This window comes from Phyllobates terribilis, unplaced genomic scaffold (genome assembly GCF_046119375.1).
Source record: "Phyllobates terribilis strain yellow unplaced genomic scaffold, ASM4611937v1 Scaffold_79__1_contigs__length_6888602, whole genome shotgun sequence".
NCBI classification, from domain to species: Eukaryota; Metazoa; Chordata; class Amphibia; order Anura; family Dendrobatidae; genus Phyllobates; species Phyllobates terribilis.
Genome location: NW_027362839.1, coordinates 5,093,633 through 5,237,811, shown reverse-complemented (window position 1 = coordinate 5,237,811; position 144,179 = coordinate 5,093,633). Strand labels below are relative to the sequence as shown.

General features: G+C 46.9%; 1 long non-coding RNA gene across 1 annotated transcript; it reads right to left on the bottom strand.

Annotated features, from left to right (window-relative positions):
• Nucleotides 1-65,321: 65,321 nt before the first annotated feature.
• LOC141197005 (uncharacterized) lies at nucleotides 65,322-134,925 on the bottom strand. The gene is made up of 3 exons (XR_012269352.1): nucleotides 134,736-134,925; nucleotides 131,085-131,171; nucleotides 65,322-65,410 (listed from the first exon to the last, which is right to left on the bottom strand). It is a non-coding gene; the product is annotated as an uncharacterized lncRNA (long non-coding RNA).
• Nucleotides 134,926-144,179: the final 9,254 nt, after the last annotated feature.

The window sequence follows — 144,179 nt, the reverse complement described above, 5'->3', positions numbered from 1 at the left end:
TCATCTGTACCTAAAGTATAATTTTTTTTATAGGGGCCAAGATTCCTATACAAATCCATAAATGATTTGAGTATTGGGGTGACAGACTCCCTTTAAGAAACTGAGACCACCCCATTAACTGGTTGTAGAAAAAACATGAAAAGTGTGAATTAACCTGACAGGTAAATTACAAAAAGGAGATAAATACCAATGGAAATTCTTTGAAAATGTGATCAGTTTATTTTTATTAAGCATAAAACACGTTTTCCTGGAATATCCCTGTGTTTCCAAATAAATACTAGTAGCGCAGTGAAGGATGGACATGGTGGAACAGGTTTCTATACAAATAGGGGTATAATTCGCGCTTGGGTAGTGGGTAGAGGGAAAATGGGGAGTTACCAACGTGGAGGCGTAACTAAGGACTAGTAGTAGATTGGATAAAATAAATTAAGCTTTATTTGAAAAAATAGATAAAACCAGTTAAAAGTGATAAAAGTAATAAAATCTCTGATCAGAGGTCAGTATATCTAGAGAATAGGAGTAACGTATTATTTTGATAGAAGATGGTCCTTAATGTGGTCCAGAGGTGTAAGAACCTGTGGAAAAAGGGGTAAGGGAGGTTAGTTTAGTGGGATATTGGATAAGGTCAGGATGAGATAATTGGTGACCAATGTACCTGTAGTAGGGTCCTTGTTCTTATTGGTGAATAAGTATCAGGGACTATCTGTTAGGTAGGTGCTCTTATTCCATGGTGGGAGAATCTACAGGACAAATTAAGAGGTATAAAGGATAAATTAAGGTAGAGAGATGCGTAAAGTAAGTAAATTCTCTGTACCTACTGTAATCCGGGCGGATATTAGTTTCGGGTAAGAAGAGGTCCAGAGGCCTAGGCTTCCTGGAAACCTGGTGTCCTGGGTTGTCTTTTTAGTCTACCTGCAGTGAAGGTAGAGGGTGGGCAGAAAACGATCTTTGCCCTAGTAGGGGCTATAAATAAGTAGTGGATATTTACCTGATGGTGCAGGTGTGTTCCATTAGGTCACCTGTAGCAGTCCAGGGAAGTCCGGTGGGTCTGTAACAGTGGTGACCCTGTACGTCCTGGTGGTGTGATAATTGAACCTGTAGTGAGGTGAGTCACATGGGTCAGGTGAGGCAAGATGACAGCCAGCCAAGGTATGAGAATCCTACCAGGTATACCTTGTCAAGGAAGTTTGTAGCACGGTGGTTCCCCTAGGTCCTAGAGCCGGTCGTGGCCAGATAGGAGAAATCCTACTTGAGATATGAGAATCCTACTAGGTATGCCTTGTCAGGGAAGTTTGTAGCACGGTGGTTCCCCTAGGTCCCAGAGCCGGTCGTGATCAGATAGGAGAAAATATTGGTAGGGGTAGTCTTAACGTATAGACCTGGTTCTAGGAGGGAAGCGGCCGGTTAGTCAATGCAGGGTAAAGCTGTGCAAAGTAGACGGAGCGGTCGCAGCATCCAGTTACTCACAGTTGGGGAAGTCTGCGTGGATCTGAGTCAGATAGTTGTCCCAGGGACGGGGGCGTCCTGTCGGCAGGTACCGTGACTGTATCCGGAGCGAGAGCGGAGTCCCGGCCGGAGACTTCCGCTCCTCGCGTGATCTCGGATAGGGAGAGCGCGCGCTTCCTGCAGAAAGCACGCGAGACTAGTGTGACGCGCTGGCACGTGACACACAGGATGCAGCGGTCTCTTAGCGCTAGTGAGCTGCTTTCTGCAGGAAAACCAGGACACCAGGTATAATATGCTTCCCATGGTCCTCCACGCAGTATAATGCACTCCCCATGGTCCTCGACAGTATAATGCATTCACCATCTTCCTCCACACAGGTAAATATCCACTACTTATTTATAGCCCCTACTAGGGCAAAGATCGTTTTCTGCCCACCCTCTACCTTCACTGCAGGTAGACTAAAAAGACAACCCAGGACACCAGGTTTCCAGGAAGCCTAGGCCTCTGGACCTCTTCTTACCCGAAACTAATATCCGCCCGGATTACAGTAGGTACAGAGAATTTACTTACTTTACGCATCTCTCTACCTTAATTTATCCTTTATACCTCTTAATTTGTCCTGTAGATTCTCCCACCATGGAATAAGAGCACCTACCTAACAGATAGTCCCTGATACTTATTCACCAATAAGAACAAGGACCCTACTACAGGTACATTGGTCACCAATTATCTCATCCTGACCTTATCCAATATCCCACTAAACTAACCTCCCTTACCCCTTTTTCCACAGGTTCTTACACCTCTGGACCACATTAAGGACCATCTTCTATCAAAATAATACGTTACTCCTATTCTCTAGATATACTGACCTCTGATCAGAGATTTTATTACTTTTATCACTTTTAACTGGTTTTATCTATTTTTTCAAATAAAGCTTAATTTATTTTATCCAATCTACTACTAGTCCTTAGTTACGCCTCCACGTTGGTAACTCCCCATTTTCCCTCTACCCACTACCCAAGCGCGAATTATACCCCTATTTGTATTGGTACTACCCCATTGACACATTGTGGTTTGTGTCCCTTGATTCGCTGCTTATCAGTGATCAGCCTACCAGCGCCTCCTACCGCTTATTTGGATAATTGGAACAGGTTTCTATTAAAGTGCTTGAGCATATATTATGGATGCACCAAAATTCTGTAGTATAATAAAGCCTGCATCTTGGAGGGTTTCGTCCATATCTGGAGTAATATTAATAAAAATGTGGAGTTGGTGCATCCCTAGTATACTGCTATATCACTAGTGACACAATGGGACACACACAAAGCACTGTGTGCTGCCACCTAGACAGGGTAGCTGCTCAGCAGTGAGGGGTGCGGATTCGGCACAGATTGTCTATGATGACAGATATGTTGAGCTGTCCTCCACATTTATCTGATCGAAACTAGAGGGCTCCACAGCAAACAATCTTAGCATATCCAGTTCTAGGGGATGCATGCAGCCACTGATCACCAGGGAATGAAGAGGACCTCCAAAGTCAACAGTGCTGAGTTGCTGCAGAGTGCCCGCACCAAGGGGCATACATAAGATTCATGGGTCCCCATAGCAGAAGTTCTAATTGTCCCCCCGCCCCCTTCCCAAAACAAAAATATAAAAAATTCTTGGGGTCATAGAAGAGCAGATCTCACAACTTTCCAACCTTTACATAGTAATTTTCCTCCTGCTGAAGTGCTAGATTCCTTTTTCATTGCCCCATAAATATGATGCCAACAAAAGTTTCCCCCAAACACAGTATGATATCCCCATGGTGAATTCCTCCACATGTGCAGTATGATGACCCTACTGTACCCCACCTCAACTCCCAGGGCAAAGTATGGTGACCCCAACACTTTATGATCCCCACACCTGTGATCCCCACACAGCCCTCCATGCAGTATAGTGGGCCTAGCATACAGTATATGGCCCCACACCTCTCCACACTCCACAGAGTATAATGCACTCCCCATGATCCTCCACAGTATAACACATTCATCATGGTCCTCCACAGTATAATGCATTCACCATGGTCCTTCACAGAGTATAATTCACTCGCCATGGTCCTCCACACAGTATAATGCACTCGTCATGGTCCTTCACACAGTATAATGCACTCGCCATGGTAATGCACACAGTATAATGCATTCGTCATGGTCCTCCACACAGTATAATGCACTCGCCATGGTCCTGCACACAGTATAATGCACTCGCCATGGTCCTGCACACAGTATAATGCACTCGTCATGGTCCTCCACACAGTATAATGCACTCGCTATGGTCCTGCACACAGTATAATACACTCCCCATGGTCCTCCACGCAGTATAATACACTCCCTATGGTCCTCCACACAGTATAATGCAGTCCCCATGGACCTCCACGCAGTATAATGCACTCCCTATGGTCTTCCAAGCAGTATAATGCACTCCCTAGGGTACTTCACACAGTATAATACGCTCTCCATGGTCCTGCACGCAGTATAATGCACTCCCTATGGTCCTCCACGCAGTATAATGCACTCCATATGGTCCTCCACTCAGAATAATGCACTCCTTATGGTCCTCCACGCAGTATAATGCACTCCCTATGGTCCTCCACACAGTATAATATGCTTCCCATGGTCCTCCACACAGTATAATGCACTCCCCATGGTCCTCGACAGTATAATGCATTCACCATCTTCCTCCACACAGTATAATGCACTCGCCATAGTCCTCCACACAGTATAATGCACTAACAATGGTCCTCCACTCAGTATAATGCTCTCCCCATGGTCCTCCACACAGTATAAGACACTTCCCATGGTTCTCCACACAGTATAATGCACTCGCCATGGTCCTCCACACAATATAATGCACTCGCCATGGTCCCCCACACAGTATAATGCATTCGCCATGGTCCTCAACACAGTATAATGCACTCCCCATGGTCCTCAACACAGTATAATGCACTCCCTATGGTCCTCCACACAGTATAATGCAGTCCCCATGGTCTTCCACGCAGTATAATGAACTCCCCATGGTCCTCCACGTAGTATAATGCACTCCCTATGGTCCTCCACGCAGCATAATGCACTCCCTATGGTCCTCCACGCAGTATAATGAACTCCCCATGGTCCTCCACGCAGAATAATGCACTCCCCATGGTCCTCCATGCAGTATAATGCAGTCCCCATGGTCCTCCACGCAGTATAATGAACTCCCCATGGTCCTCCACGCAGTATAATGCACTCCCCATGGTCCTCCACGCAGTATAATGCACTCCCCATGGTCCTCAACACAGTATAATGCACTCCCTATGGTCCTCCACACAGTATAATGCAGTCCCCATGGTCTTCCACGCAGTATAATGAACTCCCCATGGTCCTCCACGCAGTATAATGCACTCCCTATGGTCCTCCACGCAGCATAATGCACTCCCTATGGTCCTCCACGCAGTATAATGAACTCCCCATGGTCCTCCACGCAGTACAATGCACTCCCTATGGTCCTCCATGCAGTATAATGCACTCCCCATGGTCCTCCACGCAGTATAATGCAGTCCCCATGGTCCTCCACGCAGTATAATGAACTCCCCATGGTCCTCCACGCAGTATAATGCACTCCCCATGGTCCTCCACGCAGTATAATGCACTCCCCATGGTCCTCAACACAGTATAATGCACTCCCTATGGTCCTCCACACAGTATAATGCAGTCCCCATGGTCTTCCACGCAGTATAATGAACTCCCCATGGTCCTCCACGCAGTATAATGCAGTCCCCATGGTCCTCCACGCAGTATAATGAACTCCCCATGGTCCTCCACACAGTATAATGCACTCCCCATGGTCCTCCACGCAGTATAATGCACTCCCCATGGTCCTCAACACAGTATAATGCACTCCCTATGGTCCTCCACACAGTATAATGCAGTCCCCATGGTCTTCCACGCAGTATAATGAACTCCCCATGGTCCTCCACGCAGTATAATGCACTCCCTATGGTCCTCCACGCAGCATAATGCACTCCCTATGGTCCTCCACGCAGTATAATGAACTCCCCATGGTCCTCCACGCAGTACAATGCACTCCCTATGGTCCTCCATGCAGTATAATGCAGTCCCCATGGTCCTCCACGCAGTATAATGAACTCCCCATGGTCCTCCACGCAGTATCATGCACTCCCCATGGTCCTCCACGCAGTATAATGCACTCCCCATGGTCTTTCACCAAGTATAATGCACTCCCTATGGTCCTCCACACAGTATAATGAACTCCCCATAGTCCTCTACACAGTATAATGCACTGTCCATGGTCCTACATGCAGTATAATGAACTCCCCATGGTCTTTCACGCAGTATAATGCACTCCCTATGGTCCTCCACACAGTATAATATGCTTCCCATGGTCCTCCACGCAGTATAATGCACTCCCCATGGTCCTCGACAGTATAATGCATTCACCATCTTCCTCCACACAGTATAATGCACTCGCCATAGTCCTCCACACAGTATAATGCACTAACAATGGTCCTCCACTCAGTATAATGCTCTCCCCATTGTCCTCCACACAGTATAAGACACTTCCCATGGTTCTCCACACAGTATAATGCACTCGCCATGGTCCTCCACACAATATAATGCACTCGCCATGGTCCCCCACACAGTATAATGCACTCGCCATGGTCCTCAACACAGTATAATGCACTCCCCATGGTCCTCAACACAGTATAATGCACTCCCTATGGTCCTCCACACAGTATAATGCAGTCCCCATGGTCTTCCACGCAGTATAATGAACTCCCCATGGTCCTCCACGCAGTATAATGCACTCCCTATGGTCCTCCACGCAGCATAATGCACTCCCTATGGTCCTCCACGCAGTATAATGAACTCCCCATGGTCCTCCACGCAGTATAATGCACTCCCTATGGTCCTCCACGCAGTATAATGCAGTCCCCATGGTCCTCCACGCAGTATAATGAACTACCCATGGTCCTCCACGCAGTATAATGCACTCCCCATGGTCCTCCACGCAGTATAATGCACTCCCCATGGTCTTTCACCAAGTATAATGCACTCCCTATGGTCCGCCACACAGTATAATGAACTCCCCATAGTCCTCTACACAGTATAATGCACTGTCCATGGTCCTACATGCAGTATAATGAACTCCCCATGGTTCTCCGCGTAGTATAATGCACTCCCCATTGTCCTCAACACAGTATAGTGCACCCCATGGTCCTGTAAGAAGTATAATACAGCCCCCCAGAGGGTAAAACGCAGCTCCCCCTCCACCATAGGGTAAAATGCAGCCCCAGTCCTCCAGTATTATCAGTATACACTGATTTAAAAATGAATAAATAAATACATACTTACCCCTCCTCATTCTTGGCTGCTTCAGTCTCTGCACCGCGTCTCTCTCAGCAACTCAGGAGCTGCCAGCTCCACTGTCTGACACAGCATGGCGCGTCATCATGCTGCTGCGTCAGACGCAAAGGCGTAATGATAGGAAAGGGGGGTGTCACATGATGCTCCCTCCTCCATCATTGCCGGCTCCAGGGTTTCGTGGGCCCCGGGCGAAAGACTCTCAGTGGCCCCTTTAACACATACCACAATTCATGATGCAGAGATACTGCAGAGAAATATAGGTATACAACACAGGGCCCAGCCTGCTCCCTCATCCTTCACATATGCAAACACACACACACACACAGTACACAGACACGCACGCACACACACAGTACACAGTACACAGACATGCACACACACAGTACCCAGACATGCTCACACACACACAGTACGCAGACATGCACACACACAGTACACAGACATGCACACACACACACACAGTACCCAGACATGCTCACACACACACAGTAGGCAGACATGCACACACACAGTACACAGACATGCACACACACACAGTACCCAGACATGCACACACACAGTACACAGACATGCACACACACAGTACACAGACATGCAAACACACACAGTACACAGACATGCACACACACAGTACACAGACATGCACACACACACAGTACCCAGACATGCACACACACAGTACACAGATGCTCACACACACACAGTACGCAGACATGTGCGCACACAGTACACAGATGCTCACACACACAGTACACAGACATGCGCACACACAGTACACAGATGCTCACACACACATAGTATGCAGACATGCACGCACACACAGTATGCAGACATACATACATAGTACGCAGATATGCACACACACACTCAGTACGCAGACATGCGCACACACAGTACACAGATGCACACACACATAGTACGCAGACATGCGCGCACACACAGTACGCAGATGCACACACAGTATGCAGACATACATACACAGTACGCAGATATGAACACACACACTCAGTACGCAGACATGCATGCACACAGTACGCAGACATGCACACACACAGTACACAGACATGCATGCACACAGTACTCAGACATGCACACACACAGTACACAGACATGCACGCACACGGTACGCAGACATGCACGCACACGGTACGCAGACATGCACGCACACGGTACGCAGACATGCACACACACAGTACACAGACATGCACGCACACAGTACGCAGACATGCACACACACAGTACACAGACATGCACGCACACGGTACGCAGACATGCACACACACGGTACGCAGACATGCACGCACACGGTACGCAGACATGCACGCACACGGTACACAGACATACACACACACACATGGTACACAGATATGCACACATACATTACGCAGACACGCACATACACAGATACGTACACATACAGACATACTTACATATTTAAACACATTCTTAAAAACACATAAAACAGACATAAATATATATACACAGTCATACATACAAGACACATTAGAAATATATTTAACCCCTTAAGGACTGAGCCACTTTGTAGGTTAATGACCGGGCATTATTTTTTTAAATATGACCACTGTCACTTTATGAGGTAATAACTCTGGAACGCTTCAACTGATCGCACTGATTCTGAAATAGTTTTTTTGTGACATATTTTACTTCATGATAGTGGTACAATTTATGCGATATGACTTGCGTTTATTTGTGAAAAAAATGGAAATTTGGCGAAAATGTTGAAAATTTCGCAATTTTCAAACTTAGAATTGTTATGCCTTTAAGTCAGATAGATATGTAACACAAAATAGTTAATAACTAATATTTCCCATATGTCTACTTTACATCAGCATTTTGGAAACAAAATTTTTTTTGTTAGAAAGTTACAAAGGTTAAAAGTTGACCAGCGATTTCTCATTTTTCCAACAAAATTTACAAAATCATTTTTTTTTAGGGACCACATCACATTTCAAGTGACTTTGAGGGGCCTTTATGACAGAAAATACTCAAAAGTGACACCATTCTAAAAACTGCACCCCTCAAGGTGCTCAAAACCACATTCAAGAACTTTATTAACCCTTCAGGTGCTTCACAGGAACTGAAGCAATGAGGAAGAAAAAAAATTAACATTTATCTTTTTTTCACAACAAATGTAATTTAGACTCTTTTTTTTATTTTTACAAGGGTAACAGATAAAAATTGACCCCAAAATGTATTGTGCAATTTTTCCTGAGCATGCCAATACCCAATATGTGCTGTAAGACCACTGTTTGGGCACATGGCAGGGCTCGGAAGGGACGAAGCGCCATTTGACTTTTTGAATTCAAAATTTGCTGGAATAATTAGCGGACGCCATGTCACATTTGGAGAGCCCCTGATGCGCCTAAACAGTGGAAACCCCCACAAGTGACACCATTTTGGAAACTAGACCCCTCAATAAACTTATCTAGATGTGTGGTGAGCACTTTGAACCCCAGGTGCTTCACAAACGTTTGTAACGTAGAGCTATGAAAATAAAAAAATCTATTTTTTTCCACAAAAATTTTCTTTCAGCCCCAAATTTTTTATTTTCACAAGAGTAACAGAAGAAAATTAACCTCTCATTTTGTTGGGCAATTTCTCCTGAGTACGCCAATACCCTACATGTAATTGGGAACTACTTTTGAGGCACAGTACAAAGCAGGGTTGGACTGGGGTGCCTAGGGCCCACCAGGAGAATTGACTCTAGTGGCCCACACTACAGCTACCATAAACGGTTGTATTACTCGTTCATTTTTTGGCCTCTCCCACTAAAACATGTGCCTTTTAGCAAACTATACAGTGTGTAAAAGAGAACTGTATTGTGTAGTGCACTATATCAAAGTGTTTCTTGTTAACCAACTTATTTATTGTAGTTAACAGAATCTGTCATTTACAATCAGTAGCGGTTTTTCTTACACATGGCCATTCCTTGTCCTAGGTAAACCACCCAGTCCCTCAGCCAACTTAAACAATTTTCAAAGTGAAGAAAAAGTCATAATCATACAGCCTCACTGCGCATGCGCGGGGTATAGAGCGTCATAGCGCATGCGCAGTGCAGCTGAGGACTACACAGCTTCACTGCGCATGCGCGGGGTATAGAGCGTCATAGCGCATGCGCAGTGCAGCTGAGGACTACACAGCTTCACTGCGCATGCGCGGGGTATAGAGCGTCATAGCGCATGCGCAGTGCAGCTGAGGACTACACAGCTTCACTGCGCATGCACTATGACGCGCTATGTTCCCGGCGCATACGCAGTGAATCTGGTAATCACAGCCTCACTGCGCAGGCGGCCGGACATCTACAAGTGCGCCCCACAATATTACCACTTGTTGGGAACAGGATTCAAATACATGGACGGCGCCAGCAGTGAGTGAATGCTGCGCCCACCCTTGACTGAATATGACAAGCACGTCCCTATGACTGAAAAGGCAGGTAGGATATAAGTATATTAAACATTATAAATTCATTCTAGCTGCTTTGATTTTCATGAAAACAGCTTGTTAGTGATGCACATTGCACCACTACCAACGCTATGGGGGCAGTGTAGAGGGCAGGTAGGACGCGACAGGTTCTCTTTAAAGTGTGAATGACTTGATGCTGTGGGTTCAAATGCAATACCTGTCCCCGCATCATCACTGCTGTAACAAACTACAACTCCCAGCAGGCCCTGAAGGGTTAAATCTGATAGTGCATGCTGGGAGTGGTACGTATCAGAGGGTAAACCACTCAAATTATTATTATTATACATTTTATTTTAGCAGTGCAGTGTGTATATACAGATACTGAGAATTACACCCAGTATACAGGACAGGAGAATTGGTTCTATCCAGTGTATATACTGTATATACAGAATAATACATACACAGAGAATTACACCCAGTATACAGGACAGGAGAATTGGTTCTATCCAGTGTATATACTGTATATACAGAATAATACATACAGAGAATTACGCCCAGTATACAGAACAGGAGAATTGGTTCTATCCAGTGTATATACTGTATATACAGAATAATACATACACAGAGAATTACACCCAGTATACAGGACAGGAGAATTGGTTCTATCCAGTGTATATACTGTATATACAGAATAATACATACAGAGAATTACGCCCAGTATACAGGACAGAAGTGGTACTCTGCAATATATACATATATATATATATATATAATAATCTCATTTAAAGATTTTTCTGTATTTACTTTGACTCGCCCCCTGGGCCGTGGGGCACTCGGATCCGGGCAGTAGGGGAACGATGGGAGTAGTAGTGGCAACCCGGTTCCGTGGCTCAGGGTGGTCAGGCCAGTGGTAGTCTGTTATGCGCTGATGATTATGTCCGACTAAGCCACCCGTGGATTGCAGTTATTAGGAACCTCCGCTGCATGCAGACCGCTGGGGCTGATGAGGTGTGCAGCTAGGGTAGTGTGACTCCCCACGGGAAGAGTGCGGCCCCAGGGCAGTATAATGGATGGTGGGAGTGATGGTGGTGAGAGTCCCAGTACCGGTAGTGCTGGAGGCGTGAAGGAGCACACAGACAACAGGTTGCAGTCCAGGGCCTTTACTAAAACAGGTAAACTGACCCATAAACAGTCCCAGCTAGGAGGGGACCTGGATGTCTGAGAGCAATGGGGAAATTGGCCCTGGTCAGGGTGAGGGTGTAGGCCTACCGTGCTTTCTGTGCTCCTTCTGGCTATCTCCTCCTTATAGGGTAACAGCCCACGTTTCCGAGCTTTCCGTGTACTCTCGCCTGTATGGCCTGCGACGTGGGTTCCTTTCTGCTCCCGGCCTGGTACGGCTTTACTGGTCCCTTCTGTTGTGGCAGAGCCCCCAGGTTTCTTAGGCCAAGGAACATACAGTCCCCTGCGGACTGGTTATCTGCTGTAGGATGTGGAATCCTCCCAGCCTCAGACACCAAAATCTGGTAAATTAAGTCCTTTATCTGCCAAGACAGGCTCACTTCGCCTCTTGTCTCTGGCTTGTGGCTCTCCTTCTGCCACACTTCCTCTTAGGGTGCAATACGACTGTCCCTCTCTGCTCTGGACACTTCTCAGTGCTGAGACAGGTCCGTCCAGTTCTCTCTGACCCTGCCCCCAGCACCAGCTTTTATAGGGGCAGCCTGCTCCCCCTACTGGCCTGAGACAGGAGGTACTGCATGCTAATGTTCCCCTGACTAGAGAACCTCCCCCCTGCTCTCAGACACAGCTTTATTACATTTTGTGGCATCCAGGCCAGGGTGACACATTCCCCCTAGTGAAATTTAGTACTCTGGGACTAAACAATAAACAAAGACAATATGCATGACCATAAAACATTATCAGGAAAGTGACGCACAGATTGAGTTCTTAAGGTCACAGTGTGGTCTGTGACCGGGTGTCCATATCACCAATACAACGGGGAGCCTTAACCGGGTGGGGGTCTGTCCTACCCCAAGTCCTTCACAGTCTTAGTTCATTCCTTGGTTAGGCTCCGAACGCAGTCCATACAAGATTCCGGTTATAAAAAGTCCATAACCTTTGAGTCCTTATGGTAGCTGCAAGAAACTGAAACACAGAATTACCAAACAAGCATGTAACTTGGCAAACAATTCAACATTTGGCAACAGGGTTATTTACAATTTTAGCGCGCTCTATATTTTCCAGCGAGCGGGTATCTGCCCCTTTGTGCTCCTGGTTGGTCTCCTTAACCCACTGTCTGGTGGTGGACCGACTTGGCTTTCCCCACTAGCGTTAGGGGTACAGCTACCAGCTGGGTGTACAGGTAGGGCAGGCAGCTGTCTGCGGGTTCTTTGGCTTACCGCAGGCATGGCAGGCTCACTGTCAGCAGAGGGTTGACTCTCCTGGGCGGCTGAGACAGGCTCTTCTGCCTCTGGAATCGCTTGCTCCTCTTCACCTTCCGGCTCTGGTGCAGGTTGTTGCGCAGTCGGTTGCAGGAAATGCAGGACGGGTACCACTATGGCATCATTTATTCGAGTCCAGGACTGAGGGAACTCTCCGAGAACGGTGCTGATCATTTCTTCCTTGTCCTCTGCGGGTTCAAGGTCACTCTGATCCTCTTCTGCACTACGGAGTTGCTCGGGGCACCTTTTGAGGTGGTCTCTGGAGACGGTACTAGTGGTTTCTCCTCCATCCTTGGTGATCACGCACACCTTCGGGTTGTCGTGATCAGACTGAAGTACGGTGTAGGGTTCCCTTTTCCACTGGTCGTCCAACTTATGTAGCCTTCTCTTCCGCTTCAGGACCTGCTCACCAGGTTCCAGGGGACCAGCAGGGGCGTGTTGGTTGAAGAGTTTTTCTTGCCGTTCTCTCACCTTGGCCAGGCTCCTCTCCACACTCTCCTGTACCTTCTTGTACTGCAGTTGCCTTTCCGTATCCCAGTCCGCATCCGGGGAGGTGTCCTCAGGCGTCAGGACTCCCATCTCCAGGTCTACGGGCAGCTTACCTGGTCTGGCTCGCATCAGGTAAGCCGGGGTGCAGTTGGAAGCATTCACCGGGATATGATTGTATAAGTCTATCAGGTCCGGCAGTTCTTCTGGCCACAGGCTGCGTTCCTCCAGGGGCAATGTCTTCAGGAGATCAATGACTATATTGTTCATTTTCTCACACATCCCGTTGGTTTGTGGATGGTAAGGCGTTGTCCGAATCTTCTTACAGCCATAGAGGATGCAGAACTCTTGGAAGATTTCAGCCTCAAACGCTGGACCCAGGTTTGTCAGGGCTTGTTCCGGATACCCGTGTGGACGGCAGAAGTATTGCTGGAAGGCTCTGGCCGCTGTTTGGGCTGTCAAGTCCTTTACCGGGACCACCACTAGAAAACGGGAATAGTGGTCCACGATTGTCAGGGCTTAGATGTATCCTGACCGGCTTGGAGCCAATTTGACGTGGTCCAGAGCTACCAGCTCAAGAGGCTGCGTGGTGACGATGGGCCTCAAGGGTGTCTTCTGGCTGGCACGGTCCTTCCTCCTTAGGTGACAAGGGCCACAGTCTCTGCATCACTTTTCTACAGCCCCTCTCATGCCGACCCAAAAGAATCTTCCTCTTAGCAGGAACTCCAGTTTCTTCCAACCAAAGTGCCCTGCTCTGTCATGGTAAGCCCCCAGGACCATAGCTGCATCCCGCCTTGGGACCACGACTTGCCAGGTCAGCTCGTGCGTCCGGTGGTTGACAATCCTTCTGCACAGCTTGCCTTCGTAGAGGAACAGCTTGCTCTTCTCCTTCCACAGCTGCTTGGCTTCCTCTGGAGCATCCGGATCCATGCGGGCGTCCTCCTGGGTCAGCAGATCTTTCACCAGGCGGATGGCAGGGTCACTATCTTGGGTATCGGCCCAGCTGTGGTGAGGTACGGGATTGATCATCACGGTTGTTAGATCCTCCTCCTTCACGCGGTGGGAGTATTGAGCGGCTAAGTACCGGTGAAACACGGGGAGTTCTACCTCCTCCAGCTCTTCTGGGTCTTCGTCACCTTCAAGTAAGTGAGGCATCCTCGATAGGGCGTCAGCGTTGGCATTGGTTTTGCCGGCCCGGTACTTGATCACGAAGTCATAGTTGGAGAGACGGGCCATCCACCGCTGTTCTAGGGCACCCAGTCTTGCATTGTCCAGGTGTGTCAACGGGTTGTTGTCCGTGTACACGGTGAACTTTGCGGAGGCCAGGTAATGCTTGAAGCGTTCTGTCACGGCCCACACCACCGCCAAGAATTCTAGCTTGAAGGAGCTGCAATTCTCCGGCTTCCTCTCGGTGGGCCTCAGCTTCCGGCTGGCGTACGCGATCACCCTTTCTCTGCCCTGTTGGTTTTGGGACAGTACTGCTCCCAGTCACACATTACTGGCATCCGTGTGGAGAATAAAAAGCTGACCATAATCAGGGTAGGCCAGGATCTCATCCCCCGTGAGGGCCATCTTCAACTGGCAGAAGGACTCCTCTTCCGGTTTATCCCACTTGAAGGGCGGCTTTTGGCTCCTAGACTTAGACTGTCCGATTAGGAGGTCCTGCATAGGAGCTGCCATCCTAGTGAACCCGGGGATGAACCTTCGGTAGTAGCCTACCAATCCGAGAAACTGTCTCACCTATTTGATGTTCGAGGGGCTTGGCCAGTTCTTGATTGCCGTGACCTTGTCAGGGTCGGGGGCCACTCCTTCCGCGCTTACCACGTGCCCTAGGTACTGGACCTTTGGTTTCAGCAGGTGACACTTCGATGGTTTCACCTTCAGACCATAGCCTGCCAGGGCTTCGAACACCTCAGCCAGGTGCTTTAGATGGTCCTCGTAGGTTTTCGAATAGACGATCACGTCGTCCAGATAAAGGAGGACTGTCTCGAAGTTTCGGTGCCCTAGACAGCATTCCATCAATCGCTGGAAGGTCCCTGGTGCGTTGCAGAGCCCGAAAGGCATACAGTTGAACTCGCTCAGTCCCATCGGGGTGGTGAAGGCGGTCTTCTCCTTGTCAGCCTCTGCCACAGGAACCTGCCAGTACCCGCTAGTAAGGTCCAAAGTAGAAAAGAAGTTAGCTGATTTTAGTGCGGCTAAAGACTCCTCTATTCTAGGCAGCGGGTATGCGTCTTTATGGGTGATACGGTTGATTTGTCTATAGTCTACGCACATTCTCATGGTGCCGTCTTTCTTTTTCACGAGAACCAAGGGGGCTGCCCAGGGGCTACAGCTATCTCTAATGACCCCGGCTTCTTTCATTTCTCTTAGCATGCCCTTTGCATTCTGATAATGTGCAGGGGGTACAGGTCTGTGTCTTTCTTTTATCGGTGGGTGGCTCCCTGTGGGGATGTGGTGTTCTATCCCCTTTACTCTGCCGAAGTCTAGTGGGTGCTTACTAAAGACTCTCTCGTACTCCTGTACCACCCGGTAGACTCCTTGTTTTTGGTGCAGGGGAGTGGAGTCAGCACCCACATGGAGTTTCTGGCACCAGTCCTCCTTTTGTTTCTGGGAGCCATTACCCTCCGCCTGTTGAGATGGAGGCAAGGGTTCCACGGCCCTGATAGCTTTGTGTTCGACAACAAACAGTTTGGCGAGTGTAGCGTACCTGGGTAAGTGTACTTCCCTCTCCCCAATGTTGAGGATGGGAACGGGCACCCTCCCATGACGGATATCAACCACCCCCCGGGCTGTCAAAATGGTGGGCCTGCTGTCTGAGTACACGGGTTCTACCATGGCTTGGTAGTCTCTACCTCTCAACCCGATTGCAGTCCGACACCAGATCATCATTTCACTTTTGGGAGGCATGGAAATGGGGAATGGGTCACTCAGTCTTACACTACCGATCTCACCACCAGACAGTTCTACCTGCTGCGGTCTCATCAGGGCTTTTATCTCCTTGTTGAGGACTCTCTGTTGGCTGGAACTAGCATTCACCGCCACCTGTTGTAGAATTAAAATGATCTCTGAAAGACAATTTTCAATCACGTTAGTACCCACAGTTATTTTAGGGTGACTTTCATGACGGTCAATGTCCACAACAATTACTCCCTGTGCCGGCAGTTCAACTTTACCAATCTTAATGGTCATCTCCTTGAACCCCATCTGCTGCACGGGTAAGCCATTACTGGCGATGATGCTCAAGTTACTGTCTGGATACCGTGTGATATCAGCATCAGTCCAATACTGCTTAAAAAGTACATAAGGGATAGTGGTTACTTGCGACCCAGTATCCAGCAAGGCGCTCATGGGGATACCGTCCAGCACCACGGGTAAAACCGGGCGCCCCCCAACGCACTTATCACGCCAATTATAAGGGTCTGGTGATCTTATGCCTGGGGGCTGGCCCTCTGCCCCAGGTTGGACCCGTTTAAATTACAGTACCTGGAAATGTGTCCGGGCTGGTTGCATCGACGGCAAATGGGCTGTCCATCCTCTGCGTAGCGGTCGGTGGGCCTCCCTCGGAACGACGGGATCCTCCTCTGTCGACACCACGGGACATCCTCCGGACTTGAAGCCAGCTCGATGGGTCTTGACGGGTCCACTTGTAACGTCTGGACGGTCCTGGTCAACGCTGCGACGCTCCTGGTCAGCTCCTGGACTTGGTGGTGCAAATCTTTCGACGGGGCTTGGTTCAGGGCCTGTGCATCAGCCCCCACGGAGTCCATAGAGGAGGGCGCCGCATCCTGGTGGTAGGTGAGAGCAGGGCGCCGGGGGTTTATAGCACCACTTGTTGCGGATTCACGGAGCACCCTTATGGCCCTGTCCTTGAATTGGGCAAAGGTCAGATCAGGGTTCTGAAAGAACATGAGGCACAGCTGGGTCCTGTGGGCGCTAGAAAGCAGACCTTCTATAAACTGTTCTGTTAGTAGCTTATCCGTTTCCTGCACACTGCCAGGGTCAGCTTGTTGGATGGCCCTCAAGGCTTCCTGCAAATTTAGGGCATAGTCTCTGATGCTGTCCTGTGCCCGCTGCTTACATCCATAGAACCTCATTTTAATTTCAGCGGAGGTACGTGTGTCAAAGGTACCCCGCAGCCGGGCCAGAATACCCTTCACGGTCCTTTTCTCCTCAGTGGGCCATGATTTTACCTCCCTTTGGGCTGCGCCAGTTAACTGCCCTGTTAATATGCTGACCTTCTGTTCCTCTGTCAGGGGGTAGACTTGGAACAAACTGTACAGCCTTTCCTTAAAGTCAGTTAGGGCATGGGGCTCCCCTGAGTACTTGGGCAGCCAGGCCGCTCCAGGGATGTAGGGCAGGGAAAATGGCATCACCGCTGCTGCAGCTGCATTGGTGGTAGTGGGCGCCTCTGTATCCGACATCTTCCTCCCCACTAGTTAAGCGTGGCCTACCTTCCGACGATCCTCTTCTGTAGGCCGCGGCTCCGCTGCTGCTGCTCTGGACGAGGACCTTGCGTCGCGTCCTGGTGACGTCAGCGTCGCTCTCTCTCCCTTCCAGGACCTTGCGCAGCGTCGGTGCGTGGGGCGGAGCTTCAGGTCTCGCGTGCTTTCGGCGTCCACGCCCCTCTTCTTCCCGCGCGGCGTCCTGAAGATGGGGTCCGACGGCGGGAAAACGACTTCGGATGGCGGGAAAACAGCTGAAGATGGCGGGAACCGATGGAAGATGGCGGGAGACGGCTGGAAATGGCGGGAAACGGCTCCGGACGGCAGGAAACATCTTTTCAGGTAAGTGCAAAGTCTTTTTCAGGCACGCAATACCCGTTTGTGGCGGGTTGGTTGCAATCCTGCCGACTACGCCAAAGCTGACTCGCCCCCTGGGCCGTGGGGCACTCGGATCCGGGCAGTAGGGGAACGATGGAAGTAGTAGTGGCAACCCGGTTCCGTGGCTCAGGGTGGTCAGGCCAGTGGTAGTCTGTTATGCGCTGATGATTATGTCCGACTACGCCACCCGTGGATTGCGGTTATTAGGAACCACCGCTGCATGCAGACCGCTGGGGCTGATGAGGTGTGCAGCTAGGGTAGTGTGACTCCCCATGGGAAGAGTGCGGCCCCAGGGCAGTATAATGGATGGTGGGAGTGATGGTGGTGAGAGTCCCAGTACCGGTAGTGCTGGAGGCGTGAAGGAGCACACAGACAACAGGTTGCAGTCCAGGGCCTTAACTAAAACAGGTAAACAGACCCATAAACAGTCCCGGCTAGGAGGGGACCTGGATGTCTGAGAGCAATGGGGAAATTGGCCCTGGTCAGGGTGAGGGTGAGGGTGTAGGCCTACCGTGCTTTCTGTGCTCCTTCTGGCTATCTCCTTATAGGGTAACAGCCCACGTTTCCGAGCTTTCCGTGTACTCTCGCCTGTATGGCCTGCGACGTGGGTTCCTTTCTGCTCCCGGCCTGGTACGGCTTTACTGGTCCCTTCTGTTGTGGCAGATCCTCCAGGTTTCTTAGGCCAAGGAACATACAGTCCCCTGCGGACTGGTTATCTGCTGTAGGATGTGGAATCCTCCCAGCCTCAGACACCAAAGTCTGGTAAATAAAGTCCTTTATCTGCCAAGACAGGCTTGCTTCGCCTCTTGTCTCTGGCTTGTGGCTCTCCTTCTGCCACACTTCCTCTTAGGGTGCAATACGACTGTCCCTCTCTGCTCTGGACACTTCTCAGTGCTGAGACAGGTCGTCCAGTTCTCTCTAACCCTGCCCCCAGCACCAGCTTTTATAGGGGCAGCCTGCTCCCCCTACTGGCCTGAGACAGGAGGTACTGCATGCTAATGTTCCCCTGACTAGAGAACCTCCCCCCTGCTCTCAGACACAGCATCCAGGCCAGGGTGACACAACTTGACTATGAAAATTGTACATTCACACTGAAGGCATCAAAACTATGAATTAACACATGTGGAATTATATACTTAACAAAAAGTGTGAAACAACTGAAAATATGTCTTATATTCTAGGTTCTTTTGTAACCTTGGCCAGATCTGTGCCTTGCCACAATTCTGTCTCTGAGCTCCTTGGGCAGTTCCTTTGAGCTCAAGATTCTCATTTGGTCTGACATGCACTGTGAGTTGTGAGGTCTTATATAGACAGGTGTGTGCCTTTCCAAATCAAGTCCTATCAGTTTAATTAAACACAGCTGGACTCCAATGAAGGAGTAGAACCATCTCAAGGAGGATCACAAGGAAATGGACAGCATGTGACTTAAATATGAGTGTCTGAGCAAAGGGTCTGAATACTTATGACCATGTGATATTTCAGTTTTTCTTTTTTAATAAATTAGCAAAAATTTTTACATTTCTGTTTTTTTTCAGTCAAGATGGGGCGCAGAGTGTACTTTAATGAGAAAAAAAAATTACTTTTTAGAATTTACCAAATAGCTGCAATGAAATATAGGAGGCTAAATGCGTTGTATATGTCATATAGAAGGAAGAGAGTGCGGTCTGTTTGTCATGAGGTAGAAAGTGCGATCTATACATCATATAGGAGGTATGAAAAAGATAGCACTCACCAATCTGCAACGTCTGTATGCTGGATCTGAAATAAAAGGATCTTTTTTGGCATCCATTGGTGAGTGCTGTCTTTTTCATACTTCCTTGGACATTTGATTAACACTGCTTATTTAGACATTGCACCTCCTGATGGGGATAGCCAAGGGCTAAAAAACCCGTCATAGAGGTTTTTTTGACTAAACAGGCAAGATTTGGGAACTGGTGCCGGCATACTTCACTTCTATCATCATATAGGCCCCACACGTGACATATATCGCACTCTCGGCCTCCTATACGACATACAAACCGCACTTTCGGTCTCCTATAATATATACTTTATATATGAGGCTGAGTGTGTTGTATACGTCATATAGACCCGCACTCTCAGCCTCCTATATGACATATACACTGTATATGTCATAAGAGGCCAAGAGTGTGATCTATATTTCATATAGGAGGTAGAGAGTGTGGTCTATTATGTCATATAGGCCCCATATATATTGTATACCGCACTCTTGGTCTCCTATGTGACATGCAGACTCTCGGCCTCCTATATGGCATAGGGCTCTTTCACACACCCGGATATTTCCGGTACTGGAAAACCAGTACCGGAGATATCCGTGTCTGTGTGGCATACGTGTGCTGCATCAGGATCACACATACCATACCGGCGCCTGGGAATCAGCGGTACAGTTTGTGCTGTTCCCAGGCACCGGGTGCTGAAGGAATCACTCTTCATAGTATTAACCTCCAAATGTCTCCAAAACCTGTAAATATAATACTAAAATAAAAAAAACATTATACTCACCTGGCTTGAAGTGACCACACACGCTGAGGAGCGGAGGAGAATGACTTGTTGCAGTGAGCGGGCCCCCGACCTGTGCTGAGCTCAGTGAGCGATGCCCTGTCACTCAGTGAGGTCAGCGTAGGGGCCCGCTCGCTGCAGGGAGTCATTCTCCTCAGCATGTGTGGTCGCCTCAAGCCAGGTGAATATGTTTTTATTTTCTTATATTTACAGGTTTTGGCGACATCAGGAGGTGAACCTACTACTCTCAACATTGTCCCTTGCTAGCGCTGATGGCAGTGCCGGCAGGGGACAAAGATGAGTGATTCCTTAAGCACCTGGGAACAGCATGAACTGTACCGCTGATTCACAGGCGCCGGTATGTGTCACACGGATAACACACGCATGTCATCTGTGTGTCATCAGTGTGCACGTGTGTGGGACGTTTTTCGGCCCGTGCAGTGTATAAAAAAACTGACATGTCAGCGTCTTTTGCCCACGGACACACAGTCCGTGGAAACACTGACATGTGCACAGACCCATTCATTTGAATGTGTCTACGTGTGTATGTGTCTCCGGTACGTGTGGAAACTGTCACCACATGAACTAGAAACACAGATGTGTTAAAGACCCTTTATAGACTATATATGTCTTATAAGAGGCCGAGAGTGTGATCTATATTTCATATAGGAGGCAGAGAGTGCGATATATAGATCATATAGGCGGTGACCCCATATATGACTTATACTGCACTCTCTGCCTCCTATAGCCTATACTTTACTTTATATAGGAGTTATATATATTTATTTTTTTTACATAAAAATGTGTATTTCTTAGTGAATATTTTTATTATTATTATTTTGGAATATTTTTTTTTACAATTTTTTAAAACTTTTTACTTAGTCCCTTTATGGGACTTTCACTTTTTTCTCTTTGATCACAGGCAGGGGTGGATTAAGAGTAGCAAGGGCCCCGGGCAGTTTAGAAGGCGTGGCGCCCCCCACACACACCTGATGTATCACGTGACATGTCACATGATCCCCTGTGATAGATCATGTGATAGTTCACGTGAAATTAATTTGGCACAATATTAATATATTAATTATAATATTTTTTTCTACATTAATTGTGTGACTTAATATTGAGCACAATTAAGTATGCTGACATCCCCTATATACAGTATGAGACCCTACACACAATATGAGCTGCCACAATCCTCCTATACACATCAGGAGGCCACACGGTGCCATCTATACACAGCAGGAGGCCGGACTGTGCCATCTATACACAGCGGGAGGCCGCACAGTGCCATCTATACACAGCGAGAGGCCGCACGGTGCCATCTATACACAGCGAGAGGCTGCACGGTGCCATCTATACACAGCGGGAGGTCGCACGGTGCCATCTATACACAGCAGGAGGCCGCACTAAGCCATCTATACACAGCGGGAGGCCGCAGGTAGCCATCTATACACAGTGGGAGGCCGCAGGTAGCCATCTATACACAGCAGGAGGCCGCAAGTAGCCATCTATACACAGCAGGAGGCCGCTCGTAGCCATCTATACACAGCAGGGGGCCACACGTAGCCATCTATACACAGCAGTAGGCCGCACGTAGCCATCTATATACAGCAGGAGGCCGCAGGTAGCCATCTATACACAGCGGGAGGCCGCACGGCGCCATCTATACACAGCGGGAGGCCGCATGGCGCCATCTATACACAGCGGGAGGCCGCACGGCGCTCCCCCCCAGAGACAGCGGGAGGCCGCACGCAGTCACACAAACATATACAGACATATACATACACGCATAAACACATATCTGCACACTCACACACACACACACTCACCATCCCCCGGCTCCTGTCGTCCAGCTCCTCTCCGGTGGTAAGTAGCAGTGCAGGGCGCGCACTGCGTGACTTCACACTAGCAGACACGGCCGCACACAGGGCCGTGTCTCCTAGCTGTGACGTGGCCGGGAAAACACGGGGAAGTTAACAGGTGCAGTGCTGGCCCGGCCGAAGAAGAAGCAGTGGCCGTGCGCCGCTGCTGGGGGAGCGATCCGGGGGCCCCCCACCTATGACTGCCGGTATGTGCCGCGACACCGCACATATTATAATGAGGGCAATCTGGCCATAGACCCCTCGGGGTCCCGGGGCCCCCGGAGCCCTGGGCGGTAGCCCAGATTGCCCTCATTATAATCCGCCTATGATCACAGGTATAATGCATTGCAGTATATTATACCTGTAGTGAAAGCTCCTGAGACCATGCTGTGAACATGGTTTCAGCAGCTTTCTGTAGCTTGGTGACCCGGGTCACCATGGCAACGATTGAGCCCCGCGATTACATCGCAGGGGCGCCGATCTGAAGGCAGAGGGAACTGCCGTCCCTCTGCCTGCCTCCTGAACACGGCGATCGCGCTCAATCGCAGCATTCAGGGAGTTAACAGCCAGGGGCGGCGCTGACACTGCTCCTGGCTGTTTAGTGGCGGAGCTCAGCCACCAGCAGTGCTGAGCTTTGGCACTGAACATGCAGGAGGGGCTGATATTACAGCCACTCCTGGGCGATCATACCGAGATCGGTCAGTCAAATTGACTGACCGATCTCAGCGATCTGGGTGCGGGGACCAACAGCATGGATCCCTGCACCCCTTCTCGTGCCACTCAGCTGTCACAGACAGCTGTCGGTACTTAACTACTTAACTGTCACTGCGTGTCTACACACAGTAAGTTTAAAGCCATGACGGACACTGCACGGCAAGGAGCGTTAACATACACCTGCTCATGCCGTGCAGTGTCTGTCATTGGGCGTTAAGGGGTTAATATGGGGATTGGGGTATCTGGCGACAAGCCTCACTCACCTGCCCCTTGTCCTGTGTCCAGTCCAACTGGGCAGGGCCACCGGCTTGTCTGATGGCCATCACAGGCCCTAGACCATCAGAGGAGCCCACTCGCCGTCGGGGCCTGGACTGCTCCCCAAGCATCTCCACAGGGAGAACCTCCGGCGGTGTTTGATAGCCAGCACTTCATCAGGACCCCCCTCCTGCTCCCCCGCTCTGCCAGCGCTGCTTAATTACTGGCGCTTCATCAGGGCACCCCTCAGGGCCTCCCTTCATTGGGGCCCCCCTTCATCGGGGCCCCTCTCAGGGCCTCCCTTCATCGGGGCCCCCCTTCATTAGGGCCCCTCTCGAGGCCTCCCTTCATCGGGGCCCGCATTCATCAGGGCCCCCCTCAAGGCCTCCCTTCATCGGGGCCCCCCTCGAGGCCTCCCTTCATCGGGGCCCCCCTCAGGGCCTCCCTTCATCGGGTCCCCCCACCTGCACCCCAGCTCCGCTGCTTGAATGCCGCCATCGCCCACCAGCTCTGTTTTCAGGCATGGCCGCGTGCAGTGTGCTGCGCGGCTGGTCTGCTAGTAATGACAGCAGGGGCGACACAAGCACAATTAAAGGTGTAGCGTCGCCTCTGCCGTGTCATTACTACAAGACACAGCCACACAGCGCACTGCACACAGTCATGCCTGAAGACAGTACTGGCGGGCGACGGAGGCAATCAAGCAGTGGAGTGGGGGGTGCAGGAGGGGGGCGACTGCTATGGGGCAGCCCCGGCTCACGGGCCCCATAGCAGTCGCGTGGCCTGCCGCTAAATGTTGGTCAGATGCCCCCACTCGGCCCAGGCCCACGCAGATTGTGTTCTCAATTAGAGCTGAGGATCGCAACAGAAACATTTGTATCACAATGATATCGTAATATGGTCTGCTATTTAAAAACATTATGATAGGGAAGCTCACATGCAAAATTATATATATACAGTACAGACCAAAAGTTTGGACACACCTTCTCATTTAAAGATTTTTCTGCATTTTCATGACTATGAAAATTGTACATTCACACTGAAGGCATCAAAACTATGAATTAACACATGTGGAATTATATACTTAACAAAAAAAGTGTGAAACAACTGAAAATATGTCTTATATTCTAGGTTCTTCAAAGTAGCCACCTTTTGCTTTGATGACTGCTTTGCACACTCTTGGCATTCTCTTGATGAGCTTCAAGAGGTAGTCACCGGAAATGGTTTTCACTTCACAGGTGTGCCCTGTCAGGTTTAATAAGTGGGATTTCTTGCCTTACAAATAGGGTTGGGACCATCAGTTGTGTTGTGCATAAGTCTGGAGGAAACACAGCTGATAATCCTACTGAATAGACCGTTAGCTGCTTTTTTCTTGCCATAATACAAATTCTAAGTAAAGAAAAACGAGTGGTCATCATTACTTTAAGAAATGAAGGTCAGCCAGTGCGAAAAATTGGGAAAACTTTGAAAGTGTCCCCAAGTGAAGTTGCAAAAATCATCAAGCGCTACAAAGAAACTGTCTCACATGAGGACCGCCCCAGGAAAGGAAGACCAAGAGTCACCCCTGCTTCTGAGGATAAGTTTATCCGAGTCACCAGCCTCAGAAATCGCAGGTTAACAGCAGCTCAGATTAGAGACCAGGTCAATGCCACACAGAGTTCTAGCAGCAGACACATCTCTTCAACAACTGTTAAGAGACTTTGTGCAGCAGGCCTTCATGGTAAAATAGCTTCTAGGAAACCACTGCTAAGGACAGGCAACAAGCAGAAGAGACTTGTTTGGGCTAAAGAACACAAGGAATAAACATTAGACCAGTGGAAATCTGCTTTGGTCTGATGAGTCCAAATTTGAGATCTTTGGTTCCAACCACAGTGTCTTTGGGCGACGCAGAAAAGGTGAACGGATGGACTCTACATGCCTGGTTCCCACCGTGAAGCATGGAAGAGGAAGTGTGATGGTGTGGGGGTGCTTTACTGGTGACACTGTTGGGGATTTATTCAAAATTGAAGGCATACTGAACCAGCATGGGTACCACAGCATCTTGCAGCGGCATGCTATTCCATCCGGTTTGCGTTTAGTTGGACCATCATTTATTTTTCAACAGGACAATGACCCCAAACACACCTCCAGGCTGTGTAAGGGCTATTTGACCAAGAAGGAGAGTGATGGGGTGCTACGCCAGATGACCTGGCCTCCACAGTCACCAGACCAGAACCCAATCGAGATGGTTTGGGGTGAGCTGGACAGCAGAGTGAAGGCAAAAGGGCCAACAAGTGCTAAGCATCTCTGGGAACTCCTTCAAGATTGTTAGAAGACCATTTCCGATGACTATCTCTTGAAGCTCATCAAGAGAATGCCAAGTGTGCGCAAAGCAGTCATCAAAACAAAAGGTGGCTACCTTGAAGAACCTAGAATATAAGACATATTTTCAGTTGTTTCACACTTTTTTGTTAAGTATATAATTCCACATGTGTTAATTCATAGTCTTGATGCCTTCAGTGTGAATGTACAATTTTCATAGTCATGAAAATACAGAAAAATCTTTAAATTAGAAGGTGTGTCCAAACTTTTGGTCTGTACTGTATATATATATATATTTTATATATATACATATATCTATAATATAAGGCGGGATGCGTGTCTCTGTCTGAAGCCTCGATAGACTGCGCATGCGTGACGCGCAGTCTGGCTCCAGAGAGAAGCACGCATCCAGCCGTTACAGGTAAGAGGAGGTGTATGGCGCCGGAGTTCGCGGCATGCGTAGACACTGAACGCATACCGCGATCTCCGGCGTCATACTTAGATACTTACCTGACCGGGAGGAGCGTTGCCGCGGCGCCTCTCTCCGCTGGAGACCGGGGGCGGAGTGAAGGCGTCGGACCGGCGCGTGCGCATTGCGCTATCCGGCGCCATTTTACTGAAGACACATTTACAGCGTGTCTTCAGCAAAATGGCACCGGACAGCGCGGTGCTCCGGCGCCGCACTCCTCCCCCGGCCTCCAGCAGAAGAGGACGCAGCAGCGCTGGAGTACAGAGAAGAAAGGTGAGTATAATTGTTTTGTTTTTTTTGTATGTGTGTACAGTGTGAAAGGGATGAGGAGGCCACACATAACAGGATTGTGGGGTGAGGTGACCATGCATATATCAGGATTTGGGGGTGAGGGGTACCACACATACCAGGATTGGGGGTGAGGAGTACCACGCATACCAGGATTGGGGGGTGAGGGGTACCACACATATCAGGATTGGGGGGTGAGGGGTACCACACATACCAGGATTGGGGGGTGAGGGGTACCACACATACAAGGATTGGGGGTGAGGGCTACCACGCATACCAGGATGGGCGGTGAGGGGTACCACGCATACCAGGATTGGGGGGTGAGGGGTACCACGCATACCAGGATTGGGGGGTGAGGGGTATCAAACATACCAGGATTGGGCGGTGAGGGGTGCCACACATACCAGGATTGAGCGGAGAGGGGTGCCACACATACCAGGATTGGGGGGGTGAGGGGTGCCACACATACCAGGATTGGGGGGTGAGGGGTGCCACACATACCAAGATTAGGGGGTGAGGGGTACCACACATAACAGGATTGGGGGGTGAGGGGTACCACGCATACCAGGATTGGGGGGTGAGGGGTACCACGCATACCAGGATTGGGGGGTGAGGGGTACCAAGCATAACAGGATTGGGGGGTGAGGGGTACCACGCATACCAGGATTGGGGGTGAGGGGTAACACGCATACCAGGATTGGGGGGTGAGGGGACCATGCATACCAGGATTGAGGGTGAGGGGTGCCACGCACACCGGGATTGGGGATGAGGGGTGCCACACTCACAAGGATTGGGGATGAGGGGTGCCACGCATGCCAGGATTGGGGATGAGGGGTGCCACGCATGCCGGGATTGGGGATGAGGGGTGCCACGCATGACGGGATTGGGGATGAGGGGTGCCACGCATGCCCGGATTGGGGATGAGGGGTGCCACGCATGCCGGGATTGGGGATGAGGGGTGCCACGCATACCGGGATTGGGGATGAGGGATGGAATGCCATGCATACCGGGATTGGGGATGAGGGATGGAATGCCATGCATACCGGGATGAGGGATGGGGTACCATGCATACCAGGATGAGGGATACCATACACACAAAGATAGTGATGAGGGGTGCCATACATACCAGGATAGGGATGAGGGGTGCCACGCATACCGGGATGAGGGGTGCCACGCATAACGGGATTTGGGGTGAGGGGTGCCACGCATACCGGGATTGGGGGTGAGGAGTGCCACGCATACCAGGATTGGGGATGAGGGGTACCACACATACCAGGATTGGGGGGTGAGGGGTACCACACATACCAGGATTGGGGGTGAGGGCTACCACGCATACCAGGATTGGGGGGTGAGGGGTACCACGCATACCAGGATTGGGGGGTGAGGGGTACCACGCATACCAGGATTGGGGGGTGAGGGGTACCACGCATACCAGGATTGGGGGGTGAGGGGTACCACGCTTACCAGGATTGGGGGGTGAGGGGTACCACGCTTACCAGGATTGGGGGGTGAGGGGTAACACACATACCAGGATTGGGGGTTGAGGGGACCATGCATACCAGGATTGAGGGTGAGGGGTGCCAGGCATACCGGGATTGGGGATGAGGGGTGCCACGCATACCGGGATTGGGGATGAGGGGTGCCACGCATACCGGGATTGGGGGTGAGGGGTGCCACGCATGCCGGGATTGGGGATGAGGGGTGCCACGCATGACGGGATTGGGGATGAGGGGTGCCACGCATGACGGGATTGGGGATGAGGGTTGCCACGCATGCCAGGATTGGGGATGAAGGGTGCCACGCATACCGGGATTGGGGATGAGGGGTGCCACGCATACCGGGATTGGGGATGAGGTGTGCCACGCATACCGGGATTGGGGATGAGGGATGGAGTGCCATGCATACCGGGATGAGAGATGGGGTACCATGCATACCAGGATGAGGGATACAATAGACACCAGGATAGTGATGAGGAGTGCCATTACATACCAGGATAGGGATGAGGGGTGCCAGGCATACCGGGATTGGGGATGAGGGGTGCCACGCATACCGGGATTGGGAATGAGGGATGGGGTGCCAAGCATACCAGGTTGAAGGATACCATACACACCAGGATAGGGAAGAGGGATGGGGTACCATGCATACTAGGATGAGGGATACCATACACACCAGGATAAGGATGAGGGGTGCTACGCATACTGGGATTGGGAGTGAGGGTTGCCACGCATACCGGGATTGGGGGTGAGGGGTGCCACGCATACCGGGATGAGGGGAGCCACGCATACCGGGATTGGGAGTGAGGGATAGGGTGCCATGCATACCAGGATGAGGGATACCATACACACCAGGATAGGTGTGAGGGGTGCCACGCATACCGGGATTGGGAGTGAGGGATAGGGTGCCACGCATACCAGGATTGGGGGTGAGGGGTGCCACGCATACCAGGATTGGGGGTGAGGGGTGCCAAGCATACCAGGATTGGGGGTGAGGGTGCCACGCATACCAGGATTGGGGGTGAGGGGTGCCACGCATACCAGGATTGGGGGTGAGGGGTACCACGCATACCAGGATTGGATGGTGGGTACAGGATGGGGGAATCACAAATACAAGGAGGGGGGCAGCACATACCAGCATGGGAGGCGATATACCAATAAAAATGCTCACCACCCGGGCTCACCACCCTGAAGTTTCCATACACTATATAAAAAGACACATATGCATGTGTTTCTCAATATCTGACATGAAATCAGAATAAATCTTTCCCGTTTTAGGTCAATTAGGATTACCATAATTTGTAATATTTGCTAAATGCCAGAATAATGAGAGAATGTTTTAAGGCATCATTTTTATTAGTTACTGCAAAGTCTGTAACATCTGTCTCTGCTGAAATGACACTATGATTATCATCTTTATATATAAGTACAAAGTCAGTAGGCTATAACATAATTGTGTGACAGGAGCCATGCAGTAATCATCAGTAACTGTAATAGGAGTTTCTAACCCCCTTAGTGGAGAACTTCAGTGGCCCCATATGGTGCCCCACAGCGTAAAGGCCCTATATGGTGAGCCACAGCGTAATGGCCCCATATGGTGAGCCACAGCGTAATGGCCCTATATGGTAAGCAACAGCGTAATGGCCCCATATGGTGAGCCACAGCGTAATGGCCACATATGGTGAGCCACAGTGTAATGGCCACATATGGTCAGCCACAGCGTAATGGCCACATATGGTGAGCCAAAGGCGTAATGGCCCCATATGGTGAGCCAAAGGCGTAATGGCCCCATATGGTGAACCACAGCGTAATGTCCCCATATGGTGCTCTACAGCGTAATGGTCCCATATATGCCCCACAGTATATGCCCTCCCCATACTTGTATATGGCTACATCTTCGTATATGGTATATGGTCCCCATCCTGGTTAGGTGTATATGCCCCTCCATCCATCCATTCTGGGTAGGTATATATGCCCTTCCATCCATCCATCCTGGGTAGGTGTATATGCCCCTCCATCCATCCATGCTGGGTAGGTTTATATGCCCACCCATCCATCCATCCTGGGTAGATGTATATGCCCCTCCATCGATCCATCCATTCTGGGTAGGCGTAGATGCCCCTCCATCCATCCATCCCAGGCAGGTGTAGATGCCCCTCCATCCATCCTAGGTAGGTGTATGTGCCCCTCCATCCATCCATCCTGGGTAGGTGTATATGCCCCTCCATTCATCCTCGGTAGGTGTATGTGCCCCGCCATCCATCATGGGTAGGTGTATATGTCCCTTCATCCATCCATCCTGGGTAGGCGTATATGCCACTTCATCCATCCATCCATCCTGGGTAGGTGTAAATGCCCCTCTATCCATCCATCCTGGGTAGGTGTAAATGCCCCTCCATCCATCCATGCTGGGTAGGTTTATATGCCCCCCCATCCATCCATCCTGGGTAGATGTATATGCCCCTCCATCGATCCATCCATTCTGAGTAGGCGTAGATGCCCATCCATCCATCCATCCTGGGCAGGTGTAGACGCCCCTCCATCAATCCTGGGTAGGTGTATATGCCCCTCCATCCATCCATCCATCCTGGGTAAATGTATATGCCCCTTCATCCATCCATCCTGGCTAGGTGTAAATGCCAATCCATCCATCTATCCTGGGTAGGTGTAAATGCCCCTCCATCCATCCATCCATCCTGGGTAGGTGTAAATGCCCCTACATCCATCCTGGGTAGGTGTAAATGCCCCTCCATCCATCCATCCATCCATCCTGGGTAGGTGTAAATGCCCCTCCATCCATCCATCCATCCTGGGTAGGTGTAAATGCCCCTCCATCCATCCATCCATCCTGGGTAGGTGTAAATGTCCCTCCATCCATCCATTCATCCTGGGTAGGTGAAAATGCCCCTCCATCCATCCATCCTGGGTATGTGTAAATGCCCCTCCATCCATCCATCCATCCTGGGTAGGTGTACATGCCTCTAAATCCATCCATCCATCCAGGGTAGGTGTAAATGCTCCTCCATCCATCCATCCTGGGTAGGTGTAAATGACCCTCCATCCATCCATCCTGGGTAGGTGTGAATGCCCCTCCATCCATCCATCCTGGGTAGGTGTAAATGCCCCTCCATCCATCCATCCCTCCTGAGTAGGTGTAAATGCCCCTCCATACATCCATCACTCCTGGGTAGGTGTACATGCCCCTCCATCCATCCATCTATCCTGGATAGGTGTACATGGCCCTCCATCCATCCTGGGTAGGTGTAAATGCCCCTCCATCCATCCATCCATCCTGGGTAGGTGTAAATGCCCCTCCATCCATCCTGGGTAGGTGTACATGCCCCTCCATCCATCCTGGGTAGGTGTACATGTCCCTTCATCCATCCATCCATCCATGGTAGGTGTTAATGCCCCTCCATCCATCCATCCTGGGTAGGTGTTAATGCCCCTCCATCTATCCATCCTGGGTAGGTGTAAATGCCTCTCCATCCATCCATCCTGGGTAGGTGTATATGCCCCTCCATCCATCCTGGGTAGATGTACATGCCCCTCCATCCATCCATCCTGGGTAGGTGTATATGCCTCTCCATCTATCCATTCTGAGTAGGTGTATATGCCCCTCCATCCATCCATCCTGGGTAGGGGTATATGCCCCTCCATCCATCCTGGATAGGTGTATATGCCCCTCCATCCATCCTGGGTAGGAGTATCTGCCCCTCCATCTTTCCTGGGTAGGTGTATATGCCCCTCCATCCATCTTGGGTAGGTGTAAATGCCCATCCATCCATCCTGGGTAGGTGTAAATGCCTCTCCATCCCTCCATCCATCCTGGGTAGGTGTAAATGCCCCTCCATCCATCCATCCAGGGTAGGTGTATATGCCCCTCCATCCATCCATCCTGCGTAGGTGTAAATGCCCCTACATCCATCCATCCTATGTGTATATGCCCCTCAATCCATCCTGGTTAGGTGTATATGCCTCTCCATCCATCCATTCTGGGTAGGTGTATATGCCCCTCCATCCATCCATCCTGGGTAAGTGTATATGCCCCTTCATCCATCCATCCTGGCTAGGTGTAAATGTCAATCCATCCATCTATCCTGGGTAGGTGTAAATGCCCCTCCATCCATCCATCCCTCCTGGGTAGGTGTAAATGCCCCTACATCCATCCTGGGTAGGTGTAAATGCCCCTCCATCCATACATCCTGGGTAGGTGTAAATGCCCCTCCATCCATCCATCCATCCTGGGTAGGTGTACATGCCTCTAAATCCATCCATCCAGGGTAGGTGTAAATGCTCCTCCATCCATCCATCCTGGGTAGGTGTAAATGACCCTCCATCCATCCATCCTGGGTAGGTGTGAATGCCCCTCCATCCATCCATCCTGGGTAGGTGTAAATGCCCCTCCATCCATCCATCCCTCCTGGGTAGGTGTAAATGCCCCTCCATCCATCCATCACTCCTGGGTAGGTGTACATGCCCCTCCATCCATCCATCTATCCTGGGTAGGTGTACATGGCCCTCCATCCATCCTGGGTAGGTGTAAATGCCCCTCCATCCATCCATCCATCCTGGGTAGGTGTAAATGCCCCTCCATCCATCCTGGGTAGGTGTACATGCCCCTCCATCCATCCTGGGTAGGTGTACATGTCCCTCCATCCATCCATCCATCCATGGTAGGTGTTAATGCCCCTCCATCCATCCATCCTGGGTAGGTGTTAATGCCCCTCCATCTATCCATCCTGGGTAGGTGTAAATGCCTCTCCATCCATCCATCCTGGGTAGGTGTATATGCCCCTCCATCCATCCTGGGTAGATGTACATGCCCCTCCATCCATCCATCCATCCAGGGTAGGTGTATATGCCTCTCCATCCATCCATTCTGAGTAGGTGTATATGCCCCTCCATCCATCCATCCTGGGTAGGGGTATATGCCCCTCCATCCATCCTGGATAGGTGTATATGCCCCTCCATCCATCCTGGGTAGGAGTATCTGCCCCTCCATCCATCCTGGGTAGGAGTATCTGCCCCTCCATCTTTCCTGGGTAGGTGTATATGCCCCTCCATCCATCTTGGGTAGGTGTAAATGCCCATCCATCCATCCTGGGTAGGTGTAAATGCCTCTCCATCCCTCCATCCATCCTGGGTAGGTGTAAATGCCCCTCCATCCATCCATCCAGGGTAGGTGTATATGCACCTCCATCCATCCATCCTGGGTAGGTGTATATGCCCCTCAATCCATCCTGGTTAGGTGTATATGCCTCTCCATCCATCCATTCTGGGTAGGTGTATATGCCCCTCCATCCATCCATCCTGGGTAAGTGTATATGTACCTCCATCCATTCTGGTTAGGTGTATATGCCCCTCCATCCATCCTGGTTAGGTGTATATGCCCCTCCATCCATCCCAGTCAGTATATGCCCCCCTCCATCCATCCATCCAGGTGGGTATATCCCCCCCTCCATACTGGTGGGTATATGCCCCCCCTCCATCCATCATGGTGGGTATATGCCCCCCCTCCATCCATCATGGTGGGTATATGCCCCCTCCATCCTGGTAGTTTTATGCCTCCTCCTCCATCCTGGTGGGTTTATGCCCCCTCCTCCATCCTGGTGGGTTTATGCCCCCATGTATTCAATGCAAAGGGAAAAAAAACAAAACAATAAACGCTTCTACTCACCTTCCACGTTTCCACGCAGCGCTGTGTCTGTGTTGCCTGAAGATGTCGGCAGTGATAACAGCAGAGAAGCTGAGATCACCGCACGGCGCAGCCGCAGATACTCACTCGGGACGTCCATTCCCAGGCATTTCCTCCCCGGCAGCTCCTGTCATGGCACGCTCTGACTGAGCAGTGCGTGCAACGACAGGGGGAATGTACAGCTTACACTGCAGGCTCCACAAAGATGGCTGCAATCTCCTCCCACGGCTGCGACCTGGACAGCCAAGGGGGCGTGCCCAGGTCACAGCTAGAGGCAGGAGGAGCGGCCTCTAATGTTAGAGATAGGGTCGGTGACAGACTACAGTCATGGCCAAAAGTATTGAGAATGAGACAAATAGTAATTTTTCCAAAGTTTACGGCTTCATTTTTTGTAATGGCAATTTGCATATACTCCTGAATGTCAAAGAGTGATCAGCTTAACAGCAATTACTGTACTTGCTAAGTCAATATTTGCCCAGAAAATGAACTTTAACCCCCAAAACACATTTCAACATCATTGCAGTCCTGCCTTAAAAGGAGCAGCTAACATCGTTTTAGTGAGTGATCCATTAACACAGGTGTGGGTGTTGATGAGGACAGGGCTGGCGATCAATCAGTCATGATTAAGTAAGAATGACATCACTGGACACTTTAAAAGGAGGCTGGTTCTTGGTATCATTGTTTCTCTTCAGTTAACCATGGTTATCTCTAAAGAAACACGTGCAGCCATCATTGCACTGCACAAAAATGGCCTAACAGGGAAGAGTATCACAGCTACAAAGATTGCACCTTAGTCAACAATCTATCGCATCATCAAGAACTTCAAGGAGAGAGCTTCCATTGTTGTCAAAAAGGCTCCAGGGCGCCCAAGAAAGACCAGCAAGCGCCAGGACCGTATCTTAAAACTGTTTCAGCTGCGGGATCGGACTACCAGCAGTGCCGAGCTTGCTCAGGAATGGCAGCAGGCTGGTGTGAGTGCTTCTGCACGCACTGTGAGGCGGAGACTCTTTGAGCAAGGGCTGGTTTCAAGGAGGGCAGCAAAGAAGCCACTTCTCTCCAGAAAAACATCAGGGACCGACTGATATTCTGCAAAAGGTACAGGGAGTGGACTGCTGAGGACTGTGGCAAAGTCATTTTCTCTGATGAATCCCCTTCTCGATTGTTTGGAACATCTGGAAAACAGATTATTCGGAGAAGAAGAGGTGAGCGCTACCACCAGTCTTGTCTCATGCCAACTGTAAAGCATCCTGAAACCATTCATGTGTGGGGTTGCTTCTCAGCCAAGGGAATCGGCACACTCACAGTCTTGCCTAAAAACACAGCCATGAATAAAGAATGGTACCAGAATGTCCTCCAAGAGCAACTTCTCTCAACCGTCCAAGAGCAGTTTGGCGCCCAACAATGCCTTTTCCAGCATGATGGAGCACCTTGCCATAAAGCAAAGGTGATAACTAAATGGCTCATGGAACAAAACAGAGATTTTGGGACGATGGCCTGGAAACTCCCCAGATCTTAATCCCATTAAGAACTTGTGGTCAATCATCAAGAGACGGGTGGAAAAACAAAAACCAACAAATTCTGGCAAAATGCAAGCATTGATTATGCAAGAATGGACTGCTATCAGTCAGGATTTGGTACAAAAGTTGATTGAGAGCATGCCAGGGAGAATTACAGAGGTCTTGAAGAAGAAGGGGCAACACTGCAAATATTGACTTGCTGCATTAACTCATTCTAACTGTCAATATAACCTATTGGTACTCATAATATGATTGCAATTATACAGTCATATGAAAAAGTTTGGGCACCCCTATTAATCTTAAGCTTAATGTTTTATAAAAATTGGTGTTTTTGCAACAGCTATTTCAGTTTGATATATGTAATAACTGTTGGACACAGTAATGTTTCTGCCTTGAAATGAGGTTTATTGTACTAACAGAAAATGTGCAATCTGCATTCAAACAAAATTTGACAGGTGCATAAGTATGGGCACCTCACCAGAAAAGTGACATTAATATTTAGTAGATCCTCCTTTTGCAAAAATAACAGCCTCTAGTCGCTTCCTGTAGCTTTTAATGATTTCCTGGATCCTGGATGAAGGTATTTTTAACCATTCCTCTTTACAAAACAATTCCAGTTCAGTTAAGTTTGATGGTCGCCAAGCATGGACAGCCCTCTTCAAATGATCCCACAGATGTTCAATGATATTCAGGTCTGGGGACTGGGATGGCCATTCCAGAACATTGTAATTGTTCATCTGCATGAATGCCTGAGTAGATTTGGAACGGTGTTTTGGATCATTGTCTTGCTGAAAGATCCATCCCCTGCGTAACTTCAACTTTGTCACTGATTCTTGAACATTATTGTCAAGAATCTGCTGATACTGAGTGGAATCCATGCGTCCCTCAACTTTAACAAGATTCCCGGTGCCGGCATTGGCCACACAGCCCCAAAGCATGATGGAACCTCCACCAAATTTTACTGTGGGTAGCAAGTGTTTTTCTTGGAATGCTGTGTTTTTTTGCCGCCATGCATAACTCCTTTTTGTATGACCAAACAACTCAATCTTGGTTTCATCAGTCCACAGGACCTTCTTCCAAAAAGAAATTGGCTTCTCCAAATGTGCTTTTGCATACCTCAGCCGACTCTGTTTGTGGCGTGCTTGCAGAAACGGCTTCTTTCGCATCACTCTCCCATACAGCTTCTCCTTGTGCAAAGTGCGTTGTATAGTTGACCGATGCACAGTGACACCATCTGCAGCAAGTTGATGCTGCAGCTCTCTGGAGGTGGTCTGAGGATTGTCCTTGACTGATCTCACCATTCTTCTTCTCTGCCTTTCTGATGTTTTTCTTGGCCTGCCACTTCTGGCCTTAACAAGAACTGTGCCTGTGTTCTTCCATTTCCTTACTATGTTCCTCACAGTGGAAACTGACAGGTTAAATCTCTGAGACAGCTTTTTGTATCCTTCCCCTGAACAACTATGTTGAATAATCTTTGTTTTCAGATCATTTGACAGTTGTTTTGAGGAGCCCATGATGCCACTCTTCAGAGGAGATTCAAACAGGAGAACAACTTGCAAGTGGCCACTTTAAGTAGCTTTTCTCATGATTGCATACACCTGGCTATGAAGTTCAAAGCTCAATGAGGTTACAAAACCAAAAAAAGTGCTTTAGTAAGTCAGTAAAAAGTAGGTAGGAGTATTTAAAACAAGAAAATGATAAGGGTGCCCATACTTATGCACCTGTCAAATTTTGTTTGAATGCAGATTGCACATTTTCTGTTAGAACAATAAACCTCATTTCAAGGCAGAAACATTACTGTGTCCAAAAGTTATTACATATATCAAACTGAAATAGCTGTTGCAAAAACACCAATTTTTATAAAACATTAAGCTTAAGATTAATAGGGGTGCCCAAACTTTTTCATATAACCGTATTTCTGTATGTGATATAAACATCAGACAAACACTAATAAAAACCAGAGGCCAGCAGATCATGTGAAAATATAATTTTGGTGTCATTCTCAAAACTTTTGGCCATGACTGTACTGTCTCTTATGGCCAGGGCTGCCGTAAATGAGGTGTGTAAGAGCGCTTCTTACACACCCCCCAAATAAAAATGGCAGCCCCTAGTGGCCAATGTAAAAATAAATAAATAAAAAACTAATAAAGTGGTACATTTATTTTGTATTAAAAATAATTGATTACATAATTATTAATACAAAACATAAAATGGTGGCCCCTTCCCTGTAAGAATAGCACACGGCTCTTTTCACGTCTGGTTATTTCTCTAACAGGTAGAATATGCTCCGTTATAGACCGGGGACAGGTTTACAGCTCTATTTTTTGTGGACGATTGATCTGTAAATCAGAACTGAGACCGGTCCGATTTTCATCCGATTTGTAGATAAAGATCATCTATTGAAGTCAATGAGTCGGTCAGAAAAATGGCCAGAACCAACCATGTTGCCTGTACTGCTTGTTTTCCAGTGTCTATAGGCCGGGCAAGCGAGGCGAGGAAACCTTTAGCTTTTTACTGTACATATAAAAAAATATGCCCCACTGAGGAGAAAAACTGCCACACTGACCAAAATCAGATGAAAATGAGAAAAAAACACTGATTAAAACCTGACATGTGAACGGGGCCTTAGGCCTTAATCAGATGTCAGTGACTTATCGTATATGCAAAAAATGTCTGAAAGTGGTCAGTTTTTATCTTCAGCGTTTCATCAGCTTTTCTTGTATGCAAAATAAATCCATAAATTGAGAAGCTTCTCCTCTGGTAACAGTGTTATCACAGACAGCACATGGATGGCAATGCCAGCTGTCAGCGATGTCATGGACCCATAGATCTGACTGGAGAATTTTCATCAACCACTAGGATAAAAAACGGACACTACGCGGTTTTCAAAAAAACAATGACATGTGGACGACTCCACAGATTATATTGTGTATGTGATCTATCCGTAACAAATATGGAGAGGACACAAACATGAAAAACAGACGTCTGAATGAGGCCAAAGATATATGTTTCCACACTGATAAGGGAGCGAGAAATATCTATTTCAGATTTGCCAATGAGTCCATGGCAGAAAATTCCAGTTAACCCCTTTATCACCTCAGGTTTTTCCGTTTTTGCGCTTTCATTTTTTGCTCCCTTCTTCCCAGAGCCATAACTTTTTTATTTTTCCGTCAATATGGCCATGTGAGGGCTTGTTTTATTGTGGGATGAGTTATTCTTTTGAACACCAACATTGATTTTACCATATTGTGTACTGGAAAATGGGAAAAATATCCAAGTGCAGTGAAATGTCAAAAAAAGTGCAATTCCACAGAAGTTTTTTTTTACCATGTTCAGTAAATGCTAACACTGACCGGCCATTATGATTCTCCAGGTCATTACGAGTTCGTAGTTACCAAACATGTGTAGCTTCTACTTTATTTAAGTGGTGAAATCAAAATTCAAAGCTTGTAAAAAAAAATAATCATTTTTCCGAGACCGGTAGCGTCTCCATTTTTCGTGATCTAGAGCCGGGTCAGGGGTTATTTTTTGCGCACTGAGCTGACATTTTTATTGATACCGTTTTGGTGTAGATATGATGTTATGATCGCCTGTTATTACATTTTAATGCAATGTTGCGGCGACCAAAACAACTTAATTTTGGAGTTTTGTTTTTGTTCTCGTTATACAGTTTACTGATGGAAGTCATTCTTTTTATATATTGATAGATCGGGCGATTCTAAATGCAGCGATACCAAACGTGTGTTTTTGATTGTTTTATTTTGAATGGGGCAAAAGGGGGGTGATTTGAACTTTTAAATATTTTTTTTTACTTTTTACATGCTTCAATAGTCTCCTTAGCAGACTAGAAGCTGTGATCTTCCGATCGCTTGTGTTACACAAATGGCCGCCTGAGGCAGCAGATGCGCAATTGAGACCTCAGTAGCCGAGATCTCAGGAGACATTTACTTGGTTTGGCTTTCTACTTCTTTATCTAACTGTATTGCCCTCTATATCATCCATTCTGTATGGACTGCTCTGTACTCATATTGGACACTTATGCATTTAGTAGGGCTTAAGGGGATTATTGTGCTCGTTACCCATCAAATCTGTAGATGCGCTCACTAATTAGACTTTGTTTAGGGCAATTTTAAAGTATAATATTGATAACGGTCCTGCATAGTGACAAGATTATGTTACAGGATTCTGGACAAATCTACAATGCCAGTCATTCAAGGGTTAATTCTTTGGAACACTGAGAGAGACTTTCTAGCCAGTGAAGCACCAGTAATGAACACCTGTGGTAACTACAGCAACTGTGCTGATGTCATAAACACATACATCTATGATATAAAAGATGATTCCGGAACCACAGGTCATTCAGCCGTATGAAGCGCCGTACTTGATGTGTCTGGAGACCTGGAGCTTCATCACTCCACAACCTGTAAGGGAGGAAGGGGATACTGCCTAGCCAGCCAGATCAGCCATACCGCCTAGCCAGCCATACCGCCTAGCCTGCCAGATCAGCCATACCGCCTAGCCAGCCAGATCAGCCATACCGCCTAGCCAGTCAGATCAGCCATATCGCCTAGCCAGCCAGATCAGCCATATCGCCTAGCCAGCCAGATCAAACTAACCCTAGCGATCAATGGGGTGACAGATGTTGCAACCAGATCTCCCTCACGTCCGGTACTAGTTGCCTTCACCTTTATGTGTACGGCCTGGAGATGTCGCATTAGACTTCTCCATATGGTGCTCGCACAGGGCACCTACTTTGACCTTCTCCATTACTGTCTGTTTTCTGATGATGTAATGTGTAACTTGTGTGACTATGTGATGTCACTGCTATCATATCTATAGTGGATGTATATCATGTCTCACTGTAAATATGATACAATGTACAAATTCTAGTACAATTTGCTGTTACTTGTTGGCACTATCCTTCTAAGCCCGAGGGATGGGCAAGTCCTCCAGCCATGGTTCCCTAGAGGTTTCCTCCACAGGGGGTTTTCCTCTCCTGAGTGCTGACGGATGATTCTTCGTGAGTCGGAGGTTTGCCATTTTCAGTGTCTTTTTCATAGCAATTGGCTGATTCTAAATTTCAGACACTGAATGAAATAATATGATTTGTAATAAAATTTGGTCTATTTAACATTCACTAAAAGTGTTTTGTGCATTTCTTTCACAATCTTGGGTTGGTGGGATTTTCTTGGGAATCAGGATCCAGCATCTATGATCAAGCCATGAAGCCGGATATGGAGTCAGAGCATTGTTAACCCTGTGCTTGAAGACAGAATGGAGCAGAAATGAAAAAGTGTTACCGCACAAGTAGCACAAGTTCACAATCTTCATTGCATTCAGATAATGGAGGTGGCTGCTGCAGAAAAACATACCCACAGCATGATACTGCAACCACCATGTTTCACTGTGGGGATGGTGTTCTTGGGGTGATGAGCTGTTGGTTTGGTGCCAGACATAGCATTTACCTTGGTGGCCAAAAAGTTCAATTTTGGTCTCATCTGACCAAACCACATTCCTCCATATATTTTGGGAGTCTCCCACATGTCTTTTGGCAAACAAATCGAGACTTAAAAATTGTAAGTAAAAGCTTTTTTCTGCCCACTGAACGAGACAACTGTAGACTGGACAATGGGATCAGAGGATGCCCGCAAGCTCGGACACTGAGTTTTCAGCTCCTGCAGTGTCAGTGTGTGCAGGGCTGAGGATTCAATATAGGCAGTGCTGTCAATCATCGTAAGGGGAGGGGCAGAGAATGGTAATTAAGCGTGGGGTGTAAATCCTGTTTTTGCATAAAAATATCATCTGTACCTAAAGTATATTTTTTTTATAGGGGCCTAGATTCCTATACAAATCCATAAATGATTTGAGTATTGGGGTGACAGACTCCCTTTAAGAAACTGAGACCACCCCATTAACTGGTTGTACAAAAAACATGAAAAGTGTGAATTAACCAGACAGGTAAATTACAAAAAAGGACATAAACACCAATGGAAATTCTCTGAAAATGTGATCAGTTTATTTTTATTAAGCATAAAACACGTTTTCCTGGAATATCCCTGTGTTTCCAAATAAATACCAGTAGCGCAGTGAAGGATGGACATGGTGGAACAGGTTTCTATTAAAGTGCTTGAGCATATATTATAGATGCACCAAAATTCTGTAGTATAATAAAGCCTGCATCTTGGAGGGTTTCGTCCATATCTGGAGTAATATTAATAAAAATGTGGAGTTGGTGCATCCCTAGTATACTGCTATATCACTAGTAACACAATGGGACACACACAAAGCACTGTGTGCTGCCACCTAGACAGGGTAGCTGCTCAGCAGTGAGGGGTGCAGATTCGGCACAGATTGTCTATGATGACAGATATGTTGAGCTGTCCTCCACATTTATCTGATCGAAACTAGAGGGCTCCACAGCAAACAGTCTTAGCATATCCAGTTCTAGGGGATGCATGCAGCCGCTGACCACCAGGGAATGAAGAGGACCTCCAAAGTCAACAGTGCTGAGTTGCTGCAGAGTGCCCGCCGCTATATGTTGGCCAGATGCCCCCCACTCGGCCCAGTCCCACGCAGATTGTGTTCTCAGGTAGAGCTGAGGATCGCAACAGAAACATTTGTATCTCAAGGATATCGCAATACGGTCTTCTATTTAAAAACATTATAAGAAAACTCACATGCAAAAATACTTATTTTATATATATATAAACCTTTAGGCACAATGGATATTGATGCAAATCAAGGTATTTATTCAGACAATAAATTGTTCATGATACAGATGTTTGACCAACACTTCGGCCTCAGCCTTTATCAAGGTTTATCTAAAACAATACAAAAATGGGAAGAACTGTATAAAAAACGAAAATCCATCGTCTCATGATAAATCAAATTACAATCATATCTGAGAAAAAGAGGGGGGGTAACAAATAAGCCGACACTCAGCACATGAAAATATCCCATATAAATGAATACAAAGCGGTGCTTCATTCCAGAGTTAACCACTAAAGAGGAAAAATAAAAAATATACACGATTTAGTTATGGATTGTAACAAATATATGCTTCAAGTATAAAACAGCCTCCTTCAAAAGAGTAAAAAGGGGGGGACATACTATGAGGTCAGACGTATCACAGGTATCAAAAGAGCCAAAGCGTAATGGCCCAATATATGCCCTACAGTATATGCCCCTCATCCTTCTACATGCCCCATCCTGGTATATGGAATATGGTCCCCATCCTGGGTAGGTGTATATGCCCCTCCATCCATCCATCCTGGGTAGGTATATATGCCCCTCCATCCATCCTGGATAGGTGTATATACCCTTCCATCCTTCCTGAGTAGGTGTATATGCCCCTCCAACCATCCATCCTGGGTAGGTGAATATGCCTCTCCATCCATTAATCCTGGGTAGGTGTATATGCCTCTCCATCCATCAATTCTGGGTAGTTGTAGATGCCCCTCCATCCATCAATCCATCCTGGATAGGTGTTTCGGCCCCTCCATCCAACCTGGGTAGGTGTATTTGCCCGTCCATCCATCCTGGGTAGGTGTATATGCCCCTCCATCCATCCATCCTGGGTAGCAGTATATGTCCCTTCCTCCATCCATCCATCCTGGGTAGGTGTATATGCCCCTCCATCCATCCATCCATCCTGGGTAGGTGTATATGCCTCTCCATCCATCCATCCTGGGTAGGTGTATATGCCTCTCCATCCATCAATTCTGGGTAGGTGTATATGCCCCTCCATCCATCAATCCATCCTGGGTAGGTGTATCGGCCCATCCATCCATCATGGGTAGGTGTATATGCCCCTCCATCCATCCATTCTGGGTAGGCGTAGATGACCCTCCATCCATCCATCGTGGGTAGTCTATTCTAGTATGTGTTTATGCCCCTCCATCCATCCTGGTAAGGTGTAGATGACCCTCCATCCATCCATGCTGGGTAGGAGTATATGCCCCTCCATCCATCCTTGGTAGGAGAATATGCCCCTCCATCCATCCATTCTGGGTAGGTGTATATGCCCCTCCATCCATCCATCCTGGGTAGGTGTATATACCCCTCCATCTATCCATCCTGGGTAGGTGTATATGCGCCTCCATCCATCCATCCTGGGTAGGTGTATATGCGCCTCCATCCATCCATCCTGGGTAGGTGTATATGCGCCTCCATCCATCCATCCTGGGTAGGTGTATATGCGCCTCCATCCATCCATCCTGGGTAGGTGTATATGCGCCTCCATCCATCCATCCTGGGTAGGTGTATATGCGCCTCCATCCATCCATCCTGGGTAGGTGTATATGCGCCTCCATCCATCCATCCTGGGTAGGTGTATATGCCCCTCCATCCATCCATCCTGGGTAGGTGTATATGCCCCTCCATCCATCCATCCTGGGTAGGTGTATATGCCCCTCCATCCATCCATTCTGGGTAGGTGTAGATACCCCTCCATTCATCCATCCTGGGTAGGTGTATATGCCCCTCCATCCATCCATCCTGGGTAGGTGTATATGCCTCTCCATCCATCTATCCTGGGTAGGTATATATGCCCCTCCATCAATCCATCCTGGGAAGGTGTATATGCCCCTCCATCCATCCTGGGTAGGTGTATATGCCCCCTCCCTCTATTCTGGTGAGTATATGCCACCTCTCCATCCTGGTGGGTATATGCCCCCCCCTCCATCCAGGTGGGTATATGCCCCCCCCATCCATCCTGGTGGGTATATGCCCCCCTCCATCCATCCTGGTGGGTATATGCCCCCCTCCATCCATCCTGGTGGGTATATGCCCCCCTCCATCCATCCTGGTGGGTATATGCCCCCCTCCATCCATCCTGGTGGGTATATGCCCCCCTCCATCCATCCTGGTGGGTATATGCCCCCCTCCATCCATCCTGGTGGGTATATGCCCCCCCTCCATCCATCCTGGTGGGTATATGCCCCCCCTCCATCCATCCTGGTGGGTATATGCCCCCCTCCATCCTTCCTGGTGGGTATATGCCCCCCTCCATCCATCTTGATGGGTATATGCCCCCCTCCATCCTTGTCGGTATATGCCCCACCTTCATCCTTGTGGATATATGCCCCCCCTCCATCCTTGTGGGTGTATGCCCCCCCCTCCATCCATCCTGGTGGATATATGCCCCCTTCATCCATCCTGGTGGGTAAATGCCCCCCTTCATTGGTGGGTATATGCACACTCCCTACATCCTGGTGGGTATATGCCCCTTCCATCCATCCTGGTGGGTATATGCCCCCTCCTCCACCCTGGTGGGTATATGCCTCCAACTCCACCCTGGTGTGTATATGCCCCCATATATTCAATGCAAAGGGAAAAAAATAAACAAAACAATAAATGCTTCTACTCACCTTCCACGTTCCCACGCAGCGCTGTGTCTGTGTTGCCTGAAGATGTCGGCAGTGATAACAGTAGAGAAGCTGAGATCACCGCACGGCGCCGCCGCAGATACTCACTCGGGACGTCCACTCCCAGGCATTTCCTCCCCGGCAGCTCCTGTCATGGCACGCTCTGACTGAGCAGTGCGTGCGACGATAGGGGGAATGTACAGCTTACACTGCAGGCTCCACAAAGATGGCTGCAATCTCCTCCCACGGCTGCGACCTGAACAGCCAAGGGGGCGTGCCCAGGTCACAGCTAGAGGCAGGAGGAGCGGCCTCTAATGTTAGAGATAGGGTCGGTGACAGACTACTGTCTCTTATGGCCAGGGCTGCTGTAAATGAGGTGTGTAAGAGCGCTTCTTACACCCCCCCCCCCCCCAAATAAAAATGGCAGCCCCTAGTGGCCAATGTAAAAATAAATAAATAAAAAACTAATAAAGTGGGACATTTAATTTTGTATTAAAAATAATTGATTACATAATTATTAATACAAAACATAAAATGGTGGCCCCTTCCCTGTAAGAATAGCACACGACTCTTTTCACGTCTGGTTATTTCTCTAACAGGTAGAATATGCTCCGTTATAGACCGGGGACAGGTTTACAGCTCTATTTTTTGTGGACGATTGATCTGTAAATCAGAACTGAGACCGGTCCGATTTTCATCCGATTTGTAGATAAAGATCATCTATTGAAGTCAATGAGTCTGTCAGAAAAATGGCCAGAACCAACCATGTTGCCTGTACTGCCTGTTCTCCAGTGTCTATAGGCCGGGCAAGCGAGGCTAGGAAACCTTTAGCTTTTTACTTTACATATAAAAAAATATGCCCCACTGAGGAGAAAAACTGACACACTGACCAAAATCAGATGAAAATGAGAAAAAAACACTGATTAAAACCTGACATGTGAACGGGGCCTTAGGCCTTAATCAGATGTCAGCAGGGTCGGACTGGGGCGTCTGGGCCCACAGGGGACATTGACTCTAGGGGCCACCTACAGCAATATGCAGATCTCTCTTCTCTGCTCTCCCTGTTATAGTGGAGCAGTGACCGGCGGCTCCTCACATCTACTCTGCACAGACTACAACAGGGATGGACAATTTCTGGAGTTTGCATGAAAGAGCTTCTTTGGTTAAAACAAGTGATCACAGATTCATGGGCTGCACAGGATAGGTGATCACTTATTGATTGGAAGAATGGGGAAGTTTCATCCCTAACAGGACACTTATCCCCATTTTAAAATGCAGCGACAGGTGGGACGTCTGACCACAGCCTCATTCGTTCTCTTGGGGGCTTCCAAAAAAGAGCAGCGCTCGCAGCCTCTGAGGGAATGAATGGATCAGTGGTCGAGTCGCACATGAGCTCCAGTCTAATGGGGAGAAAAGCTCCACATTCTGCCGATCGGTGCAGGTCCCAGTAGTCAGACCCCCACCAATCAAAAAGTTATCACTGATCCTGTGGAGAGGTGATTACTTGTTTTCACCGGAGATCCACTGTAAGTGCATCTCTGACGCTCTGCTCCAAGTATTTCATCTCTAAGGCCACAGCCCCACTATCAGTATTCAGTCAGGATTATTCTCAGGAGTGGGAGCCAAAACCAGGTGAGGAACAATCAGAGAAAAGGTAGAATAGAAACAAGTCACCAATTCTGGATTTATCACCCACTCCTGCTTTTGCCTCTCACTACTGAGAAACAATACTGACCAAATGCTGATAGTGAAGCCGTGGCCTCATGGAAAAAAATCTTTTCCTAGTTAATCTCAGCGAGAACAAATGACCGCCATACACAACATAATCCACTATAATAACACCAATAATACCACATACAAAAGGGACAAATATCGCCACACCATGACCAGACCACATATTACCACCACATAGTGACCAAATAATACAATACTGATCAGGAATACAAACCACAATGCTAACAACACTGTCACTATACATATGAGCTCTGTATATAGTGTCAGTGTACAGGTAATACAGTGATCCCCAGTGACATTATAAACAGGATCTCTGTATATCGTGTCAGTGTACAGGTAATACAGTGATCCCCAGTGACATTATAAACAGGATCTCTGTATATAGTGTCAGTGTACAGGTAATACAGTGATCACCGGTGACATTATACACAGGAGCTCTGTATATAGTGTACAGGTAATACAGTTATCACGCGTGACATTATACACAGGAGCTCTGCATATAGTGTACAGGTAATACAGTTATCACGAGTGACATTATACACAGGAGCTCTGTATATAGGTAATACACTGGTCACCAGTGACATACACAGGAACTCTGAATATACTATATAGTGTAAGTGTACAGTAATACACTGACTCACCAGTGATGTCTCTAGGTGAAGTTCTTCATCTTCGCTTTTCTTCATCTGGCACAGTCCGCCATCACTTCTTCCAGCCAGGAATCATCTCTGCAGAAAATAACACACAGTTATCAATAACTGATCTCTTTTAGAGCACATTCCCACTTTTCCCCAGGCTTCTACACTACACCAGTTGAAGAAATAAAGCGACATAGTGCCGCCCTGCACAGTAACAGGACCCCCCTTTTGTCCCCTCTTATGGAAAACTGTTTCCTAAAAAGTAAGTTATATTACAGAAGTAATAATGTCCCTAATTGGACTTTAAAGTAATAATGTTCCCCACTCGCCATCATAAACTAATAAAGTTCCTCAATCTGGCCCCTAAACAGTAATAAAGTCCCTTGTCCAGCGTGGCCCCCATCTATCCATCCTGACCCCCCCCCCATATATCCATTCTGGTCTCCATGTGTCCAGCCTGCCCCTCCCATATATCCATCCGGGCCTCCATGTGACCAGCCCGCCTCCCTTCAGATATCCATCCTGTCCCCCTCATATATGCATCCCACCCCACCCCATATATCTATCCAGGTCCCCATGTGTCCAGCTTGCCGCCCTTTACCTCCATGTGTCCATCCAAGTCCCCATGTGTCCAGCTTGCTGCCCTTCACCTCCATGTGTCCATCCAGGTCCCCATGTGTCCAGCTTGCCGCCCTTTACCTCCATGTATCCATGAAGGTCCCCATGTGTCCAGCTTGCCGCCCTTCACCTCCATGTGTCCATCCAGGTCCCCATGTGTCCAGCTTGCCCCCCTTCACCTCCATGTGTCCATCCAGGTCCCCAACTTGGCCCCCTTCACCTCCATGGGTCCCCCCATGCGTCCAGCCAGCCCCCCCTTCAGCCCCGTGCCTCCATCCATATGTCCTCCCATGCGTCCAGCCAGCACCCCCTTCAGCCCCATGCCTCCATCCAGCCCCCCCCTTCAGCACCATGCCTCCATCCATGTCTCCCCATGCGTCCAGCCAGCCCTCCCCCCTTCAGCCCCATGTCCCCATCCATGTCCCCATGGGTCCATCCAGCCCCCCCCTTCAGCCCCATGTCCCCATCCATGTCACCATGGGTCCAGCCAGCCACCCCCCCCTTCAGCCCCATGTCCCCATGGGTCCTGCCAGCCCCCCCTTCCACCCCATGTCCCCCTCCATGTCCCCATGGGTCCAGCCAGCCCCCCCTTGAGCCCCATGTCCCCATGGGTCCAGCCAGCCTCCCCTTCAGCCCCATGTCCCCCTCCATGTCCCCATGGGTCCAGCCAGCCCCCCCTTGAGCCCCATGTCCCCATGGGTCCAGCCAGCCTCCCCTTCAGCCCCATGTCCCCCTTCATGTCCCCATGGGTCCAGCCAGCCCCACCTTCAGCCCCATGTCCCCCTCCATGTCCCCATGGGTCCAGCCAGCCCCCCCTTCAGCCCCATGTCCCCCTCCATGTCCCCATGGGTCCAGCCAGCCCCCCCTTCAGCCCCATGTCCCCCTCCATGTCCCCATGGGTCCATCCAGCCCACCTTCAGCCCCATGTCCCCCTCCATGTCCCCATGGGTCCATCCAGCCCACCTTCAGCCCCATGTCCCCCTCCATGTCCCCATGGGTCCATCCAGCCCACCTTCAGCCCCATGTCCCCCTCCATGTCCCCATGGGTCCAGCCAGCCCCCCCCCTTCAGCCCCATGTCCTCCTCCATGTCCCCATGGATCCAGCCAGCCCCCCCCCCTTCAGCCCCATGTCCTCCTCCATGTCCCCATGGATCCAGCCAGCCCCCCCCCCTTCAGCCCCATGTCCTCCTCCATGTCCCCATGGATCCAGCCAGCCCCCCCCCCCCTTCAGCCCCATGTCCTCCTCCATGTCCCCATGGATCCAGCCAGCCCCCCCCCTTCAGCCCCATGTCCTCCTCCATGTCCCCATGGATCCAGCCAGCCCCCCCCCCTTCAGCCCCATGTCCTCCTCCATGTCCCCATGGATCCAGCCAGCCCCCCCCCCTTCAGCCCCATGTCCTCCTCCATGTCCCCATGGATCCAGCCAGCCCCCCCCCCCCTTCAGCCCCATGTCCTCCTCCATGTCCCCATGGATCCAGCCAGCCCTCCCTTCAGCCCCATGTCCCCATGTGTCCATCCAGCCCCCCCTTCAGCCCCATGTCCCCATCGGTCCAGACAGCCCCCCCTTCAGCCCCATGTCCCCCTCCATGTCCCCATGGGTCCATCCAGCCCCCCCTTCAGCCCCATGTCCCCATCCATGTCCCCATGGGTCCAGCCAGCCCCCCCTTCAGCCCCATGTCCCCATCCATGTCCCCATGGGTCCAGCCAGCCCCCCCTTCAGCCCCATGTCCCCATGGGTCCAACCAGCCCCCCCTTCAGCCCCATGGGTCCAGACAGCCCCCCCTTCAGCCCCATATCCCCCTCCATGTCCCCATGGGTCCATCCAGCACCCCCTTCAGCCCCATGTCTCCATCCATGTCCCCATGGGTCCCGCCAGCCCCCCCTTCAGCCCCATGTCTCCATCCATGTCCCCATGGGTCCATCCAGCCCCCCCCCCTTCAGCCCCATGTCTCCATCCATGTCCCCATGGGTCCCGCCAGCCCCCCCTTCAGCCCCATGTCTCCATCCATGTCCCCATGGGTCCATCCAGCCCCCCCCTTCAGCCCCATGTCTCCATCCATGTCCCCATGGGTCCATCCAGCCCCCCCCTTCAGCCCCATGTCTCCATCCATGTCACCATGGGTCCAGCCAGGCCCCCCTTCTGCCCCATGTCCCCATCCATGTTCCCATGGGTCCAGCCAGTCCCCCCTTCAGCCCCATGTCCCCATGTGACCAGCCTGCGACCCCTCCATATATGGATGATGACCAATGCTGGGAACACTCACCCAGAAAAACGTGGATATTGCACTTGACTTGAAGGTGAAGCAGGGAGAGCTGTAGCCGGGGCCGGCAGCCTTGTTTCCAGGGTGATGGTGAGAGAGCAGAGTGCAGGTCACCGCATACTCAGCCCAGGAGCCGGCTTAAAAGGCCAAGAGAGCAGGAGAGAAGAGGGCGGTGCGGTGTTACATACCCGGACGGGAGCCGGTGTTACAAGGCCAATTCCAAAGGAGCAGGAGCCGGGACTGGAGAGCAGAGCGCGGCGTCGGCGTATCAAAAGCCGGCAGGGGAGCAGGGAGAGGAGAGCGTGACGTCAGCGTGTCACCTGACACCACACAACTGCCAGCCACCAGCGGGAAAGCAGAGCGCGGTGCGTGTCACCGCCCACCAAGATCACGTCCTCCTGTCATGTGACTATGCGCGTCACCCGCTGTCACCACTGAATAGTAGGAGCGCCGCACGCGACGCTACATTTCCTTCGGCTGCGTTTTTAAAGGGCCCGCACTTTTTAAGAGCCCCCGCTACCAATTCTCTCACTCCCTCATCGGGGCCCACCGGGAATTTTTCCCGCTATCACACCAGGCCAGTCCGACCCTGCATGGGCCCATCGGGTAAAGTGATGGAATGAAGTTTTCTCTCCTCATGTTGAAAAATGACATTTTCTGCCACCTATTGATGAGAGACAAAAAGTGATGAAGATTTACAAACTTCTAACATTAGTCAGTGAAAAACATACAGAACAAGGATGCAAATGGATCTTTTTTTGGCAATCCAATCATTTGAATGGGCCAGTTTTATCTGCAAATCAGATTACAATCAAACATGTCTCAAATTTCTTTTGTGAACCATCAGCATCAGAAAAGGTCCATAGACTATAATTATTATGTTTTTATAAGCTAAGAAAAGGAACACAATGCAAACTCTAAAATCAGACATTTAAATGGATGAGTTTGGTGGGCAAACAGGGTCTGACTGGAGCACCGGGACACTGGACGATTATCCGGTGGGCCAGGGTCCTTGGCAGGACCCTGAGCAGGACGTAGAGGGGGCCCACTGGTTTCATCTGAATGTACGTCCGAGGACATTTCATTAATGATCAGTATTGTAATATTCGGTCACTATGTTGTAATATCTGGTCCGGTCATGGTGTGGTATTTATCCCTGTATGTGTTATTATTTGGTCACTATGTGGTGTGGACATGGTGTGGTGGTATTTCTCCCTTGTATGTGGAATTATTTGGTCGCTGTATGTTGGTAATATCTGGTCTGGTCATGGTGTGGCGATATTTCTCCCTTTTACAGTATAAGGTATTGTTCGGTCACTATGTGGTGGTCATATGTGATCTGCTCACGGTGTGACGGTAGTTCTCCCTTCTATGTGGAATAATTTGGTCGCTATATGCTGCAAAAATCTGGTCTGGTCATGGTGTGGCGATATTTGTCCCTTTTACAGTATGAGGTATTGTTCGGTCACTATGTGGTGGTCATATGTGGTCTGCTCACGGTGTGACGGTAGTTCTCCCTTCTATGTGGAATAATTTGGTCGCTATATGCTGCTAAAATCTGGTCTGGTCATGGTGTGGCGATATTTGTCCCTTTTACAGTATGAGGTATTGTTCGGTCACTATGTGGTGGTCATATGTGGTCTGCTCACGGTGTGACGGTAGTTCTCCCTTCTATGTGGAATAATTTGGTCGCTATATGCTGCTAAAATCTGGTCTGATCATGGTGTGGCGATATTTGTCCCTTATACAATATGTGGTATTATTCGGTCACTATGTGGTGGTAATATGTGGTCTGGTCACAGTGTGGCTGTATTTCTCCCTTCTACGTGGGATTATTCGGTCGCTTTATGCTGGTAATATGTGGTCTGGTCACAGTGTCACGTTAGTTCTCCCTTGAATGTGGTATTATTGGTCTTGAAAAAGTGGATTGTGTTGTGTACAGCAGTCAATTGTTCTCTCTGATATTAATTAGGAGAATAATCTTTATTTAGATTTGTGATTAAATACTTGGAACAAGATGCACTTACAGGAATTCTACTGTGAAAACAAGTAATCACCTTTCCAAAGGATAAGTGATAAGGTATTGATTGGTGGGGGTCTGACTGCTGGGACCCGCACCGATTGGTAGAATGTGGAGCTTTTATCCCCACTAGACTGGAGCAGCATGTGCGACTTCACCACTGATCCATTCATTCCCTCAATGGCTGCGAGCGCTGCTCTTGTTTTTTTCTGGAAGCCCCAAAGAGAATGAATGGATCTGCGGTCAGACATCCCACCTGCCGCTGCATTTTAAAATGGGGATAAAAGTGTCCTGTCAGGGATAAAACTTCCCAATTCTGATCAGTGCGGTTTCCAATGGTCGGACCCAAACGATCATTAAGTTATCACCAATCCTGAGGAGCCCAGGGATCGGTGATAACTTGTTTTCACCAAAGAAGCCCTTTAATGCAAACTACCGTAATTGTCCATCCCAGTTGTGCTGTGCGCACAGTAGATGTGCAGGAGCCGCCTGTGTTTTACAGTCGAGGTCCCACTATAACGGGGATAACGGCTATCAGGTATCTGCATCTAGCTGTAGGGTGGGCCCCAGTCTCCCCAGTCCCACGCTGTGGGCAAATATAACCTGTCTGGGCAATTGTAGCCAATTTTGCTGCAAAAAAAGAAAAGTCTTTTTACCTTTTTAACCATAACTTTCAATGTCTTGGATAAATGTGTAACCCTTTATTAAATTCTGCCTTTATTATGGGGATCTCATGGTAGTAGAGCATACCAGAGGTTGACTATATTTTAGTTTTTATTTATTTTTTACAGAAAGATCCACGTAAAGAAAAAAAAAAAAAAGTAAAACAAAATGGAAACCAAAAGAAAATAAACAGACCACACCTTTTTGGTAAATTTTTATACTCTGAGCAGCCCCATGATATAAGCTGGTGCAGGTCACTAATCAGACAAATCCACATGAATGAGTGTAAGAAGTGAATGCAGCACTCACCGCTATAATAAAACATTGTATTCCATCATTAATAAACATCAGCTTCTCACAGAGGGAGGTCGGCGAGTGGTAGATACAGCGCATTGTGAAAGGATTTGGCCCCCTTGAACTTTTCCACCTTTTGCCACATTTCTGGCTTCAAACATAAAGATATAAAATTGAAATTTTTTTGGGAAGAATCAACAAGTGGGAATGAAATTTATTGGATATTTTAAACTTTTAAAAAAAAATAAAAACTGAAAAGTGGGGCGAGCAATATTATTCGGCCCCTTTACTTTCAGTGCAGCAAACTCACTCCAGAAGTTCAGTGAGGATCTCTGAATGATCCAATGTTGTCCTAAATGACTGGTAACGATAACTAGAATCCACCTGTGTGTAATCAAGTCTCTGTATAAATGCACCTGCTGTGTGATAGTCTCAGGGTTCTGTTTCAAGTGCAGAGAGCATCATGAAGACCAAGGAACACACCAGGCAGGTCCGAGATACTGTTGTGGCGAAGTTCAAAGCCGGATTTGGATACAAAAAGATTTCCCAAGTTTTAAACATCTCAAGGAGCACTGTGCAAGCGATCATATTGAAATGGAAGGAGTATCAGACCAATGCAAATCTACCAAGACCAGGCCGTACCTCTAAACCAGTGTTTCCCAAACTCCAGTCCTCACGGACCCCCACAGGTCGTGTTTTCAGGATTTCCTTAGTGTTGCATAGGTGATGGAAGTATCATCAAGGCATCAGGAATTCTCTCACCTGTGCAATACTATGGAAATCCTGAAAACACGACCTGTGGGGTCTGTGAGGACTGGAGTATGGGAAACACTGCTCTAAACTTTCATCTCGAACAAGGAGAAGACTGATCAGAGATGCAGCCAAAAGGCCCATGATCACTCTGGATGAACTGCAGAGATCTAGAGCTGAGGTGGGTTAGTCTGTCCATAGGACAACAATCAGTTGTACACTGCACAAATCTGGGCTTTATGGAAGAATGGCAAGAAGAAAGCCATTTCTCAAAGATATCCATAAAAAGTCTCATTTGAAGTTTGCCACAAGCCATCTGGGAGACACACCAAACATGTGGAATAAGGTGCTCTGGTCAGATGAAACCAAAATCAAACTTTTTGGCCACAATGCAAAACGATATGTTTGGCGTAAAAGCAACACAGCTCATCACCCTCAAAACACCATCCCCACTGTCGAACATGGTGGTGGCAGCATCTTGGTTTGGGCCTGCTTTTCTTCAGCAGGGACAAAGAAAATGGTTAAAATTGATGGGAAGATGGATGGAGCCAAATACAGGACCATTCTGAAAGAAAACCTGTTGGAGTCTGCAAAAGACCTGAGACTGGGACGGAGATTTATCTTCCAACAAGACAATGATCCCAAACATAAAGCAAAATCTACAATGGAATGGTTCAAAAATAAACATATCCAGGTGTTAGAATGGCCAAGTCAAAGTCCAGACCTGAATCCAAACGAGAATCTTGGAAAGAGCTGAAAACTGCTGTTCACAAACGCCCTCCATCCAACCTCAATGAGCTCGAGCTGTTTTGCAAGGAAGTATGGGCAAGAATTTTAGCCACTCGATGTGCAAAACTGATAGAGACATACCCCAAGCGACTTGCAGCTGTAATCGCAGCAAAAGGTGGCGCTACAAAGTATTAACTCAAGGGGGCCGAATAATATTGCACGCCCCACTTTTCAGTTTTTAATTTGTTAAAAAAGTATAAAATAGCAAATAAATTTCATTCCACTTCACGATTGTGTCCCACTTGTTGTTGATTCTTCCCCCAAAAAATAGAATTTTATATCTTTGTTTGAAGCCAGAAATGTGGCAAAAGGTAGAAAAGTTCAAGGGGTCCAAATCCTTTCACAATGCAGTGTATAGGCGACGGCAGTGCTGTGTATCTGCAGGATTCCAGGCCAGTATCTGCCACCCGCTGGATTTCCCATGGGAGAAGCTCTGGGATTTTATTACAGGGAAACTGTCATCAGCTTTTTGCTATGTAATCTAAAAGCAACAAGTCGGGGCAGAGGACCTTATCCCAGCGATGTGTCACTTGCTGGTCTGCATGATGGCATTTTGATATAATCCCTCTTTTATCTGCTGCAGATCTAGCAGTTCCCTGAATTCACAGATCATGTAGAGACCAATGCGGGAAAGTTACCCCAAATGTTCTAGAAGTCAGCATTGGATTTTCTGCTTTCAGATCACCTCACAGACCAATGTAAGTTAAGGGACAAGTTCAGATGACTGTTTATCCCACTGTTTTTTGAAAGAAATTCGCCATTAAAACTCATGCATCCAGTACAAAAAGAAATAGATGCCACAACCAGGGCCGCTCCAGGATTTCATGGGCCCCGGGCAAAAGTCTCAGTGGGCCCCTTTCACACCTACCACGATTCATGATGCACAGAAATATAGGTATAGTACAATGCTAAAGATCTCACTTACTTCTCACATTACATGAGTGATATCTATTGTAAAGTCTACAACAGCTCAGACACCGGCGAATCCTCCCAGCGCACAGTTCAGACCAGACAATATAGTCCTCTATACAGTATTATGGGCCCCATGTAGTCCTCCATATACAGTATTATGGACACCACGTGGTCCTCCATATACAGTATTATGGGCACAACGTGGTCCTCCATATACAGTATTATGGACACCACATGGTCCTCCATACAGTATTATGGACACCACATGGTCCTCCATATACAGTATTGTGGGCACCACATGGTCCTCCACACAGTATTATGGGCACCACATGGTCCTCCACACAGTATTATGGGCACTACATGGTCCTCAATACAGTATTATGGACACCACATGGTCCTCCATACAGTATTATGGACACCACATGGTCCTCCATACAGTATTATGGACACCACATGGTCCTCCATACAGTATTATGGGCAGCACATGGTCCTGCATCCAGTACTATGGGCACCATATATTGCTCCATACAGAATAATGGACCGCATATAATGCTCCATACAGTATGATCCCCATATATTGCTCCATTCAGTATAATGGACCCCATATATTGCTCCATAAAGTAAAATGAGCCCCATATATTGCTCCATACATAATGGGTACCATATAATGCTCCATACAGAATAATGGAGCCCAAATATTGCTCCATACAGTATGGGCCCTATATATTGCTCCATAAATAGTGGGCCCTATATATTGCTCCATAAATAGTGGGCCCAATATATTGCTCCATAAAGAATAGGCCCCATATAATGCTCCATAGATAATGGGCCCTATATAATACTCCATACATAATGGGCCCCATATATTGTTCAATAGATAATGAGCCACATATAATACTCCTTACATAATGGGCCCCATATATTGTTCAATAGATAATGAGCCCCATATAATACTCCATACATAATGAGCCCCTCATATTGTTCAATAGATAATGAGCCCCATATAATACTCCATACATAATGAGCCCCTTATATTGTTCAATAGATAATGAGCCCCATATAATACTCCATACATAATGAACCCCATATAATACTCCTTACATAAAAAAAAAAATCAAATACCGCTCCTTGCTGGAAGCAGGCCTGTCTCATCAGCGTCTTCCGACTTCCTGCACTGGGACTGCTCAGCAGAGGGCGCTCTGTAGTGACGTCATCGCGCCCTCTGCCCTGAGATGTCACAGAGTAAGAAGACGCAGAAGACAGAGGAGCAGCAGAGGAACAGGGAGAGGTAAGTATTGAAAACAGTTTAAAGCACTGGGGAAGGCCCAGTGCAAGTGCCCATTCGCTGGCATCAGGCCCCGCTGACTCATGGGCCCCATAGCGCGTTGGTGTCCCAGAGGGTGAGTGGGCCCCCTGCTCGCTCAGGGCCCAGGCACTTGCCCGGGTGGTGATGCCGGCCCTGGGTACAACACATACGGCACCCGTTTTTAACTGATCCGCTGCAATGATTATGTAGGAAACTGTATTCATTTACAATCATCCACAGCGTGAGAGCAAACAGCTACAACATTACTGAATAAGCAGAAACCCTGCAAAGTATAAGAAAATGATTTTATTAAAAATATTTTGCATATCAATCCAGTTTGAAAAAAAAACAACTTATTAAGCATTTTTTGGAACGTAGCAGTCCCCATCTGACAGAGTCCTGTAACTCTGGACACAGTATAATAGTGTGGCCGCTGTTCTCTAGCAGGACCCTCTAATGATAGAAGCAGGACGGCATACTGGATCTCGCACAACGCTACCTGCATGCCATCTGATTGGCTACTGTAAGTGCTCCAGCCGTATAAAGATCACTATGTATACAATATACTCCGAAAAGATGTCAGTGATTACTGTGAAGTAAAAATATTGTGGCCCCCATTGAGCAGGAATGATTAGAGATGGACAAGCTCCAGTTGGCAGACAGTCAGTGATGGCGGAGAGCTGATCATCTTTACTCGCTGCTCATTAGGAAAGTGCTCGCTTTCTGAAACCATTTGACTGTGAACTCGGCATCAGACGCCATTATGTAAGAGGCCAATGTCTGAGTGGTTTTTGTGTCCATTTGTCCTTCCTCTGTTCTTTCTGCCAAAAGATCCTCACCCATAACCTAAGGATTAAAATAAAGTTGAATTGTTACTAATATTTTTTTAAATTTATCACATGAATTGAATTTCATAAATTAAAAGAAAACTTTCCCTCCGATGTCCACAAAACTGAGCGCCACTACATAAGCCACAAATAGTCTCCCCTCTCTCTCCCAGTCTGTGCAGCGGACGGGAACCATTTAAATGGGTGCAGGGCCGATTTTAGATAAAGTGGGGCCCTGGGGAAAAGTTTAAAGTGGGGTCCCAAATGCTGACATACAGCACCACACAAACATTTAGCTTGTATTTACATGCGCTGAGATCAGGCCGCTAAACGAGCGCAATCCACAATACTGAAGCCGTTCGACGCTTGTTTCCCGACCTCTTTACACCAGCTGAGGAAGAATGATGGATACAGAACAATCACTAATAGATCAATCTGTCCCCATACAGCATCATGTTATCAGCAGCACATCGGCAGGTTACACCGGCCGATGTGCTGCTGAGAACAAGGATTTTTGTTCTGGCATAAACAATCCAATTACTCGATGAATCGGCAGCATTTTGCTTGTTTAGTATAATACATGTCATAGTCCTCCATATTTTATAATGTGCCCCACAGCCCCCCATATTGTATAATGAGGCCCATAGTCCTCCATATAGTATAATACACTCTCGATAGCCCTCTATATAGTATAATGCACTCCCCATAACCCTCTATATAGTATAATATACTCCCCATAGTCCTCCATATTGTATAATGTGCCCCACAGCCCTCCATATTGTATAATGTGGTCGATATTCCTCCAAATAGTATAATACACTCCCCATAGCCCTCCATATAGTATAATATACTCCCCATAGTCCTCCATATAATGGAATGCACCTCATAGTCCTCCATAAAGTATAATGCACTCCCTATAGCCCTCCCTATAGTATAATGCACTCCTCATAGCCCTCCCTATAGTATAATGCACTCCCCATAGTCCTTTATAGTGTATAATGCACTCCCCATAGTCCTTCATATAGTATAATGCATTCTCCTCAGTCCTTAATACAGTATAATGCAGCCTCCCTATAGTATAATGCAGCCAAACATATAGTACATATAATATAATGCAATCCATAGTCCTCGATAAAGTATAATTCAGCCACTCCATACAGTATAATGCAGCCCCCCAGTTCTGCAGTATTATGGTCACCACGTATAAAAAACAAATACATACAATACTCACCTCTCCTCGTTCTCCAGCTGCTCCATGCTCTGCAGAGCGTCTCAGCAGCTCCACTCTGCAGGCACAGTCATTCCCCCGCTACCGATACAGTTCAATGCGCGATGCGGGGGGACGAACTCACGGGCCCTATAGCGGCACGCCACGGGCTGGAGGCCCTAGGAAGATGCCTAGTCTGCCTGCCCTTACGCCGGCCCTGAATGGGTGTCTCATGCTGGGGACGTGTTTTTCTGCTTTTTTTCTTGCCATAGTACAAATTCTATTCAGTAGGACTATCAGCTGTGTATCCACCAGACTTCTGCACAACACAACTGATGGTCCCAACCCCATTTATAAGGCAAGAAATCCCACTTATTAAACCTGACAGGGCACACCTATGAAGTGAAAACCATTTCTGGTGACTACCTCTTGAAGCTCATCAAGAGAATGCCAAGAGTGTGCAAAGCAGTCATCAAAGCAAAAGGTGGCTACTTTGAAGAACCTAGAATATAAGACATATTTTCAGTTGTTTCACACTTTTTTGTTAAGTATATAATTCCACATGTGTTAATTCATAGTTTTGATGCCTTCAGTGTGAATGTACAATTTTCATAGTCATTGAAAATACAGAAAAATCTTTAAATGAGAAGGTGTGTCCAAACTTTTGGTCTGTTACTGTATATATCCAGGATGTGTGATCAAGGGTTGCCATACATACCAGAATGGGGGATCAAGGGGTGTCATGCATACCAGGATGGGTGATCAAGGGATGCCATGCATACCAGGATGGGGGATCAAGGGGTGCCATGTATACCAGGATGGGGGATCAAGGGGTGCCATGAAAACTAGGATGGGGATCAAGGGGTGCCATGCATTCCAGGATTGGGATGAGGGCCACGTATACCAAGATGGGATGGGGGCCACATATACCAGGAAGGAGGGACCATACATACCAGGATGGAGGATATTAACAGAATTGGGGGACATTACCGCAATACCAATGTCAGCAGCAGACTCCTATTAGACAAAGATAGCACAAGTATACACAAAATGCAGTTTTTAAAAGGAAGTATTTTATGATTAAGGGAAAAGGAAATCCAAACCTACAGGGCCCTGTGTGAAAAAGTGATGCCCCTCCCTCCTTAAAATATAAATTAACTGTGATTTGTCACATCTTTGGGAAGCTGAGTTCAATTTCCGTAGCCCCACACAGCCCTGTTTACTGCCACACGTGTTCTCAATCAAGAAATCACTTAAATAGGACATGCCTGACAAAGTGAAGTAGAACAAAAGATCCTCTAAAGCTAGACATCATGCTGCGATCCAAAGAAATTCAGGACCAAATGAGAAACAAAGTAATTGAGATCTATCAGTCTGGAAAAAGTTCTAAAGCCATTTCTAAAGATTTGGGACTCCAGCGAACCACAGTGGGAGTCATTATCCACAATAGGCGAAAATATGGAACAATGGTGAACTTTCCTAGGCGTGGCCAGCTGATCAAAATTACCCCAAGAGCGCAGCAACGACTCATCCAAGAGGTCACAAAAGACTCCACAACAACATCCAGAGAACTGCAGGTGTCAATTGCCTCAGTTAAGGACAGTGTTCATGACTACACCATAAGAAAGAGACTGGGCAAAAACGACACGCATAGCAGAGTTCCAAGACGAAAACCATTGCTGAGCAATAAGAACAAAGGCTCATCTCAGTTTTGGCAGAAAACATCTTGATGATCGCCAAGACTTTTGGGAGAATACTCTGTGGACTGGCAAGACAAAAGTTGAACTTTTTGGAAGGTGTGTGTTCCATTACATCAGGCGTAGAAGTAACACAGCATTTCAAAAAAGGAACATCATACCAACAGTAAAATATGGTGGCGGTAGCGTGATGGTCTGGGACTGTTATGCTGCTTCAGGACCTGGAAGACTTGCTGTGGTAAATGGAACCATGAATTCTGCTGGTTAACCAAAAAATCCTGAAAGAGAATGTCCGGCCATCTGTTCATGACCTCAAGCTGAAGTGCACTTGGGTTATGCAGCAGGACAATGATCCAAAACACACTATTAAGTCCACCTCTGAGTGGCTTAAGGAAAACAAAATTAAGACTTTGCAGTGGCTTAGTCAAAGTCCTGACCTTAAGAAAGAGGTTCATGCTCGGAAACCCTCCAATGTGGCTAAATTACAACAATTTTGCAAAGATGAGTGGGCAAAAATTCCTCCAGAGTGTTGTAAAAGACTCATTGCCAATTATCCCAAACACTTGATTGTAGTTGTTGTTGCTGAGGGTGCTTCAACCAGTTATTAGGTTTAGAGGGCAATCACTTTTTCATACAGGGCCCTGTAGGTTTGGATTTATTTTTCCCTTAATAATTAGGATCTTCATTTAAAAACTGCATTTTGTGGTTACTTGTGTTATCTTTGTCTAATATTAAAATTTGTTTTGAGATCTGAAATGTTTAAGTATGACAAACATGCAAAAGAATGAGAAATCAGGAAGGGGCAAACAACTTTTCACACATACACATATACATATATATATATATTCATCCCACAATGTCACATTCATGGTAGAAGAGAGGGATTGGTAAGATGGGACAACCATTACAAACCAGCCACCTGATCAGACGTTATTGAACACCTTTCCAGAAGCTTTAATCAATCTTATCTACTGGTATTTTCTGAAGAGAGGAAGCAAATGTCCTAAAAATAAAAAAATATAAAAATGAAAGTTGAAAAAAATAAAATAAATAAATAATAATAGTCTCACCTCCACTATGAGCATGTTTTGCTCTTCTAATAATCCAAGCTTTCCTAATTGTTGTTCTATTTGCTCCTGCGTCTTCATATTCCTCTCCAGCACAAATGATGCATGCTGGGGCTGTAAGAGCTGTAATAGAGGCCTAGAAGAACCATCAGAGGTCAGGCCCATCTGGTTACAGAAAGAACACAGATACACGCTGTATAAGACAATGGGATGGAAACAAGATTTTAAAAGGAGTTATCAAACACTTTTATACTCCACTGGATAGGTCATTAATATAAGATAGGTGGGGGTCCAACCATCAGCCCCCCGATGATCAGCCGCCATCACCTCTGGCAAGATGCAGGCAATGTTCAAAGTGGAACAAAACCGCTCCGTACACTGCGGCCGCTGCCGGGTGCAGACCAGCTATTGAGGAGTACCGGAGGTGATCTGCAGCACCAGGCAGTGGCCACTGGGGTGCGCTCTGTTCACAAGTTACATCCGGCCGTTGCCAGAGCTATAAACAGCTTATTGGTGGGGAGCCAAGAGTCGGACCTACAACGATCTGATATAGACCACCTATTTTATGCATAAATCATCTGCATTAAAGTATTAGAGAACGTCTTTAAGAGCCCTGCATTTTCAGAGCCAAACTTCAGTCAACATCTAATAGCCAATTACAAGGTCTTTCTTAGGACTCGTTCACACGAATGTATTTTCAGTAGGAAAGTTGTCTGTGGAACAAATGGACGGCACTCAGACCAATGGGATTCAATGGGAAAGTGCAGAGGAGTCATTTTTCTTTTTTGTCACTGATCGAATCTGTGTGTGAGCAAAAAATAAAGAAAGAAAATGGCAGCATGTCCTCGTTTCATCCGTCAGACAAGATTCACCCATTCAAGTCTATGGGTACAGAAAAAAATCTGCTTTATACAGATACATTGCAATCCTGTAGCCCTGGAAACTGTAAATGGTTAAAAAGCCAGATTAGATCTGGACTGCACATGGACGACAAGTGAGAAAAGAATTCTCCCACTTTTCTGGATGAAACTCTGAATGATATTTTATCTGCTTGTGTGAACAGGCCCTTAGAGGTCTCGACAAGACGGAGGAGCTGATCCAGAGTGTCCAGGTAAAGCTAGCAGTCCAGGTAATGGCGGATACGGAGGCAACCATCCACATCGTGCTCCATGCCCTTCTAATCTGACCTCCGTGACAGTGATGCTCAGTGTAAAGCCTGAGCTCAGGAGATGTGGGCTCGGACCCTGTTCAGACTCACTGGAACTGATCAATCTCCATTCAACATTATGAAGGTAAACCTGGAGCACTGGCCCCACTCAAATATATTGTATTATGGTCAAATCATTCCCTTTAGGAGCTGAGTGCTGTGTAATAGAGGAGAATAAGGCCCCCCGTATACAGCAATCTATTCTCTGATAGGCGGGAGGGAAGAGACGTCATCTCCTCCTTTCTGATAATGTCCCCTGTATCCTGCTGACCATGATTGTGCCATCCCAGCAGGTGACACTAGAGCCGCTCCCCGCTCTTAGGCTATGTGCCCATGTAAAACCGTCTGCCATGCCAAGCAATGTGAATTGGGATGTGCTGTGCACATGATGCGCTAATTAGCGCGCCGAATTCGCATTGCGTTGCAAAACACAGCATGACCATTTCTACCGCGATTACGCGGCCATTGAAAAGCAGCAAACCCGCAGGTATATGTGGATTTGCTGCGTTTCAATTAAATTCAATGGCCGAGAATTTGCAGCGTAATCGGGGTGCGTGTGGTACCCAGGATGAAGAAGAGGCTACAACTCCTCTTCATCCCGGCTACCAAGCGGTGAAAAAAAGAAATAAATAAGCTAAAAATAAAAAAAACCTGTATACTCCCCTCTCCGGTCTGCTCCCGGCGGCGTCCTCTCTCCTCGGCGTCCAGCGGTGTACTGGCAGGACCTGCGGTGACGTCATCTAGTCAGCTGATGGTCACGCGACCGCTGATGTCAGAGGTCAGGTGATGGTCGCGTGACCATCAGCTGACTAGATGAAGTCACCGCAGGTCCTGCCAGTATACCACGGGACACTGAAAAGAGAGAACGCCGCCGGGAGGAGACTGGAGAGGTGAGTATACAGGGTTTTTTTATTTTTAACTTTTTAATTCTTTTTTTTTTTTTACTATAGATGCAGCATTTAAAGCATCTAAGTTGGCCACACAATATAAGTCTATGCCGGTTGCATGGATTTATATTGTGTGACCAACTTGTCAAGCACTTTTCCAAGTGATGCTCAAAATCACTTGGAAAAGTGCTTGAAAAAATGCTGAAAAAACACTTCTCTCTGGCAGAAAAAATGCATGTAAGTCTGCATGTAAGTCTGCATGTAAATCTGCATGTAAGTCTGCATGTAAATCTGCATGTAAATCTGCATGTAAGTCTGCATGTAAATCTGCATGTAAATCTGCATGTAAATCTGCATGTAAATCTGCTACGTGGGCACATAGCCTTAGCGTGTATGTGCTGTACTTATCATTCAGGACTGTGCAAAGACCTGCCTGTGACCAAAAGAACAACAAGGCTGTGTGCACACGCTGCAGATTTGGTGCGTTTTTCAATGGAACAGGCTGCCACGAGAGGTGGTGAATTCTCCTTCAATGGAAGTCTTCAAACAGAGTCTGGACAGACATTTGTCTGAGATGCTTTAGTGAATCCTGCATTGAGCAGGGGTTGGACACTAGGACCCTGGAGGTTCCTCCAATTCTAATGTTCTAGGATTCTATGTATAAACACCAGCTGCAATCTTCCATGGAGAAGTAACTGTGGTTTCAGGAGAAATTGCAGCAGAAGGTCTGTGCCTTCCGCTAGCTCCTCCCCCTTCCGCTAGCTCCTCCCCTTCTGCTAGCTCCTCCCACTTCCTTCTTTAAGATGCTGAGAGAGTTCAGTATATAAATTGTAAGCTTGCGAGCAGGGCCCTCACTCCTCCTGTAACAGATAAAATGTCTTACATTGTATTGTTTTTATTGTCTGTACAGGTCCTTACTTAATTGGAAAGTGCTGCAGAATATGTTGGTGCTATGATAGAATAATCATTTTTATTTATATGTGCAGAGATGTTTCAGTTTTCACATTCACCACATGAGGGCAGCAGAGTACTATGCTCAGAATAAGGTCAGACATAACAGTACCTGCATATTACATGTGCTGACTAATGAAAGATACTGCCACTTGCACTGGTATGGCTGACATCAGACTGTACGTGCGCCCGATAATGTCTGTGAGGGCGTATCTGTGCCCTGTTCCTCAGTCTCCTCTCGCTCTCCCTCTGAGCGCTGGTAAATAGGTGATGGTATCAGGGGGGACAATGTCTACCTAGAACTGCACCCTTGGTCTGGGCCAACTACGCCATCTTGTGGTAACGGACAGTACCAATTAGTGAAGCGCTGCTAAGGGGCCATGTGTTTCTGAGTCGGGTCTCACAGTCTGGGGCCCATTCGTAACAGGACAATGGCAGACAAGGTCCTCTGGTCTCCCACCTCAGCTCAAGTGAGGCCGCAACTCTGAGCATCGCGTAGGCCATGCTAATGGAGCACAGCCAAACTCATCTGAAAATGGCCCATAAGCTTCTTGTAACCAAGAGGAGTCACACTGATGGCCCTCCATGCCGGGATGAGCCCTCTGTGTAGCTCGGAGCCCCCTTGGACACATACGCACCCAATGGCTGCCGGACATGCCCCCCCTACACAACACTTATTTTGTAAAGCATTCTGACTTTGCAGCGTTTTCCCACAACACTATATCAGCGCTGGTCCCAGGTGTTGGCAGCTCCATTCTCACATAGGTGGCACTGGCAGAAGGAGATCCTGGACCAATGCAAATATGACAACTTTTCCATACTATTATGCTCTAGTTAAAAAACAAAAAGGTAAGTTTCATCCATTTTTACTTTTAAACATAATAAAGAAACTTTTTCTTCTCAAGTTGGAGAAATAATGTTTCCTATAATGTCTCCAATTCCATTCCCAGCAGTTCTGCGCTCTCCAGCGCTTCTTTGCGCCTCCCCAGACGTAGTAAGCAGCGCGCCTGACTTTCCTGGACGTCGCTCCTCATTGCGGTGTTTGCCAGCGGTATAAGTGCAGAGCAGTCGCTGGACACATTAAACGCCTTCTGAAAGGGAAGAAAGAGAACGGCCATTATCCTTCCTAAAAGAAAGGGATGGTGGCAGAATTCTTTTCAGATGTTTTAGCAAAGTCTTTTGGATTTATGGGCAAAGTCTTTCCTACAAACCTGCAGAACTGATTTCTTGATATTCTGCGAGTCTGATCATTCTATAAGGAAATCAACTAAGTGACAAATATATTGTTTTATTATAGTTCTGTGAGTACAAATCATTCCATAACCTTGGGTTCACCCTGGTATTACACACAAAGCAAATGGTTGGCTGCTGTAAGGGGTTGTGGGGTCAGTGTGTAACTGCAGACTTATAAACCCTCCAGCGCAGAGACTGGGCACTGTGCGGAGTCGCTGGTTTCTGACCCGGGGACGGCGGGGATATATGCATTATACATACTCCCGGGCAGAACCCGACTAGTGGGCGCAGCCCGGCTCCAGAGGGGACTTGTACACACCAGTCTTCTGATTTGGAAGTGACAGTCAGTTTTTTGCTATTTGTATATGGTCTCTCTGACCGAGCGCTCCACCCTCCAGCCTGTGGTGGATTTAATTGCAGCAGGATCCTAGCTACCCATAAATGCAGGCTTTAGCCTAGCAGAGGATTCACATTACATCAGTTCCCAGCAAACCGGAAAGTGCCTTGTCGTTGGCTGCTGGGTTTGCATGAATTGGCCAAATTATGTGCTAAACATCTCCATTTTTTCTTATTATCTAAAGCAGTAATGACATTCAGATTCCATGTATTTCATGTTTCCATGCTTTAGTGCTACTTTGTCTTTATATCATGTGGCTTCTGCCACAGAAACAGCACGGCCATGCCAGCCACACATCTCCTGGATGCTCACTATGGTTATAGTGATATACTGTACTGCTGCTCCCAGGGCTGCCATTGCTGGCCCTACACTGGAGTCTCTGGGCAATGGGGGGCCAGTGAAGGGATTGACAGAGAGGAGAGGCGGGGGACACGTGGATTAGTCGGGCAGCAGAGTTTAGGATAGATTGGAGGTGTGCGAGTGGTAGAAGGGAGGCCACAGAGCAAGAGGTTGCAGTAGTCAAGGCAGGAGATGATGAGGGCGTGCACTAGTGTTTTTGCAGATTCGTGGTTGAGGAATGTGCGGATCCGGGAGATATTTTTTGAGTTGGAGTCGGAAGGAAGTGGAAAGCGCTTGGATATGTGGTTTAAAGGAGAGGTTAGAGTCCAGGGTTACCCTGAGGCAGCGGGCTTGCGGGACTAGGGAGATTGGGCAGCCATTGACTTTAATGGATAGGTCAGTTGGGGGGGGGGGGTTAGTGAGACGGTGGAAAAATGATGAATTCAGTTTTGTCTATGTTAAGTTTTAGAAACTTCAGAGAAGAAGGATAAAATAGCGGACAGACATTGTGGGATTTTGGTTAGTAGGGAGGAGAAATCGGATCCAGAGAGGTAGATCTGTGTGTCATCAGCATAGAGGTGATATTGAAAGCCATGGGACCCTATGAGCTGTCCCAGGGCGAAGGTGTAGATGGAGAAGAGCAGGGGTCCTAGGACTGAACCTTGGGGGACACTGACAGATAGGGGGCGAGATGAGGAGGTGGTGTGTGAGTGGCAGACACTGAATGTCCGGTCAGTTAGGTATGAAGAGATCCAAGATAGGGCCAAGTCCGTGATGCCAAGAGATGAGAGTCTGTAGTAAGAGGGAATGGTCGACTGTGTCAAAGACAGATGACAGGTCCAGGAGGAGGAGGACAGAGTAGTGTTGCTTGGATTTGGCAGTTAGTAGGTCGTTGGTGACTTAAGTCAGGGAAGTTTCAGTGGAGTGGTGCGTTCGGAAGCCAGATTGGAGGCAGTCAAAGAGGAGAGGTGGGAGGACAGTTCAGAATGGACATGTTGTTCCAGTAGTTTTGAGGCATAGGGGAGAAGTGATATAGGGCGATAGCTAAACAGAGAGGATGGGTCAAGGGATGGCTTTTTGAGGATGGGTGTGATCGAGGCATGTTTGAAGCATGAGGGGAAGACACCAGTTGTTAGTGACAGGTTGAAAAGGTGGGTTAGGGTTGGGATGAGAATAGTGTTAAGTTTAGGGATGAGGTGGGACGGGACTGGGTCAAGTTTGCAGGTGGTGAGGTGTGATTTGGAGAGTAAAGAGGAGAGTTGATTGTCTGTAATGGTGGAGAAGCTGGTTTTGGAGGAGGATGGTTGAGTAGGTGTGAGGAGGGGCTGTGGGGACTTTAGTCAAAAGATTTGTCTGATGGTGTCAACCTTCTGCTTGAAGAATGTGGCAAAGTCTTCGGCTGAGATGAGAGGAGATGAAGGAGGCGCTGGGGGACGGAGGAGAGAACTGAAAGTTTTGAATAGCTGTTTAGGGTTGTGAGACAGGGATGATATGAGAGATGAGAAGTATGTTTGTTTAGCTGCAGTAAGTGTGGACTTGAAGGTAGTGAGGGACTGTTAGAATGCAATGAAGTGCTCGTTGGAGTGGGACCTTTTCCATTTTCACTCAGCAACCCTGGAGGCCCTTCGCAGTTCTTTAGTCAGGTTGGTGTGCCAGGGTTGCCGGTTGAATGGGCGAGCTGTGATAAGTGTCAGGGGGCGACCGATTTGAGAGCTGCAGCTATTGAGGTGTTATATAAAGTGGCAGCAGCATTTGCATTGTGTAATGAACTTATGCCTGTGAGAGGGAGAAGGGATTCAGAGATTGAGTGTAGGTCAAGGTGTTTGAGATTTCTGTGAGGGTGCGCAAGTTTGTGGAGTGTGGCTTGTGTACCTGGAGAGGATAGGTAAGAGAATGCAAGTTGTGGTCAGAAAGAGGGAGAGGTGAGCTTGAGAGGTTAGATAGGGAACAGATGAGGGTGAAGATGAGGTCAAGTGTGTGGCCATCTTTGTGAGTGGGGGCTGAAGACCATTGAGCAAGGCTGAAGGAGGAAGTGAGGAATAGAAGCTTCGAGACTGATGAGTGGGAAGTGTCAATGGGGATGTTGAAGTCACCCATGATGATAGTGGGGATGTCATCGGAAAGGAAATTAAGCAGCCAGGTGTTGAAGTGGTCAAAGAAGGTGGTGGCTAGTCCTGGGGAGCAGTAAACAATGGCCAGTTGGAGGGGGGAGTAGATGAGCACACAGTGTACTTCAAAGGAGGGGAGAGTAATGGAGGGTGGCAGTGGGATATGGGTGAAGGAGCAGTTGCCTGACAGAAAACCTACTCCTCCACCATGCTTGAAATTGGAGCGGGGTGTGTGAGAAAGATGGAATCCACTGTACGAAAGTGCAGCTGGGGACGCCGTGTCAGAGGTGGTGAGCCAGGTATCGGTGATGCCGATGAAGGAGAGTTTGTTAGTAATGAAAAGCTCATGGATGTAGGAAAGTTTGTTGCACACGGAGCGAGCATTGCATAGAGCTCCTGTAAGTGGGACTGGGGAGGCGGGGGCTGGGCGGATGGGAATAAGGTTAAAAGGGTTGCGAGAGTTTGTGACAGATCGTGGATAGGAGGTGGAAGTGACTATATGACAGCATTCTAAAAACTGCACCCCTCAAGGTGCTCAAAACAGCATTCAAGAAGTTTATTAACCCTTCAGGTGCTTCACAGGAATTTTTGGAATGTGGAAGAAAAAAATGAACATTTAACATTTTTCACAAAAATGATCTTTTAGCCCCAAATTTTTTTATTTTCACAAGGGTAGGAGGAGAAAATGGACCCAAAAACTTGTTGTGCAATTTCTCCTGAGTACGCCGATACCTGATATGTGAGGAAAAACCACTGTTTGCGCGCACGGCAGGGTTCAGAAGGGAAGGAGCACTGTGTGACTTTTTGAACGCAAAATTGGCAGGAATCGAGAGCGGACGCCATGTCGCATTTGGAGAGCCCCTGATGCACCTAAACAGTGGACATCCCCCACAAGTGACCCCATTTTGGAAACTAGACCCCCCAAGGATTTTATCAAGGGGTTGTTGTAGATCGGCTCACTTGGTTGCATATAGCGGTACACAGGAACATTGTCTCTTTAAATCTTCTGCTGGGTTTATTAAGAATGCTGCATAAACCACAGCACAGATAGCAAAAACAAACACGGCCTTCCTGGCCTAACAGGAAAAACAAAACATAACGTATGGCACAGTCCTTGTTGCTACGAGTAACCGCCCGCTTCAGGAACAAATAACTCAAGGTTTGTCTTTCCTTCACATGACAAAACAGCTCAGAGCTTTCACCTCCAAACCCACCCTACACACAAATGCTCTAAAAGGCTGGGATTTTATCCTCTGACCTCCTTCCTTTCTACAGGTGTTTAACCACCTTAGAACTAAAGATGGCTGAGTAACCCCTTCGTGTGCTGGAACCTTTTTCCTATATTTAATTACTGGAGCTCCTAATCTCAGTGCTACACATCTTCCCTCCAGTACTTTGCCAGTGACTTTGTCACAGGGTATAGTGAACATTTTGAACCCAGAGGTACGACACAGAACACAGAGTTTGATAACATTATGTTGTTATTAGTCTTAAGCGCAAGTGCTCGTTACTTGAGTTTGCATCAGGTACTCAGGTATGAAACAAGTATCGCGGGGGCTTGAGTGACATGCTCGAGTCCCCGCCTCGCATGTTTCACGGTTTCTAGATACTCAAAAAAACAACAAAAAAAAAAACCATGCAGGGATTGCCGAAGCATAGCAGGCAATCCCCATGTGTTTTGTTCTTTTGGCTGTATAACAGCCGTGAAACATATGGGGCAGAGACTCGAGCATGTCACTTGAGCACCTGCGATACTCAGTGTATACCCGGTACCCGATGCATACTCAAGTAGCGAGCACTTGCGCTCAAGACTAGTCACCATACCGTCATCATTTTTTTTTTTCTTTACTTTTGAAAAAATCCCAACCTCAACACAACCCTAACCCTAAAACAACCCTAAGGCCAGGGCCCCATTATCAGTATTGGGTCAGTATTGTTTCTCAGGAGTGGGAGACAAAACCAGGAGAAGAACAATCAGAGAAAATGTATAATAGAAACAAGTCACCAACTCTGCATTTATCACCCACTCCTGGTTTTGGTTCCCACTCCTGAGAAAAAATACTGACTGAATACTGATAATGAGGCCGTGGTCTAACCGTAACTCTAATGCTAGAGCTTATTTTTTACGCTGTTCCTCGTGTGGTATAAGTGATTAGACGACTTTATTCTTCGGGTTGGTGCGATTACAACGATACCAGATTCATATTCATAAAAGACGCTTTTTTTGTAAAGACTAGTTTTTGCATCCCCATATTTTGATAGCTATAATTTTTCCATATTTCGGCCGAGAGAGTCATGTCAGGGCTTGTTTTTTGCGGGACAAGTTGACGGTTTTATTGGTATCATTTTCGGGCACGTGACATTTTTTGATCGCTTTCTACTCCTATTTTTGGGAGGCAGAAGAAACAAAAATCAACAATTCAGGAATTGTTTTTTACGCTGTTCCACGTGTGGTAAAATTGATAAGGTCGCTTTATTCTTCGGGTCAGTACATTTACTGCTATACTACATCTATATAGTTTTTTTATGTGTTGGCGCTTTTACACAATAAAAATACATCTGAATTGATGATATTTCGCCAACGAGGAATTGGTCTTCACATTCCGGAGTTCTGTTCATCATACTTATCTGAATAAATACCAGTGACAGGCTGCTGGATATTCATACAAGAGCTTTTTTGATATAGAGGTTTTTAAAATTAGTGGTTCCTCTCAATCCTTATATATTTATTATTGTTTTAAAGAAATTATATACACATTTTTTATTGTTCATATATGCACTGTAGCACTTTCATTAGCGTATGGAAAGTATGATCAATTGTTATTCACTTTGTGTCGTTTACTTTTAGTTCACAATCATATAAAGTACAGACCAAAAGTTTGGACACACCTCATTTAAAGATTTTTCTGTATTTTCATGACTATGAAAATTGTACATTCACACTGAAGGCATCAAAACTATGAATTAACACATGTGGAATTATATACTTAACAAAAAAGTGTGAAACAACTGAAAATATGTCTTATATTCTAGGTTCTTCAAAGTAGCCACCTTTTGCTTTGATGACTGCTTTGCACACTCTTGGCATTCTCTTGATGAGCTTCATCTTTTGGTCTGTACTGTATATCTATAGTAAATCTAGCAGTAATACCATTCAGGAGATATAGATATACATGTATACACTCGTTTTGTGAATAACTTTTTGTGCAGCACCACAGCAGCAGGTATACAGGTATAGGGAGCTCACATCTAATGATAGTGTTACAGTGATATTATAGCTGGGCCTTAACAGGAATCTGTCAGCAGGTTTTTGCTATGTAATCTGACAGCAGCATGATGTAGGGACAGAGACCCTGATTCCAGCGATGTGCCACTTACTGGGTGCAGCAATTGTGATAGAATCACACTTTTCTCTGTAGCAGAGCTCAGATGTTGAGCCCTGTATAACCCTGAACACACCATTGATTGGCAGCTTTCTGTGTACACTGTATATTGACAGAAAGCCGCTAACCAGTGATGGCGGTGTGGTTGGACTAGGAGACACGAGACACCTAGTCTTGTAGTGACAACGTCCTGCTGATAAAATACTGATTGTATTAAAACAGCAAAACACACCCAGTAATTGACACATCACTGGAATCAGACTCTCTACCCTTAACCTGCTGAAAGATTAAGAATAACTGGTTCCCGAGAAGCATCGAAAATCTACTTCACAGTCAGGATCCAGCACCCGCTCAATAGTGCACATTTTCATCAGGCAGGTGTCGTCAGGGCACCTACGAGATCTGCAGCAGTCGTACAGCTGTATTACACAGTCCCGCTGCTGGCGGAGCTATTCCTGATCCTGGCAGGTTAACCCCTTATACCCCACCGTCAGTAGCAACCACAGCATCTAGATGGTTTGGACAGAAGGAGAGGGAGATACGATTACAGGGCAGATGAGTTTCTATAGAAGTTGGGGTCCTAACAGTGACCCCCATGACTGACATCTTACTGCTCCTATTAGACCTTGACTGAAGAAAGGTCTATTAGGACATTGGTCAAAGTAATGTCACCTGCTCTGCAGCTATTAGAAATACCTAGGTCTGATTACTTTCCCATTTGCAGAATGTGATTTTGCGCTGCACCTACAGCAGCACTGTTTTCCCATCATCATCAGTGACAGGACCTCCAGCCTTTCCTGAGATTGATCAGTGGAGGAAGAAGCTTTCAGTTCCTTGTTCCACCATTCAGTTCACCCGTATGTCTCTGCTAACAGCTGATTGGACTGGTTAGTGCCACCAGCTGTGACATGCCACTGCCGCCTTGCACTGTGTGCAGGCACAGGAGGCTGAAGGAGGAGGGTCTAGCAGAAACTGGGTGTGGTGTTAGTTGTGACTTCATGACTAGTCTCCGAACAGAACACGAAAAGACTAGTCAGGATGTGACCAGGTCCTCCAAAATCAGGAGTGAGGCTGGTCACATGCTGAAGTATAGTATGTAGGCAACCGTGCAGAATGCTGACAGTGAGTATATTACAAGGGGGCAGCATTCTGCAACTTAGACACACACATTGAAAAGTATAAAAGCTCGGACAACCCCTTTAAAGAGGTATTCCTATTTTGGTAACACACACCATACACTTTTTGCACATAATGGTCCTAAGCCCAGAAGTAGCAGAATTCTCTACACTTGTCTCCATTAGTAGCAATGATATCACTCGATGCCTCGTAGTCCTCCAGCTGAGAAATTGTCATTTCTCATTACACAAAACTTCATTTATGGACATCTATGGTGATTTCTTTGCCTGTGTGGATTGGATGGGCTGTTACCGACATCTGGTGAGAATTTCATGGCAATAGCACCTTTAGAAATATATTTACTGATGACAGCTTCTCTCAGAAGAAAAGGATTGGGCATGCTGCTATCCAATATGCCTGATCTTTCCTTCCCAGACATGAAGAAACACCATACATGTTGGGTGGTGAATATGAGCAGGCTTGGTCCACATCCACCCAGTGAGTGTGAGCATTGTTACCGGGAGTTCACACTAATAAATCCCTTGTGCATTTGCAATGTGATCTACGAGCAGAGATTCATGGCTGACCCTATGATTCCCGCTGCAGGTTTAGGCTCTGTGCACACAGCGCCTTTATCAGGCCGGTACGCTCCACAACCCGTCTGAAGAACAACCACCCACTAAATAGATAGAATGACCATATACCCTGCAATGTAATCCGCCTCGCTGTGCACATGGTCAGTCCTTTAACCGTTTCACGTTTATGAAGAGGCCACACGGTTAGAAGTGACCGCTCCGTTCTCCAGGCGGTTTCTGCTCGGAGTTCTCCCTGTCTCGGTTTCTGCAGCTTCTTCCTGTAGTAAAGTTGAGCGGGTCGCCGGCATCTACAAGACGTGGTGCGCACAGACCCTTATACTTATATCCAGAACACTGAGGACCACGGGAGCATTTTTCTTGCACACGTGAAGATTACGGAGGTGTGAATGAGACCCCACTCGTATCCAAGGTGCGGAGCTCCGAACAGTCATCGTTTCTGGAGCGTCACCGGCAGATCTCTTCTAGGAGATCACAGTGGATCCGGAGATCTCCAGCATTTCTCCATCTTTATGTCTCACTATATTGTGGCTGATATCAGCGACTCCACCCTTATAAATGTACAGAGGCCACAGGTGCAACACACCAGACCCCCTGACCACAACACCCCGGACACCCTGACCACCAGGGCACAACACCCCGGACCCCCTGACCACCAGGCGGTCCCTATGGGGGCTAATGGACTATGTTACTGGCGGAGAAAAGGATTTCTATAGAATCAGTAGGAAACACCCTGAAGGTTTCTCTTTGCGGCTTTTCTCCAGGATTTTCCTCACCCGTCATTTATCGCTTCTCATTATTGCCAGAATCCCAGTGGGTGAGGACGATCCCAGACAGCGCCCTCAATAGTGAAGTGCACCGAGGAACGCTGCAGACAATCAGTAGCTATAGATCGGCTGCAGACATCACATTCTATATGTAGGTATGGGCTGAGTGTGGGATGGAAATACTGAACAGCCCCTGCTGATCCCCCCCTAGTCCTCCATGCTGCTGGTCGGGTCCCACCAGGCTCCTTTCCCAGTACTGTTGGCATGTGACTGCTGCAGCCAATTCAGTGGCCATACCTGCTACCACCACTACTTGAATGGGAAAGGCACGAGCCAACAATGGAAGAAGAGAAGAAAGTAGCGGGGACCCGGTCAGCAGGACGGAGGAATGGAGGGGGGGGGATATCAGCAGCACGGAGGAATGGAGGGGGTATATCAGCAGCAGCACAGAGGAATGGAGGGGGGGGTATCAGCAGCACGGAGGAATGGAGGGGGGGATATCAGCAGCACGGAGGAATGGAGGGGGGATATCAGCAGCAGCACGGAGGAATGGAGGGGGGGATATCAGCAGCAGCACGGAGGAATGGAGGGGGGAATATCAGCAGCAGCACGGTGGAATGAATGGAGGGGGGATATCAGCAGCAGCACGGAGGAATGGAGGGGGAGATATCAGCAGCAGCACGAAGGAATAGAGGGGGAGATATCAGCAGCAGCACGAAGGAATAGAGGGGGGATAGCAGCAGCACGGAGGAATGGAAGGGGGGATAGCAGCAGCACGGAGGAATGGAGGGGGGGTATCAGCAGCACGGAGGAATGGAGGGGGGATAGCAGCAGCAAGGAGGAATGGAGGGGGGGATAGCAGCAGCACGGAGGAATGGAGGGGGGATAGCAGCAGCACGGAGGAATGGAGGGGGGGATAGCAGCAGCACGGAGGAATGGAGGGGGGATAGCAGCAGCACGGAGGAATGGAGGGGGGATAGAAGCAGCACGGAGGAATGGAGGGGGGGATATCAGCAGCACGGAGGAATGGAAGGGGGATCAGCAGGAGAGAAGGCGCTGGGGAATATCTCATAGCACACTGGGACCTCACCAACACTAACATTAACGGCAGAAAATACCGTTGATAAAATATTCAGTTATCAGAAAATAATATAATAACATTGATACCCATCACTGGAGTGGACGTCCTCATGTGCCACGGCCACCGGGCCAGGAGGAACAGCAGGAGGGTCCTTCACCTCCTCGTGTCTATTACTCAGGGGCTACTCACATCTTATAGGGTCACATTGTAACCCGGAATATTAGGATCACAATGGCACAGAGCGACGCTGCAGCTAATCCCTGGTATATAACGATCACAATGGCACAGAGCGACGCTGCAGCTAATCCCTGGTATATAACGATCACAATGGCATAGAGCGACGCTGCAGCTAATCCCTGGTATATAACGATCACAATGGCACATAGCGACACTGCAGCTAATCCCTGGTATATAACGATCACAATGGCACAGAGCAACGCTGCAGCTAATCCCTGGTATATAACGATCGCAATGGCACAGAGCGACACTGCAGCTAATCCCTGGTATATAACTATCACAATGGCACAGAGCGACACTGCAGCTAATCCCTGGTATATAACGATCACAATGGCACAGAGCGACGCTGCAGATAATCCCTGGTATATAACATCACAATGGCACAGAGCGACACTGCAGCTAATCCCTGGTATATAACGATCACAATGGCACAGAGCGACGCTGCAGCTAATCCCTGGTATATAACGATCACAATGGCACATAGCGATGCTGCAGCTAATCCCTGGTATATAATGATCACAATGGAACATAGCGACGCTGCAGCTAATCACTAGGACTTGGTTACAATCCGCTTCTTACAGCCAATCCCAGCTGTAGAATACTGGCAGATCAGCAGGTGATCGAGTCTCCCCGGGCACAGTGAGCGGCACAAGTCTCCCGGGCACTGGCAGCGTTATCAGGGCAGGTGCCAGTCTCACCCCATCACCCCAGACACCACACACTATGGGCATCTCCTCCTGCCAGCTTCCCTGGCACTGCTGTGCCCCCATCTGACCAGTATGTGCCCACATCACACAGGACCCATCACCTGCTGCCAGTCCCGGATGCCATCGCCTCTGCCAGCAGCAATCAGCAGCCGGAGGCTTCTCAGCCCGGGACATGGGCTGCGGGCACGGGGCTGCTACTTACCTGAGCCCGCAGCAGCGGCCGGTGATGGATGGAGGCAGCGGTCAGGCTCTCCCCGGCTCCCTGACAGGAAGGGCGGCTCACTGACAGGATCTCTCCACGGAGTGTGGAGGAGACAAGGCGGCTGTGATCTCTGCTGCCCACAATCCCCAGCGTTATATCAGACTGCAAGAGCAGAGGAGAGCAACATTCCAGCCTGGAAAAGTCTGCCGCCACCTAGTGGCCAGCGACTGCACCCAGCAATTGTAATGGAAGCAACAGCAGAGATGACCCTCCACCTAGTGGCCAGCGACTTCACCTGCACGCTAGTATTGGCTGCAACAGCAGAGGTGCCCCGCCATCTAGCGGCCATGTGCGGTAATGTCGGCGCTGGACTTGCAGCGGAACATGGAGGGAAGGAGTGATGTGCTCTGCTGCTTGTCTGCTGGACCTTGTAGTTCTAATGGATGGGGAGGACATTGTCCCCAGGGTGTCCTGCACATTAGTAGATGGCTGCACCAGGTCCTGGGTCACATAGTCCTATTGCTTCCTCTTTGCTTTCCAACTTTCTTATTTTTTTTATTTGCAGTGTTTGCTGTAGTTTTTATCCTTACTATTTTGGGGTCCATACTGTGAAGATCTGAGATGGTGCATTTCAATAATTACTTAGGCAGGTTAATAATAATAATGATTTTTATTTATATAGCGCCAACATATTCCGCAGCACTTTACAATTAAGCGGGGACATGTACATACAATAAGTTCAATACACGGTAAGACAGTTTAAACTGTTACATGAGGAGTGAGGTCCCTGCTCCTAAGCTTACCATCTACAAGCAACACTATTTTATTCCTTACATCCATGGTAATACAGCAATTCCAGGTAAATGTCCAAAATACAATTGTCTCAGTCCACAAGATCCCCTCCCCGGGGAGGTAATTCCACTGCCTTTGTGCCAAGCGATACTCACTATCCCCCAACTTTTGGTTGGCCCACATATTTCGTATCTCCAGCAAGTATAGTCTGTAGTCACAGTCCACGATCCTCCATGTGACACATAAAACGATAGAAGCAAAGGTGCCCAGTAGCAACAGTCCTTTAAGAAAATGTATCAAATCCAGACAATGGATCACGGATCCCACAACTGTAGCACATTTATTCAGCTCAGGTGGTAGCTGATCTCTACGCCATAAGCCATCGATTCATCCATGGTCCAGATCCTCAGACTAGATACTATCCCTTCAACGACATTCCACCAACTCTAACCATGTGGCTTCTTTTCTCCTTCACTGGGATCAGCCCTCTGAATGGACAGAACTGCTCTCACCCTCCCCCCCAAAGCTAGTGGAGGTATTTTTCTCAGGTCAAACACATCACCTGGGTCTACATGTGAGACTCCCTGTGGTGACGGCTCCGCTGGATATACTTTCAACAGTCACACAATGGGCCTATTATAATGCCTCAATAATACTGCCATACAGTGGTCAAATTAATTCCACCAAACAATCCCTAAATACCCACCATATGAAACTCTAAAGAATAGTAACACATAATTACTAAAAACGACGATACAATAACTAAATAATGGCGCCATACAGTCCATAAGAAAATAATTCCATAAAGTGGTCAAATAATTCTGTCATAAAATAATACCGTACGGTGTTCAAAATGTTACATAGACTATAAAAATAGAAGCAATTACATTAGTATGAACAGAATTGTACAGTCCATAAAATGATGACACAAAGTTTCAGAATAATAGTATCCCTAGTGCCAAAAACTACTACCATATGCTGGCCAAATAATATAGCCACACAGTTCTATGGAAAATAGTGCAATACAATGCACAAAATAATTCTACCCCGCAGTCCATAAATACACGTCAGAAAGTCCCCAAATAATAGTGCTGTACAATACTGAAATACACCGGCCGAATAACTGTGCCATAGTCCTGACATCACACCGTAAAGTTTATTGTATTAAAGTTTTAAATATTAGTACAATACAAATCATTACCTAAAAATACTGTTATACCCTGGCCGAATAATTGATAAATTAATGTCCCAAATACTGCACAAACAGCATAAAACCTCCCATATCAGTGTCAGCTCCCATACTCCGGAGGGCCCAATTCCCAACAAAATAAGCAAAATGTTGTGGACCAGGGTCCTCTCTCTGTGGAAAAGCCGCAGCGTATTATAGCAGCAGGAAAGCGGATGGAAGTTTACAAAATGTAATCTGCACGCTGAAAATAAATGTCTCTGCTGATTTCATGCAGAAATTGTTTGCAATGTAGAATTAAAATCTGCATCATGTCAATGTATGTGACACATTTATGTGACGTCCCTTTAGCGTTTCCAAGCGTCTTCTGCCCATTAAACCCTAAAAGACGAACATCGCTCAAATGACGTGGATAGCATCCGAGTGCTGTGCATTCTCCTTACAAACTTTCACTCGAAGGGGCGAGTTTTATCTGCAAATCCGATGGAAAATGGATATATCCATGTTTTATCTTTGTGGACATTGTGAACATGACCATAAATTACAGCCCCAATTCCCAAAAAGTTGGGGCCGTGTGTAAAAATGGAAAGAAAACAAGAATGCAATGATTGGGAAATCTCTTATAGCCACATTTTATTCACAACAGAACATAGATCACAGATCAGAGGGTGAACATCAGACATTTTCCATTTCATTTGAAAAACTTACCTAATGTAGAAATTGACGGCAGCAACACAACTCAAAATAAGGTCATGGTCATGTCTACCACTGTGTGGCATCTCCTCCTCTTTGTACAGCAGTCAGTAAACCTCCGGGTAGTGAGGAGACCAATAGTTGGAGTTCTGGGAGAGGAACGTATGTACCTTCATCCATCCTGGTTAGGTGTATATGCCACTCCATCCATCCCGGTCAGTATATGCCCCCCTCCATCCATCCATCCTGGTGGGTATATCCCCCCCTCCATACTGGTGGGTATATGCCCCCCCTCCATCCATCCTGGTGGGTATATGCCCCCCTTCCATACTGGTGGGTATATGCCCCCCCTCCATCCATCCTGGTGGGTATATGCCCTTCCTCCATCCTGGTGGGTATATGCACCCTCCATCCTGGTGGGTATATGCCTCCTCCTCCATCCTGGTGGGTTTATGCCTCCTCCTCCATCCTGGTGGGTTTATGCCTCCTCCTCCATCCTGGTGGGTTTATGCCTCCTCCTCCATCCTGGTGGGTTTATGCCCCCATATATTCAATGCAAAGGAAAAAAAAAAAAAACAATAAACGCTTCTACTCACCTTCCACGTTCCCACGCAGCGCTGTGTCTGTGTTGCCTGAAGATGTCGGCAGTGATAACAGCAGAGAAGCTGAGATCACCGCACGGCGCCGCCACAGATACTCACTCGGGGCCTCCACTCCCAGGCATTTCCTCCCCGGCAGCTCCTGTCATGGCACGCTCTGACTGAGCAGTGCGTGCGACGACAGGGGGAATGTACAGCTTACACTGCAGGCTCCATAAAGATGGCTGCAATCTCCTCCCATGGCTGCGACCTGGACAGCCAAGGGGGCGTGCCCAGGTCACAGTTAGAGGCAGGAGGAACTGCCTCTAATGTTAGAGATAGGGTCGGTGACAGACTACTGTCTCTTATGGCCAGGGCTGCCGTAAATGAGGTGTGTAAGAGCGCTTCTTACACCCCCCCCCAAATAAAAATGGCAGCCCCTAGTGGCCAATGAAAAAATAAATAAATAAAAAACTAATAAAGTGGTACATTTAATTTTGCATTAAAAATAATTGATTACATAATTATTAATACAAAACATAAAATGGTGGCCCCTTCCCTGTAAGAATAGCACACGGCTCTTTTCACGTCTGGTTATTTCTCTAACAGGTAGAATATGCTCCGTTATAGACCGGGGACAGGTTTACAGCTCTATTTTTTGTGGACGATTGATCTGTAAATCAGAACTGAGACCGGTCCGATTTCCATCTGATTTGTAGATAAAGATCATCTATTGAAGTCAATGAGTCTGTCAGAAAAATGGCCAGAACCAACCATGTTGCCTGTACTGCTTGTTCTCCAGTGTCTATAGGCCGGGCAAGCGAGGCGAGGAAACCATTAGCTTTTTACTTTACATATAAAAAAATATGCCCCACTGAGGAGAGAAACTGACACACTGACCAAAATCAGATGAAAATGAGAAAAAAAACACTGATTAAAACCTGACATGTGAACGGGGCCTTAGGCCTTAATCAGATGACAGTGACTTATCGTATATGCAAAAATGTCTGAAAGTGGTCAGTTTTTATCTTCAGCGTTTCATCAGCTTTTCTTGTATGCAAAATAAATCCATAAATTGAGAAGCTTCTCCTCTGGTAACAGTGTTATCACAGACAGCACATGGATGGCAATGCCAGCTGTCAGCGATGTCATGGACCCATAGATCTGACTGGAGAATTCTCATCAACCACTAGGATAAAAAACGGACACTACGCGGTTTTCAACAAAAAAATGACATGTGGACGACTCCACAGATTATATTGTGTATGTGATCTATCCGTAACAAATATGGAGAGGACACAAACATGAAAAACAGACGTCTGAATGAGGCCAAAGATATATGTTTCCACACTGATAAGGGAGCGAGAAATATCTATTTCAGATTTGCCAATGAGTCCATGGCAGAAAATTCCAGTTAACCCCTTTATCACCTCAGGTTTTTCCGTTTTTGCGCTTTCATTTTTTGCTCCCTTCTTCCCAGAGCCATAACTTTTTTATTTTTCTGTCAATATGGCGTAGTTACCAAAAATGTGTAGCTTCTATTTTATTTAAGTGGTGAAATCAAAATTCAAAGCTTGTAAAAAAAATAATCATTTTTCCGAGACCCGTAGCGTCTCCATTTTTCGTGATCTAGAGCCGGGTCAGGGGTTATTTTTTGCGCACTGAGCTGACATTTTTATTGATACCGTTTTGGTGTAGATATGATGTTATCATCGCCTGTTATTACATTTTAATGCAATGTTGCGGCGACCAAAACAACTTAATTTTGGAGTTTTGTTTTTTTTCTCGTTATACAGTTTACTGATGGAAGTCATTCTTTTTATATATTGATAGATCGGGCGATTCTAAATGCGGCGATACCAAACGTGTATTTTTGATTGTTTTATTTTGAATGGGGTAAAAGGGGGGTGATTTGAACTTTTAAATATTTTTTTTTACTTTTTACATGCTTCAATAGTCTCCTTATCAGACTAGAAGCTGTGATCTTCCGATCGCTTGTGTTACACAAATGGCCGCCTGAGGCAGCAGATGCGCAATTGAGACCTCAGTAGCCGAGATCTCAGGAGACATTTACTTGGTTTGGCTTTCTACTTCTTTATCTAACTGTATTGCCCTCTGTATCATCCAATCTGTATGGACTGCTCTGTACTCATATTGGACATCTATGCATTTAGTAGGGCTTAAGGGGATTATTGTGCTTGTTACCCATCAAATCTGTAGATGCGCTCACTAATTAGACTTTGTTTAGGGCAATTTTAAAGTATAATATTGATAACGTCCTGCACAGTGACAAGATTATGTTACAGGATTCTGGACAAATGTACAGTGTCAGTCATTCAAGGGTTAATTCTTTGGAACACTGAGAGAGACTTTCTAGCCAGTGAAACACCAGTAATGAACACCTGTGGTAACTACAGCAACTGTGCTGATGTCATAAACACATACATCTATGATATAGAAGATGATTCCGGAACCACAGGTCATTCAGCCGTATGAAGCGCCGTACTTGATGTGTCTGGAGACCTGGAGCTTCATCACTCCATAACCTGTAAGGGAGGAAGGGGATACGGCCTAGCCAGCCAGATCAGCCATACCGCCTAGCCAGCCAGATCAGCCATACCGCCTAGCCAGCCAGATCAGCCATACCGCCTAGCCAGCCAGATCAGCCATATCGCCTAGCCAGCCAGATCAAACTAACCCTAGCGATCAATGGGGTGACAGATGTTGCAGCCAGATCTCCCTCACGTCCAGTACTAGTTGCCTTCACCTTTATGTGTACGGCCTGGAGATGTCGCATTAGACTTCTCCATATGGCGCTCGCACAGGGCACCTACTTTGACCTTCTCCATTACTGTCTGTTTTCTGATGATGTAATGTGTAACTTGTGTGACTATGTGATGTCACTGCTATCATATCTATAGTGGATGTATATTATGTCTCACTGTAAATATGATACAATGTACAAATTCTAGTACAATTTGCTGTTACTTGTTGGCACTATCCTTCTAAGCCCGAGGGATGGGCAAGTCCTCCAGCCATGGTTCCCTAGAGGTTTCCTCCACAGGGGGTTTTCCTCTCCTGAGTGCTGACGGATGATTCTTCGTGAGTCGGAGGTTTGCCATTTTCAGTGTCTTTTTCATAGCAATTGGCTGATTCTAAATTTCAGACACTGAATGAAATAATATGATTTGTAATAAAATTTGGTCTACTTAACATTCACTAAAAGTGTTTTGTACATTTCTTTCACAATCTTGGGTTGGTGGGATTCTCTTGGGAATCAGGATCCAGCATCTATGATCAAGCCATGAAGCCGGATATGGAGTCAGAGCATTTTTAACCCTCTGCTTGAAGACAGAATGGAGCAGAAATGAAAAAGTGTTACTGCACAAGTAGCACAAGTTCACAATCTTCCTTGCATTCAGATAATGGAGGTGGCTGCTGCAGAAAAACATACCCACAGCATGATACTGCAACCACCATGTTTCACTGTGGGGATGGTGTTCTTGGGGTGATGAGCTGTTGGTTTGGTGCCAGACACAGCATTTACCTTGGTGGCCAAAAACTTCAATTTTGGTCTCATCTGACCACAGCACATTCCTCCATATATTTTGGGAGTCTCCAACATGTCTTTTGGCAAACTCAAATCGAGCCTTACAATTTTTAAGCAGAAGCTTTTTTTCTGCCCACTGAAAGAGACAACTATAGACTGGACAAGGGGATCAGAGGATGCCCGCAAGCTCGGACACTGAGTTTTCAGCTCCTGCAGTGTCAGTGTGTGCAGGGCTGAGGATTCAATATAGGCAGTGCTGTCAATCATCATAAGGGAAGGGGCAGAGAATGGTAATTAAGCGGGGGTGTAAATGGTTTGTTTGCATAAAAATATAATCTGTACCTAAAGTAGAATTTTTTTTATAGGGGCCAAGATTCCTATACAAATCCATAAATGATTTGAGTATTGGGGGTGACAGACTCCCTTTTAGAAACTGAGACCACCCCATTAACTGGTTGTAGAAAAAACATGAAAGGTGTGAAATAACCAGACAGGTAAATTACAAAAAAGGAGATAAACACGAATGGAAATTTTTTGAAAATGTGATCAGTTTATTTTTATTAAGCATAAAACACGTTTTCCTGGAATATCCCTGTGTTTCCAAATAAATACCAGTAACGCAGTGAAGGATGGACATGGTGGAACAGGTTTCTATTAAAGTGCTTGAGCATATATTATGGATGCACCAAAATTCTGTAGTATAATAAAGCCTGCATCTTGGAGGGTTTCGTCCATATCTGGAGTAATATTAATAAAAATGTGGAGTTGGTGCATCTCTAGTATACTGCTATATCACTAGTAACACAATGGGAAACACACAAAGCACTGTGTGCTGCCACCTAGACAGGGTAGCTGCTCAGCAGTGAGGGGTGCGGATTCGGCACAGATTGTCTATGATGACAGATATGTTGAGCTGTCCTCCACATTTATCTGATCGAAACTAGGGGGCTCCACAGCAAACAGTCTTAGCATATCTAGTTCTAGGGGATGCATGCAGCCGCTGACCACCAGGGAATGAAGAGGACCTCCAAAGTCAACAGTGCTGAGTTGCTGCAGAGTGCCCGCCGCTATATGTTGGCCAGATGCCCCCCACTCGGCCCAGTCCCACGCAGATTGTGTTCTCAGGTAGAGCTGAGGATCGCAACAGAAACATTTGTATCTCAATGATATCGCAATACGGTCTTCTATTTAAAAACATTATAAGAAAACTCACAAGCAAAAATACTTATTTTATATATATATAAACCTTTAAGCACAATGGATATTGATGCAAATCAAGGTATTTATTCAGACAATAAATTGTTCATGAGACAGATGTATGACCAACACTTCGGCCTCAGCCTTTATCAAGGTTTATCTAAAACAATACAAAAATGGGAAGAACTGTATAAAAAACGAAAATCCATCGTCTCATGATAAATCAAATTACAATCATATCTGAGAAAAAGAGGGGGGGTAACAAATAAGCCGACACTCAGCACATGAAAATATCTCATATAAATGAATACAAAGCGGTGCTTCATTCCAGAGTTAACCACTAAAGAGGAAAAATAAAAAATACACACGATTTAGTTAGGATTGTAACACATATATGCTTCAAGTGTAAAACAGCCTCCTTCAAAAGAGTAAAAAGGGGGGACATACTATGAGGTCAGACGTATCACAGGTATCAAAAGAGCCAAAGCGTAATGACACCATATGGTGAGCCACAGAGCAATGGCCCTATATATTGCATTACAGCGTAATGGCCCAATATACGCCCTACAGTATATGCCCCTCATCCTTGTATATGCCCCATCCTGGTATATGGAATATGGTCCCCATCTTGGGTGGGTGTATATGCACCTCCATCCATCCATCCATGCATCCTAGCTAGGTGTAAATGCCCCTCCAGCCATCCATCCTGGATAGATGTATATTCTTTTCCATTCATCCATCCATCCATCCTCGGTAGGTGTATATTCCCCTCTATCCATCCATCCATCCATCCTGGGTAGGTGTATATGCCCCAACCATCCATCCTGGGTATGTGTATATGCCCCGCCATCCATCCATCCTGGGTAGGTGTATATGCCTCTCCATCCATCCATCCTGGGTAGGTGTATATGCCTCTCCATCCATCAATTCTGGGTAGTTGTAGATGCCCCTCCATCCATCAATCCATCCTGGGTAGATGTATTGGCCCCTCCATCCATCCTGGGTAGGTGTATATGCCCCTCCATCCATCCTGGGTAGGTGTATATGCCCCTCCATCCATCCTTTCTGGGTAGGCGTAGATGACTCTCCATCCATCCATCCTGGGTAGTTTATTCTAGTATGTGTTTATGCCCCTCCATCCATCCTGGTTAGGTGTAGATGACCCTCCATACATCTATGCTTGGTAGGAGTATATGCCCCTCCATCCATCCATGCAGGGTAGGAGTATATGCCCCTCTATCCATCCATGGTAGGAGAATATGCCCCTCCATTCATCCATCCTGGGTAGGTGTATATGCCCCTCCTTCCATCCATCCTGGGTAGGTGTATATGCCCCTCCATCCATCGATCGTAGGAAGGTGTATATGCCCCTCCATCCATCCATCCTGGGTAGGTGTATATGCCCCTCCATCCATCCATCCTGGATAGGTGTTTATTCCCCTACATCCATCCTGGGTAGGTGTATACACCCCCCCCATCCATCCAGGGTAGGTGTATATGCCCCTCCATCCATCCTGGGTAGCTGTAAATGCCCCTCCATCCATCCATCCTGAGTAGGTGTACATGCCCCTCCATCCATCCATCTTGAGTAGGTGTATAAGCCTCTCCATCCTTCCATCCTGAGTAGGTGTATATGCCCCTCCATCCATCCATCCTGGGTAGGTGTAAATGCCCCTCCATCCATCCATCCTGGGTAGGTGTATATGCCCCTCCATCCATCCATCCTGGGTAGGTGTATATGCCCCTCCATCCATCCATCCTGGGTAGGTGTATATGCCCCTCCATCCATCCATCCTGGGTAGGTGTATATGCCCCTCCATCCATCCATCCTGGGTAGGTGTATATGCCTCTCCATCCATCCATTCTAGGTAGGTGTAGATGCCCCTCCATTCATCCATCCTGGGTAGGTGTAAATGCCCCTCCATCCATCCATCCTGGGTAGGTGTATATGCCCCTCCATCCATCCATCCTGGGTAGGTGTATATGCCCCTCCATCCATCCATCCTGGGTAGGTGTATATGCCCCTCCATTCATCCATCCTTGGTCGGTGTAGATGCCCCTCCATCCATCCATGATGGATGTGGATACCCCTCCATCCATCCTTCCATCCATTATGGGTAGGTGTATATGCCCCTCCATCCATCCATCCATCCTGGGTAGCAGTATTTGCCCCTCCATCCATCCTGGGCAGGTGTATATACCCTTCCATCCATCCATCCTGGGTAGGTGTATATCCCCCTCCATTAATCCATCCTGGGTAGGTGTATATCCCCCTCCATCCATCCATCCTGGGTAGGTGTATATCCCCCTCCATCCATCCATCCTGGGTAGGTGTATATCCCCCTCCATCCATCCATCCTGGGTAGGTGTATATGCTCCTCCATCCATCCTGGGTAGGTGTATATGCCCCTCCATCCATCCATCCTGGGTAGGTATTTATGCCCCTCCATCCATCCATCCTTGGTAGGAGAATATGCCCCTTCATCCATAATGGGCAGGTGTACAGTACAGACCAAAAGTTTGGACACACCTTCTCATTTAAAGATTTTTCTGTATTTTCAGGACTATGAAAATTGTACATTCACACTGAAGGCATCAAAACTATGAATTAACACATGTGGAATTATATACTTAACAAAAAAGTGTGAAACAACTGAAAATATGTCTTATATTCTAGGTTCTTCAAAGTAGCCACCTTTTGCTTTGATGACTGCTTTGCACACTCTTGGTGAGTTTCAAGAGGTAATCACCAGAAATGGTCTTCCAACAATCTTGAAGGAGTTCCCAGAGATGCTTAGCACTTGTTGGCCCTTTTGCTTTCACTCTGCGGTCCAGCTCACCCCAAACCATCTCGATTGGGTTCAGTTCTGGTGACTGTGGAGGCCAGGTCATCTGGCGTAGCACCCCATCACTCCCCTTCTTGGTCAAATATCCCTTACACAGTCTGGAGGTGTGTTTGGGGTCATTGTACTGTTGAAAAATAAATGATGGTCCAACTAAACGCAAACCGGATGGAATAGCATGCCGCTGCTGTGGTAGCCATGCTGGTACAGTATGCCTTCAATTTTGAATAAATCACCAACAGTGTCACCAGCAAAGCACCCCCACACCATCACACCTCCTCCTCCATGCTTCACAGTGGGAACCAGGCATGCAGAGTCCATCCGTTCACCTTTTCTGCATCGCTCAAAGACACAGTGGTTGAAACCAAAGATCTCAAATTTGGACTCATCAGACCAAAGCACAGATTTCCACTGGTCTAATATCCATTCCTTGTGTTCTTTAGCCCAAACAAGTCTCTTTTGCTTGTTGCCTGTCCTTAGCAGTGGTTTCCTAGCAGTTATTTTACCATGAAGGCCTGCTGCACAAAGTCTCCTCATAACAGTTGTTGAAGAGATGTGTCTGCTGCTAGAACTCTGTGTGGCATTGACCTGGTCTCTAATCTGAGCTGCTGTTAACCTGCGATTTCTGAGGCTGGTGACTCGGATAAACTTATCCTCAGAAGCAGAGGTGACTCTTGGTCTTACTTTCCTGGGGTGGTCCTCATGTGAGCCAGTTTCTTTGTAGTTCTTGATGGTTTTTGCAACTGCACTTGGGGACACTTTCAAAGTTTTCCCAATTTTTTGGACTGACTGACCTTCATTTCTTAAAGTAATGATGGCCACTCGTTTTTCTTTACTTAGCTCCTTTTTTCTTGCCATAATACAAATTCTAACAGTCTTTTCAGTAGGACTATCAGCTGTGTATCCACCAGACTTCTGCACAACACAGCTGATGGTCCCAACCCCATTTATAAGGCAAGAAATCCCACTTATTAAACCTGACAGGGCACACCTGTGAAGTGAAAACCATTTCCGGTGACTACCACTTGAAGCTCATCAAGAGAATGCCAAAAGTGTGCAAAGCAGTCATCAAAGCAAAAGGTGGCTACTTTGAAGGACCTAGAATATAAGACATATTTTCAGTTGTTTCACACTTTTTTGTTAAGTATACAATTCCACATGTGTTAATTCATAGTTTTGATGCCTTCAGTGTGAATGTACAATTTTCATAGCCATGAAAATACATAAAAATCTTTAAATGAGAAGGTGTGTCCAAACTTTTGGTCTGTACTGTATATGCCCCTTCATTCATCGATCCTGGGTAGCTGTATATGCCCCTCCATCCATCCTGGGTAGCTGTATATGCCCCTCCATCCATCCTGCGTAGGTGTATGTGCCCCTCCATCCATCCTGCGTAGATGTAAATGCCCCTCCATCCATCCTGGGTAGGTGTATATGCCCCTCCATCCATCCTGGGTAGGTGTATATGCCCCTCCATCCATCCTAGGTAGGTGTATGTGCCCCTCCATCCATCCTAGGTAGGTGTATGTGCCCCTCCATCCATCCTGGGTAGGTGTATGTGCCCCTCCATCCATCCTGCGTAGATGTAAATGCCCCTCCATCCATCCTGGGTAGGTGTATATGCCCCTCCATCCATCCTGGGTAGGTGTATATGCCCCTCCATCCATCCTAGGTAGGTTTATATGCCCCTCCATCCATCCTAGGTAGGTGTATCGGCCCCTCCATCCATCCATCCTGGGTAGCTGTATATGCCCCTCCAGCCATCCATCCATCCTGGGTAGGTGTATATGCCCCTTCATCCATTCTGGGTAGGCGTAGATGCCCCTCCATCCATCTATCCATCCTGGATAGTCTATTCTGGTAGGTGTATATGCCCCTCCATTCATCCTGGTTAGGTGTGTAGATGCCCCTCCATTCATCCATCCTGGTTAGGTGTAGATGCCCCTCCATCCATCCATCCATCCATCATGGGTAGTCTATTCTGGTAGGTGTATATGCCCCTCCATCCATCCTGGTTAGGCGTAGATGCCCCTCCATCCATCCATCCTGGTTAGGTGTAGATGCCCCTCCATCCATTCATCCTGGGTAGGTGTATATGCCCCTTCATCCATCCATCAATCCTGGGTAGGTGTAAATGCCCCTCCATCCATCCATGCTGGGTAGGTTTATATGTCACCCCATCCATCCATCCTGGGTAGATGTATATGCCCCTCCATCGATCCATCCATTCTGAGTAGGCGTATATGCCCCTCCATCGATCCATCAATTCTGAGTAGGCGTAGATGCCCCTCCATCCATCCATCCAGGGCAGGTGTAGATGCCCCTCCATCCATCCTGCGTAGGTGTATATGCCCCTCCATCCATCCATCCTGGGTAAATGCATATGCCCCTTCATCCATTCATCCATCCTGGGAAGGAGTAAATGCCCCTCTATCCATCCATCCATCCATCCTGGGTAGGAGTAAATGCCCCTCCATCCATCCATGCCTCCTGGGTAGGTGTAAATGCCCCTCCATCCATCCTGGGTAGGTGTAAATGCCCCTCCATCCATCCATCCTGGGTAGGTGTAAATGCCCCTCCATCCATCCATCCTGGGTAGGTTTAAATGTCCCTCCATCCATCCATCCATCCTGGGTAGGTGTAAATGCCCCTCCATCCATCCATCGTGGGTAGGTGTAAATGCCCCTCCATCCATCCATCCTGGGTAGGTGTAAATGCCGCTCCATCCATCCATCCAGGGTAGATGTGAATGCCCCTCCATCCATCCATGGTAGGTGTAAATGCCCCTCCAACCATCCATCGTGGGTAGGTGTAAATGCCCCTCCATCCATCCATCCTGGGTAGGTGTAAATGCCGCTCCATCCATCCATCCATCCAGGGTAGATGTGAATGCCCCTCCATCCATCCATCCATCCTGGGTAGGTGTATATGCCCCTCCATCCATCCATCCATCCAGGGTAGGTGTAAATGCCCCTCCATCAATCCATCCATCCTGGGTAGGTGTAAATGCTCCTCCATCCATCCTGGGTAGGTGTATATGCCCCTCCATCCATCCTAGGTAGGTGTATATGCCCCTCCATCCATCCTAGGTAGGTGTATAGGCCCCTCCATCCATCCATCCTGGGCAGGTGTAGATGCCCCTCCATCCATCCTGGGTAGGTGTATATGCCCCTCCATCCATCCATCCTGGGTAAATGCATATGCAACTTCATCCATCCATCCATCCTGGGTAGGAGTAAATGCCCCTCTATCCATCCATCCATCCATCCTGGGTAGGAGTAAATGCACCTCCATCCATCCATCCCTCCTGGGTAGGTGTAAATGCCCCTCCATCCATCCTGGGTAGGTGTAAATGCCCCTCCATCCATCCATCCATCCATCCTGGGTAGGTGTAAATGCCCCTCCATCATCCATCCTGGGTAGGTTTAAATGTCCCTCCATCCATCCATCCATCCTGGGTAGGTGTAAATGCCCCTCCATCCATCCATCGTGGGTAGGTGTAAATACCCCTCCATCCATCCATCCTGGGTAGGTGTAAATGCCGCTCCATCCATCCATCCAGGGTAGCTGTGAATGCCCCTCCATCCATCCATCCATCCTGGGTAGGTGTATATGCCCCTCCATCCATCCATCCATCCAGGGTAGGTGTAAATGCCCCTCCATCCATCCATCCATCCTGGGTAGGTGTAAATGCTACTCCATCCATCCATCCCTCCTGGGTAGGAGTAAATGCCCCCCCATCCATCCATCACTCCTGGGTAGGTGTAAATGCCCCTCCATCCATCCATCCCTCCTGGGTAGGTGTAAATGCCCCTCCATCCATCCATCCATCCTGGGTAGGTGTAAATGCCCCTCCATCCATCCTGGGTAGGTGTATATGCCCCTCCATCCATCCTAGGTAGGTGTATATGCCCCTCCATCCATCCTAGGTAGGTGTATCGGCCCCTCCATCCATCCATCCTGGGTAGCTGTATATGCCCCTCCAGCCATCCATCCATCCTGGGTAGGTGTATATGCCCCTTCATCCATTCTGGGTAGGCGTAGATGCCCCTCCATCCATCCTGGGTAGTCTATTCTGGTAGGTGTATATGCCCCTCCATTCATCCTGGTTAGGTGTAGATGCCCCTCCATTCATCCATCCTGGTTAGTTGTAGATGCGCCTCCATCCATTCATCCTGGGTAGGTGTATATGCCCCTTCATCCATCCATCAATCCTGGGTTGGTGTAAATGCCCCTCCATCCATCCATGCTGGGTAGGTTTATATGTCACCCCATCCATCCATCCTGGGTAGATGTATATGCCCCTCCATCGATCCATCCATTCTGAGTAGTCGTATATGCCCCTCCATCGATCCATCCATTCTGAGTAGGCGTAGATGCCCCTCCATCCATCCATCCTGGGCAGGTGTAGATGCCCCTCCATCCATTGTGGGTAGGTGTAGATGCCCCTCCATCCATCCATCCTGGGTAAATACATATGCCCCTTCATCCATCCATCCATCCTGGGTAGGAGTAAATGCCCCTCTATCCATCCATCCATCCATCCTGGGTAGGAGTAAATGCCCCTCCATCCATCCATCCCTCCTGGGTAGGTGTAAATGCCACTCCATCCATCCTGGGTAGGTGTAAATGCCCCTCCATCCATCCATCCATCCATCCTGGGTAGGTGTAAATGCCCCTCCATCCATCCATCCTGGGTAGGTGTAAATGTCCCTCCATCCATCCATCCATCCTGGGTAGGTGTAAATGCCCCTCCATCCATCCATCCTGGGTAGGTGTAAATGCCCCTCCATCCATCCATCCATCCTGGGTAGGTGTACATGCCTCTAAATCCATCCATCCATCCATGGTAGGTGTAAATGCACCTCCACCCATCCATCTTGGGTAGGTGTAAATGCCCCTCCATCCATCCATCCTGGGTAGGTGTAAATGCCCGTCCATCCATCCATCCAGGGTAGGTGTGAATGCCCCTCCATCCATTCATCCATCCTGGGTAGGTGTATATGCCCCTCCATCCATCCAGGGTAGGTGTAAATGCCCCTCCATCCATCCATCCATCCTGGGTAGGTGTAAATGCTCCTCCATCCATCCATCCCTCCTGGGTAGGAGTAAATGCCCCTCCATCCATCCATCCCTCCTGGGTAGGTGTAAATGCCCCTCCATCCATCCATCCCTCCTGGGTAGGTGTAAATGCCCCTCCATCCATCCATCCTGGGTAGGTGTAAATGCCCTTCCATCCATCCATCCATCCTGGGTAGGTGTACATGCCCCTCCATCCATCCATCTATCCTGGGTAGGTGTACATGCCCCTCCATCCATACATCCATCCATGGTAGGTGTAAATGCCCCTCCATCCATCCATCCATCCTGGGTAGGTGTAAATGCCCCTCCATCCATCCATCCTGGATAGGTGTAAATGCCCCTCCATCCATCCATCCTGGGTAGGTGTAAATGCCCCTCCATCCATCCATCCTGGGTAGGTGTATATGCCCCTCCATCCATCCATCCTGGGTAGTTTTATATGCCCCTCCATCCATCCTGGGTAGGTGTACATGCCCCTCCTCCATCCATCTATCCTGGGTAAGTGTATATGCCTCTCCATACATCCATTCTGGGTAGGTGTATATGCCCCTCCATCCATCCTAGATAGGTGTATATGCCCCTCCATTCATCCATCCTGGTTAGGTGTAGATGCCCCTCCATCCATCCATCCATCCATCCATCATGGGTAGTCTATTCTGGTAGGTGTATATGCCCCTCCATCCATCCTGGTTAGGCGTACATGCCCCTCCATCCATCCATCCTGGTTAGGTGTAGATGCCCCTCCATCCATTCATCCTGAGTAGGTGTATATGCCCCTTCATCCATCCATCAATCCTGGGTAGGTGTAAATGCCCCTCCATCCATCCATGCTGGGTAGGTTTATATGTCACCCCATCCATCCATCCTGGGTAGATGTATATGCCCCTCCATCGATCCATCCATTCTGAGTAGTCGTATATGCCCCTCCATCGATCCATCCATTCTGAGTAGGCGTAGATACCCCTCCATCCATCCATCCTGGGCAGGTGTAGATGCCCCTCCATCCATCCTGGGTAGGTGTATATGCCCCTCCATCCATCCATCCTGGGTAAATGCATATGCCCCTTCATCCATCCATCCATCCTGGGTAGGAGTAAATGCCCCTCTATCCATCCATCCATCCATCCTGGGTAGGAGTAAATGCCCCTCCATCCATCCATCCCTCCTGGGTAGGTGTAAATGCCCCTCCATCCATCCTGGGTAGGTGTAAATGCCCCTCCATCCATCCATCCTGGGTAGGTGTAAATGCCCCTCCATCCATCCATCCTGGGTAGGTGTAAATGTCCCTCCATCCATCCATCCATCCTGGGTATGTGTAAATGCCCCTCCATCCATCCATCCTGGGTAGGTGTAAATGCCCCTCCATCCATCCATCCATCCTGGGTAGGTGTACATGCCTCTAAATCCATCCATCCATCCATGGTAGGTGTAAATGCCCCTCCACCCATCCATCCTGGGTAGGTGTAAATGCCCCTCCATCCATCCATCCTGGGTAGGTGTAAATGCCCCTCCATCCATCCATCCAGGGTTGGTGTGAATGCCCCTCCATCCATCCATCCATCCTGGGTAGGTGTATATGCCCCTTCATCCATCCATCAATCCTGGGTAGGTGTAAATGCCTCTCCATCCATCCATGCTGGGTAGGTTTATATGTCACCCCATCCATCCATCCTGGGTAGATGTATATGCCCCTCCATCGATCCATCCATTCTGAGTAGTCGTATATGCCCCTCCATCGATCCATCCATTCTGAGTAGGCGTAGATACCCCTCCATCCATCCATCCTGGGCAGGTGTAGATGCCCCTCCATCCATCCTGGGTAGGTGTATATGCCCCTCCATCCATCCATCCTGGGTAAATGCATATGCCCCTTCATCCATCCATCCATCCTGGGTAGGAGTAAATGCCCCTCTATCCATCCATCCATCCATCCTGGGTAGGAGTAAATGCCCCTCCATCCATCCATCCCTCCTGGGTAGGTGTAAATGCCCCTCCATCCATCCTGGGTAGGTGTAAATGCCCCTCCATCCATCCATCCTGGGTAGGTGTAAATGCCCCTCCATCCATCCATCCTGGGTAGGTGTAAATGTCCCTCCATCCATCCATCCATCCTGGGTATGTGTAAATGCCCCTCCATCCATCCATCCTGGGTAGGTGTAAATGCCCCTCCATCCATCCATCCATCCTGGGTAGGTGTACATGCCTCTAAATCCATCCATCCATCCATGGTAGGTGTAAATGCCCCTCCACCCATCCATCCTGGGTAGGTGTAAATGCCCCTCCATCCATCCATCCTGGGTAGGTGTAAATGCCCCTCCATCCATCCATCCAGGGTTGGTGTGAATGCCCCTCCATCCATCCATCCATCCTGGGTAGGTGTATATGCCCCTCCATCCATCCATCCATCCAGGGTAGGTGTAAATGCCCCTCCATCCATCCATCCATCCTGGGTAGGTGTAAATGCTCCTCCATCCATCCATCCCTCCTGGGTAGGAGTAAATGCCCATCCATCCATCCATCCCTCCTGGGTAGGTGTAAATGCCCCTCCATCCATCCATCCCTCCTGGGTAGGTGTAAATGCCCCTCCATCCATCCTTCCTGGGTAGGTGTAAATGCCCCTCCATCCATCCTGGGTAGGTGTATATGCCCCTCCATCCATCCTAGATAGGTGTATATGCCCTTCCATCCATCGTAGGTAGGTGTTTCGGCCCCTCCATCCATCCATCCTGGGTAGCTGTATATGCCCCTCCAGCCATCCATCCATCCTGGGTAGGTGTATATGCCCCTTCATCCATTCTGGGTAGGCGTAGATGCCCCTCCATCCATCCATCCATCCTGGGTAGTCTATTCTGGTAGGTGTATATGCCCCTCCATCCATCCTGGTTAGGTGTAGATGCCCCTCCATTCATCCATCCTGGTTAGGTGTAGATGCACCTCCATCCATTCATCCTGGGTAGGTGTATAAGCCCCTTCATCCATCCGTCAATCCTGGGTAGGTGTAAATGCCCCTCCATCCATCCATGCTGGGTAGGGTTATATGTCACCCCATCCATCCACCCTGGGTAGATGTATATGCCCCTCCATCGATCCATCCATTCTGAGTAGGCGTATATGTCCCTCCATCGATCCATCCATTCTGAGTAGGCGTAGATGCCCCTCCATCCATCCATCCTGGGCAGGTGTAGATGTCCCTCCATCCATCCTGGGTAGGTGTATATGCCCCTCCATCCATCCATCCTGGATAAATGCATATGCCCCTTCATCCATCCATCCATCCTGGGTAGAAGTAAATGCCCCTCTATCCATCCATCCATCCATCCTGGGTAGGAGTAAATGCCCCTCCATCCATCCATCCCTCCTGGGTAGGTGTAAATGCCCCTCCATCCATCCTGGGTAGGTGTAAATGCCCCTCCATCCATCCATCCATCCTGGGTAGGTGTAAATGCCCCTCCATCCATCCATCCTGGGTAGGTGTAAATGTCCCTCCATCCATCCATCCATCCAGGGTAGGTGTAAATGCCCCTCCATCCATCCATCCTGGGTAGGTGTAAATGCCCCTCCATCCATCCATCCATCCATCCTGGGTAGGTGTACATGCCTCTAAATCCATCTATCCATCCATGGTAGGTGTAAATGCCCCTCCACCCATCCATCTTGGGTAGGTGTAAATGCCCCTCCATCCATCCATCCTGGGTAGGTGTAAATGCCCGTCCATCCATCCATCCAGGGTAGGTGTGAATGCCCCTCCATCCATCCATCCATCCTGGGTAGGTGTATATGCCCCTCCAACCATCCATCCATCCATCCAGGGTAGGTGTAAATGCCCCTCCATCCATCCATCCATCCTGGGTAGGTGTAAATGCTCCTCCATCCATCCATCCCTCCTGGGTAGGAGTAAATGCCCCTCCATCCATCCATCCCTCCTGGGTAGGTGTAAATGCCCCTCCATCCATCCATCCCTCCTGGGTAGGTGTAAATGCCCCTCCATCCATCCATCCTGGGTAGGTGTAAATGCCCCTCCATCCATCCATCCATCCATCCTGGGTAGGTGTACATGCCCCTCCATCCATCCATCTATCCTGGGTAGGTGTACATGCCCCTCCATCCATACATGGTAGGTGTAAATGCCCCTCCATCCATCCATCCATCCTGGGTAGGTGTAAATGCCCCTCCATCCATCCATCCTGGGTAGGTGTAAATGCCCCTCCATCCATCCATCCTGGATAGGTGGATATGCCCCTCCATCCATCCTGGTTAGGTGTAGATGCCCCTCCATTCATCCATCCTGGTTAGGTGTAGATGCGCCTCCATCCATTCATCCTGGGTAGGTGTATAAGCCCCTTCATCCATCCATCAATCCTGGGTAGGTGTAAATGCCCCTCCATCCATCCATGCTGGGTAGGTTTATATGTCACCCCATCCATCCATCCTGGGTAGATGTATATGCCCCTCCATCGATCCATCCATTCTGAGTAGGCGTATATGTCCCTCCATCGATCCATCCATTCTGAGTAGGCGTAGATGCCCCTCCATCCATCCATCCTGGACAGGTGTAGATGCCCCTCCATCCATCCTGGGTAGGTGTATATGCCCCTCCATCCATCCATCCTGGATAAATGCATATGCCCCTTCATCCATCCATCCATCCTGGGTAGGAGTAAATGCCCCTCTATCCATCCATCCATCCATCCTGGGTAAGTGTAAATGCCCCTCCATCCATCCTGGGTAGGTGTAAATGCCCCTCCATCCATCCATCCTGGGTAGGTGTAAATGCCCCTCCATCCATCCATCCTGGGTAGGTGTAAATGCCCCTCCATCCATCCATCCATCCATCCTGGGTAGGTGTACATGCCTCTAAATCCATCCATCCATCCATGGTAGGTGTAAATGCCCCTCCACCCATCCATCTTGGGTAGGTGTAAATGCCCCTCCATCCATCCATCCTGGGTAGGTGTAAATGCCCGTCCATCCATCCAGGGTAGGTGTGAATGCCCCTCCATCCATCCATCCATCCTGGGTAGGTGTATATGCCCCTCCATCCATCCATCCATCCATCCAGGGTAGGTGTAAATGCCCCTCCATCCATCCATCCATCCTGGGTAGGTGTAAATGCTCCTCCATCCATCCATCCCTCCTGGGTAGGAGTAAATGCCCCTCCATCCATCCATCCCTCCTGGGTAGGTGTAAATGCCCCTCCATCCATCCATCCCTCCTGGGTAGGTGTAAATGCCCCTCCATCCATCCATCCTGGGTAGGTGTAAATGCCCCTCCATCCTTCCATCCATCCTGGGTAGGTGTACATGCCCCTCCATCCATCCATCTATCCTGGGTAGGTGTACATGCCCCTCCATCCATACATCCATCCATGGTAGGTGTAAATGCCCCTCCATCCATCCATCCATCCTGGGTAGGTGTAAATGCCCCTCCATCCATCCATCCTGGGTAGGTGTAAATGCCCCTCCATCCATCCATCCTGGATAGGTGTATATGCCCCTCCATCCATCCATCCTGGGTAGGTGTATATGCCCCTCCATCCATCCTGGGTAGGTGTACATGCCCCTCCTCCTTCCATCTATCCTGGGTAGGTGTATATGCCTCTCCATACATCCATTCTGGGTAGGTGTATATGCCCCTCCATCCATCCTTGATAGGTGTATATGCCCCTCCATCCATCCTGGGTAGGATTATCTGCCCCTCCATCTTTCCTGGGTAGGTGTATATGCCCCTCCATCCATCCATCCTGTGTAGGTGTAAATGCCCCTCCATCCCTTCATCCATCCTTGGTAGGTGTAAATGCCCCTCCATCCATCCTTCCTGGGTAGGTGTAAATGCCCCTGCATCCATCCATCCTGCGTAGGTGTTAATGCCCCTCCATCCATCCATCCATCCTGGGTATGTGTATATGCCCCTCAATCCATCCTGGTTAGGTGTATATGCCTCTCCATCCATCCATTCTGGGTAGGTGTATATGCCCCTCCATCCATCCATCCTGGGCAAGTGTATATGCCCCTCCATCCATCCATCCTGAGTAGGTGTATATGTACCTCCATCTATCCTGGTTAGTTGTATATGTCCTTCCATCCATCCCGGTCAGTATATGCCCCCCTCCATCCATCCATCCTGGTGGGTATATCCCCCACTCCATACTGGTGGGTATATGCCCCCCTCCATCCTGGCTTGTATATGCCCCCCCTACATCCATCATGGTGGGTATATGCCCCCCCTTCATCCATCCTGGTGGGTATATGCCCCCCCTCCATACTAGTGGGTATATGCCCCCCCCCATCCATCCTGGTGGGTATATGCCCTTCCTCCATCCTGGTGGGTATATGCCCCCTCCTCCATCCTGGTGGGTTTATGCCTCCTCCTCCATCCTGGTGGGTTTATGCCTCCTCCTCCATCCTGGTGGGTTTATGCCCCCATATATTCAATGCAAAGGAAAAAAAAAAAAAAACAATAAACGCTTCTACTCACCTTCCACGTTCCCACGCAGCGCTGTGTCTGTGTTGCCTGAAGATGTCGGCGGTGATAACAGCAGAGAAGCTGAGATCACCGCACGGCGCCGCCGCCGCAGATACTCACTCGGGACGTCCACTCCCAGGCATTTCCTCCCCAGCAGCTCCTGTCATGGCACGCTCTGACTGAGCAGTGCGTGCGACGACAGGGGGAATGTACAGCTTACACTGCAGGCTCCACAAAGATGGCTGCAATCTCCTCCCACGGCTGCGACCTGAACAGCCAAGGGGGCGTGCCCAGGTCACAGTTAGAGGCTGGAGGAGCGGCCTCTAATCTTAGAGATAGGGTCGGTGACAGACTACTGTCTCTTATGGCCAGGGCTGCCGTAAATGAGGTGTGTAAGAGCGCTTCTTACACAACCCCCAAATAAAAATGGCAACCCCCAGTGGCCAATGTAAAAATAAATAACTAAAAAACTAATAAAGTGGGACATTTAATTTTGTATTAAAAATAATTGATTACATAATTATTAATACAAAACATAAAATGGTGGCCCCTTCCCTGTAAGAATAGCACATGGCTCTTTTCACGTCTGGTTATTTCTCTAACAGGTAGAATATGCTCCGTTATAGACCGGGGACAGGTTTACAGCTCTATTTTTTGTGGACGATTGATCTGTAAATCAGAACTGAGACCGGTCCGATTTCCATCCGATTTGTAGATAAAGATCATCTATTGAAGTCAATGAGTCTGTCAGAAAAATGGCCAGAACCAACCATGTTGCCTGTACTGCTTGTTTTCCAGGGTCTATAGGCCGGGCAAGCGAGGCTAGGAAACCTTTAGCTTTTTACTTTACATATAAAAAAATATGCCCCACTGAGGAGAAAAACTGACACCCTGACCAAAATCAGATGAAAATGAGAAAAAAACACTGATTAAAACCTGACATGTGAACGGGGCCTTAGGCCTTAATCAGATGTCAGTGACTTATCGTATATGCAAAAAATGTCTGAAAGTGGTCAGTTTTTATCTTCAGCGTTTCATCAGCTTTTCTTGTATGCAAAATAAATCCATAAATTGAGAAGCTTCTCCTCTGGTAACAGTGTTATCACAGACAGCACATGGATGGCAATGCCAGCTGTCAGCGATGTCATGGACCCATAGATCTGACTGGAGAATTTTCATCAACCACTAGGATAAAAAACGGACACTACGCGGTTTTCAACAAAAAAAATGACATGTGGACGACTCCACAGATTATATTGTGTATGTGATCTATCCGTAACAAATATGGAGAGGACACAAACATGAAAAACAGACGTCTGAATGAGGCCAAAGATATATGTTTCCACACTGATAAGGGAGCGAGAAATATCTATTTCAGATTTGCCAATGAGTCCATGGCAGAAAATTCCAGTTAACCCCTTTATCACCTCAGGTTTTTCCGCTTTCATTTTTTGCTCCCCTTCTTCCCAGAGCCATAACTTTTCTATTTTTCCGTCAATATGGCCATGTGAGGGCTTGTTTTATTGTGGGATGAGTTATTCTTTTGAACACCACCATTGATTTTACCATATTGTGCACTGGAAAATGGGAAAAATATCCAAGTGCAGTGAAATGGCAAAAAAAGTGCAATTCCACAAAAGGTTTTTTTTTACCATGTTCAGTAAATGCTAACACTGACCGGCCATTATGATTCTCCAGGTCATTACGAGTTCGTAGTTACCAAACATGTGGAGCTTCTATTTTATTTAAGTGGTGAAATCAAAATTCAAAGCTTGTAAAAAAAAATAATAATTTTTCCGAGACCCGTAGCGTCTCCATTTTTCGTGATCTAGAGCCGGGTCAGGGGTTATTTTTTGCGCACTGAGCTGACATTTTTATTGATACCGTTTTGGTGTAGATATGATGTTATGATCGCCTGTTATTACATTTTAATGCAATGTTGCGGCGACCAAAACAACTTAATTCTGGAGTTTTGTTTTTTTTCTCGTTATACAGTTTACTGATGGAAGTCATTCTTTTTATATATTGATAGATCGGGCGATTCTAAATGCGGCGATACCAAACGTGTATTTTTGATTGTTTTATTTTGAATGGGGTAAAAGGGGGGTGATTTGAACTTTTAAATATTTTTTTTTTACTTTTTACATGTTTCAATAGTCTCCTTAGCAGACTAGAAGCTGTGATCTTCCGATCGCTTGTGTTACACAAATGGCCGCCTGAGGCAGCAGATGCGCAATTGAGACCTCAGTAGCCGAGATCTCAGGAGACATTTACTTGGTTTGGCTTTCTACTTCTTTATCTAACTGTATTGCCCTCTATATCATCCATTCTGTATGGACTGCCCTGTACTCATATTGGACATTTATGCATTTAGTAGGGCTTAAGGGGATTATTGTGCTTGTTACCCATCAAATCTGTAGATGCGATCACTAATTAGACTTTGTTTAAGGGAATTTTAAAGTATAATATTGATAACGGTCCTGCACAGTGATAAGATTATGTTACAGGATTCTGGACAAATGTACAATGCCAGTCATTCAAGGGTTAATTCTTTGGAACACTGAGAGAGACTTTCTAGCCAGTGAAACACCAGTAATGAACACCTGTGGTAACTACGGCAACTGTGCTGATGTCATAAACACATACATCTATGATATAAAAGATGATTCCGGAACCACAGGTCATTCAGCCGTATGAAGCGCCATACTTGATGTGTCTGGAGACCTGGAGCTTCATCACTCCATAACCTGTAAGGGAGGAAGGGGATACGGCCTAGCCAGCCAGATCAGCCATACCGCCTAGCCAGCCAGATCAGCCATACCGCCTAGCCAGCCAGATCAGCCATACCGCCTAGCCAGCCAGATCAGCCGTACCGCCTAGCCAGCCAGATCAAACTAACCCTAGCGATCAATGGGGTGACAGATGTTGCAGCCAGATCTCCCTCACGTCCGGTACTAGTTGCCTTCACCTTTATGTGTACGGCCTGGAGATGTCGCATTAGACTTCTCCATATGGTGCTCGCACAGGGCACCTACTTTGACCTTCTCCATTACTGTCTGTTTTCTGATGATGTAATGTGTAACTTGTGTGACTATGTGATGTCACTGCTATCATATCTATAGTGGATGTATATTATGTCTCACTGTAAATATGATACAATGTACAAATTCTAGTACAATTTGCTGTTACTTGTTGGCACTATCCTTCTAAGCCCGAGGGATGGGCAAGTCCTCCAGCCATGGTTCCCTAGAGGTTTCCTCCACAGGGGGTTTTCCTCTCCTGAGTGCTGACGGATGATTCTTCGTGAGTCGGAGGTTTGCCATTTTCAGTGTCTTTTTCATAGCAATTGGCTGATTCTAAATTTCAGACACTGAATGAAATAATATGATTTGTAATAAAATTTGGTCTATTTAACATTCACTAAAAGTGTTTTGTGCATTTCTTTCACAATCTTGGGTTGGTGGGATTTTCTTGGGAATCAGGATCCAGCATCTATGATCAAGCCATGAAGCCGGATATGGAGTCAGAGCATTGTTAACCCTGTGCTTGAAGACAGAATGGAGCAGAAATAACAAAGTGTTACTGCACAAGTAGCACAAGTTCACAATCTTCCTTGCATTCAGATAATGGAGGTGGCTGCTGCAGAAAAACATACACACAGCATGATACTGCAACCACCATGTTTCACTGTGGGGATGGTGTTCTTGGGGTGATGAGCTGTTGGTTTGGTGCCAGACATAGCATTTACCTTGGTGGCCAAAAACTTCAATTTTGGTCTCATCTGACCACAGCACATTCCTCCATATATTTTGGGAGTCTCCCACATGTCTTTTGGCAAACTCAAATCGAGACTTACAATTTTTAAGTAAAGCTTTTTTCTGCCCACTGAACGAGACAACTGTAGACTGGACAAGGGGATCAGAGGATGCCCGCAAGCTCGGACACTGAGTTTTCAGCTCCTGCAGTGTCAGTGTGTGCAGGGCTGAGGATTCAATATAGGCAGTGCTGTCAATCATCGTAAGGGGAGGGGCAGAGGATGGTAATTAAGCGTGGGGTGTAAATGCTGTTTTTGCATAAAAATATCTGTACCTAAAGTATATTTTTTTTATAGGGGCCAAGATTCCTATACAAATCCATAAATGATTTGAGTATTGGGGTGACAGACTCCCTTTAAGAAACTGAGACCACCCCATTAACTGGTTGTACAAAAAACATGAAAAGTGTGAATTAACCAGACAGATAAATTACAAAAAAGGAGATAAATACCAATGGAAATTCTCTGAAAATGTGATCAGTTTATTTTTATTAAGCATAAAACACGTTTTCCTGGAATATCCCTGTGTTTCCAAATAAATACCAGTAACGCAGTGAAGGATGGACATGGTGGAACAGGTTTCTATTAAAGTGCTTGAGCATATATTATGGATGCACCAAAATTCTGTAGTATAATAAAGCCTGCATCTTGGAGGGTTTCGTCCATATCTGGAGTAATATTAATAAAAATGTGGAGTTGGTGCATCCCTAGTATACTGCTATATCACTAGTAACACAATGGGACACACACAAAGCACTGTGTGCTGCCACCTAGACAGGGTAGCTGCTCAGCAGTGAGGGGTGCGGATTCGGCACAGATTGTCTATGATGACAGATATGTTGAGCTGTCCTCCACATTTATCTGATAGAAACTAAAGGGCTCCACAGCAAACAGTCTTAGCATATCTAGTTCTAGGGGATGCATGCAGCCGCTGATCACCAGGTAATGAAGAGGACCTCCAAAGTCAACAGTGCTGAGTTGCTGCAGAGTGCCCGCCGCTATATGTTGGCCAGATGCCCCCCACTCGGCCCAGTCCCACGCAGATTGTGTTCTCAGGTAGAGCTGAGGATCGCAACAGAAACATTTGTATCTCAATGATATCGCAATACGGTCTTCTATTTAAAAACATTATAAGAAAACTCACAAGCAAAAATACTTATTTTATATATATAAACCTTTAGGCACAATGGATATTGATGCAAATCAAGGTATTTATTCAGACAATAAATTGTTCATGAGACAGATGTATGACCAACACTTCAGCCTCAGCCTTTATCAAGGTTTATCTAAAACAATACAAAAATGGGAAGAACTGTATAAAAAACGAAAATCCATCGTCTCATGATAAATCAAATTACAATCATATCTGAGAAAAAGAGGGGGGGTAACAAATAAGCCGACACTCAGCACATGAAAATATCTCATATAAATGAATACAAAGCGGTGCTTCATTCCAGAGTTAACCACTAAAGAGGAAAAATAAAAAAATATACACGATTTAGTTATGGATTGTAACACATATATGCTTCAAGTGTAAAACAGCCTCCTTCAAAAGAGTAAAAAGGGGGGACATACTATGAGGTCAGACGTATCACAGGTATCAAAAGAGCCAAAGCGTAATGACACCATATGGTGAGCCACAGAGCAATGGCCCTATATATTGCATTACAGCGTAACGGCCCAATATATGCCCTACAGTATATGCCCCTCATCCTTGTATATGCCCCATCCTGGTATATGGAATATGGTCCCCATCCTGGGTAGGTGTAGATGCCCCTCCATCCATCCATCCATCCAGGGTAGGTGTATATGCCCCTCCATCCATCCTGGGCAGGTGTATATGCCCCTCCATCCATCCATCCTGGGTAGGTGTATATCCCCTTCCATACATCCATCCTGGGTAGGTGTATATCCCCCTCCATCCATCCATCCAGGGTAGGTGTATATCCCCCTCCATCCATCCATCCTGGGTAGGTGTATATCCCACTCCATCCATCCATCCTGGGTAGGTGTATATCCCCCTCCATCCATCCATCCTGGGTAGGTGTATATGCCCCTCCATCCATCCATCCTGGGTAGGTGTATATCCCCCTCCATCCATCCATCCTGGGTAGGTGTATATCCCCCTCCATCCTCGGTAGGTGTATATCCCCCTCCATCCATCCATCCTAGGTAGGTGTATATCCCCCTCCATCCATCCATCCTAGGTAGGTGTATATGCCCCTCCATCCATCCATCCATCCTGGGTAGGTGTATATGCCCCTTCATCCATCCATCCTGGGTAGGTGTAGATGCCCCTCCATCCATCCATCCATCCTAGGTAGTCTATTCTGGTAGGTGTATATGCCCCTCCATCCATCCTGGTTAGGTGAAAATGCCCCTTCATCCATCCACCCTGGTTAGGTATAGATGCCCTTCCATCCATCCACCCTGGGTAGGTGTAGATGCCCCTCCATCCATCCATCCTGGGTAGGTGTATATTCCCCTCCACCCATCCATCCTAGGTAGGTGTATATTCCCCTCCACCCATCCTAGGTAGGTGTATATTCCCCTCCATCCATCCATCCTGGGTAGGTGTATATGCCCCTCCATCCATCCATCCTGGGTAGGTGTATATGCTTCTCCATCCATCCATCCTGGGTAGGTGTATATGCCCCTTCATCCATACATTCTGGGTAGGCGTAGATGCCCCTCCATCCATCCTGGGTAGTCTATTCTGGTAGGTGTATATGCCCCTCCATCCATCCTCGTTAGGTATAGATGCCCCTCCATCCATCCACCCTCGGTAGGTGTAGATGCCCCTCCATCCATCCATCCTGGGTAGGTGTATATTCCCCTCCATCCATCCATCCTGGGTAGGTGTATATTCCCCTCCAACCATCCTGGGTAGGTGTATATGCCCCTCCATCCATCCATCCTGGGTAGGTGTATATGCCCCTCCATCCATCCATCCTGGGTAGGTGTAGATGCTTCTCCATCCATCCTGGGTAGGTGTAGATGCCCCTCCATCCATAACTCCATCCTGGGTAGGTGTATCGGCCCCTCCATCTATCCTGGGTAGGTGTATATGCCCCTCCATCCATCCTGGGTAGGTGTATATGTCCCTCCATCCATCCTGGGTAGGTGTATATGCTCCTCCATCCATCCTGGGTAGGTGTATATGCCCCTCCATCCATCCTGGATAAGTATATATGCTCCATCATCTATCCATCCTGGTTAGGTGTAGATGCCCCTTTATCAATCCATCCATCCTGGGTAGGAGTATATGCCCCTCCATCCATCCTTGGTAGAAGAATATGCCCCTCCATCCATCCTAGGTAGGAGAATATGCCCCTCCATCCATCCATCCTGGGTAGGTGTATGTGCCCCTCCATCTATCCATCCTGGGTAGGTGTATATGCCCCTCCATCCATCGATCCTGGGTAGGTGTATATGCCCCTCCATCCATCCATCCTGGGTCGGTGTATGTGCCCCTCCATCCATCCATCCTGGGAAGGTGTGTATGCCCCTCCATCCATCCATCCATCCTGGGAAGGTGTGTATGCCCCTCCATCCATCCATCCATCCTGGGAAGGTGTGTATGCCCCTCCATCCATCCATCCATCCTAGGTAAGTGTATATGCCCCTCCATCCATCCATCCTGGGTAGGTGTATATGCCCCTCCATCCATCCATCCTGGTTAGGTGTATATGCCCCTCCATCCATCCATCCTGGGTAGGTGTATATGCCCCTCCATCCATCCATCCTGGGTAGGTGTATATGCCCCTCCATCCATCCATCCTGGGTAGGTGTATATGCCCCTCCATCCATCCATCCTGGGAAGGTGTATATGCCCCTCCATTCATCCAGCCTGGGAAGGTGTATATGCCCCTTCATCCATCCTGGGTAGGTGTATATGCCCCCTCCCTCTATTCTGGTGAGTATATGCCACATCTCCATCCTGGTGGGTATATGCCACCTCTCCATCCTGGTGGGTATATGCCCCCCCTCCATCCATCCTGGTGGGTATATGCCCCCCCTCCATCCATCCTGGTGAGTATATGCCCCCTCCATCCATCCTGGTGGGTATATGCCCCCGTCCATCCATCCTGGTGGGTATATGCCCCCCTCCATCCTTGTTGGTATATGCCCCACCTTCATCCTTGTGGGTATACACCCCCCCTCCATCCTTGTGGGTGTATGCCCCCCCTCCATCCATCCTGGTGGATATATGCCCCCTTCATCCATCCTGGTGGGTAAATGCCCCCCTTCATTGGTGGGTATATGCACACTCCCTACATCCTGGTGGGTATATGCCTCTTCCATCCATCCTGGTGGGTATATGCCTCCAACTCCACCCTTGTGTGTATATGCCCCCATATATTCACTGCAAAGGAAATAAAAAACAAAAAACAATAAACGCTTCTACTCACCTTCCACGTTCCCACGCAGCGCTGTGTCTGTGTTGCCTGAAGATGTCGGCAGTGATAACAGCAGAGAAGCTGAGATCACCGCACGGCGCCGCCGCAGATACTCACTCGGGACGTCCACTCCCAGGCATTTCCTCCCCGGCAGCTCCTGTCATGGCACGCTCTGACTGAGCAGTGCGTGCGATGACAGGGGGAATGTACAGCTTACACTGCAGGCTCCACAAAGATGGCTGCAATCTCCTCCCACGGCTGCGACCTGAACAGCCAAGGGTACGTGCCCAGGTCACAGCTAGAGGCAGGAGGAGCGGCCTCTAATGTTAGAGATAGGGTCGGTGACAGACTACTGTCTCTTATGGCCAGGGCTGCCGTAAATGAGGTGTGTAAGAGCGCTTCTTACACCCCCCCCAAATAAAAATGGCAGCCCCCAGTGGCCAATGTAAAAATAAATAAATAAAAAACTAATAAAGTGGGACATTTAATTTTGTATTAAAAATAATTGATTACATAATTATTAATACAAAACATAAAATGGTGGCCCCTTCCCTGTAAGAATAGCACACGGCTCTTTTCACGTCTGGTTATTTCTCTAACAGGTAGAATATGCTCCGTTATAGACCGGGGACAGGTTTACAGCTCTATTTTTTGTGGACGATTGATCTGTAAATCAGAACTGAGACCGGTCCGATTTTCATCCGATTTGTAGATAAAGATCATCTATTGAAGTCAATGAGTCTGTCAGAAAAATGGCCAGAACCAACCATGTTGCCTGTACTGCTTGTTTTCCAGTGTCTATAGGCCGGGCAAGCGAGGCTAGGAAACCATTAGCTTTTTACTTTACATATAAAAAAATATGCCCCACTGAGGAGAAAAACTGACACCCTGACCAAAATCAGATGAAAATGAGAAAAAAACACTGATTAAAACCTGACATGTGAACGGGGCCTTAGGCCTTAATCAGATGTCAGTGACTTATCGTATATGCAAAAAATGTCTGAAAGTGGTCAGTTTTATCTTCAGCGTTTCATCAGCTTTTCTTGTATGCAAAATAAATCCATAAATTGAGAAGCTTCTCCTCTGGTGACAGTGTTATCACAGACAGCACATGGATGGCAATGCCAGCTGTCAGCGATGTCATGGACCCATAGATCTGACTGGAGAATTTTCATCAACCACTAGGATAAAAAACGGACACTACACGGTTTTCAACAAAAAAATGACATGTGGACGACTCCACAGATTATATTGTGTATGTGATCTATCCGTAACAAATATGGAGAGGACACAAACATGAAAAACAGACGTCTGAATGAGGCCAAAGATATATGTTTCCACCCTGATAAGGGAGCGAGAAATATCTATTTCAGATTTGCCAATGAGTCCATGGCAGAAAATTCCAGTTAACCCCTTTATCACCTCAGGTTTTCCGTTTTCATTTTTTGCTCCCCTTCTTCCCAGAGCATAACTTTTCTATTTTCCCGTCAATATGGCCATGTGAGGGCTTGTTGTATTGTGGGATGAGTTATTCTTTTGAACACCACCATTGATTTTACCATATTGTGTACTGGAAAATGGGAAAAATATCCAAGTGCAGTGAAATGGCAAAAAAAGTGCAATTCCACAAAAGGTTTTTTTTTACCATGTTCAGTAAATGCTAACACTGACCGGCCATTATGATTCTCCAGGTCATTACGAGTTCGTAGTTACCAAACATGTGGAGCTTCTATTTTATTTAAGTGGTGAAATCAAAATTCAAAGCTTGTAAAAAAAAATAATCATTTTTCCGAGACCGTAGCGTCTCCATTTTTCGTGATCTAGAGCCGGGTCAGGGGTTATTTTTTGCGCACTGAGCTGACATTTTTATTGATACCGTTTTGGTGTAGATATGATGTTATGATCGCCTGTTATTACATTTTAATGCAATGTTGCGGTGACCAAAACAACTTAATTCTGGAGTTTTTTTTTTTTTTCTCGTTATACGGTTTACTGATCGAAGTCATTCTTATTATATATTGATAGATCGGGCGATTCTAAATGCGGCGATACCAAACGTGGATTTTTGATTGTTTTATTTTGAATGGGGTAAAAGGGGGGTGATTTGAACTTTTAAATATTTTTTTTTTACTTTTTACATGCTTCAATAGTCTCCTTAGCAGACTAGAAGCTGTGATCTTCTGATCGCTTGTGTTACACAAATGGCCGCCTGAGGCAGCAGATGCGCAATTGAGACCTCAGTAGCCGAGATCTCAGGAGACATTTACTTGGTTTGGCTTTCTACTTCTTTATCTAACTGTATTGCCCTCTGTATCATCCATTCTGTATGGACTGCTCTGTACTCATATTGGACATTTATGCATTTAGTAGGGCTTAAGGGGATTATTGTGCTTGTTACCCATCAAATCTGTAGATGCGCTCACTAATTAGACTTTGTTTAGGGCAATTTTAAAGTATAATATTGATAACGGTCCTGCACAGTGACAAGATTATGTTACAGGATTCTGGACAAATGTACAGTGCCAGTCATTCAAGGGTTAATTCTTTGGAACACTGAGAGAGACTTTCTAGCCAGTGAAGCACCAGTAATGAACACCTGTGGTAACTACGGCAACTGTGCTGATGTCATAAACACATACATCTATGATATAGAAGATGATTCCGGAACCACAGGTCATTCAGCCGTATGAAGCGCCGTACTTGATGTGTCTGGAGACCTGGAGCTTCATCACTCCATAACCTGTAAGGGAGGAAGGGGATACGGCCTAGCCAGCCAGATCAGCCATACCGCCTAGCCAGCCAGATCAGCCATACAGCCTAGCCAGCCAGATCAGCCATATCGCCTAGCCAGCCAGATCAGCCTAACCCTAGCGATCAATGGGGTGACAGATGTTGCAGCCAGATCTCCCTCACGTCCGGTACTAGTTGCCTTCACCTTTATGTGTACGGCCTGGAGATGTCGCATTAGACTTCTCCATATGGTGCTCGCACAGGGCACCTACTTTGACCTTCTCCATTACTGTCTGTTTTCTGATGATGTAATGTGTAACTTGTATGACTATGTGATGTCACTGCTATCATATCTATAGTGGATGTATATTATGTCTCACTGTAAATATGATACAATGTACAAATTCTAGTACAATTTGCTGTTACTTGTTGGCACTATCCTTCTAAGCCCGAGGGATGGGCAAGTCCTCCAGCCATGGTTCCCTAGAGGTTTCCTCCACAGGGGGTTTTCCTCTCCTGAGTGCTGACGGATGATTCTTCGTGAGTCGGAGGTTTGCCATTTTCAGTGTCTTTTTCATAGCAATTGGCTGATTCTAAATTTCAGACACTGAATGAAATAATATGATTTGTAATAAAATTTGGTCTATTTAACATTCACTAAAAGTGTTTTGTGCATTTCTTTCACAATCTTGGGTTGGTGGGATTTTCTTGGGAATCAGGATCCAGCATCTATGATCAAGCCATGAAGCCGGATATGGAGTCAGAGCATTGTTAACCCTGTGCTTGAAGACAGAATGGAGCAGAAATGACAAAGTGTTACTGCACAAGTAGCACAAGTTCACAATCTTCCTTGCATTCAGATAATGGAGGTGGCTGCTGCAGAAAAACATACCCACAGCATGATACTGCAACCACCATGTTTCACTGTGGGGATGGTGTTCTTGGGGTGATGAGCTGTTGGTTTGGTGCCAGACATAGCATTTACCTTGGTGGCCAAAAACTTCAATTTTGGTCTCATCTGACCACAGCACATTCCTCCATATATTTTGGGAGTCTCCCACATGTCTTTTGGCAAACTCAAATCGAGACTTACAATTTTTAAGTAAAAGCTTTTTTCTGCCCACTGAACGAGACAACTGTAGACTGGACAAGGGGATCAGAGGATGCCCGCAAGCTCGGACACTGAGTTTTCAGCTCCTGCAGTGTCAGTGTGTGCAGGGCTGAGGATTCAATATAGGCAGTGCTGTCAATCATCGTAAGGGGAGGGGCAGAGGATGGTAATTAAGCGTGGGGTGTAAATGCTGTTTTTGCATAAAAATATCTGTACCTAAAGTATATTTTTTTTATAGGGGCCAAGATTCCTATACAAATCCATAAATGATTTGAGTATTGGGGTGACAGACTCCCTTTAAGAAACTGAGACCACTCCATTAACTGGTTGTACAAAAAACAAGAAAAGTGTGAATTAACCAGACAGATAAATTACAAAAAAGGAGATAAATACCAGTGGAAATTCTCTGAAAATGTGATCAGTTTATTTTTATTAAGCATAAAACACGTTTTCCTGGAATATCCCTGTGTTTCCAAATAAATACCAGTAACGCAGTGAAGGATGGACATGGTGGAACAGGTTTCTATTAAAGTGCTTGAGCATATATTATGGATGCACCAAAATTCTGTAGTATAATAAAGCCTGCATCTTGGAGGGTTTCGTCCATATCTGGAGTAATATTAATAAAAATGTGGAGTTGGTGCATCCCTAGTATACTGCTATATCACTAGTAACACAATGGGACACACACAAAGCACTGTGTGCTGCCACCTAGACAGGGTAGCTGCTCAGCAGTGAGGGGTGCGGATTCGGCACAGATTGTCTATGATGACAGATATGTTGAGTTGTCCTCCACATTTATCTGATAGAAACTAAAGGGCTCCACAGCAAACAATCTTAGCATATCTAGTTCTAGGGGATGCATGCAGCCGCTGACCACCAGGGAATGAAGAGGACCTCCAAAGTCAACAGTGCTGAGTTGCTGCAGAGTGCCCGCCGCTATATGTTGGCCAGTTGCCCCCCACTCGGCCCAGTCCCACGCAGATTGTGTTCTCAGGTAGAGCTGAGGATCGCAACAGAAACATTTGTATCTCAATGATATCGCAATACGGTCTTCTATTTAAAAACATTATAAGAAAACTCACATGGAAAAATACATATACATATATATATATATATACATATATATATATATATATATATATATAAAAACCTTTAGGCACAATGGATATTGATGCAAATCAAGGAATTTATTCAGACAATAAATTGTTCATGAGACAGATGTATGACCAACACTTCGGCCTCAGCCTTTATTAAGGTTTATCTAAAACAATACAAAAAATGGGAAGAACTGTATAAAAAACGAAAATCCATCGTCTCATGATAAATCAAATTACAATCATATCTGAGAAAAAGAGGGGGGGTAACAAATAAGTCGACACTCAGCACATGAAAATATCTCATATAAATGAATACAAAGCGGTGCTTCATTCCGGAGTTAACCAATAAAGAGGAAAAATAAAAAATATACACGATTTAGTTATGGATTGTAACACATATATGCTTCAAGTGTAAAACAGCCTCCTTCAAAAGAGTAAAAAGGGGGGGACATACTATGAGGTCAGACGTATCACAGGTATCAAAAGAGCCAAAGCGTAATGACACCATATACGCCCTACAGTATATGCCCCTCATCCTTCTATATGCCCCATCCTGGTATATGGAATATGGTCCCCATCCTGGGTAGGTGTAGATGCCCCTCCATCCATCCATCCATCCAGGGTAGGTGTATATGCCCCTCCATCCATCCTGGGCAGGTGTATATGCCCCTCCATCCATCCATCCTGGGTAGGTGTATATCCCCCTCCATCCATCCATCCATCCAGGGTAGGTGTATATCCCCCTCCATCCAGGGTAGGTGTATATCCCCCTCCATCCATCCATCCTGGGTAGGTGTATATCCCCCTCCATCCATCCATCCTGGGTAGGTGTATATGCCCCTCCATCCATCCATCCTGGGTAGGTGTATATGCCCCTCCATCCATCCATCCTGGGTAGGTGTATATCCCCCTCCATCCATCCATCCTGGGTAGGTGTATATCCCCCTCCATCCATCCATCCTGGGTAGGTGTATATCCCCCTCCATCCATCCATCCTAGGTAGGTGTATATCCCCCTCCATCCATCCATCCTAGGTAGGTGTATATGCCCCTCCATCCATCCATCCTAGGTAGGTGTATATGTCCCTTCATCCATCCATCCTGGGTAGGTGTAGATGCCCCTCCATCCATCCATCCATCCTAGGTAGTCTATTCTGGTAGATGCATATGCCCCTCCATCCATCCTGGTTAGGTGAAAATGCCCCTCCATCCATCCACCCTGGTTAGGTATAGATGCCCCTCCATCCATCCACCCTGGGTAGGTGTAGATGCCCCTCCATCCATCCATCCTGGGTAGGTGTATATTCCCCTCCACCCATCCATCCTAGGTAGGTGTATATTCCCCTCCACCCATCCTAGGTAGGTGTATATTCCCCTCCATCCATCCATCCTGGGTAGGTGTATATGCCCCTCCATCCATCCATCCTGGGTAGGTGTATATGCTTCTCCATCCATCCATCCTGGGTAGGTGTATATGCCCCTTCATCCATCCATTCTGGGTAGGCGTAGATGCCCCTCCATCCATCCTGGGTAGTCTATTCTGGTAGGTGTATATGCCCCTCCATCCATCCTGGTTAGGTATAGATGCCCCTCCATCCATCCACCCTCGGTAGGTGTAGATGCCCCTCCATCCATCCATCCTGGGTAGGTGTATATTCCCCTCCATCCATCGATCCTGGGTAGGTGTATATTCCCCTCCATCCATCCATCCTGAGTAGGTGTATATTCCCCTCCAACCATCCTGGGTAGGTGTATATGCCCCTCCATCCATCCTGGGTAGGTGTATATGCCCCTCCATCCATCCATCCTGGGTAGGTGTATATGCTTCCCCATCCATCCATCCTGGGTAGGTGTAGATGCTTCTCCATCCATCCATCCTGGGTAGGTGTAGATGCCCCTCCATCCATAAATCCATCCTGGGTAGGTGTATCGGCCCCTCCATCTATCCTGGGTAGGTGTATATGCCCCTCCATACATCCTGGGTAGGTGTATATGCCCCTCCATCCATCCTGGATAAGTATATATGCTCCATCATCTATCCATCCTGGGTAGGAGTATATGCCCCTCCATCCATCCTTGGTAGGAGAATATGCCCCTCCATCCATCCTAGGTAGGAGAATATGCCCCTCCATCCATCCATCCTGGGTAGGTGTATGTGCCCCTCCATCTATCCATCCTGGGTAGGTGTATATGCCCCTCCATCCATTCATCCATCCATCCTGGGTAGGTGTATATGCCCCTCCATCCATCCATCCTGGGTAGGTGTATGTGCCCCTCCATCCATCCATCCTGGGAAGGTGTGTATGCCCCTCCATCCATCCATCCATCCTAAGTGTATATGCCCCTCCATCCATCCATCCTGGGTAGGTGTATATGCCCCTCCATCCATCCATCCTGGGTAGGTGTATATGCCCCTCCATCCATCCATCCATCCTGGGTAGGTGTATATGCCCCTCCATCCATCCATCCTGGGTAGGTGTATATGCCCCTCCATCCATCCATCCTGGGTAGGTGTATATGCCCCTCCATCCATCCATCCTGGGAAGGTGTATATGCCCCTCCATTCATCCAGCCTGGGTAGGTGTATATGCCCCTTCATCCATCCTGGGTAGGTGTATATGCCCCCTCCCTCTATTCTGGTGAGTATATGCCACCTCTCCATCCTGGTGGGTATATGCCACCTCTCCATCCTGGTGGGTATATGCCACCTCTCCATCCTGGTGGGTATATGCCCCCCCTCCATCCATCCTGGTGGGTATATGCCCCCCCTCCATCCATCCTGGTGGGTATATGCCCCCCCTCCATCCATCCTGGTGGGTATATGTCCCCCCTCCATCCATCCTGGTGGGTATATGCCCCCGTCCATCCATCCTGGTGGGTATATGCCCCCCTCCATCCTTGTCGGTATATGCCCCACCTTCATCCTTGTGGGTATACACCCCCCCTCCATCCATCCTGGTGGATATATGCCCCCTTCATCCATCCTGGTGGGTAAATGCCCCCCTTCATTGGTGGGTATATGCACACTCCCTACATCCTGGTGGGTATATGCCCCCTCCATCCTGGTGGGTATATGCCTCTTCCATCCATCCTGGTGGGTATATGCCTCCAACTCCACCCTTGTGTGTATATGCCCCCATATATTCACTGCAAAGGAAAAAAAAACAAAAAACAATAAACGCTTCTACTCACCTTCCACGTTCCCATGCAGCGCTGTGTCTGTGTTGCCTGAAGATGTCGGCGGTGATAACAGCAGAGAAGCTGAGATCACCGCACGGCGCCGCTGCAGATACTCACTCGGGACGTCCACTCCCAGGCATTTCCTCCCCGGCAGCTCCTGTCATGGCACGCTCTGACTGAGCAGTGCGTGCGACGACAGGGGGAATGTACAGCTTACACTGCAGGCTCCACAAAGATGGCTGCAATCTCCTCCCATGGCTGCGACCTGGACAGCCAAGGGGGCGTGCCCAGGTCACAGCTAGAGGCAGGAGGAGCTGCCTCTAATGTTAGAGATAGGGTCGGTGACAGACTACTGTCTCTTATGGCCAGGGCTGCAGTAAATGAGGTGTGTAAGAGCGCTTCTTACACACCCCCCAAATAAAAATGGCAGCCCCCAGTGGCCAATGTAAAAATAAATAACTAAAAAACTAATAAAGTGGGACATTTAATTTTGTATTAAAAATAATTGATTACATAATTATTAATACAAAACATAAAATGGTGGCCCCTTCCCTGTAAGAATAGCACATGGCTCTTTTCACGTCTGGTTATTTCTCTAACAGGTAGCATATGCTCCGTTATAGACCGGGGACAGGTTTACAGCTCTATTTTTTGTGGACGATTGATCTGTAAATCAGAACTGAGACCGGTCCGATTTTCTTCCGATTTGTAGATAAAGATCATCTATTGAAGTCAATGAGTCTGTCAGAAAAATGGCCAGAACCAACCATGTTGCCTGTACTGCTTGTTCTCCAGGGTCTATAGGCCGGGCAAGCGAGGCTAGGAAACCTTTAGCTTTTTACTTTACATATAAAAAAATATGCCCCACTGAGGAGAAAAACTGACACACTGACCAAAATCAGATGAAAATTAGAAAAAAAACACTGATTAAAACCTGACATGTGAACGGGGCCTTAGGCCTTAATCAGATGTCAGCAGGGTCGGACTGGGGTGTCTGGGGCCCACAGGGGACATTGACTCTAGGGGCCAACTACAGCAATATGCAGATCTCTTTTCTCTGCTCTCCCTGTTATAACAGTATAAGACACTGATCATATTCAGACCCGCAAATCAACGGGCCGGTAAGTAATCGTGTACTTATTATATGGACCAACGTGAAATGGCAGACCATTCGGTAAGACACATAATATAAGAGAACCACCGAATGATAGGTCCAATACAACAAAAGCAATTCAAAAATACCTTTATTCAAGTTATGGTTAAAGTGACACTACATACACAAGGAAAGCCGCATTATAATAGTCATACAGCAATGTTATAATATATACTAGACTCTAAGATATATAGATGAATAAGAATAGATAAACATCAAGCAGGTTAATACATGGAAGGAAGGGGACAAACGGAAAGGGGTTATATCACCGAAATGGCAACTAAGAAAACATGTGAATGGCCAAATCATAAATATATATATATGTACATGGCAGTGTGGAGAGGAAAATTCCCGTGTGCTCCATGTCATTTAATAGTACATATACCCCATGCTTATCCATACAGTCCAGAGTAATCAGTGTGTAAGCCCAAATATAGAGTGTATCTACCTGCACAGAAGTCCAGTGTGTATAAATGGCATCAAGCGGCGCAGCCCCGACGCGCGTTTTGGACACACGTCCTTCGTCAGGGGGTAGCGTCCATATGAACCAGCACGTATAAAAATACTAATGTGACCAATCGGTAAGCACCGGGTGTCCTACATAATTAGGATCGCCCGCAATTAAGCTCCAAATTGAGGCGGGCGCATACAGCTGGTTATCCGCCGGTGTATACAGGCAGCGCTTGATGTGCACGCATGCGGCGGCCGGAGGGACCGGAAGTCGCGGGCATCGCGTCATGCATCAGCCGACGACGGGAACACACGTGACCCGGGTCACCTGATGCATAGAGACACGTGACCGCAGCCTCACGGAGCACAGACGGCGCATGCGCGCAGCGCTTACTCGTAGAATGGGCATCAAATTGTCCTCTGTATCCAAGCAACCACGGGAGATCAGGAAGCCAGAATGGAGAAAGGAACACAAGAGGAATAAAGATCACGCAGATAGAGACAACTCGGGGAATCAGAGTGACAATAAGTAAGTGTGAGACTAGTGAAGTGACTGTGCAAATCATACAAATATAATCATATGTTATGTATATACACATCGACCACAATGGGAGATATGCATAGAGAGGAAGAGGGATAAAGTGAACATGTGCTATATATCAAAGACCTATAATGGCCAGTTAAAACATTAAGGTGTGTGTGTATATAGAGTATAACACAGTGTATATATCCATATTTGAATATATTTGCGTATACATACATATCAAATATAAAGTGTTTACGTGCAATAAATAGAGTAACATGAAAAAAAGGGGGGGGAAAGAAAAAAAGAGAAGAGAAAAAAATATATATATAAAAGATATATATAAAAAATAAAATAAATTTTTTTTTTTACATATAAATATATAGATAGATAGTAAAAACAATCAGATAATACATCATCATACGTATGGAAATAATATACAGGTGAGACATTCTATCCCATCAAGAAAAAATTATATTTTTATATATAAAATATATAAAGAAAGAAAAAAGGGGGAGAAAGAGAAGAACAATATAATAACGGCTTCCAATCTTCAATCCCGAAATATGTCATAACACTAGGATCCCACTCCGATGCTAGATCAAAGGCCACATCAGAAATAAACTATAAGAGGGGAGAGAGAGTTAAAATTACTATCATATAGAAAATAAATAAAAACATGTTAAAAACAAATTAAAAACAAACAGGCAGGTTCAAGGACTAGATTGGTCACAGAAATGGAACGTAACTCATGTTCTCATTGAGTCCCAAAGGACAGACAGTTTTCAATGTCCAGATCCATCTTGTTTCTAATTGGGCCAGACGTTTACTTATCTTGCCTCCTCTAATGTTAGGTGGAACCATATCAATTCCAATTACTCTAAGTAATGAGGCGTCACATCCGTGAAATGTCTTGAAGTGTCTCGGTATTGTCTTCAAGAGCGATGGATCATTGATTTCTTTTGCTGCTATAATACCAAGAACATGCTCGCGTATCCTAACCTTTAATTGGCGGGTAGTTAATCCCACATAGATTAATGAGCATGGGCAAGTGGCATAATAGATCACTGCAGTTGTGGTACATGTAATGAGGTGTTGGATATTATATATTGTAAGTCCGTCCGAGCTTTGAAATGTGTCGGATCGCACCACATTTGAACATGCCACACATTTACCACAGGGTCTACAGCCTTTGAGTGGTTTCACTTTAGACATAAAAGTTGTTCTTTCATTGGTATAGTGACTTTTCACTAGATCGTCCCGTAAATTACGTGACCGACGAAAAGTGATATTGGGTTTCGGGCTCAAATATCTCGAGAGCACAGGGTCAGATTGTAGGATGGGCCAAGATTTGTTTAGAAAATAGCGCATCAGATTAGTTTGACCATGATACTGTGTGATGAATCTAACAGTTCTGTTCGTTGGCTGTGTCTTATTTGAATATAGTTCATTGTGTCTAGAGGTATGTTTAGCCCTATTAAATGCTCTTTTGACGGAGAGACGGCTGTAGCCTCTCTCCAAGAATCGCATCTTTAATATATCGGCCTGTTGTATAAAATCCGCATCACTGGAGCAGATTCTCCTTAACCGGTTCCCGACCGCCCACTGTAGATAAACGTCGGCGCTTGCTGGGCTCTGTGCAGCGCCGACGTTTAAAAACGGTGGGTGGTCTCGCAGCGCTCAGGACCCCCAGGGTCCTGCAAGCGCTGCGATTCCGGTGCAGAGCGTTAGCTCTGACAGGGAACATCATCGGGACCTGATTAGATCAGGTCCCAGTGATGTTAACCCCTAGCTGTCTTCTATATGCTGTGATCTATAGTGATCACGGCATATAGGAGACAGCAGGAGGAGAGGGGGTCGTCAACTTACCTCTCCGAAGACCTCCGAGTCCTTCCAGGACCTGGGGTTGCTATGGCAGCTGGAGGTCACATGACCGCCTCCAGCTCTGCCATATATGGTGTCCTGTCTGGCTCAGCTGCAGCTGTAGCCAGACAGGAGACTCTGACTGAAACAGTCAGGGAAGATCTCATGTAATGTAATATATGTCTATTACATTACATGAGATCAGAAAAATAAAAATTAATGTCCCATACAGGGACTAAGAAAAAATGTGAAAAAAAGTAAAAAAAAAGTTTTTAAACTATTAATAAAAAAAATCACAAAATAAATAAAAATAAATAAATAAAATATTAAACCAATAAATCCGTATATTTTTACAAAACCAAAAAAAGTACACATATTTGGTATCGCCGCGTCCGAAACAACCCGAGCTATAAAACTGTCACACTAATTAACTCCTTCTGTGCACACCGTAATAAAAATAAATAAAAAACGGAGCAAAAAAATATGCTTTTTCATCATATTGCCAAACAAAAAGTGGAAAAAAATGCGATCAAAAAACAAAATAGAAATAAAAATGGTACCACTGAAAACGTCATCTTGTTACGCAAAAAAAAAGCCGCCATACAGCTCTATCAGCCGAAAAATAAAAAAGTTATAGCGCTCAGAATAAAGCAATGCAAAAAAAATATTTTTTTCTATAAAATATTTTATTGTGTAAAAGCGCCAAAACATAAAAAAAATACAGTAAGTGTAGTATCGCTGTAAATGTACTGACCCGAAGAATAACGCTGCCTGATCACTTTTACCACACGCAGAACGGCATAAAAAAAAAACTCAAAAAACAATTCCTGAATTGTTTGTTTTTGTTAATTTTACCTCCCAAAAAACGGAATAGAAAGCGATCAAAAAATGTCACATACCCAAAAATGGTACCAATAAAAATGTCAACTCGTCCCGCAAAAAACAAGCCGTCACATGACTCTGTCGGCCGAAATATGGAAAAATTATAGCTCTCAAAATATGGTGATGCAAAAACTAGATTTTGCAAAAAAAGCGTCTTTTAGTGTGTGACAGCTGTCAGTCATAAAAACCCGATATCAATCTGGTATCTCTGTAATCACACCGACCCGAAGAATAAAGTAATCTAATCAGTTATATCACACTAGGAACGGCGTAAAAAATAAATAAAACCAATTCTTCACCTGCTACTGATTTGTTTATTATGTCCCCAAAGATCCCAGTAAGGCTCTGCTCACATTTATCCTGTGCTCTGCGCTGAGCACTTACACCAGAGTTTCCGTGTAAATCTCTGAAATACATGATTCAGCCGGAACCCATGACGGAAGATTCCCTGTAATGAGACAGATATAGGCCACTGTGGACGCCGTCTAGCCTGGGATCCCACGGTGTCATTTGTTTTAGGCGTGCATAAAAGTGCGGTTGGCCACAGTTTTGTGCACTTCTGAAAAAAAGGACACCGCTACACAGAGGCCAGACGGTGTCCAGAGTAACTCTGCTGCCTCATTACAGTGAATGGATCCTGCAGGGGTTTCATCTGAATTACATCACTTGGAAATTTAGATGGAAACCCCGATGTAAGTGCTCAGCCTAGAGCGCCGGATAAATGTTACGTAAAATGTTCCCAATAAAAGCTTCAACTCAGTCCTCAAAAAAAGCTAGTCCCCACTCAGGTCTGTCATCTGTTAAAAATATAAGGGACTTCCAAGTTACTGGTAGCAGAAAGGCTCTGGAAAAGCAAAATGACCCTTGCCCCCCAAAAGAAATTCAGAAAATTTTGTGCTCCCAAATCCAAATGCCTATTCTACAATAATTTGTTCTCCAATTGTCAAATAGCACTCTGTCCCCCCCAGATCTCACCGTATGGCTAAGCGGTACGATACAGCCACATATGGGGTATTGACACTTTTAGAAGAAATTGTGTGACACATTTCGGCACCATTTTTACCCATTGCCCTGTGTGAAAATGTAAAATCTGAGGGTAAAACATTTTTTTGTGGTAAAAATATAATTATGATTTTTTCACTGCCCAATGGTATAAATTTAAAAATTAAAAAATACTCACTACTTCCCTAGATGAATTCCTTGAGAGGTGTAGTTTACAAAATGGGGTCACTTGTGGGGGCTTCTGCTGTTTTGGCATGTCAGCGACTCTTCAAATGTGACATGGTGTCTGCTGCCTATCCCAGCCAACATAGCGCTCCTTTCTCTTCCGAACCCTGCCGTACACCAAAGCAGTGGTTTTCCCCCACATATGGGGTATCGGCGTACTCAGGAGAAATTGTACAACAAATTTCATGGTGCAATTTCTCCGGTTATCCTTATGATAATGCAAAATTAGGGGATGAAAAACATTTTTTATGGGAAAAATGTGAAAATTTTATTTTCACGGCTCAATATTATAAACTTCTGTGAAGCACCTTGGGGTTCAAGGTGCTCACCACACATCTAGATAAGTTCCCTAAGGAGTCTAGTTTCCAAAATGGTGGCACTTGTGGGGGGTTTCCACTGTTTAGTCACATTAGGGGCTCCCCAAATGCGACATGGCGTCTGCTAATTATTCAAACAAATTTTACATTCAAAAAGTCAAATGGCGCTCCTTCCCTTTCAAACCCTGCCATGCGCCCAAACAGTAATTTGCCTCCACATATGGGGTATCAGCGTGTTCAGGAGAAATTGCACAACAAATTTCATGGTGCAATTTATCCTATTACCCTTATGATAATGCAAAATTAAGGGATGAAAAACGGTTTTGTGGGAAAAATGTGAAAATTTTATTTTTACGGCTCAATATTATAAACTTCTGTGAAGCAGCTGGGGGTGCGAGGTGCTTACCACACATCTAGATAAGTTCCCTAAGGGGTCTAGTTTCCAAAATGGTGGCACTTGTGGGGGGTTTCCACTGTTTAGTCACATTAGGGGCTCCCCAAATGCGACATGGCGTCTGCTAATTATTCAAACAAATTTTACATTCAAAAAGTCAAATGGCGCTCCTTCCCTTTCAAACCCTGCCATGCGCCCAAACAGTAATTTGCCTCCACATATGGGGTATCAGCGTGTTCAGGAGAAATTGCACAACAAATTTCATGGTGCAATTTATCCTATTACCCTTATGATAATGCAAAATTAAGGGATGAAAAACGGTTTTGTGGGAAAAATGTGAAAATTTTATTTTTACAGCTCAATATTATAAACTTCTGTGAAGCACCTTGGGGTTCAAGGTGCTCAGCACACATCTAGATAAGTTCCCTAAGGGGTCTAGTTTCCAAAATGGTGTCACTTGTGGGGGGTTTCCACTGTTTAGGCACATCAGGAGCTCTCCAAACGCAACATGGTGTCTGCTAATTATTCAGACAAATTTTACATTCAAAAAGTCTAATGGCGCTCCTTCCCTTCCGAACCCTGCAGTGCGCCCAAACAGTGGTTTTCCACCACATATGGGGTATCAGCACGCTCAAGAGAAATTGCACAAAAAAATTTGGGGTCCATTTTTTCCTGTTACCCCTGTGAAAATAAAAAAAATTGGGTCTAAAGTAACATTTTTGTGAAAAAAGTTAAATGTTAATTTTTTTTTTCCACATTCCAAAAATTCCTGTGAAGCACCTGAAGGGTTAATAAAGTTCTTGAATGTGGTTTTGAGCACCTTGAGGGGTGCAGTTTTTAGAATGGTGTCACTTTTGGGTATTTTCTGTCATAAAGACCCCTCAAAGTGACTTCAAATATGATGTGGTCCATAAAAAAATGTTTTTGTAAATTTTGTTGGAAAAATGAGAAATCGCTGGTCAACTTTTAACCCTTATAGCTCCCTAACAAAAAAAAATTTTGGTTCCAAAATTGTGCTGATGTAAAGTAGACATGTGGGAAATGTTATTTATTAACTATTTTGTGTGACATATCTCTCTGATTTAAGGGCATGAAAATTAAAAGTTTGAAAATTGCAAAATTTTCTAAATTTTCGCCAAATTTCCGATTTTTTCACAAATAAACGCAAGTTATATGGAAGAAATTTTACCACTATCATGAAGTACAATATGTCATGAAAAAAACATTCTCAGAATCAGGGGAATACGTTGAAGCGTTCCAGAGTAATTACTTCATAAAGTGACAGTGGTCAGAATTGAAAAAATTGGCCCGGTCACGAAGGCAAAAACAGGCTCTGGCGCGAAGTGGTTAATCTAAGGAATTGGCCTACCGGTATTGACCGAATCATTGCTGGAGGATGTGACGAAGATGCCAGCAGTAGAGAATTCACCGCTGTATCTTTACGGAATAGAGTGGATTGTAAACAGTTATGGGCATCCCTATATATCTTCACATCCAGGAAATCGATGGAGTCCGTGTCGTATTGATATGTAAGGTGAATGTTTAAATGATTCTGATTCAAATCATTCATAAATTGATGTAATTCTTTAATGGTCCCCTGCCAGATCAAGAATATATCATCTATGTATCGCGTCCAAAAAAGAACGCGGTCCATAGATGGATACTGATCTGACAGGAATAGGTCCCTCTCCCACAGCCCCAGGAATAAATTAGCATATGCCGGTGCAAATGCCGCACCCATTGCGGTACCCCGGAGCTGTAGGTAGAAGGACCCATTGAATAGAAAAAAGTTATGAGATAGGGTGAACTCTAGTAGTTGGATAATGAGATCACTCATATCCGTTGTGTTGGATGAAGACTGCAGAAAGAATTGGGTAGCCCGTATTCCATCTGCATGGGGAATATTGGTATACAATGATTCTACATCACCTGTTACGAGAATGGTATCCCCATCTATGTGAAGCCCATCTATTTTCCTCAAGAACTCAGAGGTGTCTTTGGTAAAAGAAGGTAGTGATTCTACCAGCGGCTGCAGTTTGGTGTCAATGAATCGATTTACATTTTCCAGGTAATTCCCTTTCCCTGAGATAATTGGTCTCCCTGGTGGTGTTTGGCAGTTTTTATGTATTTTTGGTAAAAGATACAGGGTGGGAATGGAGGGTTCACTGACCTGGAGTGCTAGATGTAGTTCTTTTGAAATGACTCCATTGTCCCTAGCTATTTGTAAGATAGAGGAGAGTTCCGTCTGATATTTTATTATGGGATTAAAGGTTAGTTTCTTATAGCATTCCACACTTCTCAATTGGCGGAAGGCTTCATCCTCGTACATTGATTTAGGCCAGATCACCACATTCCCACCCTTATCAGCTGGTTTAAACACCACATCTGGCAACTTACGCAGCCGCTGGAGACACTGTCTCTCATCTCTAGTCAAATTATCTAATGTTGGGTAACGTGGAATTTTCTCAAAGTCTTTGCTCACCATTTTAACAAATACATCAATGGTGGGACACGTAGATAGGGGTGGGAATTTCTGAGAGCGTGGTCTAATAGAGGAAGGGATCTTACCCCCTATCGGACTGTTATGTTCCTCCGCCAGTTCTTCCAGGTTGGCTAACGCCTCCTGTTCCGTCTCTGTGGGAAATAAACAAAAGGCGGCCTCATCATGGAAGTATCTTTTAAATAGTAATTTCCGTGCAAAAAGATGGAGATCTTTAATGGCCGTAAACCTATCGAATTGTGCTGAAGGGCAAAACATCAAACCTTTATTCAACAACGAAATCTCCTGCTGGGAAAAAGAGTGAGAACTTAGGTTAATTACCTTCAAGCTGCCTCTAGATTCTGGTGAGTAGTTATAGTTGCGCTTGTTAGGAGGGAACCGTAACTCGCGTTTCCGTTTTGGAGTAGATACAGAGACGGAAGAGGAGGCGTCAGATGCCTCGCTGGTCGGCGGGTTTGATGAAATAGATGGGGTGCGATCCCTAGTTAGGCCCGGGGGAGTAAGTTTCTTCCACCTATATACTCTGCCCATCGAAAAATCCCTCTGGTCTCTAGTTAGTTTTTTGGCATGGTTCGCCTGGATGTCCTTTACCCACAAGTCCATGGACTTATTCATCTGTGCATCAATGGAGTTAATTTGATCCACAGATAAATCCACTTTTGCATTGGAGACCGTCTTTTCAAGGGATTTATCAATCTCATTGATGGACTTGAGATTGAGTTGTATCAATAACTCCATAAATCTCTTAGATGTGTCATTACACACTTGCTCCCAATCCCTAATAAAGTCCTTATCTTCAATCAGAAAGGATGGTATGACCCGTACCCTAAGGCCTCTAGGGATCAACTGTTTCAGAATGTAATTTTCAAGGAAAGCTTTATTCCACCAAAGGCGTGTCCTTTTTAACAATAGGTTCCTAATTACGTTAGTAGCTATATCAACCTGTGAACCAATAGAATCCAAAGCTGCAGCACCACTGTTACCAAAAACTTCATTAATTTGTCCCTGCCAGGATAGTTCCCTGGCTTTTAGGTCCATATTCAGAGTAGACGGAGCCTGTGCAAAACACAGTAAAATTATCAGATATATACAACACTGAATATAACAGTATAAGACACTGATCATATTCAGACCCGCAAATCAACGGGCCGGTAAGTAATCGTGTACTTATTATATGGACCAACGTGAAATGGCAGACCATTCGGTAAGACACATAATATAAGAGAACCACCGAATGATAGGTCCAATACAACAAAAGCAATTCAAAAATACCTTTATTCAAGTTATGGTTAAAGTGACACTACATACACAAGGAAAGCCGCATTATAATAGTCATACAGCAATGTTATAATATATACTGGACTCTAAGATATATAGATGAATAAGAATAGATAAACATCAAGCAGGTTAATACATGGAAGGAAGGGGACAAACAGAAAGGGGTTATATCACCGAAATGGCAACTAAGAAAACATGTGAATGGCCAAATCATAAATATATATATATGTACATGGCAGTGTGGAGAGGAAAATTCCCGTGTGCTCCATGTCATTTAATAGTACATATACCCCATGCTTATCCATACAGTCCAGAGTAATCAGTGTGTAAGCCCAAATATAGAGTGTATCTACCTGCACAGAAGTCCAGTGTGTATAAATGGCATCAAGCGGCGCAGCCCCGACGCGCGTTTCGGACACACGTCCTTCGTCAGGGGGTAGCGTCCATATGAACCAGCACGTATAAAAATACTAATGTGACCAATCGGTAAGCACCGGGTGTCCTACATAATTAGGATCGCCCGCAATTAAGCTCCAAATTGAGGCGGGCGCATACAGCTGGTTATCCGCCGGTGTATACAGGCAGCGCTTGATGTGCACGCATGCGGCGGCCGGAGGGACCGGAAGTCGCGGGCATCGCGTCATGCATCAGCCGACGACGGGAACACACGTGACCCGGGTCACCTGATGCATAGAGACACGTGACCGCAGCCTCACGGAGCACAGACGGCGCATGCGCGCAGCGCTTACTCGTAGAATGGGCATCAAATTGTCCTCTGTATCCAAGCAACCACGGGAGATCAGGAAGCCAGAATGGAGAAAGGAACACAAGAGGAATAAAGATCACGCAGATAGAGACAACTCGGGGAATCAGAGTGACAATAAGTAAGTGTGAGACTAGTGAAGTGACTGTGCAAATCATACAAATATAATCATATGTTATGTATATACACATCGACCACAATGGGAGATATGCATAGAGAGGAAGAGGGATAAAGTGAACATGTGCTATATATCAAAGACCTATAATGGCCAGTTAAAACATTAAGGTGTGTGTGTATATAGAGTATAACACAGTGTATATATCCATATTTGAATATATTTGCGTATACATACATATCAAATATAAAGTGTTTACGTGCAATAAATAGAGTAACATGAAAAAAAGGGGGGGGAAAGAAAAAAAGAGAAGAGAAAAAAATATATATATAAAAGATATATATAAAAAATAAAATAAATTTTTTTTTTTACATATAAATATATAGATAGATAGTAAAAACAATCAGATAATACATCATCATACGTATGGAAATAATATACAGGTGAGACATTCTATCCCATCAAGAAAAAATTATATTTTTATATATAAAATATATAAAGAAAGAAAAAAGGGGGAGAGGGGAAGGGGGGGAAGAGAAGAACAATATAATAACGGCTTCCAATCTTCAATCCCGAAATATGTCATAACACTAGGATCCCACTCCGATGCTAGATCAAAGGCCACATCAGAAATAAACTATAAGAGGGGAGAGAGAGTTAAAATTACTATCATATAGAAAATAAATAAAAACATGTTAAAAACAAATTAAAAACAAACAGGCAGGTTCAAGGACTAGATTGGTCACAGAAATGGAACGTAACTCATGTTCTCATTGAGTCCCAAAGGACAGACAGTTTTCAATGTCCAGATCCATCTTGTTTCTAATTGGGCCAGACGTTTACTTATCTTGCCTCCTCTAATGTTAGGTGGAACCATATCAATTCCAATTACTCTAAGTAATGAGGCGTCACATCCGTGAAATGTCTTGAAGTGTCTCGGTATTGTCTTCAAGAGCGATGGATCATTGATTTCTTTTGCTGCTATAATACCAAGAACATGCTCGCGTATCCTAACCTTTAATTGGCGGGTAGTTAATCCCACATAGATTAATGAGCATGGGCAAGTGGCATAATAGATCACTGCAGTTGTGGTACATGTAATGAGGTGTTGGATATTATATATTGTAAGTCCGTCCGAGCTTTGAAATGTGTCGGATCGCACCACATTTGAACATGCCACACATTTACCACAGGGTCTACAGCCTTTGAGTGGTTTCACTTTAGACATAAAAGTTGTTCTTTCATTGGTATAGTGACTTTTCACTAGATCGTCCCGTAAATTACGTGACCGACGAAAAGTGATATTGGGTTTCGGGCTCAAATATCTCGAGAGCACAGGGTCAGATTGTAGGATGGGCCAAGATTTGTTTAGAAAATAGCGCATCAGATTAGTTTGACCATGATACTGTGTGATGAATCTAACAGTTCTGTTCGTTGGCTGTGTCTTATTTGAATATAGTTCATTGTGTCTAGAGGTATGTTTAGCCCTATTAAATGCTCTTTTGACGGAGCGACGGCTGTAGCCTCTCTCCAAGAATCGCATCTTTAATATATCGGCCTGTTGTATAAAATCCGCATCACTGGAGCAGATTCTCCTTAATCTAAGGAATTGGCCTACCGGTATTGACATGAGTTACGTTCCATTTCTGTGACCAATCTAGTCCTTGAACCTGCCTGTTTGTTTTTAATTTGTTTTTAACATGTTTTTATTTATTTTCTATATGATAGTAATTTTAACTCTCTCTCCCCTCTTATAGTTTATTTCTGATGTGGCCTTTGATCTAGCATCGGAGTGGGATCCTAGTGTTATGACATATTTCGGGATTGAAGATTGGAAGCCGTTATTATATTGTTCTTCTCTTCCCCCCCTTCCCCTCTCCCCCTTTTTTCTTTCTTTATATATTTTATATATAAAAATATAATTTTTTCTTGATGGGATAGAATGTCTCACCTGTATATTATTTCCATACGTATGTTGATGTATTATCTGATTGTTTTTACTATCTATCTATATATTTATATGTAAAAAAAAATTTTTATTTTATTTTTTATATATATCTTTTATATATATATTTTTTTCTCTTCTCTTTTTTTCTTTCCCCCCCCTTTTTTTCATGTTACTCTATTTATTGCACGTAAACACTTTATATTTGATATGTATGTATACGCAAATATATTCAAATATGGATATATACACTGTGTTATACTCTATATACACACACCTTAATGTTTTAACTGGCCATTATAGGTCTTTGATATATAGCACATGTTCACTTTATCCCTCTTCCTCTCTATGCATATCTCCCATTGTGGTCGATGTGTATATACATAACATATGATTATATTTGTATGATTTGCACAGTCACTTCACTAGTCTCACACTTACTTATTGTCACTCTGATTCCCCGAGTTGTCTCTATCTGCGTGATCCTTATTCCTCTTGTGTTCCTTTCTCCATTCTGGCTTCCTGATCTCCCGTGGTTGCTTGGATACAGAGGACAATTTGATGCCCATTCTACGAGTAAGCGCTGCGCGCATGCGCCGTCTGTGCTCCGTGAGGCTGCGGTCACGTGTCTCTATGCATCAGGTGACCCGGGTCACGTGTGTTCCCGTCGTCGGCTGATGCATGACGCGATGCCCGCGACTTCCAGTCCCTCCGGCCGCCGCATGCGTGCACATCAAGCGCTGCCTGTATACACCGGCGGATAACCAGCTGTATGCGCCCGCCTCAATTTGGAGCTTAATTGCGGGCGATCCTAATTATGTAGGACACCCGGTGCTTACCGATTGGTCACATTAGTATTTTTATACGTGCTGGTTCATATGGACGCTACCCCCTGACGAAGGACGTGTGTCCGAAACGCGCGTCGGGGCTGCGCCGCTTGATGCCATTTATACACACTGGACTTCTGTGCAGGTAGATACACTCTATATTTGGGCTTACACACTGATTACTCTGGACTGTATGGATAAGCATGGGGTATATGTACTATTAAATGACATGGAGCACACGGGAATTTTCCTCTCCACACTGCCATGTACATATATATATATTTATGATTTGGCCATTCACATGTTTTCTTAGTTGCCATTTCGGTGATATAACCCCTTTCCGTTTGTCCCCTTCCTTCCATGTATTAACCTGCTTGATGTTTATCTATTCTTATTCATCTATATATCTCAGAGTCTAGTATATATTATAACATTGCTGTATGACTATTATAATGCGGCTTTCCTTGTGTATGTAGTGTCACTTTAACCATAACTTGAATAAAGGTATTTTTGAATTGCTTTTGTTGTATTGGACCTATCATTCGGTGGTTCTCTTATATTATCTCCCTGTTATAGTGGAGCAGTGACCGGCGGCTCCTCACATCTACTGTGCACAGACTAGAACAGGGATGGACAATTTCTGGAGTTTGCATGAAAGAGCTTCTGCGGTTAAAACAAGTGATCACAGATTCATGGGCTACACAGGATAGGTGATCACTTATTGATTGGAAACCGCACCGATTGGAAGAATGGATCAGTGGTCGAGTCGCACATGAGCTCCAGTCTAATGGGGAGAAAAGCTCCACATTCTGCCGATCGGTGCAGGTCCCAGTAGTCAGACCCCCACCAATCAATAAGTTATCACTGATCCTGTGGAGAGGTGATTACTTGTTTTCACCGGAGAACCCCTGTAAGTCCATCTTTGACGCTCTGCTCCAAGTATTTCATCTCTAAGGCCACAGCCCCACTATCAGTATTCAGTCAGGATTATTCTCAGGAGTGGGAGCCAAAACCAGGTGAGGAACAATCAGAGAAAAGGTAGAATAGAAACAAGTCACCAATTCTGGATTTATCACCCACTCCTGCTTTTGCCTCTCACTACTGAGAAAAAATACTGACCAAATACGGATAGTGAAGCCGTGGCCTCATTGAAAAAAATCTTTTCCTAGTTAATCTCAGCGAGAACAAATGACCGCCATACACAACATAATCCACTATAACAACACCAATAATACCACATACAAAAGGGACAAATATCACCACACCATGACCAGACCACATATTACCACCACATAGTGACCAAATACTACAATACTGATCAGGAATACAAACCACAATACTAACAACACTGTCACTATACATATGAGCTCTGTATATAGTGTCAGTGTACAGGTAATACAGTGATCACCAGTGACATTATACACAGGAGCTCTGTATATAGTGTACAGGTAATACAGTGATCACCAGTGACATTATACACAGGAGCTCTGTATATAGTGTCAGTGTACAGGTAATACAGTGATCACCGGTGACATTATACACAGGAGCTCTGTATATAGTGTACAGGTAATACAGTTATCACGAGTGACATACACAGGAGCTCAGTATATACTATATAGTGTAAGTGTACAGTAATACACTGACTCACCAGTGATGTCTCTAGGTGAAGTTCTTCATCTTCGCTTTTCTTCATCTGGCACAGTCCGCCATCACTTCTTCCAGCCAGGAATCATCTCTGCAGAAAATAACACACAGTTATCAATAACTGATCTCTTTTAGAGCACATTCCCACTTTTCCCCAGGATTCTACACTACACCAGTTGAAGAAATAAAGCGACATAGTGGCGCCCTGCACAGTAACAGGACCCCCCTTTTGTCCCCTCTTATGGAAAACAGTTTCCTAAAAAGTAAATTATATTACAGAAGTAATAATGTCCCTAATTGGACTCTAAAGTAATAATGTTCCCCATTCGCCATCATAAACTAATAAAGTTCCTCAATCTGGCCCCTAAACAGTAATAAAGTCCCTTGTCCAGCGTGGCCACCCATCTATCCAACCTGACCCCCCCCCCCATATATCCATTCTGGTCTCCATGTGTCCAGCCTGCCCCTCCCATATATCCATCCGGGCCTCCATGTGTCCAGCCCGCCCCCCTTCATATATCCATCCTGTCCCCCTCATATATGCATCCCACCCCACCCCATATATCTATCCAGGTCCCCATGTGTCCAGCTTGCCGCCCTTCACCTCCATGTGTCCATCCAGGTCCCCAACTTGGCCACCTTCACCTCCATGTGTCCGATCATGCGTCCAGCCAGCCCCCCCCTTCAGCCCCGTGCCTCCATCCATAAGTCTCCCCATGCGTCCAGCCAGCCCCCCCCTTCAGCCCCATGCCTCCATCCATGTCTCCCCATGCGTCCAGCCAGCCCCCCCTTCAGCCCCCTGCCTCCATCCATATGTCACCCCATGCGTCCACCCAGCCCCCCCTTCAGCCCCATGTCCCCATCCATGTCACCATGGGTCCAGCCAGCCCCCCCCCCTTCAGCCCCATGTCCCCATGGGTCCATCCAGCCCCCCTTTCCGCCCCATGTCCCCCTCCATGTCCCCATGGGTCCATCCAGCTCCCCTTTCCGCCCCATGTCCCCATGGGTCCAGCCAGCCCCCCCCATCAGCCCCATGTCCCCATCCATGTCCCCATGGGTCCAGTCAGCCCCTCCTTCAGCCCCATGTCCCCATGGGTCCAGCCAGCCCCCCCATTCAGCCCCATGTCCCCATCCATGTCCCCATGGGTCCAGCCAGCCCCCCCATTCAGCCCCATGTCCCCATGGGTCCATCCAGCCCCCCCCATTCAGCCCCATGTCCCCATGGGTCCAGCCAGCCCCCCCCATTCAGCCCCATGTCCCCATGGGTCCAGCCAGCCCCCCCATTCAGCCCCATGTCCCATTGGGTCCAGCCAGCCCCCCCATTCAGCCCCATGGGTCCAGCCAGCCCCCCCATTCAGCCCCATGGGTCCAGCCAGCCCCCCATTCAGCCCCATGGGTCCAGCCAGCCCCCCCATTCAGCCCCATGGGTCCAGCCAGCCCCCCCATTCAGCCCCATGTCCCCATGGGTCCAGCCAGCCCCCCCATTCAGCCCCATGTCCCCATCCATGTCCCCGTGGGTCCAGCCAGCCCCATGTCCCCATCCATGTCCCCGTGGGTCCAGCCAGCCCCATGTCCCCATCCATGTCCCCGTGGGTCCAGCCAGCCCCATGTCCCCATCCATGTCCCCGTGGGTCCAGCCAGCCCCATGTCCCCATCCATGTCCCCGTGGGTCCAGCCAGCCCCATGTCCCCATCCATGTCCCCGTGGGTCCAGCCAGCCCCATGTCCCCATCCATGTCCCCGTGGGTCCAGCCAGCCCCATGTCCCCATCCATGTCCCCGTGGGTCCATCCAGCCCCATGTCCCCATCCATGTCCCCGTGGGTCCATCCAGCCCCCCCTTCAGCCCCATGTCCCCATCCATGTCCCCGTGGGTCCATCCAGCCCCCCCTTCAGCCCCATGTCCCCGTGGGTCCATCCAGCCCCCCCTTCAGCCCCATGTCCCCATCCATGTCCCCGTGGGTCCATCCAGCCCCCCCTTCAGCCCCATGTCCCCATCCATGTCCCCGTGGGTCCATCCAGCCCCATGTCCCCATGTCCCCATCCAGCCCCATGTCCCCATGGGTCCATCCAGCCCCATGTCCCCATCCATGTCCCCATGGGTCCATCCAGCCCCATGTCCCCATCCATGTCCCCATGGGTCCATCCAGCCCCATGTCCCCATCCATGTCCCCATGGGTCCATCCAGCCCCATGTCCCCATGGGTCCATCCAGCCCCATGTCCCCATGGGTCCATCCAGCCCCATGTCCCCATGGGTCCATCCAGCCCCATGTCCCCATCCATGTCCCCATGGGTCCATCCAGCTCCATGTCCCCATGGGTCCATCTATGTCCCCATGGGTCCATCCAGCTCCATGTCCCCATGGGTCCATCCAGCCCCATGTCCCCATGGGTCCATCCAGCCCCATGTCCCCATCCAGCCCCATGTCCCCATGGGTCCATCCAGCCCCATGTCCCCATGGGTCCATCCAGCCCCATGGGTCCATCCAGCCCCATGTCCCCATGGGTCCATCCAGCCCCATGTCCCCATGGGTCCATCCAGCCCCATGTCCCCATGGGTCCATCCAGCCCCATGTCCCCATGGGTCCATCCAGCCCCATGTCCCCATCCATGTCCCCATGGGTCCATCCAGCTCCATGTCCCCATGGGTCCATCTATGTCCCCATGGGTCCATCCAGCTCCATGTCCCCATGGGTCCATCCAGCCCCATGTCCCCATGGGTCCATCCAGCCCCATGTCCCCATCCAGCCCCATGTCCCCATGGGTCCATCCAGCCCCATGTCCCCATGGGTCCATCCAGCCCCATGGGTCCATCCAGCCCCATGTCCCCATGGGTCCATCCAGCCCCATGTCCCCATGGGTCCATCCAGCCCCATGTCCCCATGGGTCCATCCAGCCCCATGTCCCCATGGGTCCATCCAGCCCCCCCTTCAGCCCCATGTCCCCATCCATGTCCCCATGGGTACATCCAGCCCCATGTCCCCATGGGTCCATCCAGCCCCATGTCCCCATGGGTCCATCCAGCCCCCCCTTCAGCCCCATGTCCCCATGGGTCCATCCAGCCCCATGTCCCCATCCATGTCCCCATGGGTCCATCCAGCCCCCCCTTCAGCCCCATGTCTCCATCCATGTCCCCATGGGTCCATCCAGCCCCCCCTTCAGCCCCATGTCTCCATCCATGTCCCCATGGGTCCATCCAGCCCCCCCTTCAGCCCCATGTCTCCATCCATGTCCCCATGGGTCCATCCAGCCCCCCCTTCAGCCCCATGTCTCCATCCATGTCCCCATGGGTCCATCCAGCCCCCCCTTCAGCCCCATGTCTCCATCCATGTCCCCATGGGTCCATCCAGCCCCCCCTTCAGCCCCATGTCTCCATCCATGTCTCCATGGGTCCATCCAGCCCCCCCTTCAGCCCCATGTCTCCATGGGTCCAGCCAGCCCCCCCTTCAGCTTCATGTCCCCATCCATGTCCCCATGGGTCAATCCAGCCCCCCTTCAGCCACATGTCCCCATGAGTCCATCCAGCCCCCCCTTCAGCCCCATGTCCCCATGGGTCCAGCCAGCCCCGCCTTCAGCCCCATGTCTCCATCCATGTCACCATGTGACCAGCCTGCGACCCCTCCATATATGGATGATGACCAATGCTGGGAACACTCACCCAGAAAAACGTGGCTATTGCACTTGACTTGAAGTTGAAGCAGGGAGAGCTGTAGCCGGGGCCGGCAGCCTTGTTTCCAGGGTGATGGTGAGAGAGCAGAGTGCAGGTCACCGCATACTCAGCCCAGGAGCCGGCTTAAAAGGCCAAGAGAGCAGGAGAGAAGAGGGCGGTGCGCGGTGCTGGTGCGGTGTTACATACCCGGATGGGAGCCGGTGTTACAAGGCCAATTCCAAGGGAGCAGGAGCCGGGACTGGAGAGCAGAGCGCGGCGTCGGCGTATCGAAAACCGGCAGGGGAGCAGAAAGAGGAGAGCGTGACGTCAGCGTGTCACCTGACACCACACAACTGCCAGCCACCAGCGGGAAAGCAGAGCGCGGTGCGTGTCACCGCCCACCAAGATCACGTCCTCCTGTCATGTGACTATGCGCGTCACCCGCTGTCACCACTGAATAGTAGGAGCGCCGCACGCGACGCTACATTTCCTTCGGCTGCGCTTTTAAAGGGCCCGCACTTTTTAAGAGCCCCCGCTACCAATTCTCTCACTCTCTCATCGGGGCCCACCGGGAATTTATCACACCAGGCCAGTCCGACCCTGCATGGGCCCATCAGGTAAAGTGATGGAATGAAGTTTTCTCTCCTCATGTTGAAAAATGACATTTTCTGCCACCTATTGATGAGAGAAAAAAAGTGATGAAGATTTACAAACTTCTAACATTAGTCAGTGAAAAACATACAGAACAAGGATGCAAATGGATCTTTTTTTGGCAATCCAATCATTTGAATGGGCCAGCTTTATCTGCAAATCAGATTACAATCAAACATGTCTCAAATTTCTTTTGTGAACCATCAGCATCAGAAAAGGTCCATAGACTATAATTATTATGTTTTTATAAGCAAAGAAAAGGAACACAATGCAAACTCTAAAATCAGACATTTAAATGGATGAGTTTGGTGGGCAAACAGGGTCTGACTGGAGCACCGGGACACTGAACGATTATCCGGTGGGCCAGGGTCCTTGGCAGGACCCTGAGCAGGACGTAGAGGGGGCCCACTGGTTTCAACTGAATGTACGTCCGAGGACATTTCATTAATGATCAGTATTGTAATATTCGGTCACTATGTTGTAATATCTGGTCCGGTCATGGTGTGGTATTTATCCCTGTATGTGTTATTATTTGGTCACTATGTGGTGTGGACATGGTGTGGTGGTATTTCTCCCTTGTATGTGGAATTATTTGGGTCGCTATATGTTGGTAATATCTGGTCTGGTCATGGTGTGGCGATATTTCTCCCTTTTACAGTATGAGGTATTGTTCGGTCACTATGTGGTGGTCATATATGGTCTGCTCACGGTGTGACGGTAGTTCTCCCTTCTATGTGGAATAATTTGGTCGCTATATGCTGCTAAAATCTGGTCTGGTCATGGTGTGGCGATATTTGTCCCTTTTACAGTATGAGGTATTGTTCGGTCACTATGTGGTGGTCATATGTGGTCTGCTCACGGTGTGACGGTAGTTCTCCCTTCTATATGGAATAATTTGGTCGCTATATGCTGCTAAAATCTGGTCTGGTCATGGTGTGGCGATATTTGTCCCTTTTACAGTATGAGGTATTGTTCGGTCACTATGTGGTGGTCATGTGGTCTGCTCACGGTGTGACGGTAGTTCTCCCTTCTATGTGGAATAATTTGGTCGCTATATGCTGCTAAAATCTGGTCTGATCATGGTGTGGCGATATTTGTCCCTTATACAATATGTGGTATTATTCGGTCACTATGTGGTGGTAATATGTGGTCTGGTCACGGTGTGGCTGTATTTCTCCCTTCTACGTGGGATTATTCGGTCGCTTTATGCTGGTAATATGTGGTCTGGTCACAGTGTCACGTTAGTTCTCCCTTGAATGTGGTATTATTGGTCTTGAAAAAGTGGATTGTGTTGTGTATAGCAGTCAATTGTTCTCTCTGATATTAGGAGAATAATCTTTATTTAGATTTCTGATTAAATACTTGGAACAAGATGAACTTACAGGAATTCTACTGTGAAAACAGGTAATCACCTTTCCAAAGGATAAGTGATAAGGTATTGATTGGTGGGGGTCTGACTGCTGGGACCCGCACCGATTGGTAGAATGTGGAGCTTTTATCCCCACTAGACTGGAGCAGCATGTGTGACTTCACCACTGATCCATTCATTCCCTCAATGGCTGCGAGCGCTGCTCTTGTTTTTTTCTGGAAGCCCCAAAGAGAATGAATGGATCTGCGGTCAGACATCCCACCTGACGCTGCATTTTAAAATGGGGATAAAAGTGTCCTGTCAGGGATAAAACTTCCCAATTCTGATCAGTGCGGTTTCCTATGGTCGGACCCAAACGATCATTAAGTTATCACCAATCCTGAGGAGCCCATGGATCGGTGATAACTTGTTTTCACCAAAGAAGCCCTTTAATGCAAACTACCGTAATTGTCCATCCCAGTTGTGCTGTGCGCACAGTAGATGTGCAGGAGCCGCCTGTGTTTTACAGTCGAGGTCCCACTATAACGGGGATAAAGGCTAACAGGTATCTGCATCTAGCTGTAGGGTGGGCCCCAGTCTCCCCAGTCCGACGCTGTGGGCAAATATAACCTGTCTGGGCAATTGTAGCCAATTTTGCTGCAAAAAAAGAAAAGTCTTTTTACCTTTTTAGCCATAACTTTCAATGTCTTGGATAAATGTGTAACCCTTTATTAAATTCTGCCTTTATTATGGGGATCTCATGGTAGTAGAGCATACCAGAGGTTGACTATATTTTATTTATTTATTTTTTACAGAAAGATCCACGTAAAGAAAAAAAAAAAGTAAAACAAAATGGAAACCAAAAGAAAATAAACAGACCACACCTTTTTGGTAAATTTTTATACTTTGAGCAGCCCCATGATATAAGCTGGTGCAGGTCACTAATCAGACAAATCCACATGAATGAGTGTAAGAAGTGAATGCAGCACTCACCGCTATAATAAAACATTGTATTCCATCATTAATAACCATCAGCTTCTCACAGAGGGAGGTCAGCGAGTGGTAGATACAGCGCATTGTGAAAGGATTTGGCCCCCTTGAACTTTTCCACCTTTTGCCACATTTCTGGCTTCAAACATAAAGATATAAAATTCAAATTTTTTTGGGAAGAATCAACAAGTGGGAATGAAATGTATTGGATATTTTAAACTTAAAAATAAAAAATGAAAAGTGGGGCGTGCAATATTATTCGGCCCCTTTACTTTCAGTGCAGCAAACTCACTCCAGAAGTTCAGTGAGGATCTCTGAATGATCCAATGTTGTCCTAAATGACTGGTAACGATAACTAGAATCCACTGATCCAATGTTGTCCTAAATGACTGGTAACGATAACTAGAATCCACCTGTGTGTAATCAAGTCTCTGTATAAATGCACCTGCTCTGTGATAGTCTCAGGGTTCTGTTTCAAGTGCAGAGAGCACCATGAAGACCAAGGAACACACCAGGCAGGTCCGAGATACTGTTGTGGCGAAGTTCAAAGCCGGATTTGGATACAAAAAGATTTCCCAAGTTTTAAACATCTCAAGGAGCACTGTGCAAGCGATCATATTGAAATGGAAGGAGTATCAGACCAATGCTAATCTACCAAGACCCGGCCGTCCCTCTAAACCAGTGTTTCCCAAACTCCAGTCCTCACGGACCACCACAGGTCATGTTTTCAGGATTTCCTTAGTATTGCATAGGTGATGGAAGTATCATCAAGGCATCAGGAATTTTCTCACCTGTGCAATACTATGGAAATCCTGAAAACATGACCTGTGGGGTCTGTGAGGACTGGAGTATGGGAAACACTGCTCTAAACTTTCATCTCGAACAAGGAGAAGACTGATCAGAGATGCCGCCAAAAGGCCCATGATCACTCTGGATGAACTGCAGAGATCTAGAGCTGAGGTGGGTTAGTCTGTCCATAGGACAACAATCAGTTATACACTGCACAAATCTGGGCTTTATGGAAGAATGGCAAGAAGAAAGCCATTTCTCAAAGATATCTATAAAAAGTCTCGTTTGAAGTTTGCCACAAGCCATCTGGGAGACACACCAAACATGTGGAATAAGGTGCTCTGGTCAGATGAAACCAAAATCAAACTTTTTGGCCACAATGCAAAACGATATGTTTGGCGTAAAAGCAACACAGCTCATCACCCTCAAAACACCATCCCCACTGTCTAACATGGTGGTGGCAGCATCATGGTTTGGGCCTGCTTTTCTTCAGCAGGGACAGAGAAGATGGTTAAAATTGATGGGAAGATGGATGGAGCCAAATACAGGACCATTCTGGAAGAAAACCTGTTGGAGTCTGCAAAAGACCTGAGACTGGGACGGAGATTTATCTTCCAACAAGACAATGATCCCAAACATAAAGCAAAATCTACAATGGAATGGTTCAAAAATAAACATATCCAGGTGTTAGAATGGCCAAGTCAAAGTCCAGACCTGAATCCAAACGAGAATCTTGGAAAGAGCTGAAAACTGCTGTTCACAAACGCCCTCCATCCAACCTCAATGAGCTCCAGCTGTTTTGCAAGGAAGTATGGGCAAGAATTTCAGCCACTCGATGTGCAAAACTGATAGAGGCATACCCCAAGCGACTTGCAGCTGTAATCGCAGCAAAAGGTGGCGCTACAAAGTATTAACTCAAGGGGGCCGAATAATATTGCACGCCCCACTTTTCAGTTTTTAATTTGTTAAAAAAGTTTAAAATAGCAAATAAATTTCATTCCACTTCACGATTGTGTCCCACTTGTTGTTGATTCTTCCCCCAAAAAATAGAATTTTATATCTTTATGTTTAAAGCCAGAAATGTGGCAAAAGGTAGAAAAGTTCAAGGGGGCCAAATCCTTTCACAATGCAGTGTATAGGCGACGGCAGTGCTGTGTATCTGCAGGATTCCAGGCCAGTATCTGCCACCCGCTGGATTTCCCATGTGAGAAGCTCTGGGATTTTATTACAGGGAAACTGTCATCAGGTTTTTGCTATGTAATCTAAAAGCAACAAGTCGGGCAGAGGACCTTATCCCAGCGATGTGTCACTTGCTGGTCTGCATGATGGCATTTTGATATAATCCCTCTTTTATCTGCCGCAGATCTAGCAGTTCCCTGAATTCACAGATTATGTAGAGACCAATGCGGGAAAGTTACCCCAAATGTTCTAGAAGTCAGCATTGGATTTTCTGCTTTCAGATCACCTCACAGACCAATGTAAGTTAAGGGACAAGTTCAGATGACGGTTTATCCCACTGATTTTTTAAAGAAATTCGCCATTAAAACTCATGCACACAGTACAAAAAGAAATAGATGCCACAACCAGGGCCGCTCCAGGATTTCATGGGCCCCGGGCAAAAGTCTCAGTGGGCCCCTTTCACACCTACCACGATTCATGATGCACAGAAATATAGGTATAGTACAATGCTAAAGATTTCACTTCTCACATTACATGAGTGATATCTATTGTAAAGTCTACAACAGCTCAGAAACCGGCGAATCCTCCCAGCGCACAGTTCAGACCAGACAATATAGTCCTCTATACAGTATTATGGGCCCCACGTAGTCCTCCATATACAGTATTATGGGCCCCACATGGTCCTCCATATACAGTATTATGGGCACCACGAGGTCCTCCATATACAGTATTATGGGCACCACGTGGTCCTCCATATACAGTATTATGGGCCCCACGTGGTCCTCCATATACAGTATTATGGGCCCCACGTGGTCCTCCATATACAGTATTATGGGCCCCACATAGTCCTCCATATACAGTATTATGGGCACCACGTGGTCCTCCATATACAGTATTATGGGCACCACGTGGTCCTCCATATACAGTATTATGGGCACCACATGGTCCTCCATATACAGTATTATGGGCACCACATGGTCCTCCATACAGTATTATGGGCACCACATGGTCCTCCATACAGTATTATGGGCACCACATGGTCATCTATACAGTATTATGGGCACCACATGGTCCTCCATACAGTATTATGGGCACCACGTGGTCCTCCATATACAGTATTATGGGCACCACGTGGTCCTCCATATACAGTATTATGGGCACCACGTGATCCTCCATATACAGTATTATGGGCACCACATGGTCCTCCATATACAGTATTATGGGCACCACATGGTCCTCCACACAGTATTATGGGCACCACATGGTCCTCCATACAGTATTATGGGCACCACATGGTCCTCCATACAGTATTATGGACACCACATGGTCCTCCATACAGTATTATGGGCACCACATGGTCCTCCATACAGTATTATGGACACCACATGGTCCTCCATACAGTATTATGGACACCACATGGTCCTCCATACAGTATTATGGACACCACATGGTCCTCCATACAGTATTATGGGCAGCACATGGTCCTGCATCCAGTACTATGGGCACCATATATTGCTCCATACAGAATAATGGACCGCATATAATGCTCCATACAGTATGATCCCCATATATTGCTCCATTCAGTATAATGGACCCCATATATTACTCCATAAAGTAAAATGAGCCCTATATATTGCTCCATACATAATGGGTACCATATAATGCTCCATACAGAATAATGGAGCCCAAATATTGCTCCATACAGTATGGGCCCCATATATTGCTCCATACAGTATGGGCCCTATATATTGCTCCATAAATAGTGGGCCCAATATATTGCTCCATAAAGAATAGGCCCCATATAATGCTCCATAGATAATGGGCCCTATATAATACTCCATACATAATGGGCCCCATATATTGTTCAATAGATAATGAGCCCCATATAATACTCCATACATAATGAGTCCCATATATTGTTCAATAGATAATGAGCCCCATATAATACTCCATACATAATGAGCCCCATATATTGTTCAGTAGATAATAAGCCCCATATAATACTCCATACATAATGAGCCCCATATATTGTTCAATAGATAATGATCCCCATATATTACTCCATACATAATGATCCCCATATATTACTCCATACATAATGGGCCCCATATATTGTTCAATAGATAATGAGCCCCATATAATACTCCATACATAATGAGCCCCATATATTGTTCAATAGATAATAAGCCCCATATAATACTCCATACATAATGAGCCCCATATATTGTTCAATAGATAATAAGCCCCATATAATACTCCATGCATAATGGGCCCCATATATTGTTCAATAGATAATGAGCCCCATATAATACTCCATACATAATGAGCCCCATATAATGTTCCATAGATAATGAGCCCCATATAATACTCCATACATGAGCCCCATATATTGTCCAATAGATAATGATCCCCATATATTACTCCATACATAATGAGCCCCATATATTGTTCAATAGATAATGAGCCCTATATAATACTCCATACATAATGAGCCCCATATAATACTCCATACATAATGGGCCCCATATATTGTTCAATAGATAATGAGCCCCATATAATACTCATTACATTAAAAAAAAAAATCAAATACTCACCGCTCCTTGCTGGAAGCAGGCCTGTCTCATCAGCGTCTTCCGACTCTCTGCACTGGGACTGCTCAGCAGAGGGCGCTCTGTAGTGACGTCATTGCGCCCTCTGCCCTGAGATGTCACAGAGTAAGAAGACGCAGAAGACAGAGGAGCAGCAGAGGAACAGGGAGAGGTAAGTATTGCAAACAGTTTAAAGCACTGGGGAAGGCCCAGTGCACGTGCCCATTCGCTGGCATCAGGCCCCGCCGACTCATGGGCCCCATAGCGCGCTGGTGTCCCAGAGGGTGAGTGGGCCCCCTGCTCGCTCAGGGCCCAGGCACTTGCCCGGGTGGTGATGCCGGCCCTGGGTACAACACATACGGCACCCGTTTTTAACTGATCCGCTGCAATGATTATGTAGGAAACTGTATTCATTTACAATCATCCACAGCGTGAGAGAAAACAGCTACAACATTACTGAATAAACAGAAACCCTGCAAGTATAAGAAAATTATTTTATTAAAAATATTTTGCATATCAATCCAGTTTGAAAAAAAATAACTTATTAAGCATTTTTTGGAACGTAGCAGTCCACATCTGACAGAGTCCTGTAACTCTGGACACAGTATAATAGTGTGGCCGCTGTTCTCTAGCAGGACCCTCTAATGATAGAAGCAGGACGGCATACTGGATCTCGCACAACGCTACCTGCATGCCATCTGATTGGCTACTGTAAGTGCTCCAGCCGTATAAAGATCACTATGTATACAATATACTCCGAAAAGATGTCAGTGATTACTGTGAAGTCAAAATATTGTGGCCCCCATTGAGCAGGAATGATTAGAGATGGACAAGCTCCAGTTGGCAGACAGTCAGTGATGGCGGAGAGCTGATCATCTTTACTCGCTGCTCATTAGGAAAGTGGTCGCTTTCTGAAACCATTTGACTCTGAACTCGGCGTCAGACGCCATTATGTAAGAGGCCAATGTCTGAGTGGTTTTTGTGTCCGTTTGTCCTTCCTCTGTTCTTTCTGCCAAAAGATCCTCACCCATAACCTAAGGACTAAAATAAAGTTGAATTGTTACTAATATTTTTTTAAATTTATCACATGAATTGAATTTCATAAATTAAAAGAAAACTTTCCCTCCAATTTCCACAAAACTGAGCGCCACTACATAAGCCACAAATAGTCTCCCCTCTCTCTCCCAGTCTGTGCGGCGGACGGGAACCATTTAAATGGGTGCAGGGCCGATTTTAGATAAAGTGGGGCCCTGGGGAAAAGTTTAAAGTGGGGTCCCAAATGCTGACATACAGCACCACACAAACATTTAGCTTGTATTTACATGCGCTGAGATCAGGCCGCTAAACGAGCGCAATCCGCAATACTGAAGCCGTTCAACGCTTGTTTCCCGACCTCTTTACACCAGCTGAGGAAGAATGATGGATACAGAACAATCACTAATAGATCAATCTGTCCCCATACAGCATCATGTTATCAGCAGCACATCTGCAGGTTACACCGGCCGATGTGCTGCTGAGAACAAGGATTTTTGTTCTGGCATAAACAATCCAATTACTCGATGAATAGGCAGCATTTTGCTTGTTTAGTATAATACATGCCATAGTCCTCCATATTGTATAATGTGCCCCACAGGCCTCCATATTGTATAATGAGGCCCATGGTCCTCCAAATAGTATAATACACTTCACATAGCTCTCTATATAGTATAATGCACCTCATAGTTCTCCATATAGTATAATGCACCTCATAGCCCTGCATATAGTATAATGCACCTCATAGCCCTCCATATAGTATAATATACTCCCCATAGACCTTCATATAGTATAATGCACTCCCCATAGTCTTTCATATTGTATAATGTGCCCCACAGCCCTCCATATTGTATAATGTGGCCCATATTCCTCAAT